The 144,179-nt window shown below is 44.6% G+C and overlaps 1 protein-coding gene across 6 annotated transcripts; it reads left to right on the top strand.

Moving 5' to 3' along the window:
• The first annotated feature begins 47,142 nt into the window (after positions 1–47,142).
• znf217 (zinc finger protein 217) lies at positions 47,143–122,797 on the top strand. Of its 6 annotated transcripts, none has more exons than XM_038803112.1 (7): positions 47,143–47,162; positions 63,026–63,130; positions 89,973–91,847; positions 102,432–102,557; positions 107,954–109,669; positions 116,514–116,642; positions 122,147–122,797. In XM_038803112.1, exons 3-6 carry the CDS (start codon positions 90,071–90,073, stop codon positions 116,621–116,623), a joined length of 3,729 nt encoding a protein of 1,242 aa, XP_038659040.1. In that variant the 5' UTR covers positions 47,143–47,162; positions 63,026–63,130; positions 89,973–90,070; the 3' UTR covers positions 116,624–116,642; positions 122,147–122,797. The 6 variants fall into 6 exon arrangements, with proteins under 6 accessions (XP_038659040.1, XP_038659036.1, XP_038659041.1 ...); XM_038803108.1 differs by lacking the exon at positions 47,143–47,162 and adding an exon at positions 47,489–47,597; XM_038803109.1 differs by lacking the exon at positions 47,143–47,162 and adding an exon at positions 47,609–47,717.
• The last annotated feature ends 21,382 nt before the right edge of the window (positions 122,798–144,179 follow it).

Below are 144,179 nucleotides of genomic sequence, written 5' to 3'. Positions count from 1 at the left end.
GATGCTGCTGCTGAGTGACAAACAGTGAAGAAGCATCTTGCTTTCCAGCATCTCGCTGAACGTCAAATTCATCCAAACAAAATTTCAGAAAAACACAGACTCCTGGGGAGTCAGCACCTGTGGTGTTTGAATATAAGGTGACCTTGATGTTTATAATGGTGTGTCAAACAACATTACAAAATGTAGGATAATGTCAATACATTTTGATAGCTTTCTCTCTTCAACTAAAACTGAAACAGCATTTGTTTGTGCTTGACTTTAATGAAAAACACTGAATATTTTCTGTTGATATATCACACTTTATCGAGTGTAAACTGGAATGGGAGTAATCTGTTTGCTGTCTTTTCTCTCAAGGGACCTCAACTGATGTGTGGTGCACCTGCTAAATTATCTGTATGTGCATGTTTGCCACAGTGCATTTTCTCAATTAATCTACTTTGCGATGATTATAATTTTTCTACCCTTTAGATGATGAATTTCAGGCACACTGTCAAAACAAGAGTATAATGTCATCCAGGTTGGAACGAGGGAATACGTTGTTATGGGCCAGGGTTTAGAGAGCCCCAAAGTGTATCATGGAGTTCATCTGACCCACAACTTTTATTAGATTGTGGTATGGGGAGCACACAGCCCACTCTACACATGTGGTACAGCAGAAACTGAAAAGTATTTTTATTTTTATTTTTTTTAAAATTTAGAGTACCCAATTATTTTTTCCAATTAAGGGGCAATTTAACCTGGCCAATCTACCTAGCCTGCACATCTTTGGGTTGTGGGGGTGAAACCCACGCAGACACGGGGAGAATGTGCAAACTCCACACGGACAGTGACCCAGGGCTGGGATTCGAACCCGGGTCCTCAGCGCCGTAGGCAGCAATGCTAAATACTGTGCCACCGTGATGCCTTGAAAAGTATTTTAAAAAATAAATAAATTTAGAGTACCCAATTAATTTTTTCCAATTAAGGGGGCAATTTAGTGTGGCCAATCCACCTAACCTGCACGTTTTTGGGGGCGAAATCCACGCAAACACGGGGATAATGTGCAAACTCCACATGGACAGTGACCCAGAGCCGGGATCGAACCTGGGACCTCGGCGCCGCGAGACTGCTGTGCTATCCACTGAGCCACCGTGCTGCCCTGAAAAGTATTTTTTAAAGCAAAACAATGTTTACTCTATGAACTCAAGTTCACCTTTTTAAAACATACAGTGAACATCGTAACAACCATTAATTCCAATACAACCCCCAAAGAATACAACACTAAGTAATCCTTTAAGCTTTCCTTTTAACATCCAGAAATCTTCAAAACACCTTTTACCAGAAGCACATCAAGTTAAAGTCACTAATACTATTAGTTTTAAATCACCAGGATCGATTTACAGTCTTTAGAGTACAGAGAGTTTCATACACCTTCTGGCTGTGACTGCAGCTCTGAAAACAAAACTAAAACACACCTTGCAGCAAACGGCCTAAAACGAAAGTAAAAAGCTGATCGACAGCCCAGCTCCACCCACTCTCTGACATCACTGCAGTAGTAAATACCCATTTCTTAAAGGTACTCTCACTACAGATATTTATATACACACCCATTTATAAACACCCATTTCTTAAAGGTATTCTCACATGACAAAGTTCATAAGTATAATTTTTAGGTTTGATTCCTCTTTTGTGCCATTCGATTAAGGAAGGTGTACAGGCTGGCAAAGATAAGTTGGCTTATGTCATGGCAGCTCGGTGGCGCAGAGGTTAGCATTGCTGCCTCACGGCACCAAGGTCCCAGGTTTGATCCTGGCTCTGGGTCACTGCCCATGTGGAGTTTGCAGATTCTCCCCGTGTCTGCGTGGGTTTCGCCCCACAACCCAAGATGTGCAGGTAAGTGGATTGGCCACGCTAAATTGCCCCTTAATATGAAAAAAATGAATTGGATACTCTAAATAAAATTTTAAAAATTGGTTTATCTCAGTCAAGACAGCAGTGCGAGTCCATACCTCAGGAATGGCAAGGAATTGATTCAGGGTTCTTATTCTTATCACTAAGGAGGGAGTGATGGGCAAGCTAATGGGGCTAAAGGTAGACAAGTCTCCTGGCCCTGATGGAATGCATCCCAGAGTGCTAAAAGAGATGGCTAGGGAAATTGCAGATGCACTAGTGATAATTTACCGAAATTCACTAGACTCTGGGGTGGTCCCGGTGGATTGGAAATTAGCAAACGTGACGCCACTGTTTAAAAAAGGAGGTAGGCAGAAAGCAGGAAATTATAGGCCAGTGAGCTTAACTTCGGTAATAGGGAAGATGCTGGAATCTATCATCAAGGAAGAAATTGCGAGGCATCTGGATAGAAATTGTCCCATTGGGCAGACGCAGCATGGGTTCGTAAAAGGCAGGTCATGCCTAACTAATTTAGTGGAATTTTTTGAGGACATTACCAGTGCAGTAGATAACGGGGAGCCGATGGATGTGGTATATCTGGATTTCCAGAAAGCCTTTGACAAGGTGCCACACAAAAGGTTGCTGCATAAGATAAAGATGCATGGCATTAAGGGTAAAGTAGTAGCATGGATAGAGGATTGGTTAATTAATAGAAAGCAAAGAGTTGGGATAAATGGGTGTTTCTCTGGTTGGCAATCAGTAGCTAGTGGTGTCCCACAGGGATCCGTGTTGGGCCCACAATTGTTCACAATTTACATAGATGATTTGGAGTTGGGGACCAAGGGCAATGTGTCCAAGTTTGCAGATGACACTAAGATGAGTGGTAAAGTGAAAAGTGCAGAGGATACTGGAAGTCTGCAGAGGGATTTGGATAGGTTAAGTGAATGGGCTCGGGTCTGGCAGATGGAATACAATGTTAACAAATGTGAGGTTATCCATTTTGGTAGGAATAACAGCAAACGGGATTATTATTTAAATGATAAAATATTAAAGCATGCCGCTGTTCAGAGAGACTTGGGTGTGCTAGTGCATGAGTCACAGAAGGTTGGTTTACAAGTGCAACAGGTGATTAAGAAGGCAAATGGAATTTTGTCCTTCATTGCTAGAGGGATGGAGTTTAAGACTAGGGAGGTTATGTTGCAATTGTATAAGGTGTTAGTGCGGCCACACCTGGAGTATTGTGTTCAGTTTTGGTCTCCTTACTTGAGAAAGGACGTACTACGCTGGAGGGTGTGCAGAGGAGATTCACTAGGTTAATCCCAGAGCTGAAGGGGTTGGATTATGAGGAGAGGCTGAGGAGACTGGGACTGTACTCGTTGGAATTTAGAAGGATGAGGGGGGATCTTATAGAAACATTTAAAATTATGAAGGGAATAGATAGGATAGATGCGGGCAGGTTGTTTCCACTGGCGGGTGACAGCAGAACTAGGGGACATAGCCTCAAAATAAAGGGAAGTAGATTTAGGACTGAGTTTAGGAGGAACTTCTTCACCCAAAGGGTTGTGAATCTATGGAATTCCTTGCCCAATGAAGCAGTTGAGGCTCCTTCATTACATGTTTTTAAGGTAAAGATAGATAGTTTTTTGAAGAATAAAGGGATTAAGGGTTATGGTGTTCGGGCCGGAAAGTGGAGCTGAGTCCACAAAAGATCAGCCATGATCTAATTGAATGGCGGAGCAGGCTCGAGGGGCCAGATGGCCTACTCCTGCTCCTAGTTCTTATGTTCTTATGTTCTTATTCTATCCAGTGAGCCTTGTGGGGAACTGTATATGTGTCAATGTTAAGTGAAGATAACATTGATACATGGTTGAATAGTCATTCAATAGTCACTTCCTGGACTGGCACTTGAAGAATAGTCACTTGGGCAAGGTAAAAGGAGAGAAACCATAATGCCTTTGGAACAGTCATCCAGCAGAAGTCCAAATCTACGAGTATGTGGCGGCATGGTGGTGTAGTGGTTCGCAGTGCTGCCTTAATGCTCCAAGTGCCCGGGTTCAATCATGGCCCAGGTCACTGCCTGCGTGGAGTTTGCACATTCTCCCCATGTCTACGTAGTCTCACTCCCCACAACCCAAAGATGTGCAGAGTAGGTGGACTGGCTGTGCCAAATTGCCCCTTAATTGGGAAAAAAAAGAATTGGGCACTTCAAATTTTAAAAAATATCCAAGAGTACTAGAAAAAGAGAAATTGATAATAAATAATTAAATTTGTGGTGTTACACTAAAAGAATAATAAAGAAAATAATGAAAGCCAGTAATGTCCTGTTGGTTCAAAGGGAACTTTTCTAGAAGAAGAAACATCCTTTAATTGCCATAGCAATTCGCCTTTAGTTAACCTTGGTATATATCTTTGGTAGCAAGTTGCAGTGATCTTTAAGGGATAGGTTATTTGTGAACAACACTATTTTAGCAACAGAATAATACATTGTATGCTGTATGGTATACTCCAGTCATTAAATGACATGTCCTCAGATTTCCCATGAAGAAAACCACAGGAGATGTGGTGGCAATTATATAAAAATACATTGCTATTTTTTGTGTCTGGTTTTTTATTAATTGCATATCAGAAAGGTCCCTGCTTCAAAACAATTTCTACAAAATACTATTTATGTAGAAAAGCGATATTTCAGAGAAACTGTAGTTAGCTGGTGCCTGGGAAGCTGAATGCTACAGCTAAGAAGTATTGCATGGCAGGCAGCAGCAGAGAATGCTGTTCCTACACTACAACTGTAAAATCCTCAAATCTTTTTTGTTTCCTGTAGGAAATTATAAATAATCAATGGGTTTCAAGTACAGGTATTGCAGTAGCAAATAGAGTTCTCTTTCATTGACTACGAGCTTTCTCTGCATGTTTATATATATTACCTCATATTGTGTGGGCACTACTGTATTGAACCATCGTACAGAGGAAGTCTTGTAATCAAGAATTCCTTTTATTTTTTTTCCATATTCTCCCTTCCTGGATTCACTGGCAAGGGCTCTGACTGTGGGGGTAGTCACAGCTGAGAATAATTTGCTTCTTATCCTGCTTTCTTGAATAGTACATTTCTGTGATACGTACCTGCTTAAAAGCAGTTTATCTTTATCATTTTCAGCTCTAATGAAACATCATCAACCTGAAATTTTAACACTGTGTTTCCCTCTCCACAGATGCTGCCTGGCTGACTGAGTGTTTCCAATACCTGCAGTATTTTGGGTTTTTTTCTTATGACCCCTCGCCCCACAGTATACTCCTGGTCCAACATGAGAGAAACATTGTTTGAGAGACAAAATGGCACAAGTAACCAATGGAAGAATAGAAGTCTAATTGAAAGATAGTGGCCTTGTTTGGATCAATGTGAAATTAGAGAAATGTAGAGGTATATGATAACCCTCACATGAACCATGAGGGAGATCGCTGATTGATCTGCCCGTTGGCTTCGGAGAATACAAGTTTCCATTGTGAGAGGGCAGAGGCCCGCCCAGCTGGGGCTCATTAACGGGATCTATAAATGTAGCTCCCAGGCCTGAGCGGGCAGTTCTTGATATTCCTGGGCTGGGATTTTGTTTTGTGTGTCACGGGAGCAGCTTTATTTTCAGTTTAAAATAAACCAGTTTAGCCTTTCACTTTGCATCACCTGGAATTATCACAAGGTGAATTTTAGGGTCCCCTGTCAGTATGTATGAAGGCAAGGAGGAACATAAAATAAAGCAAGTGGCCAGCCAACCAGCTTCCCTTTAGCTCCCAAACTATCCCCCTTATTCCAGGGGAAAGGTAAGGGGTCAGGTTAGGCCTTTTGAAGCAATTCATGAATTCGTGAGGGCATCATCTCCACGTGTCTGCGTGGGTCTCACCCCCACAACGCAAAAATGTGCAGGGTAGGTGGATTGGCCACGCTAAATTGCCCCTTAATTGGGAAAAAAAATGATTGGGTACTCTAAATTTCAAAAAAAAGAATTTATGCAGAGGCAATACACAAATGAAGGGAAAATGTAGGTGCACTAAAGGAGGATGTGGAAAACTTGTTAGAAAAGCATTTGGTTTCCCTCCATTGCAACAATTAAAAAAAAAAGATTTAAATTACCCAATTATTTTTTTCCAATTAAGGGGCAATTTAGCGAGGCCCATCTTTGGGTTGTGGGTGTGAAACCCACGCAAACACGGGAGAATGTACAAACTCCACACAGACAGTGACACGGGGCCTAGATCGAACCTGGGACCTCGGCGCCGTGAGGCAGCAGTGCTAAACACTGCACCGCCGTGCTGCCCTTCCATTCCAATAATGACTACACATCAAAATAATTGCCCATTGAGTGGATTCAACTTCCTGAATTTGTGAGAGGTGTTATGCTAAAGCAAGTTAATTTTTCCCCCTAGGTTCTGAAAAAAGAGCAAAACTGAAAGTGAATAAGTCACCAGGTTTTGATCGTTGAAGGAAGTCAAAGGGAAGATAACAGAAACAGTGGATTCTCCTTTTAGTATGCAAACCGTGTTGGACAGTAGCCGTTGTAGCACGACTGTTCAAAAAGGTTAAGAAGGGTAAACTGCCATAATAAATCAGTTTTGGCCAACCTCAGTTGTAGCCAAGCTCCTTTGAATCCATAATTGAAGATCAAATCATTTAGAAGATCATGGGACAGCCGGATGATTTGTATGTGCCAGATTAGATTATAAAGGAGCTGGAATGGGTGTAGCATATGTGGCTTTTCAGAAAGGATTCATTCAGATGTCTCACAAAACACATACCAAAATGTGCCACTCAACTAAAATCAGTTAGCTCAGCATGAACAAGTATTGAACCTAGAGTTTTCTTGGTCTAATTTGGCTCATATCCCCTGGGGAAATGTAATTATGATGATATAAATACCCATTATTCTAGAGGTGGATGTGGTGCAATGAGGAATACAACATTGTTAGAATATTTCAATTTTTCCCGCTATATTTCCTACTTACAATAGTGACTATACACCATAAATGACTTAATTGGCCACATAGCACGTTGAGATATCCAGTGTTGTAAAAGACACAATATAAATGCAAGTATTTATTTCTTTAAATGAACAGATCTGTACTTGTGATCATCACAAGCATTAACATGGAATAGTTACACATGGCGCCACCAAGCCTACGGCAGTTGAAATATTGGGATGATTTATCAATGCTGCTTACAGAATTTGACTCCCTTCCCAGCAACAGTACAGATGTGTCAGCACCAGATGGACTACAGTGGTGCAACAAGGTGGATTACCACCACCTTCTCAAGGGCAATTAGGGATGGGTAACCGATGCAGGCCTTGCGAGCAACACCCACATCCCATCAAAGAACAAAAGAAATAGGGCAGCACGGTGGCGCAGTGGGTTAGCCCTGCTGCCTCACGGCGCCGAGATCCCAGGTTCAATCCCGGCTCTGGGTCACTGTTCGTGTGGAGTTTGCACATTCTCCCTGTGTTTACGTGGGCTTCGCCCCCACAGCCCAAAGATGTGCAGGCTAGGTGGATTGAACACGATAAATTGCCCCTTAATTGGAAAAAAAAATTATTAATTGGGTACACTAAATTTATTTTAAAAAAGAACAAAAGAAATAAGAACAGGAGTAGACCATTCAGCCCGGACATAAAATCCGAAATGTGACCATTTTAAATTTGGTACATGGAAAACATTTCTTCTAATATGCATATTGATGTACCATCAATGACCACGAGATGAAATGGTGAACTATTGAGGCTTTATTGTGCGAGATGTTAAGCCTCCTGCAGCTGGAACCAGAATGGGGGCAGTGCAGGAGAGTATACACTTTTATACAGAGCCTACTGGGTGGAGCCAGCAGGCTGGGATTTACTGTATTGACTGTAGTACAATGGCAGTACCATAATACACGTAGTGTATGACCAGTGGTGTTTACCACATTCACCCCCTGTTTAAAAAAGAGTCCAGCGGGGGTGAAGCAACGTTACAGGTCGAGTCTGTCGGGGGCTTTGACCCTCCGCCGCGATCGCCTCAGTCCCAGTTGTGGTGTGGGCGCCAATGTGGGTACCTGCGACTCCGGGAGCGTGTTGTCCTCTCCTTCTTCACCCAGTAGTGGATCCGGTGGGGGGGGGGGGGAACGGGTGCTGCTGTGGTGATAGTCGCTGGTGAGGGGGGTGAATGGCGCAGGACGGGGGTGGCAACCGGAGGGGGAGGGGGCGGTACCAGGTCGGGGGTGGTGGTGATTGTGGATGGGGAACCAGTGGGTGCCAGGTCCCGGAGGGAGACTGTGTCTTGTCACCCGTCAGGGTGTACCACGTAGGCGTGCTGTGGGTTCGCATGCAGGAGGAGGACTTTTTCAACGAGGGAATCTGATTTGTGGCTCCTCGCATGCTTCCGGAAGAGGATGCGCCCAGGAACTGTCAGCCAGTTTGGGAGCGACACCCTGGAGGTGGACTTCCTAGGGAAGACAATTACGCGTTCATGAGGGGCTTCATTGGTAGTAGCGACTGGATGGAGTGGAGCACATCAGGGAGGACCTCCTGCCAGCAGGAGACCAGGAGACTCTTCGACCGAAGGGCCAGCAGGACGGCCTTCCAGACGGTCACGTTCTCCCTCTCCACTTGTCCATTTCCCCGGGGGTTGTAGCTGGCCGTCGTGCTCGAGGCAATGCCTTTGCTGAGCAGGAACTGATGCAGCTCATCATCCATGAAGGAGGATCCCCGATCGCTATGGATGTAGGTGGGGAAACCAAACAAGGTGAAGATACTGTGTAGAGCCTTGATGACCGTGGCAGAAGTCATGTCAGGGCATGGGATGGTGAAAGGGAAACGGGAGTACTCATCAATGATATTGAGAAAGTACACGTTGCCATCAGTGGAAGGGAGGGGCCCTTTGAAGTCTATGCTGAGGCGCTCAAAGGGGCGGGAGGCCTTCACCAGATGCGCTCTGTCCGGCCGGTAGAAGTGCGACTTGCACTCCGCGCAGACTTGGCAGTCCCTGGTCACAGTCCTGACCTCCTCGATGGAGTAGGGCAGGTTGCGGGCCTTGATAAAGTGGAAGAATCGGGTGACCCCCGGGTGACAGAGGTCATTGTGGAGAGCCCGAAGTCGGTCTACTTGTGCGATGGCACATGTACTGCGGGATAGGGCATCTGGGGGCTCATTGAGCTTCCCCGGGCGATATAAGATCTCGTAGTTATAGGTAGAGAGTTGGATCCTCCACTTCAAGATCTTGTCATTCTTAATCTTGCCCCGTTTTGTATTGCTAAACATGAAGGCAACCGACCGTTGGTCAGTGAGGAGAGTGAATCTCCTGCCGGCCAGGTAATGCCGCCAATGTCGCACAGCTTCCACAAAGGCTTGGGCCTCCTTTTCGACAGAGGAGTGCTGAATTTCGGAGGTATGGAGGGTGTGGGAGAAGAAAGTCATGGGTCTGCCCGCCTGGTTGAGGGTGGTGGCCAGAGCCACATCCGATGCGTCGCTCTCCACCTGAAATGGGAGGGACTTGTCGACCGTGTGCATCGTGGCTTTGGCGATGTCCGCCTTGATGTGGTTGAAGGCCCGGCGGGCCTCAACCGTCAGGGGAAAAACTGTGGACTTGATGAGTGGGTGGGCCTTGTCTGCATAATTAGGGACCCACTGGGCATAATATGAGAAGAACCCCAGGCATCGTTTCAGGGCCTTGGAGCAGTGGGAGAGGAGTAGTTCCAGGAGGGGGCGCATGCGGTTGGGGTCGGGCCCTAGGACTCCATTTTCCACATCGTAGACAAGAATGGTTAAGGGGGTAGTGCGGAAAACACATTTCACCTTATTATAGGTAAGGTTAAGGAGTTTAACGGTGTGGAGGAATTTCTGGAGATTTGCGTTGTGGTCCTGCTGGCCGTGGCCGCAGATGGTGACGTTATCCAGGTACGGGAACGTGGCCCACAGCCTGTACTGGTCATCCATTCAGTCCATCTCTCGCTGGAGGACCGAGACCCCATTGGTGATGCCGAATGGAACCCTAAGGAAATGGTAGAGGCAGCCATCTGCTTCGAATGCAGTGTATTGGCGGTCCTCCAGGTGGATGGGGAGCTGGTGGTATGCAGACTTCAAGTCATCTGTGGAGAAGACTCAATACTGCATAACCATGACAGATATGTGTGGAAGGGGGTATGCGTTCAGCTGCGTATACCGGTTGATCGCCTGACTGTAGTCAATGACTATCGGGTGTTTCTCCCCAGTCTTAATTACCACCACTTGAGCTCTCCAGGGGCTGTTACCAGCATCAATGACCCCCTCCCACAGAAGCCATTGGACTTCCGACCTGATAAAGGTCCTGTCCTGTGCACTGTATCGTCTGCTACTCGTGACGACGGGATTACAGTCCGGGGTGAGATTCGCGAAGAGTGAGGGCGGATCAACCTTAAGTGTCATGAGGCCACAGACGGTGAGGAGGGCCAGGGGTCCGCCGAACTTCAGAGTAAGGCTCTGAAGGTGGCACTGAAAAATCGAGACCTAGTAACCGTGCAGTGCAGACATGGGGGAGGACGTAGAGTCTGAAGTTACTGTACTCTACGTCCTGTATGGAGAGGGTCGCAACGCAGTACCCCCGGATCTGTACGGAATGGGATCCGGAGGCCAGGGAGATTTTCTGGGTGACGGGGAGGAATGGGAGGGAGCAGCGTCTTATCGTAGCAGGGTGGATGAAACTCTCCGTGCTCCCGGAGTTGAAGAGGCAGGTCGTCTCGTGCCGTTGATCCATACGGTCATTGTAGCGGTCGCGAGGTTGAGGGGCGAAGACTGATCGAGGGTGATGGAGACGAGCTGCGGAAGTTGGTGGGAGGGATGATCGGCGGTGGCGGAGGTATCGGCGGCCCGCGAACAGCCAGGCCAGCAGAGGTCCTGGGGTGCGGTCCAAGATGGCGCCAAAGATGGCGGCGCCACGGGCCGCATGTAGTGGGTGGCAGCAAAGATGGCGGCGCCCCTGGATTGCACATGGGGGGTGTAGTGATTCTGGGCCTGGAAACGGCAGCGACCGATCGGGCCTGGCAAACGGAGACAAAGTGGCCCTTCTTGCCACACCCGTTGCAGGTCGCGCTCCGTGCTGGGCAGCGTTGTCTGGGGTGCTTGTTCTGGCCACAAAAATAGCATTTGTGGCCTCCGGAGTTAGCTGGATGTCGCGCGGCGCAGCTTGCGGTGTACCTGGGTCGGATGATGGTGGGGCCCATGACGCCTACGAGGGTGCCGCGCCGTCGGAGGTATACGACTCTAGATTGCGGGAGGTCACTTCTAGGGAGTTAGCGAGCTGTACAGTCTCTGTAAGGTCAAGTGTACCCCCTTCCAATAATCGCTGGTGGATGTAATTGGACTTAATGCACGTGACATAGGCGTCTCTGATCAGCAGTTCCGTGTGTTGGACTGCCGACACCGCCTGGCAATTACAGTTTCTACCAAGCATCCGCAAAGCACGCAGGAAATCGTCCTGTGACTCCCCCGGGAGTTGCCGTCTCGTGGCCAGGCGGTGCCTGGCGAATACCTGATTAACAGTCTTGATGTACTGTCCTTTCAGTAGTGCCATCGCTTCCGTGTAAGTGGGAGCGTCCCGAATGAGGAGGAAAACTTGTGGGTTCACCCGTGCGTAGAGTATCTGGAGCTTCTGTGCGTCTGAGAGGGCTTCTGTGGATGCTCCGAGATATCCTTCAAAGCAGGCTAGCCACTGCTCGAAAATGGCTGTGGCATCGGCTGAGTGAGAGTTCAGCTCCAGGCGATCCAGCTTGATTAAGACGTTCATCTTTAAAATTCTAGCACAAGGGCAGCACGGTGGCCTAGTGGTTAGCACAACCGCCTCACGGCGCTGAGGTCCCAGGTTCGATCCCGGCTCTGGGTCACTGTCTGTGTGGAGTTTGCACATTCTCCCCGTGTCTGCGTGGGTTTTGCCCCCACAACCCAAAAAAAAAAAGGTGCAGAGTAGGTGGATTTGCCACGCTAAATTGCCCCTTCTTTGGAAAAAATAATTGGGTAATCTAAATTTAAAAAAAAAATAAAAAAATTCTAGCACAATAAATCGATGCACCATCAATGACCATGAGACGAAATAGTGAACTATTGAGGCATTATTGTGCTGAATGTTTAGCCTCCTGCAGCTGGAAACAGAATGGAGGTAGTGTAGGCTAGTATACACTTTTATACAGAGCCTGCTGGGTGGAGCCAGCAGGCTGGGATTTACTGTATTGACTGTAGTACAATGGCAGTACTGTAATACACGTAGTGTATGACCAGTGGTGTTTACCACACATATACCTTGATTGGTTTATCACTAGTACTGGGTAAAAAAATTATATAATTCGTAAATAAACCTTATTAGTGTAATTTGATTCCAAATCAATATTGGGTTGAAATTTCCTGTAAAATTGCACTAAAGTTCATCAACACATTATTCCAATATAGAAGTTCCATGAGATAATATCTTAAGTGAGTAATACACGGACGGATACACAGATGGACGGATACACAGACGGACGGATACACAGACGGACGGACGGATACACAGACGGGGTACCATTATTTACATTGCACTGTAATTGCATGGAATGTTTGCATCACTCTATCAATACCCTCACTGAAATTGTGTAAAGTTCATTATTTAGCCCCACCATTGTCGTCAATGTCAAATGCACATTTTCAGGATTTATGCCTACTTCCTCACCCAGCCATCCTGGTCTGAAAAATAAAAGCACCCATCACCTGGTAATCTAATAATTTATGGTCCTCTTATGATTCTCATTTCCTGGCAGGACAATAAGGAATCATTAAAGCTGTGGAGCTTCATCCTTCCAGGGAACTATCTGGCTGAAGTCTGACTGTGATGGAATACTCTCCATTTACCTGGATGACTGCAGTTCCAACAACACACAGGTGTCCAACAGGCTCCGCTAGACAAGGCAAGGGGAGGGGGTGGAGGGGATGTGAAGGTTGGGATCCATGGGTGAGTGGTGGACTAGTCCGCCAGCCCTGGGAGTGCGTGAATCTGGCAGTCACAAGGGTATGAGAGGGGCTTGGCCAAGCCTGTGGGAGGTTCACCAGACCTATGGGCGTGAAGGGCAACAACAGAATGGCAACAAATCAAGATTCACCTGCACCAACAATTGTTTTACACTTGTCAAGTAGATAGTGTGCCACTTAATGTGTACATTTTACTGCAGGCTTTGCAGGTTCTAATATAACATGTCTATGAAGGATTTTTTAATGCAGCACAGATCCCACGTACACCTTCTTGACAGAAGAATGCAGAACTGAAGGAAGGATGAGAATGTCCCTGATATGCACAGAAGATGTAGCCCCCACGTCCCTTCCACCCAACTCTTTCAAAATCTTTGGTGAGGAAACTGCCCTTCCACTCTCACCCAGCCTCTCCTGCCCAATGTATTATGGTAGTGAAGACAGTTTGAGGCCTTTGAGTGGCCATTAATTGGGCGAGCAGCCTAGTGGGCACCTTACCTACAGCTTATATTATGGGCACTATATTGGAGGTGGGTGGGAAGGTGACAGGCTACCCACATATCTCCCACTCACTACTGGAAACCTACACATTGGGAGAGCGTAAAATGCAGCCCAAAGTGTTTACTATCCATCAGGAGCAGATAATACTTCCATTTAAAGTCCAAGCCATTACTCAAAGAAGATGCATTAAGTTGTATTGTCAGTCAGCCTTACCAAAGTTTGGAAGCCTATCCCTCCCCAGTAAACAAATAAATATGTTACTTATAGAAAATAATTAAATAGGACATTCTCTGAGGCTGTTAGTTTATGCAGTGACAACAAATTAAGGCTTCCGAGCTCAATTACCCCTCTTTTCTTTCGAGCTACAATACATGAAGTACTGAAATAAACAGTTAACTTACATCTGATAGCTAGGATAAGCGTTATGCCCCACGAAGAATAATGAATGCAGAGGAGTGATTATAGGGTTGGGAGTTGACGTCACAAATTGGGGAGCAAAGTTTGAGCATGAATCAGAACCTTTAGAACAGATTCCAGAGAAAGAAAAGGAATGAGAAAGCTAAATGTTAAATATCTCCTTCGCATTGCTGCCTCACACGCCGAGGTCCCAGGTTCGATCCTGGCTCTGGGGCACTGTCCGTGTGGAGTTTGCACATTCTCCCCGTGTGGGTTTCACCCCCACAGCCCAAAGATGTGCAGGATAGGTGGATTGGCCACGCTAAATTGCCCCTTAATTGGAAAAAATGAATTGGACACTCTGAATTTAAAAAACTAAATAAATAACTGAAGCACTAAGAATCGAGTGGATTCGGCATGTGCGCTGTGTTGCTCTCAGTACTCGGGACTGGGCAGGTGTAATTTAAAAAAAATTAATTCAAGGGATGTGGGTTTGGCTAGCGAAAATTCACAAGGTTCATAGTCTGAGATTACGAACTATAATCCATAAATTTAAATGTAGGCTGTGGACATCACGTGACGACTGCGATGTCCAATGAGGATGAATTGCCTGTTAACACTTACTGTATAGGTCACACATAGGATGTCCAGCATCTGAGAAACTATAACCTAGCAATGAGTCAATGCATTCAGATGAACCATATTCAGGAGGAATGTTGGTATCAAATAAGTGAATCACTTCTGCATTCCCTTCATACCAATTCCTTTTGCATGGTTGGCAATCTGAATATTCTACAAACATAGGGTTTGTTATCCTTTTTCGAAAAGCTCTAAATGGACCGTCCACCTGAGCATGATTAAAAGGATTTGTTCCAGAAGTGTGATGTACACCTGACGTAAAGGAAGGTGATAAGGCTGAACCCTTGTGTTCGAGGGCCGCGTTTGAGAAATTATAGTGAAAGCTTGAATTCTTCACCTTATTTTTTAATTAAAAAAAAGAATTTAGAGTACCCAATTCATTTTTTCCAATTAAGGGGCAATTTAGCGTGGCCATTCCACCTACCCTGCACATCTTTGGGTTGTGGAGGAAAAACCAACGCAAACACGGGAGAATGCAAACTCCACACGGACAGCGACCCAGAATCGAACCTGGGACCTTTGTGCCATGTGGCTGCCGTGCTGCCCGAATTCTTCACCTTACAAGGTGCTAATGGAATAGAAAAGGTGGAAGTTGGATCATGGGTTGGCAAGGGTACGAATGCACAAACTGGTAAAAGACCAGCTCGGAAACACTTCTACACATAAACAGTGATCAATGTTTGGATTAATTCCACCTATTTCAGGTCCATTAGAGGAGCACCAAGTTAGAACCTTGAGTTCCTAAGCGAGGCTGTCTTGGCTGACACTGTTGTGCAGCAGTAAGGGACTGGAGGGTCAATGTTTGTGGATGGGATGCCAATCAAGCAGCTGCTTTGTCCTGGATGGTGTCGAGCTTTTTTTTAAAATTTAGAGCACCCAATCAATTTTTTCCAATTAAGGGTCAATTTAGCGTGGCCAATCCACCTAGCCTGCACATCTTTGGGTTGTGGGGGCGAAACCCACGCAAACGCAGGGAGTGTGCACAAACTCCACACGGACAGTGACCCAGAGCAGGATTGAACCTGGGACCTTGGCGCCGTGAGGCAACAGGGCTAACCCACTGCGCCATCGTGCTGCTCTGGTGTCAAGCTTCCTGAGTGTTGTTGGAGTTGCACTCATCCAGGCAAATGGAGAGTATTCCATCATACTCCTGACTTGTACCTTGTAGACGGTGGACAGGCTTTGGGGAGTCAGGAGATGAGTTACTCACTGCAGAATGCCTAGCCTCTGACCTGGTCTTGCAGCCACAGTATTTATATGGTTAGTCCAGTTCAGTTTCTGCTCAATGGTAATCCCCTAGGACCTTGATAGTGGTGGTTTCAGAAATGGCAATGCCATTGAATGTCAAGGGGAGACGGTTCGGTTCACTCCTGATGGAGATGGTCATTGTCTAGCACTGTAACAAAAGGGAAAATGTTGGAAAATCTCAGTAAGTCTGGCAGCATCTGTCGGGAGAGAAAAGAGCTAACGTTTCGAGTTCGATGACTCTTTGTCAAAGCTAATAGACAGACAGCTCTCTGTCTGTTAGCTTTGACAAAGAGTCATCGGACTCGAAACGTTAGCTCTTTTCTCTCCCTGCAGATGCTGCCAGACTTGCTGAGATTTTCCAGCATTTTCCCTTTCGTTTCAGATTCCAGCATCCGCAGTAATTTGCTTTTATATATTGTCTAGCACTTATTTGGCATGAATGTTACTTGCCAGTCATCAGCTCAAGTTCGAATATTGTCTCGGCCTTGCTGCACAAGAGCATGGACTGCTTCAGTATCTGAGGAATCTCAAATTGGTGCTGAACATTGTACAATTATCAATGTCCCTCATCTGACCTTACGATGGAGAGAAAGCTATTGACAAAGCAACTGAGGATAGTTGGGCCTTGGACACTTCCCTAAGGAACCCCAGCAGTGAAGCCCAGGGACTAAGATGATTGATCTCTGACAATCACAACTATCTTCCTTTGTGCTGGTGATGACTCCAGCCAGTGCGGGGTTTACCCCCTGACTCTGATTGACACTTTGATGCAATACTCAGTCAAATGCTGCCTGACTCAAGGGTGTCACTGTCATCTCAGCTCTTGAGTTCCACTCTTTTGCTGGACCTTTTGCTGTAATGTGGTCAGGAGCAGAGTGACCCATACGAATCCCAAGCTGAGCACTAGTGGACAGCTTATTGCTGAGTAGGTGTCACTTAATAGCAGTGACAATGACACTTTCCATCACTTTGGTGATGATCGAGAGTATGCTGAAGGATGGTAATTGGCCAAGTTGCATCTATCCTGCTTCTTGTATACAGGACATGGCTTTTTTAAAAATAAATTTAGAGTACCCAATTCATTTTTTCCAATTCAGGGGCAATTTAGCGTGGCCAATCCACCTACCCTGCACATCTTTTGTTTGCTGGGGCAAAACCCACGCAAACATGGAGTGAATGTGCAAACTCCACACGGACAGTGACCCAGAGCCGGGATCGAACCTGGGACGTCGGCGCCGTGAGGCAGCAATGCTAACCCCTGTGCCACAATGCTGCCCATGTACAGGACACACCTGGGAAATTTTCCACATCGCCGGGTTGATGCCATGGCATATGTGTACTGGAACAGCTTGGCTAGGGGCACAGTTAGATCCAGAGCACAAGTCTTCAGTATTATAACCAGGATATTCTCAGGACCCATGGCTTTTGCAGTATCCAATGCTTACAGCTGTTTCTTTATATCACACGGAGTGAATTGAATTGACTGAAGATTGGCATTGGTGATGCTGTGGACCGCTGCAGGACGCCAAGCTTCATCATGCACTCAGCATTTCTGGCTCAAGATGGTTGCAAATGTTTCAGCCTTATTTTTTGCACTGGTGTGCTGGGTTCACCCATCATTGAGGATGGGGATATTTGTGGCGACTCCGCCTCCAGTGAGTTGTCTAATTCATGATTGGATGTGGCAGTGCTGCAGAGCTTTGATCTGATCCGTAGGTTTGGCAGTCGTTTAGCTCTCTCTTTAATATGCTGTTTCCATTGTTTAGAATGCAAGTAGTCTTGTGTTGTAGTTTCACCAGGTTGACACCTGATTTTTAGGTGTGCCTGGTGCTGCTACCTTCATGCCCTCCTACACTTATCATCAAACCAGAATTAATTCCTTTGGTGTGATGGTTAAATGTAGAGTGGGGGATATGCTGGGTCATGAGGTTACAGATTGTGGTTAGATACAGTTCTGTTGTTGCTGATGGTCCACAGCACCTCATGGATGCCAAGTTTTGAGTTGCTAGATAGGTTTAAAATTTCTCCCATTTTGCACAGTAATAGTGCCACACAGCATGATGAAGGGTATCCCTCAATGTGGAGATGGGACTTGGTGTCCACAGTACTGTGTGGTTGTCACATTTACCGATACTATCATGGACAGATGCATCTGCGGCAGGTGGATTGGTGATCCCTCACCAGCCACCGCAGACCCAGACTAACAGCTATGTCCTTTAGGACTTGGCTAGCAGAGCCATTACTTTTTTTTTTTTTTTTTTTAAATTTAGTGTACCCAATCATTTTTCCAATTAAGGGGCAATTTAGTGTGGCCAATCCACCTAGCTTGCACGTTTTGGGTTGTGGGGGCGAAACCCACGCAGGCGCGGGGAGAATGTGCAAACTCCACACGGACACTGACCCAGAGCCGGGATCGAACCTGGGGCCTCAGCGCCGTGAGGCGGTTGTGCTAACCACTAGGCCACCGTGCTGCCCAGCAGAGCCATTACTGAGTCAGTCTTGGTGATGGACATTGAAGTTCCCCACCCAAAGTACATTCTGTGCCCTTTTCAGCCTCAGTTCTTCTTCCAAGTGTTGTTCAACATGGAGAAGTACTGATTCCACAGCTAATGGGATGGGTTGGGGGGTGGGGGGGGGGGGGGGGGGGGGGGGGGAGAAGTAGGTGGTAATTAACAGGTGGTTTCCTGGCCCATTTTTGACCTGATGCCTCAGTCGATGTTGAGGATTTCCAGCTGAGGCTGGAATATTTGGAGTGAGGCCAAAAATTGGAAATCTGCCGTTGGGAAAACAGTTTGTAATTTTCTTACATGGTCAGATGGCGGGTCGGATTTCCTGCTCGTCCATGGCAGCAACCCCATGTCTTCTGTTTTGCCACTACCACTTAGGAGACACAATAGTAGCTTTCCCTTCAGGTTGCTGAGCAGCCTTCACACAATGCTGTCTCGCAAGCAATAGGCTTACAAATTCATCAATTCATCAAGCTCAAGACTTTGATGTTTCTCTCTGACACCACACAAGGGCCCGGTAACTACCTTGAGTGAGCCTGATCTAGAACTATGACCAAGGTGTGTGGCTCTGCCCTGGTGGAAGGCGCAGGTGAGCACAGTGTAAATTTTCTTCAGATGACTCCTCAGCATCCTTGTCTCAGGTAGGTTGGGGGCTGGGGCTCTGTTGACCCTACTCCTCTAAATCTGACCTGCCATCAATCCACCATGAAAGTGGACCTGCGGGTGCCTGTAAGAGAGGGAAGAAAGATTTAGTTCTTGAGCAGGCAGAATACGAGATTGCATGTAACTCACTGCAAATGTTAGGAGGCAATGAACTCGTGGAGGTCAAATCCATACTAGGTTGTTGGGAGGATCCAATCCCTACAGGAACGATCCCTAATCCCCCGGAACCAGCTTTCTGGCATCCTCCTCAAACTTGGACAACTCTGTGAAGTGAACTGTCCATCCCCTCCTCCCGTCCAGAATCTCTTCCTTCTAGTGTGGGCAAGCATGGACCACATGAAGACAAAAGGAAGAAAAAGAGGAAAAGTGATGGAGCAGAGGTTGGGAAACATGTATTTGGTGAACATTCTTCAGAAAAGGCTGAGGATGGAGATTGTGCAGTGTGATAGATGAGATGCTGGTGATGTCAAAGTATCTGTGAGACAATCAGTGCTGATATGTGTGCTTGCTAATGCTGAAGGGTGTAACCCTTTGAGTGCATAATGAATGCTATGATGAGAGTCTGAGATTGGAGTGAGTTAAAGGTTTACTTACTCTGGCGAAGTGGATGAAATCATTTGTACTCTACCTGCACCAATGGCATTGTGGGGGCAGTTGCCAGCTGTGCTGACCTGACTTGCTATTGCCCCCCCAGGCCAGAGAGGTGAAGTTGGTGTTCTTCCTAGAGCCATTCTTTGGGTAAAGCACATCCCAGTTTTGGCGTACTCCCCTTATCAAAGCCTCAGGGAGTCGTGGCTAAACCTCATGATAGCCTTCTTCTGTTGCGGCTGCGCAGACATCACTACAGGTCTCTGGAAAAACAGTGGGGCTGGAGAGAGAGAAATGTGTGTGCTCGGGCAGTTTTTAAATCTGTCTTCAATCCCATTAGGTAATCATAGGGCAGATAAATCAGTTCCTGACTCGCCATGTGATTCAGAGAGCCACTTGCCTATTCGTAATTAAGGAGGTTTCGAGCACAAAATTAGGCACGATTTCCCATCATTCTGACCAGCAATAAAGATGCCTCAGAACCAGCCTGCCATGGCACTTAGTTTCAAAAATAGAAAATTACACCCTTTATCTCTAAAGTATGATTCCGTAAGTACAACTATGTCAGGTGGTAGTTTGACTAGTCTATGAGTCAAGTTCTCCCAATTTTGGAATAAGCCCCTAGATGTTTGCAAGGGGGACTTTGCAGGGTTGACAGGGATGGGTGCGCTATTGTTATTTCTGGTATTGAGGTCAATGGCTGGAAATCTGACTGGTTTTATGCCTTACTGACTTTTCTGTAGCGGCTTGTATGATGAATCCAGGAATTTCCAATATCTTGTATTATAAGTATTTGGTGAAGTAAGGATTAAAATCCTGTGATAGAGTGTGTTTCACTACTGAAATCATGTTTTGAAAGATTATTTGGTTGAAAGACAACAAAGCTTTTGGAAGCCAGTAGTGCAATTAACCTCTGTAAAAAAGCTTGGGCAACGCAATTTTGTTTTGATTAAGGGGATTCCCAGGGGAGTTAATTAATATTCAGCTTGGTGAATTGATGTAATTGTTGGGTGGAGCTAAGGCATCAGGCTTTTTGAGAAAGCATTTTCAGTTCAGTTCTGTTCTGGATGAAGCTGGGACCGCAGGTCAGGTTTTGTTCTCTACAGATTAGTTAAAAAGAGATTAACAGTCTTTCAAGCAGTGCAGACTTGTCTGAGGACAAAGAGAATCTGAAACAAGCCAGTTGAAATAGCTTTTGAAGACATTCAACCAATATTTCTGCATCGGTCTGACCAGAGTTAGATCTTTTCTGGAAAGCAATGTCAAGAGATCTTGTTCTCAAAGAATAACTCTGTAAAGCAAATATCACTCTGCGCCATTGGTATTTAAGGAGGATTGAGAGCTGAAATGATTGTTTTCCTGTTGTTTAAGTGGGAATAAAGATAGCAATTAAGGCTATTGTATTCACTGTATTTAAAGGATAATTGTTGCTATTTTCAGTTGTGATTTTTGTTTTAAATTTAGAGCACTCAATTCATTTTTTTTCCAATTAAGGGGCAATTTAGCATGGCCAATCCACCTAGCCTGCACATTTTAAAAAAATTTTTTTTTATAAATTTAGATTACCCAATTATTTTTTCCAATTAAGGGGCAATTTAGCGTGTCCAATCCACCTACTCTGCACATTTGTTGGGTTGTGGGGGTGAAACCCACTTAAATACGGGAGAAATGTCCAAACTCCACACGGACAGTGACCCAGAGCCGGGATCGAAACTACCTCAGCGCCGTGAGGCAGCAGGGCTAACCCACTGTGCCACCGTGCTGCCCTTTCGGATGTGATGTTAAAGATTTTTGTGCACAGTGGGTCAGCCCTCCAGCCTCACGCCGTCAAGGACCCAGGTTCGATCCCGGCTCTGGGTCACTGACTGTGTGGAGTTTGCACATTCTCCCCATGTTTGCGTGGGTCTCACCCCCACAACCCAAAGATGAGCAGGCTAGGTTGATTGGCCACACTAAATTGCCCCTTAATTGGAAAAAATGATTTTTATACTGCGTTAGCAATAAAGTTTGGTTTAATATACCATATCCCTATTTCTTTGTGCAATCACTCCTGGAGCAAAGTATCCTTTCCTCACAGTCTTACAAAATCTATAATAAAATATTGATGTTTCGGTTCAGTATCCTAACCATTGTTGGGGTCTGGTCTGGGGTGATAATACTTGATCTAACTGAGTGGCTTGAGTCAACTACAGTGTTGTTGCTCTGGAGTCAAATGTAGGCCAGACCAAGTAACAATGGCAAATTTCCATTTCATAGGAAAATCTGTCCCTTCATTTTATATTATGTTGCACCTTGTGTTTACCTACATGACAATAATGAAAGATTTATTTGATCTGAAGGGTAACAGAGTGTGCACAATAACCATGGAAGTACAAAAATAACACGTTGTGCAATATTATTTGATACAGAAATTAAAAGGCAGCAGGCAGTAGTTTGTTCCCCCAATGGGGTCGAGCAGGCTGGGTGCGCAAATTCAGACTGCCAACTAGCTGTCTCCATCCTGGGTATTGCCCTGGAGGTGGGATGGGAACAACAGGGGTACCTATTCACAAGTAGGCAATAGCCACTTAAGGAGGTTAAATGGCCACTTAAAGCTTTCAAGCCCATCCCGCATAACTAGTTACCACTCCACAATTATGGACCAGCTCAGTTCGCTGGACAGCTGGTTCGTGATTTGGAGCAACACCGACAGTGGTTTCAATTCCTGTCCTGGTTGAGGTTATCAATGAAGGCTCCGCCTTCTCAACTTTGTCCCTCGCCTGAGGTGTGGTGACCCTTAAGTTAAGTCACCACAAATCATCTAAAAAAGAGAAGAGCAGCCTCTGGTCCCTGCAGACTATGGTAACTTCCATTGCAAATACAACAGCTAATCTGTGTACAGCAAACAAACATGATAACCAGGCAGATGTTATCCAAAGGACTGACAGGGCAGCACTCCCTCAGTGTGGCGCTGGAATGTCAGCTTTAAGCTTTATACTCAAGCCCTGTGGTGGGTCTTGAGGCTAGAGACAGTAGTTTTTAAAAATTCTTTCATGGATTGTGGGCACTATTGGTAAGGCCAGCATTTGTTCCCCATCCCTAATTGCCCTTGAACTGAGTGGCTTGCCCAAACCATTTCAGAGGCAGCTAAGAGTCAACCATATTGCTGGAGGTCTGGTGTCACAAATAGGCCAGACCAGGTAAGGCCATTAGTGAAACAAATGGGTTTTTATAACGATCGATAAAAGTTTCATGGTCAACATTACTGAGACTAACTTTATGTTCCAAATTTATTAATTAATTTAAATTCCGTCAGTTGCTACAAAGGGATTTGAACCCATGACCCCAGAACATTAGCCTAGGCCTCTGAATGACAAATTCAGTGACATAGCCACTATGCTATGATTTATTAGAATTTGGCATTGCTGGACTATCTAGTTAATTAATGAATTTGATGTTTCTATTTATGTTACCATTTCTGATCATACTAACGTAATTTTCCACGTGTTTTTGTTAAATCAACATTAAGGTAACATTTTTGATCTAAATATTATGGGAACCTTAATGACATAATGGGGATTTGCACTGAGGGAAAATTTCTGCTTTTGTAACTATTGTATCATATGAAAACCAAACTGCTGAAGTGAAAGTAAAGAGATGCTTTTTGCTTTGAAAAGACTCACTCTGATGTTTATGAGCTAATTACAAGTGCACATGTTTTATCAAATGCTCTTTACTATATTTGCATATGTTAACTCTTGCGCTGTTTGGAACCTGCATATTTTGGTGCTGTAATTTAAAATCATGCAATCAGGCCCTTAAGGGGCCAATTGGGCTTCTTCCCAGTTATCAGGAATGTTGGAATTGTTATCAAGCTGCTACTGTTAAACATCAAAAACATAATTGTCTGCCTAGTTCCACAAAAGAAGTATCTTACTTTTTTTTTAAAAATGGGAACTGTGCCCGAGAAAATAGAAGCAAAGCGAGTTCCAAGAATTATGGAGCTCCCTTCTAGATTACCACAATCAAAGACAGAATAAAGCAATTGTGTAGAGCATACAAAAGAAAGCCTAGATGACTAATCTGAGGTTCATGGAAATTTGCGCATTCTCCAGATACTAAATATTTATTATCTGCAACAGATCTATGCATATCGCAATAATAACAGGCCAAGGGCATTATACATGCTATTTAGACTCCCCCGGTGACTTTGTGAGTTTGTGCAATGAATGCATACAGACTACAACGTAACAAGTTCAATCGCCAGTCTGTGCTGAGTTGGTTGATCAGCCTCAGTGGCAATTGGAGTGCTACAATAGATCTCTGTTTTTCCCTTGGTAGAAAAAAACAGAGTTCCCACTTCTGCACATTAACCAGTTTGAAATGTGCATGCGTGGACAGGATTAGTGTTGACTCACACCTCTTGCAGTTTCCAGTCTGTAATTGTCTCAGCTCACACATACGCAATGACCACTCAAGCCAAATAGGAACTGATGCCCTCCTATCTCGTCGTGAATCAATGTATACCAACTAGGGATCAGACATGGAGAAAAGTGACAGAGATAAAAATTGCTACTCTGAAAATTACCTCTATTAGGAAGATGAAAGCAACCTATGATGATATATCCTTTGATACTATATGCCTCTGTACTTGGAGGGGTTTAAGGGCCTGGTCTTCAAAAGAAGTCTTCCATGATATACAGTTGACCAGAGACTTAACATCTGGGAGAGCCTGAACATTTCACATGGCACTGCACGTAGGGTTTCCAAAATGCATCACTACTTCAATTTAATTTACCCATCTTCAGACAGTAAGCATTGTCCTTGAAGCTCTTGGAGCTACTGAGTAAGGTGTTTTTAGTGTGTAATATCTGCGGGAGAAATAGAACTCAGAATTGTTAGGATTCCACCCCTTTCCAGCTCCATAGAAAATGATGGTGATGGCCGACATTCAAAAACCCACTTATAGATTTACAGTATGCGCAGTGGTTAGCACTGTCGCTTCACAGCTCCAGGCTCACTGTCGACTTGGGTCACTGTCTGTGCGGAGTCTGCACTTTCTCCCTGTGTCTGCGTGGGTTTCCTCTGGAAGCTCTGGTTTCCTCCCACAGTCCAAAGACGTGCAGGTTAGGTAGATTGGCCATGCTAAATTGTCCTTAGAGGAGTTGCTGGGTTACGGGTATGGGGTGGAGGTGTGGGCTTAAGTGGGGTGCTCTTTCTAAGGGCCAGTGCAGACTCGATGGGCTGAATGGCCTTCTTCTGCACTGTAAATTCTATGTCTAATTCTATGTCTATATCATAATCCAGTAGTAATGAGAGAACTACATCACATGCTGCATTTCCCTTATTTTAGTCTTCAGCAGTGTTGGATACAAGGGGCACTCATGGGTTTCCTATATGAAAATGAAAATCGCTTATTGTCACAAGTAGGCTTCAAATGAAGTTACTGTGAAAAGCCCCTAGTCGCCACATTCCAGCACCTGCTCAGGGAGGCTGGTACAGGAATTGAACCGTGCTGCTGGCCTACTTCGGTCTGCTTTAAAAGCCAGCTATTTAGCCCAGTGTGCTAAACACCGTAGGGAATGCAGTGTGAAATTCTAGAATTTCCATGTCAGTTTTCTCATACTATCACTCACAAAGCAATTGATTACATAGAACATAGAATGATACAGCGCAGTACAGGCCCTTCGGCCCTCGATGTTGCACCGACATGGAAAAAAACTAAAGGCCATCTAACCTACACTATGCCCTTATCATCCATATGCTTATCCAATAAACTTTTAAATGCCCTCAATGTTGGCGAGTTCACTACTGTTGCAGGTAGGGCATTCCACGGCCTCACCACTCTTTGTGTAAAAAACCCACCTCTGACCTCTGTCCTATATCTATTACCCCTCAATTTAAGGCTATGTCCCCTCGTGCTAGCCACCTCCATCCGCGGGAGAAGGCTCTCGCTGTCCACCCTATCTAACCCTCTGATCATTACATTTCATACTAACACATCTCGGGCTGGATTCTCCGCTGGCGCGATCCTCCATTTTGCCGGCAGCACACTCACGGCCAGGAATTCCCCGATGGCGTGGGATGAAGAATCCTGCTGCCAGCAAGGGCGCACCACACCAGAAATCGGGTGCTCATTCCAGAAATCCCAGCACATTCTCCCTGTATATGCATGGGTTTCACCCCCACAGGTGGATTGGCCAAGCTAAATTGCCCCTTAATTGAAAAAAATTAATTGGGTACTCTAAATTTAAAAAAAAAGAAAACGGGTGCGGCGGGACAGAGATTCCGGCCCCTCATCCTCAGCTGCAGATTTCCAGTCACAGAGAATATTGACACTTGAGAGTGTACGAGAGTAACATTCCTTTAGGTTGTGGCTCAGGGAGATTGGGGATGGTGATTGGTTTCAGTGTCCCTTTGAAGGAAAAACCATGCAGAGTTTGTTAAGTAGCCTAACCTCAGGGTAGCACAGTGGCGCAGTGGTTAGCCCTGCTGCCTCAAGGCGTTGAGGTCCCCAGGCTCGATCCCAGCTCTGGGTCACTGTCCGTATTGAGTTTGCACATTCTCCCGGTGTTTGTGTGGGTTTCACCCCCCAATGATGTGCAGGCTAGGTGGATTGGCCAGGCTAAATTGCCCCATAATTGGAAAAAATGTATTTGGTACTTTAAATTTAAAAAAAAGTAGCCTAACCTCGATATATCTAACAGGGTCAATCTCCTCCACGGTAGACAGACAGTGGGTGTGATTCTCCGCACTCACGCCGGGGAGACTGAGGGGGGTGTGGGGGAGACTGAGGGGGGAGTGTGGGAGACTGAGGGGGGGAGTGGGGGAGACTGAGGGGGGGGAGTGGGGGAGACTGAGGGGGGAAGTGGGGGAGACTGAGGGGGGAGTGTGGGAGACGGGGGGGGGGGAGTGTGGGAGGTGGAGGGGGGAGTGGGGGAGACGGAGGGGGGAGTGGGGAGACGGAGGGGGGGAGTGTGGGAGACTGAGGGGGGAGTGGGGGAGACGGAGGGGGGAGTGGGAGAGAGGGGGGTAGGGAGAGAGTGAGCAAGTGACTCGTCCAACCCCGGTTACAAAATGTCTGCCAGCATGCCATGGCGTGCCGGTCACGAGGACACGGCCGCTGGTTTCCCTGTGGCTTACGGCCACAGGCCACTGATGCACCGGTGAAGAGGACGTAGTTAACTGCCCGTTGGATGCAGAAAGTGACCAGCGGTTAGGCTGCCCGCGTGACAGCAGCGCGAGCAGGCCACCGGGACACACAGGTATCCCATGGCAGGCGGCTGCCGAGGTGTAGACTAACCTCCGTCTAATATGTCCCGTTTCTCTGCCCCCCACTACCCTTTTGTAGGTTAGCACAATGTCTGCGAACAGAACGGCTATGTTCTGCGCAGTGGTTGGGGCCGCTGCACTGCATTTGGAGATGGAGCAGCATCCACAGCCACAACCCGCAGTGGATGCAGGGCCAGCTGCAGGAGCAGAGGGAAGGGCCGAGGAGTTGCCAGTCGTCGAGTAGCATGGGGGGGAGGAGGAGGAGGGGGAGGAGGAGAGAGTGAGGGTGCAGCCACGGCACCAGAGGCGACGACCAAGGCCGAGGGTGTACCGTGTCCGGGTCTCTTTCCTAACAACGACGGACATCACCTGCAGGAGGAGACTCCGGCTGCGTAGGCGGACGGTGATACATATCTGTCACCTCGTGGCGCACCTCGCCCCACGTGGAACGGGGGGAGGACACGCGAACCCGGTTGCCATCAAGGTGACGGTTGCTCTTAACTTCTATGCGACCGGCTCCTTCCAGTCTCCGAGCGGGGACCTCTCCGGGATCTCCCAGTCATCGGTCCACAGGTGCATCCGGGATGTGACCGACGCCCTCTATGCCATCGCGGACCGCTACATCAGCTTTCCCGAGGACCGAGCAACTCAAGACTCACGAGCTCATTGATTTGCCAGCGTGGCCGGGATACCGATGGTGCAGGGGGCAATCGATTGTGTTCACGTCCCCATGCGCCCGCCTGCAGGGGACAGGGAGGTGTTCACAAACAGGAGGGGGACATACTCCATGAATATCCAGGTGGTATGCGACCCCCACATGACGTTCATGAACGTCTGTGCAAGGTTCCCAGGGAGTGTGCATGACTCCTACATACTGGCGCAGTCGTACATCCCTGCGATGTTTGAGGGACGTCCCCCTCAAACTAGGCGACAGGGGTTATCCGCTGAGGTCTTGGCTGATGACGCCTATACGGAGGCCTCAGACCAATGCGGAAACACGATACAACGAGGCCCATGCAGCAACCAGGGGTGTGGTGGAGTGCTGCCTTGGCCTCCTGAAGATGAGATTCAGGTGCCTGGACCGCTCCGGAGGGGCCCTGCAGTACCAGGCCGACAGGGTCGCTCGCATTGTTGTGGTCTGCTGTGCGCTGCACAACATCGCGATGCAGATGGGAGATGACCTGCTGCAGGAGGTGGCGGGAGAAGCCAGTGGCAGTGGCGCCAGCACAGAGGAGGAGGAGGAGGAGGAGGAGAGGGAGGAGGAGGAGGAGGAGGAGGAGGCTGGCGGAGTGGCGGGCGCAGCACGCAGACACGACCCAGGTGCTGGTGATGTCCAGGAGGCGGCACGACGGACCCGGCGAGGATGGCGGGCACGCGACGCCTTGGTGGCAGCACGGTTCACGCATCGCATGCGACGTCCCCGCTGAACACCAAACCACCACCTGCATCGCTAGTCGTGCAGAGGGTCAACACACAACTGCCACCACCACAACCCCCACCCCCTCTCAGTGTACACTGCTCCACTTCGACATCACCCTTATCACTGGGTCCAGACGGTATGGCACAACATTGATGGCTGTGTCAGCGGGTGTGATCAGTGCCATGTGGAATGATGACAGCCCGCTCTGCGATGAGCTGTGAGCTCAGAATCATTAGAGAGAGTCTGACCCATGGCAATAGCTGAACCATCCACCTTGGTGGCCGCTGTGTTCGTCACGGACACTCCATCACGTGCCCGCGTGGGCTAGCTGTGGGAGGGGCTGGGGGGAGGGGCAGGGACTGCACACCCGGCACCGAAGTTTCACCGCTCATCAACCCCAGCGACACTCGGTCACCATCACGATTCCTGTGGCTGTGGAACAATCACACGGTATTACAAGTAAGGTGGAACAGTGCGTTTAATGTTAACAATAATTTACAGGTGCCCTAGCCCCTACAACTAAACTGTGCCCTTCACCCGTGCCAACTTACTCAGTGTCTCTCTTTGTTGCCTTATGGGCCCTACCACTATGTCTAAATGATTCCCCAGATGATACAGCAGGAGTGGAGGAGGACTGCTGCGAATCGCCCCCTTCGACTTGTTTCTCCTTCGGCAAGCGTTTCCTGGGGCGACCCGGCCTTGATGGGCCAGGCTGCTCTGCGGGCTTCTCGGGTGACGTTGTGCCACCCTGCTCTGCCTGCTGCCCACCCGATGCACCAGGGATGGGACGGGAGGAGGCCGAGAATTCCGGGATGTCCCGTGATGGAGTTAATGGAACGGGCTCCAAAACCTCCTCCTCCCTCGGGGAGCCTGGTGGCCCCCGGGCCTCACTTTGGGACAGAGGTGCGAGCTGGGAGGTTCCCCGTCGCGCCACTGACACCTGGTGCTGCCAGTCCTGGAGGCCTGCAACGGTATCCACCAGGATCCGAAGGTTTGCAGAGACGGAGTCCAGGGAGTTAGACATTCCCGCCAGGGACTGTGCGATCTCAACCTGTGAGTGCACAACGCCATCCAGCACATGTGTCAGGCGGTTGATGCTCTCCGCGACTGACTGCTGGGACTGTGCCATCGACTGCTGGGACTGTGCCATGGCGTGCTGCGACTGGCCAATGACCTGCTGAGACTCGGCCATGGCCCGCAGCGCGCCGGCAATGTCGTGTTGGCTCTGGCGCATTGCTGACTGTGAGAGGGCAACCCTGTCCAGGGCCGAGGATGACGCGTGCACATTAAGCCCAACGCCTTGCATAACCTGACCCATTGCCTCCACCGCGGATGCCACCCGTGCGGTGTCGGCCTGGGTTGCTGCCATGAACGGCACCACTCCCTGCTCGTGGACGCAGTTCGACTCCTCTAACAGCGTCTGCAGAGTCTGGAAGACAGCCCTCATCCCGTCATTGTGTCCCTGGGTTTCTTGATGCTTCGGCTGTGCGGGTGGGTTGAGAAACCCCAGGAACTCGGAAAACGTCTGGGAGCCAGCTGGATGCTGGGCCTGGCCTGCCCTCCGCCAGTCCGGGCCCTCGGCTGCTCCGACCTCCACCTGCTGTACCTGCTCAGCTGTGATGTGCGACCCAGACTGTGACCCAGGAGCCTCATCACTAAATAGGCCAACCGGGGTGAGTGTCTCTGGGATGGTGGATGGTGTGGGAGATAGCTGTACCGCAAGCTCGAGGTCGTCTTGGGTTGACGCCTCCTCTATGTCATCGGCCCGCTGAGAGGCCACAGGATATTCGCGGGCCATTTCTCTCTCTTGCTCTCTCGCCGCCCTCTGGGCGTCCTGCTCCACGGATTCGGTTGGGGAGGATGGGACTCCCCGCTGATCGGGCACCCTCTGTCGTGCGGCCCTGGGTGAGGTGGGGGCAGATGCCTGTGTCCGCCTGTAGGCAGACGGCCCTGGTCATTCGGGAAGAGAATGAAACAGGTTATTTAGAGACGCTCGGCCGGGCGCTGGACGGTCCCAGTGGGCAGGGTGTGAAGGGACAGAGGATGGGGGAGGTGTAAATGGGCAGGGTGTGTGAAGGGACAGAGGATGGGGGAGGTGTTCCAGTGGGCAGGGTGTGTGAAGGGACAGAGGATGGGGGAGGTGTTCCAGTGGGCAGGGTGTGTGAAGGGACAGAGGATGGCGGAGTTGTCCAAGTGGGCAGGGTGTGTGAAGGGACAGAGGATGGGGGAGGTGTTCCAGTGGGCAGGGTGTGTGAAGGGACAGAGGATGGGGGAGGTGTCCAAGTGGGCAGGGTGTGTGAAGGGACAGAGGATGGGGGAGGGGGGGTGTTTGTCATGCAGGGTTGTCTCACTTGTTGCAGCTCCGCCAACCTCACATTGCGCGATCTCCCGGGTGGCAGATCCCCCAACAAGGTGCCCTCTGCTCAAACGTGGTGAGGGGGTGCAGGATGGGCGAACCCCCTCCAGTCTTGTTCCGCTCATGGGTGTTGTGAGCGGTCTTGTCCTGTTGGGGGAGGGGACATAGGTAGATCATTACAATATGGCAGGTATCAGCAGACCGTTCAGATACTGGCACAGTTTGGGGGTCAAGTTGTAATAAGACCATTGCATCTCTCCACGGGAGCCAGAGCGCTGGGTCTGTGACTACTTTGTAAACCACCCTCAACTCACTCTGCCCCAATCCCCCTCCACCCCCCGTGCCGGGGGGGAGGGAGGTGGGTGATTAAGTAAAGGGGGGAGGGATGGTTGTGACCCGGGGGCACCCTCTTGGCACTTACCCTGGCAGCCCTGGTGAGGTTGTGCATCTTTTTCCAACATTGCTCTGCAGAGCGAGGGGTCTGCCCCACAGCACTGACGGCAGCAGCTACCTCATGCCAGGCCTGGCGCACTGCGCTGGCAAGGTGGCGATGCCCTCTACGCGGCCAGATGATGCCTCTCCTCTGCTCGATTGATTTGAGCAGCATCTCCACGTCAGCCTCCATGAATCGCGGGGCTGCTCTCCTGAGCTCCGACATCCTGGCCTACAGTTTCTGTGCTCGCCCGTGCCTTTTTACGGCATCGGGCGGCGTCACGTGGGCGTGTTCGTGTTGTCGTCGTGTTCCAGCGACATCGCGCACGTGATTGACGCGGCCCCGTTCCTAGCCCATTTCCCGGACGTGAATACGTCGGGAACTGGGCCGTGTCGGGCCGTCGCAAAAGTCGGCCGTTTTCACGGCCAACTTCGCGATTTTCCGCGGGTTTGGAGAATCGCGCCCAGTATTTCTGGGCTCCCCCCGTGCTCCCCTCACAACTGCCAAACCCCACCCTGAGTGATCCCCACATGAATTCCAGGGCGACAAATTTGATGAACTGTACGGAAAGGCATCATTACAAAATAAGTCGTTGATTCACCCCTGATTTTCTCAGAATTCTGTCAGCAGGCCCTTTACAAATGATCAGCCGGGTAGCCATCTGAGCATAGAATCCGTAGAATCCCAACAATAGAGAAGGATGCCATTTGGCCCATCGAGTCTCCACCGACACTCCTGTGGTGAATGTAACTTATTAATTCACACTGTATTTACCAATACCATTGTAAGCGCAGTAGCGTTATCCGATCACTAGGGGGAGTAGCTCTGGGAATGCTCAGGAGTTTGTACAGGGCTCCACCCTTGGCTCCACCCCCTGGACTACTGTATAAATACCCTTGTCCAGAGCCAGCCTGCAGTTCATCGAGGGTTCAACTGGTAACAGGCTGGCTCTGTAGTAAGTAGATTAAAACCACTGTTCAGATCTTAAAGTACGTGTCTAGTGAATTGATGGTTCCATCAACTCCAAAAGAGCACTTTACATAAACCCACTTCTCCGCCCTATCACCGGAACCCAGCACATTGATCATGGCTAAATTCACCTAACCTGCACATCTTTGGACTGTGGGAGGAAAACAGAGCACCCAGAGGAAGCCCACACAGACATGGGGAGAACGTGCAAATCCACACAGTCACCCAAGGCAAGAACCAATTCCAGGTCCCTGGAGCTGTGAGGCAGCAGTGCTAACCACTCTGCCACCGTGCTGCAGGGATCCCTTTGCAACCAAACCAGAATTTTAAAAATACATCTACCAACAGTAGCCAAAGGTAAATCCCTAAAATGTAGTTATATGTGTATGATGGATATTACTGTCAAGCACACAAGTACTATTAGTTTATATAATTAATCCTGAATGTGTATATTATAGAACGGATGTGCAAAGTTCAAGACATTCCTGTTATTTAGGCAGAATACACCTTATTTTTCTTGGGTAGTTCATCAGGACTGAGGATGACTTGCTTCCACTCTGGTTCGATAGGTTCTGAGATGGCTGATAATTCCTACTTGTGATCTGCAGATTCTGCCACATGCAGAGAAAGTGGTGCTTAAAGTGATGGGTCTTTGAGATTGTTTGTATTCTCTCTTTGATGCCACGACTTCAACTCTGTATGTTCCCGATGAACTATCTTTTAAAAAAATAAATTTAGAGTACCCAATTAACTTTTTCCAATTAAGGGGCAATTTAGCATGGCCAACCCACCTAGCCTGCACATCTTTGGGTTGTGAGGGCGAAACCCACGCAAACACGGGGAGAATGTGCAAACACCACACAGACAGTGTCCCAGAGCTGGGATTCGAACTCGGGTCCTCAGAGCCATAGGCAGCAATGCTAACCACCGTGCTGCCCTGCCCTATCATCTTTCTAGTTCAACAATTATATGTTCTGTGTACATCAGTACAATGGTTATACCACACAACACAATAAATCACAGGCCAGGAACTCCCATTAGTTGTTTGGAACATTTGACCTCTTTAGGAATGCTTTGAGGACATGGCTAAAGCATTTCTGTTGTTCTCCTAGGAGTCTCCTGCGGTGACCTGTTCCGAGTAGAACAATTGCTTTTGGAGTCTGTCCTCAGATATACAGATGACATGTCTCACCCAGTGAAGCTGGTTTTGAGTGATTTGCAAAAGGAAGTTGGGAATATTGCTTTGGGAGAGGACTGCCTTCCATGCCAATGGATTTGGAGGACCTTGTAAAGGTATTTTGATGTGCCTGCAGTAGGTTGTTCAATGCTCTATGGGAGCATGGAGATCACCACTGCCCAGTAAACCATAACCATAGCCTCATATTTGAGATCTTGGTGTTCAAAAACTCTTTCCTCATTTGGCCTGTGCTGGCACATTTGATGCAATGGTGAACTGCCTTCCTCGAGAGTTCCTAAGTTACTGATAATGTTCATCTTACTGAATGGGGGGGAAATTGTTTTGGTGTGGGAGCCAGATTGAAGATGACCTTAGTTCTTTGATCAGTGAAAGACCCAGGGCGGGATTCTCCGACCCCTCACCGGGTCGGAGAATCGCCGGTGGGGGGGGCGGCATGAATCCCACCCTCGCCATCCGCCGAATTCTCCGGCACGGGAGATTCGGCGGGGGCAGGAATCGCGCCGCGCTGGTCGGCGGCTGATCGCAGCAGCCCCCCGGCGATTCTTCGGCCCGCGATGGGCCAAAGTCCTGCTGGTTCTTTGCGAGTCCCGCCAGCATCGATCAGACTAGGTCCCTTACCGGCGGGACCTGGCGGCGTGGGCAGGCTCCGGGGTCCTGGAGGGGGGTGCAGGGCGATCTGGCCCCAGGGAGTGCCCCCATGGTGGCCTGGCCCGCAATCGGGGCCCACCGATCCGCGGGCGGGCCTGTGCCGTGGGGGCACTCTTTTCCTACGCGTCGGCCGTGTCAGCCTCCGCGATGGCTAACGCGTAGGTGAACCCCCACCTGCGCATGCGCAGGGATGACGTCAGCAGCTGCTGACACTCCCGCTCATGCGTGGACTCGCGCCGGCCGGCGGAGGCCCTTCGGCCCCGGCTGGCACGGCACCAAAGGTCTTCCACACCAGCCAGCGGGATTATTTTTCACACATACAAAGTATATGTGAAAATGGTGGCGGGATTCTCCCGTACCCGGCGGTGCGGAAGGTCCCGGCGGGACGGACTGGCGTGAACCACACCGCCACTGGCCTAGCCCCTGTAGGTGCAGAGGATTCCGCACCTTTGGGGCGGGCCGACGCCGGAGTGGTTCACGTCAGTCCGTCCCGCCGGGACCTTCTGCACCGCCGGGTACGGGAGAATCCCGCCACCATTTTCACATATACTTTGAAGGAGCAGGCAGTGATGATTTGGGGCTCAGTTTCGGAGTGAGTGCACTCATAAACATCATCTGCCCACTGAAGTTCATTGACTGAAATTGGAGTGATTTTGGTTTTGTACTGAAGGCGGTGTAAGGGACGTCACAGTGGCGCACTGGTTAGCCCTGCTTGCCTCACAGAGCTGAGGACCCGGTTTGATCCCGGCCACTGTCCATGTGGACATTCTCCCTGTGTCTGCATGGGTCTCACCCCCACACCCCAAAGATGTGTAGAGTAGGTAGATTGGCCGCACTTAATGGCTCCCTAATTGGAAAAGAATTGGGTACTCTATTATTTATTTTTTAAAAAGGTGGTGTAGGCTGAACAATTTCCTGTCTGTTCTGTAAATTATCTCCATGCCTGTGGTTAGATTTCTGGAGGTGTGGCGCTGTATTGCAGCGAGGAAGATGGAGAAGAGGGTTGGTGCAATGATGCAACCTTATTTGACCTTCATCTTCACTGAGCTAGTGATTAAATGAGTGTAAATAGTTTGATGGCTCCAGCAGAAAATATATCATAGATTCTTCAGATGGCACTTCTGCATTAACTTCATAATTGCAACAAGAGACCAAAGGGTCTTATTCTGGTATAAAAATAAATGAAAAGAGTCAATGCAACTTGTAGCTAGTGTGAATTTAAATACTTCCCTTGCTGTAATCTAGACAACAGAAACAATATACATTTATATTGCACTTCTGACATAATAAAATTTACCAAGGCACTTCACAGGAGCGTTATAAAATAAAATATAACACCAAGTCACATTAGGAGATAAAGTGTGGTATTTTCCAGCGCTTCATGCCAGTGAGTTCTGCTGCCTTGCTGAAGCTGACCCCTTCCGCAGGTTCCTCAGCGGCAGGGGGCAAGCAATACAAATTGCCATTGACCTCTGCAGAACTGGAAACTTCCATCAATGGTGAGCCTCCTTTGCTGAGGGAAAACCCACCACAGTGGGGGTGGGACTGGAAAATTCTCGTCAATGAGTCAGATGACCAAAGACTTGGACAAAGTGGTCGGTTTTAAGGGTGTCTTAAAGGAGGAAAGTGAGGTAGGGAGATGGTAGCATATAGGGAGGGCATCCAGATCTTGTGGCCGAGGCTCAAGGGGAGAGCACATATCTAAATATTATTAGTGTCACAAGTCGGCTTACATTAACACTGCAATTAAGTTACTGTAAAAATCCCCTAGTTGCCACACTACTAGGCCTGTTCGGGTACACTGAGAGAGAATACAGAATGTCCAATTCACCTAACAAGCACGTCTCTCAGGGCTTGTGGGAGGAAACCGTCGCACCTGGAGGAAACCCACGCAGACATGGGGAGAACGTGCAGACTCCACACAGACAGTGACCCAAGTCGGGAATTGAACCTAGGTCCCTGGCACTGTGAAGCAACAGTGCTAACCAATGTGTTACCATGCTGCCCTACTCAGATGGTTGTGGTGCTGGAAGTGATTACAGAGATATCTGAGGTCATGGAGGGATTTGTAGACTAGTGATAGAATCTTAAAATCACGATATTGCTTGAAGGGGAGCCAATGTAGGACAGTGAACACAGGTGTGGTCGGTGAAAGGGACTTGGTACAAGATACAAGACAGAGGAAATTTTGGTGGCTTCAAGTATACCGAGGGTAGAATGTGGGAGCTTGTCAGGAGTACATTGAAATAGTCACGTTTAGAGGTAACAAAGCATTTATGGGTGAAGGCGGGCCATGGTACAGAGGTGGAAATAGGCCCCTTCGTGTCATTCTGATAAAAGGTCCGGACCTGAAGTATTAAGTCATCCATTCTCTCCACAGGTGTTGATTGCTGTTCTGAGCATTTTCTGGAATGTCTAAGTTGCATATTTACTATGTGTGCAGCTATCGGGAAACTTATTTAGTAGGCCAAAGGTAAGCAGCTGATCTGTTTCAATTTGATTGTGCAACTGTTGCTTCTCTGTTCTTATGCAGTGCTTGCCAAACCTAAAATGTTCAGGATTATGACAGGATGTGATCCTTGCAATATAGGTACCCCTGACATGCTTTTTCCATGCGCTTAGGAAAACATCTGATTTGGCAGAATGCATTCCAAATCTTCGTTATGTGAGACTTGCACAGATGCATAAAAGACATGCTCTGATGATAGCAGCTAAAATTCAGCATGAGTGTAAGGGTTAATCATTAAGACAGCATTGAAGAGACAGAGAAAATGTGTACTGCTTTTAAAATGTATAATGCACTAGGTAATGAGCTGCATTGTGTGTGCGACTGCCGAGGTTGTGCCATTAATACAGTTCATATCTGGGCTCATTCTGAACTGTACACAGTAGGTAAGACTTTTAAAGGCTTCACTGGTGTCTAAACACAGTGTGCCTAATAAGATCACTGGTGGGATAATTTAAGATTGTACGGTAACTTTTAAAAAAAATTTAGAGTAGCCAATTATTTTTTCCAATTAAGGGGCAATTTAGCATGGCCAATCCACCTATCCTGCACATCTTTGGGTTATGGGGGTGAAACCCATGCAGACACGGGGAGAACGTGTAAACTCCTCACGGACAGTGACCCAGGGCCGGGATTCGAACCCGGGTCCTCAGCGCCGTAGGCAGCAATGCTAACCACTGTGCCACCGTGCTGCCCCGATTGTACGGTAACTTGCTGTATCGTGACTGCAGCCCCACGATCAAGCGGAAGTACTTTTGTTCTCTACTCTGGTGAATAATGTAAACTTGCCTTTGCCACAATGACTTTCCAAAACATATCTGTAACATTGATGGAAAATAAAATATAAAATAACTGTTGAAGCAGGATTGGAGATTTGTCAAAATATACATTGCATCAGCCCTTGTAACTCCTGGCACAATGAGTAACATAATAATACTTCCTGTGTTGTCTTAACATACATGGTTATAGGAAGCACTATGACCATCACTGTTTGGATTATAGTTTTTTTCTAAATAACTCATCTTTATTTCTTTTAAATTTAGAGTAGCCAATTATTTTTCTTTTGCCAATTAAGGGGCAATTTAATGTGGCCAATCCACCAAATCAGCACATCTTTGGGTTGTGGAGGTGAAACCCACGCAGACATGGGGAGAATGTGCAAACTCCACACCATCAGTGACCCAGGGCCGGGATTCGAACCCAAGTCCTCAGTGCCGCAGTCCCAGTGCTAACCACTGCGCTACATGCCGCCCACAATAACTCATCTTTATACTAATTTCTACAAATAGTATAATGGCTATGGCAATAGATATTCTTTTTTTTAAATATAAATTTTTGGGCACCCAATTCATTTTTTGCAATTAAGGGACAATTTAGACGTCTTCAATCCACCTACCTTGCACATCTTTGTGTTGTGAGGGTGAAACCCACGCAAACACTGGGAGAATGTGCAAACTCCACATGGACAGTGACGCAGAGTCGGGATCAAACCTGGGACCTCTGCGCCGTGAGACTGCAGTGCTAACCACTGCACCAGCCAACAGGTATTAATGCACCACATACCGGCAATGATATAACGTCACATAGGTATTTAAACAAAGTTAATTATCATATTGGAAATGGTGTTTAAAATTACTTAATGTAGGCTAATAAAACAATACTTTTATAATTTATTTTCCTCTTGCCAAACTCTCATCCTTCCCATCATCTCCTGAAGGAATGAGCCCATACAGAGATGACATTTCATTGGATAAAAATCCTTTTGGATCTCACCCCAATTCTTTCTTCATCAGTAAGTGTTGATGGGCTATTTTACCATGGGAAGCATTACTGTCTGGTCCATTTCTGGATTCCAGTGTTTCTGGTACAATGCATGAATCCCTAAGACCAAATGTAGCACCTCTATTTTTTATTTTATTTTAAAAATAAATTTAGAGTACCCAATTCATTTTTCCCAATTAAGGGGCAATTTAGCGTGGCCAATCCACCTAGCCTGCACATCTTTGGGTTGTGGGGACGAAACCCACACAAACATGGGGAGAATGTGCAAACTCCACACAGACAGTGATCCAGAGCCAGGATTGAACCTGGGACCTCGGCGCCGTCAGTCCACAGTGCTAACCCACTGCGCCACCGTGCTGCCTGCTGTAGCACCTCTATTAAAATGTTGGAATTAGTCAACTAAACACTAGATTTTGAACAGCGAATTGTCAAAGTCTTCCTGGCCAAGCTTTTCAGTGGTGTAAAATGTTACCTTCCTGTAGTCCTTTGGAATTTCCACGCCGGTTTGATGGGTTCTGAGATGGCTGATAAGCCCAATGCGTGATCTGCAGATTCTGTTACAGGGAAGATCATACTTATTGGGTTAGTCAGATCAGGTGTTTGGAGGTTTTGGCACTCTTTCTGATGTCTCAATTAGTCTCTGCATGTTCCTGACAAATTCTCTTCATGTGTTGGTACCTTCCTGAATAAACCTCCTCCATTGTGGTTGGTCACAAGCCAAGTACTTGCAAGATTCAACTGAGGTGGATGGCATGGTGGCACAGTGGTTAGCATTGCTGCCTACGGTGCTGAGGACCCGGGTTCGTAATCCTGGCCCTGTGTCACTGACTGTGAGGAGTTTGCACATTCTCCCCATGTCTGCGTGGGTTTCACCCCCACAACCCCATGATGTGCAGGTTAGGTGGATTGGCCACGTTAAATTGCCCCTTAATGGGCAGCACAGTGGTTAGCATTGCTGCCTACGGCGTTGAGGACCCGGGTTCGAATCCCGGCCCTGGGTCACTGTCCGTGTGGAGTTTGCACATTCTCCCCGTGTCTGCGTGGGTTTCGCCCCCACAACCCAAAGATGTGCAGGTTAGGCGAATTGGCCACGCTAAATTGCCCCTTAATTGGAAAAAATAATTGGGTACTCTAAATTTATTTTTTAAAAATTGCCCCCTAATTGGAAAAAATGAATAGGATATTCTAAATTAAAAAAATTTTTTTTTTTTTTTAGAAATTCAACAGAGGCATCAGGGCTGCTTTGAAGACATCCTGAAAGTGTTTCTTTGGTCCTCCTGGGAGTCCCTGCCAAAACCAAGTTCTCAGTCAAGCATTGCTTTGGAATTCTGGTGTCAAGCATACGAATGACACGTCCCACCCAGTGGAGCTGGTTCTGAGTGAATAGTGCCTTGATGCTGGGCATATTGCCTTGGGGGAGGACGCTGCTGTTGGCCCACTTTTCTTGGAATTAGATTGGGAGGATCTTGCAAAGGCACTGCTAGGTACTTATCCCATGCTTTGATGTTCCTGGTGTAGGTTGTCCATGTCTCAGAAGCATGATTGTACGAATGATTGTATTTCCCAATGCCTGTGTTTCACATGGCCAGCTTCAACCATTCAGCAAACCTGTTGGAATTGACTAAGATTGGTCTTGGTGATGAGTTGTTATCGCTTGCTTGAACCATTTGCAAAGCTTTTCCTAGCATTTTCTTAGAAATAACTATCCCGGTGCACGTACTTTTGGTTAATGGAAAAAAAGAAAGACTTGCATTTGTATTCTGCTTTTCACAACCACCAGACACCTTAAACTGTTTCACAGCCAGGGAAGCACTTTTGAAGGGTAGTCACTCTTGTAATGTAGGGAGCGCAGCTGCCAATTTGTGCACATCAAACTGCCACAAATAACAATGTCATAATGACCAGATAATCTGTTTTACTTACATTGGTTGAGAAATAAATATTGGCCAGGACACCAGGGATATCTCCCCTGCACTTCTTCTATTTTTATAAATTTAGAGTACCCAATTATTTTTTTTCCAATAAATGGACAATTTAGTGTAGCCAATCCACCTAACCTGCATATTTTGAGGTTTTTAGGGTGAGTCCCACGCAGACGCGGGGAGAATGTGCAAACTCCACACGGACAGTGACCTGGGGCCGGGATCGACCCAGGTCCTCAGCGCCGCAAGACCTCAATTACATAGGGTGATCTATATATCTTAATTGTTTTATATTTTTTCATGTGCGACTAGGGAGAGTTAAATTTAGAAGAGAATTGGTTGAATCTCACAATGTACCAAGTTAGCTAATTTCAATGAAGTTAATGGTATAGAATAATAATTTGATTTTGGTGTTTGGGCAGAGATGCAAAAATAAAATTACCCATGGCTTCTTCTTTTGATTGCCGTCCAATGATTCTGTGCTGTAATGTGCAGATTTGTGGAATTTGGACAAGGACATAATTAGGTGACTATGATACCACTGTTGAATTGCTTGCTAATGGTCAAAATCTGGTCTCCCATGGAAGTTAACAGGAGGCTGTGGACAGTGTGGAATGCACTCTGATACAATTCCCCGACATTTAGAGAGAATGACTAAGGGAAAACAAATTGTGGAGGGTGAGTGACAGGGGAAGATAAAGTGAAATCTCTGAGACAGTGATTCAGACCCAGAAAATGGACCATGAGCATCTTTGAGTTAGCTGTGGCAGCAGGTGTGGGTATGCGGGGGGCAGTACAGTGGGTTTGTGCCCCCTTGCACCTGAATGGTGAAGCCCAAGGCTCTCCAGCTATTGCTGGCAACATGCCTAAAGACAAAGGACTCCAAGTTTGCTGAATAGTCTCCATCCAGTAATCTAGTGCCAGCATTTTAAAATGAAAACAAATACACTCAGCAGGTCAGGCAGCATCTGTCAAGACAAAAAAACCTCACATTCCAGAATTCTGGTGAAAGGTTATCAATCCAAAACATTAACTTTGTTTCTCTCTTCATAGATGATGGCTGACCTGCTTAGAATTAAAATTCCAGAATTTTCTGTTTTTAGTTCTAGTTTCCAGTATCAAAGTATTTTGCTTTTGTAACAAATTTTGTTGATTACCTTTCACCAGGACTGGAAGATGCTTTTGGTTTTAAGCAAATCAAGAAGCTGAGTAAAAGGGAGACAGTCAGGGAAAGGGAAAAACAACAGATTTGAGTTAGTGTGGAAGGTGGTTGTGGCTAATTGACAAAAGAGATAACGGCCCAAGACTAAAGGGAATGATAATGGAACAAATTGAGAAAGAAAGGATGGGTCCAGAGGAGGACTAAATGATTCAAGATGAATAGCAGAAAGCATGTGGCAGAGGAATATGGCAATTAAATGAAAGATAGGGCAGCACGGTGGCGCAGTGGTAGCACTGCAGTCTCACGCGCCGAGGTCCCAGGTTCGATCCCAGCTCTGGGTCACTGTCCTTGTGGAGTTTGCACATTCTCCCCGTATTTGCATGGCTTTCACCCCCACAACCCAATGATGTGCAAGGAAGGTGGATTGAACACGCAAAATTGTCCCTTAATTGGAAAAAAAATTAAATGAAAGGTAGGCAGACCACCATTTTGATTGCTGGTATCTGGGTGACCAGTAGTTGTTAATCCATTTGCAACTTAACTCTCTGTTTCCCTATCAACACATGGTACTAACAAAGGTCATTGACCTTCTGTTTCTCTCTCCCCCAATGCTGCATGATCTGATGAAAATTTCCAGCATTTTCTGTTTTTGTTCCAGCATTTGCAATATTCTGCTTTTGTACTTCAAATCATAGAATGGCAACAGCACAGATGAAGGCCATTCACACATTGTATCCATACCGCGTTTCTACAAGAGCAACTCAGTTACCTGTGCCATTCTACCTGACCTGAAATGAAGGATCCAAGCACAGCTGGTGTGCCATTTTATTCTCTACCCTTGAAAACACAGTATTTACCCATGAAAGAGCTGTGGACATATAAAAGATTAGGTTCTAATTATGCCTGTACAAATCTGGCCTGGAATGTGGAAGGGCAGCACAAGCAGCTTGGCATGGAGATTTATCCTGTAACTTCTTCACCTTAATATAAACTTACCTTTGAAAGGGTTGGCGATACATAAAAAAGGAAAATAAAATTGATTACATTTTCAGGCTTTCCTGTACTCTTAACTCCTCGAACCTGCTTAATTTATGTTTTGCTTTCATTCAGTAACAATTTCTGGATTATTAGTTTCAAAAGTGACCATGACAAGGTGTAATGTGGCTTTTATCAGCAAGTAAAACATACTCGTAAATGCTTGTCACAAAGGAATTAGTTGGATTTCTTTTAAGGACTGAAACAAAATACAGATTACAGAACTATGATTTGTTGACTATGTGTGTGTGTACATGTTTGTGTGTATTTCCATGGCTTTCTGAACGTATACATATTTAAGGGAGAACAAAATTCTCTTTTTACTTTTTTCCCCTTTGTAATGGAAAACCAATCACACAACTTCATAAAGTCTGTTGGCATACATTAAATAAATTGTTGGTACTGATCTTCAGAACCAGTTTACTAGGGCCTGCTTTAAGTCACAGTTAAATTGGCTGACAGATACTGGCCTTGCAAATCCATAAACATACACATGTGTGTACTATAGACACAGCATCTGTAGTGCATCAACGTGTTTACATCTACTACAGATGCTGCAGAAAAAAATAATTTCACACCAACTAGATGCAGTAAAGTCTTGCCAGGAAAAGTCAATGTGGAAGCCTATTAGAGGTACATCCCATATATATATATAGACAGTAGAGTTATAATAGGATATATTTAGACCAACAGACTGTAAAGACATCAATACAAGTTTCATTAAAATGATTTGGGCACATCATAATAATTGTATGACATTATAAATTGTAACCCTGAGTTAGTGTAAAGATTCCCTCTTTGTGCTATGTATAGCGCAACCATAAATTAATTTACAGAAAAACTTGTTTCAAGTTCACTACATGAAGTGCAGAGAGGAAATAATATATTTCCAAGGAAAATTCCCTCTCTGCACTTCTTGTCATCTGAGACAGTCATATGTTATGATCCTGATGTTCCATAATTTTGCTCCTCCCCCACTTCTTGCTAAGTAACAAGCAAAGTGCAAAATAACATAAGCGATTGAATTAGAAAAGGGCATTTACCCAATCAAGCAAACTCTTTCTGAATTTGATGCCCTCCCCAACCTACATAATATACAAAGGAAGGGTATAAGCATTGATTCAAGAAGAGAAACCTCACAGATTTCTATCCATGAAGAGGATACCAACCCTACTTTATAGGATGATTGAGTAGATGCGCTCTATACATCTGACTTGTGGTCATAATGACAGTTTCTTGCAATGCTAAGGAAGGGATAGTAGCAGTAATGGAGGATGCAAGCTCAAACAGCAACATTCAAGTTAGTATATTCAATTGAGAACAGAATTAAAAGATTATTATGAATATTAAAATCTGGATGAGAGTGTGACAGATGTAACACACTCTTAGGGTTTAGATGACACCAAACAGCGCTTTAGCTACATGCATGGTACAAAGCAGACATGCATATATTATACAGCACATGCTCAGATAATTAATATTCTCTCCATATAAATATACATTCATTCGCATACAAATTAGGAAATTCTGTGGAAGAAAACATCTTGTAATACTGTTCTCCCCGTGTCTGTGTGCGTTTCCTCTGGATGCTCCGGTTTCCTCCCACAAGTCCCGAAAGCCATACCATTAGGTAATTTGGACATTTTAAATGAAAATGAATGAAAATCATTTATTGTCACGAGTAGGCTTCAGATGAAGTTACTGTGAAAAGCCCCTAATCGCCACATTCTGGCGCCTGTTCAGGAAGGCTGTTACGGGAATCAAACCGGCTGCTGGCCTGCTTGGTCTACTTTCAAAGCCAGCGATTTAACCTTGTGCTAAACAGCTCTGGCAAATGAAAATTGCTTATTGTCACAAGTAGGCTTCAATGAAGTTACTGTGAAAAGCCCCCAGTCGCCATATTCCGGCGCCTGTTCAGGGAGGCTGTTACGGGAATCGAACCGTGCTGCTGGCCTGCCTTGGTCTGCTTTCAAAGCCGGCGATTTAGCCCAGTGTGCTAAAAACAGCCATTTTGAAGTGCCCCTCCATGTACCCGTACAGGCGCCGGAATATGGTGACTAGGGGCTTTTAACAGTAACTTCAATGCAGTGTTAATATAAGCCTACTTGTGACAATAAAGATTATTATAAATTCCATCTGACAATAAACCGCTAAATCTATAGCCTGAAGCTCAAACTGCTTAATGGAACTTCAATCAGAAAAGAAAATTTATAGTACAGCATGGTGGCACAGTGGTTAGCACTGCTCCCTCACAGTGCCATGGATTTGGGTTCAATCCCAGCACCAGGTCACTGTCTATGTGGAGTTTGCATATTCTCCCAGTGTCTGCATGGGTCTCACCCCCACAACCCAAAAAGATGTGCAGGGTAGGTGGATTAGCCACACCAAATTGCCCCTTAATTAGATAAAAAATAATTGGGTATTCTAAATTTATAAAAGACAAGAAAACTTATTTTCAAAATTATCCATAGATATGTCTTTTCTGTAAAATATATAGCTGAAAACTAATTCAAGGCTGAAAATTATCCTTAAATATGTCAAGCGTGAGTGTCATCAGGCAAATCAGCTGCAGGATCAACAAAACCAAGTTTAATAGCCCACATTCATGCTTCCAATAGAAGTTATAACATTGGAATCAATGACTTGAACTCCCATAATTTTCCCTTCCCTGATGCAGGGGCGCTGAAACTAATTTTAACCCTTCTCAAGCTGGGATGTTCTAATTCAACATAAACAATAAAGGAGTCTGTGTAGGTTCAGTTACTCACCAAATTAAACTCACTGACTTGTGGGGAAGGACAGTTATTTATTATTCTATATATCCGAAGCATTGAATACTTTTATTTAACACAGCATTAAGGAGTTAACACGTGCAGTGAACAGAAAATTAGATAAACACACATGAGGGAGAAGGTTTAGAAGGTTAGGTTGATGCTTTAATGAAGAAAGGTGGGAAAAGTCAAACGTAAATACATACATGGACCTGTTGGGCTGAATGGCCTGTTTTTGAGCTGCACTTTCTATGTAATTGGGACCAAGGAGTCAACCAGAATAATTGTGTTTTTAAAAATAAATTTAGAGTACCCAATTCATTTTTTCCAATTAAGGAGCAATTTAGTGTGGCCAATCCACCTAGCCTGAACATCTTTCGATTATGGGTCGGAAACCCACGTAAACACGGGGAAAATGTGCAAACTCCACATGGACAGTGACCCAGAGCCGGGATCGAACCTGGGACATTGGTGCCATGAGGCAGCAGTGCTAACCACTGCAACTCCGTGCTGCCCTGCCCTTCATAATCTTGTACACCTTGATCAGGTCGCCCCTCAGTCTTCTCTACGCAGAGACTATCCAACCTTTCTTCATAACTAAAATGTTCCACCCAGGCAACATCCTGGTGAAATGCCTCTGCACCCTCTCCAGTGCAATCACAGCCTTCCTATAATGTGGCGAATAGAACTGCACAAAGTACTCCAGCTGTGGCGTCACCAATGTTCTATATAACTCCAATATGGTTTGGGGTTGTGAAAAATTGGGAAGATCCTGGGCGGGAGTGTTCACGATCTTAGCTAGGATAGTGGAGGAGGGAATGGACCCGGACCCTTTGCTGGCGATATTTGGGGTTTCAGAGAAGCTGGAGCTCATGGAGAGGAGGAAGGCTGATGTCTTGGCCTTCGCCTCTCTGATTGCATGTCGATGAATTTTGCTGGAGTGGCAGTCGGCATCGCCACCGGGGGGGTAGCAGCATGGTTGGGTGACCTGTATGACTTCCTGCGGTTAGAGAGATAAAGTATGAGGTAAGGGGCTCAGCAGGGGAGTTTGAGAAAAGGTGTTGGATGTTTGTGACCGTGTTCAAGGACCTGTTCGTCGCAGGGGGGTGGGGGATGGGTGATGGGGAGGGGGGGTGAAAAAGGAAAAATATCTGTACAAACTGATTGTTGGGAAGAATGTTTCCCGGGGTGTTTATTTGCTGTAACCTACTTTGATACAAGTTTGAATAAAATGCGTTTAAAAAATAAAAAAAAATAACTCCAATATGACTACATTGCTTTTGTAATCTATGCCATGATTGATAAAGGTAAGTGTACCTTATAGTTATTATGTGGAGATGCCGGTGTTGGACTGGGGTGAGCACAGTAAGAAGTCTTACAACACCAGGTTAAAGTCCAACATGTTTGTTTCAAACACTAGCTTTTGGAGCACTGCTCCTTCCTCAGGTGACAATACAATATAGTTATTGTAACACGTCTCAACAATGCTCTGACCAGCAATCTCTGGTAGGATGGGCAACATTTATTTTTATGTATGGCGAGAGCAGACATACACTTCAAGGAGGAATTATAGAATTCTGTAAAACAATGAAGTAGATGAGTTGAATGGTATCCCATCACCTTTATGTATAAACAAAATACAAAATAGTCTGAAGATGATTTGATCAGTTTGCAGCTTAATCATTTGCATATGTGTTAGTGGAATAATGTTCACATTACTCTATGAATTATTATAACATAAGTGCATGTTGAACATGAGCTGTTATGCTGTACACCTTTCCAATTGCTTTGGCAATAATTTCCATATATCTGCTAGGTATCACCGGTGCTGTCGTGGTTCATAGGTTTTTCATAGGAAGGCCTAGGCAGCTGCACAAGAGTCTTTGATGTAAGCAATTAGGAACAACAAGTATTGCCTATATCTGAAAATAAATGTAGAAAGAGGAAAATTTGGGGATTGAGGAAATGGGTAAGAAAAATTCCAAATCTGCAGAGAGAAGAAGCAATGGAAAGTGAATTCAATTTTAAATCTTTAGTACCTAATGTGGGTACCAAAAGAACACAGGCTAAAAATAAAATCGGTGTTAATGCCCCCACTGCTGATTGGTAAATAGCTGAGCAACCCTGCCTGCCCCTGTGACAAAAAAAGCAAATTACTTGCTGGGTGTTGGAAACTGAAACGGAAACAGAACCAAGCTGGAATGCCTCAGCAGGTCTGACAGCATCTGTGGAGAGAGAAGGGAGCTAACGTTTCGAGGCTGGATGACTCTTCGCCAGAGCTGCCCCTTTGCCTACCACCTGCTTTGGAAGGGGGTGAGTGGAGTGGCGGGGGGGGGGGGCAAAGTTTGGAAACAAGTCCTGGTGAATAGGAAAGAGGAGAACAAAAAAAATGGTTGTGATCTCTCTCGGGTTTGCGGCATTTGCATTCTGGCATGGGGTTGTGTAGGGACAAAGAGGAGGGACCAGTGTGACAGTAGATAGAAAGAGAGGCAGAGAAAGAGAAGGGGGGAAGAGAGAGCTCTCGCGCACGCGCATATGGCATATCGGCGGCGCGCCGGGCGGGAGGGAGCGCGCCCTTGCTCTTCCCCCATTCTTGAGGCGCGGGCACGAGCAGCGAAGGGCACGTGACGCCAAATAAAGGAAAGGGGAGGAGGCAGGCAGGAGTGCAGCGCGAGTGCTGGAGCAGTATCGGGGGATATAAAGTGGCGAGTAGACGGAAGGCTGCACCTAGAGCACAGGCAGCGCCAGGTAGGAGGGTAGCGCAGCGGAGCAAAGTCAATCAATAAATAATCAGAGAGGAATAGAAATAGAGGGAGGGTGAGGAGTGCAAACACTAAAGGAAAGGAAAGGAGAGGAGAGAAGAGGCAGGTCAGTCACTGGAAAGGGAATTGGGCGTGCGTTTGATCTTGGTGTGTGTTGTTGCACTTAACAGAATACGTGGGTTTATTTGAAACTTGTTTCGGCGTCTATTAAAGTGCGGCTTTTCTGTTGCTGCTGTTGTCGTGGTGGCGGAGCCGCTGTTATTGGAAAGCTTTCCCGGTATAAGGAAACGACCCCCTTTCCCCCCCGCAGTTACACTGAATGCAAACACATCAATATAACAAGGGCAAAAAAAAGTCAACGGGAATTTCGGCAACGATGCAAAAAAAATATGATCTTAGGTTTCCATCCCTCCCTCTTTTTGTATTCTACAATAAATATGTGCGTATATCGTGTGTGTGTGTAAAACACATCGAACTTTTACGAATAGAGAGCATGAAACACTGGGTCTGATCCAGCAGCTTGGATTTTGGCGGGGGTGTGTGATTTAAAAAAAAAGTTTTCAAAATACATCTATATATATATATCTGAAAGAAGATAATAAAGGAGCAGAGTTTAAAAGGGGGGGGGGGGGTGTAATAAAGAGGGTCTGGGGAAGGGTTGTTAGTCATGATGAAAGTTCATTGGTCGCTGTCAGTTCCTTTTTGTTTCGTTTGGGTTGCGTTTTGTGTCCCTCAGTGCGCGATGTTTTTCTGAGCGATGCAGATTGTATATGTGGCGATCGATACATCAACCAGGAATGAATAAACTTTTAATAATGGATTTTTTTTTTGGGGGGGGGGGAGAAAATTTAACGGGCATTCCATTTATTAATTACTTCCATATCGTATGGTGATCATTCCTGTAAGTTATTTTTCTTCACTTCCCCCCCCCCCCCCGCCTTCCCCCATTTTGTGGAGGGTAGGGGGGCAATCAAGATATTTACTGCATTAAAATAAATCAGAATAACGTCGAACTTCTTTATGCTGTGAAGCAGTTCTATTGAGAAGATTGTCGCTCTTAACACACTTTTATTCTAATCAGCAACTCCCGGATCACATGGTCTAGGATTGTGTTGACTGTTGGTCGCCTACTTATCTTGTGAAGATCTTTTTTTTTAAAGGAACTTTTAAGGGGCTGACGTTTTTTAAGTATCTGTTGAATAGTATCTAAGTATTCGGTTGAGAATCGAAGGTTATTCAGACTTTTATCTGCTAGAAGCAGGCAGTGACTTGCTGACTAATACCATGACGGTATGGTTGGGGGTTGTGTTAGGAGAAAAGGTATCAAACACAATGACATGACAATAGCTTGAATGCCTTCACGCCATGTTTAGACATGTGTGCTGAAAGTCCCTTTTGAAGTGTACTGTAATTTTTTTTTCAACGTAATGACTGAAAACGTAGAGCTTCTATAGTATTTTCCCCAAAGCAGGGCTCATGAATGTAACTTATTGCAAGACACTTGTTTGTTGCAAAATACTTGCATGTTGCAAAAAAAAAAAGCAGTCTCTCCATATTTCTTTTGTTGATGCATTCTGGTTCTGGAATCCTTTTGTGAGAATAGGAACTGCTTTGAATCTTGTAACTACTGAAAATAACTTTTCATAGAGTTTTATATTCAGTTTGTGATCGAACTTCCTTTTTATATGATGTGTTGAATTACAGTTTGTACTAATTTCTATTCTAGTAATAAATTGGACAAGTGCCTGAATTTTCATAAATAGGAATCATCAATTTTAATAAAAAAACACACCCAGGCACTACTAACAGGTCGTCTTAGAATACCTATTGCCCTAAACCAAGGGACTATTGTGGATTGGACTAATAATTAGTTACTAATTGACTGATTGAAACCAGGGCTGCTGGACAAATGTGCGCAGGCAAGGAATAAAGTACTTGATCAAGCTTACCTGAATTGAGACAGAACATTTCCAGAGAAGTTAGTTTTTTTTGTCTTCATCTCTGCAACCTTGATTGGAACTTCTAGTCTATTTTTTTTAAAAACAAAGGTCAGTGGCAGCTAGCTGGCTCTCCTTCAGGAACTGAATGTTTTTAAAAATGTCTCAAGGTTGACTTTTGTGTACTTTTTGAAATGGGCTTATTTGATGTGTTTAATTTGAAATGTTTGTTTTAGAAATAGTGGGTCTAGATTTCAATACTATACTTGATTGCTGACTATACATATGCAGTACAGATGAAAGACCTATCAAATATTCAGAAAGGTAGACCAATCTCCCAGGCAAAACCGGGATGAGCTCATGGGCCAGATCAAATTATTTGGTGTTTAAAGTTGGGGAAAATAATTCTGACTTTCCAGTGGTTTCATGGACGAACAAAGGTTGTTTGGTGCTGTTAAAAGGACCTTTGGCTGCTTAATGCTTATATAAAGTTTTGCAATATATGAACTTCAGCTTCTGACCTACACCCTTTGTTACATACCATTTTATTCAAGAGAACCATGTCAATTTAAAATTTCATTTGACAAATAATCAAAGAAACTTCACTGAAAAATAACAAATTATTGGATGTGAGCAGCTGTAAGGATTTTAAGTAATCATAATCGTATAGTGATAAAATAATACCAGGAAGTGAAAAACAGTCTTTATCTTGTGGGTTCAGTCATGTGTAACTAAAAACTGGTAAACCCTTTTGTCCGTAAAATGGTATAGCTTTTCAATTTCCTTTTTATTTTAATGACTAACCGTTCTGAATATCCCCTTTTTTTTTTGACGTGTGGAGGAAGTTCTTGGACACTTATTTTCTAATAGCCTAATTTTAAACCAGCCCTATATGCAGGCAACACGATTTTGAGAGCTAGTGTGTTTACTGAACTGTATCAATACTCAACAATAATTCAGGGTAAAGAAACAGTCAATGCCCATCGCAATTTCTTGTCCTGCTACCCCCCTCCCCCCACCACACTAAGTTGTAGACTTTTTTTTTCCAGTATGATTCATTGATCAAGGGAAGTGCTGCATTTGTTTATCATGATGTTGAAACTGATATCCTCCACAGGCAGAATAATGATCACAGCAGCACTATTGTTGCAGAAGCTCTGTAAAAGGTTAACCTGAACCCTGTCTGCCGGACAGCTGAAGTGTTGGGTGTTTTTGGCATTTTAGAATAAAATTCGGTTGGGCACTTTTTTTGTTTTACCATGTTTTGCATCACTCAAAGCTGTGCATGATGTGGTGATGTCCTTATTATTTAATTGTGATATAGAGCAACTGGAGCTGTGAAGAAATGTATAGTAAATATCCAAGTTTTTTTCATATTGGCTTGATTTCCTGCTGAGAAGTAATATTTTATTATTCAAAAGTCAAGGCTTTGCAAATGTTCTGAGTCATAAAGCAGGGTGCATTTTAGTACGGTAAACAAAGTATGCTTCTATAGTGTGGTTTTATGCACATTTTAGTTGGTTTTGTTACTGTAGCCAGTACAGTTTTTTTTTTGTAATGTCTTGTAGCAAATGCCTTGATACAAAAATTATCTTTGTTGTAGGTGAGACTCGCAAAAGAGCGAGGAATGTATCGAATCAATTTCATTGCCTGGTAAAAGTACAGTCCTTTGTATGGAGCTGATGTACTCAAAATATTGCATGCATTCTGGTTGAAGGTTTGGTTTGAAAATGGATACTTTGTCAGACATCTTGCTTTTACCTTCTTAAGTATGTGTGTATGCTTTATACTGAATTTCTGAAATATCCAATTTAGTGGACTATTATTTAGTGGGTTTGCTTTGTACAAGTTGAAGTGGTTACTAGGCTAGATGCTGTTTCCCGCCCTTCCTTTCAGAACTATTTTTTATATACTGGTAGCCTCCTGTATTGTGCCGTTAAACTAAAAGCCACATCTGTCCTTCACATTAGGCATGTCAGACTGCCTGTTGGGCTTGTGGATTGTGACCTTGATGGCTTTGTACACTTATTGAAAATTTAGATAAGTCTTTACTGGTAATAGAATGTATTGATGTTTGCATTACACATGCATTCTATACTGTATCGGATGGTTTGAGTTTAAACAGTTCCTGAAATTAGAGACATAAAATGGTTGTGTTTTAACAGTCCTAGATAATCTTTGTTTTGTAGCAGTGTCTCTTTCTTTGTAGGAAGTTGGTGGCTGGTTGTGATGTGTTATTGCTTTGTGCTAGTTCACCTTGTACTGTGTGTTCCAGTCGACAACACTTTATAAAAAAAAAGTGTCCATTTAGTGTTTTAGCTGCCAGCAGATTGAAACAGCAGCTGATAAATGTAGTGAGAACAATATGTCTGCAGTGTCAAACTCAAAAGGTTTGGTCGATCACACACTTATGCTGGGTAACTGCTGTGCTTTTAGCAGTGTAATTTTGTGAATAACACAATAGGAAATTTATATCACAGACAAGCAGCAGCCCCACCCACCTATTCTGTTTGAGTGAAATGACGGTTGTGCAAACTCCATACAGGTTGAACAAGAAAAGAGCCTATTAAACTAATAGTCTAAAATAACTTGAAATCTCTGTTACATGAAATGAAAAATGTTAAGCCTTGCTATGACGTTGTCCATCTAAGAACTCACTGGGTGGTGGAATCTTCTGGAGTTGAAATGGGAGTGTACCAAAACCTTTCCGGGTTACAAAGTGCAGATAAGTGTTAATTAATGGGTGAGGTTAATTAGTAATTTAGCTGCCATTTTGGGAAGAGGAGAACTGTACATGTCTTCCACTACTTAAAAATGTTAAATAAAATAGTAGATGCTGCTTCCAATAACTTATTTGGTAAAGCCACTGTATAATTGAACCATACAAACCAGGATGGCCCAACCCCAATTCTAGTTGCAATTTTAATTCCTTTTATTTTTCTCTTGGACAGTTTGTGACTGTGCTGAATTAGCTGATCTCAGCCAAGGTGACAGTAAGGCCCTCCAAAGTAAGAGAAAATAAACTCTTGTTTATATTTCTGATGCTATCCAGTGCCCCTTGCTGGAAAGTTTGCATTTGTGGATGTTGGGTGAGGATACGAATTGGACTCAACTGTAATACTTGAACAACTTGTTCCTGAATACCCTGTTCCTGAACACACCCCAACTGGAGTCCATGCCTTCAAGAGGAGAGGGGGATGAAAAATTGGCAAAAAAAGTGGACCAACTGAAGTTTCATTCATGCTTCCTCCTATTCTAAACAACAATGTTCCTAGAAATGGGTTAAAATATTTCCAGTAAAACCTGTTCAAACAAAAACTTGAAATCTAAAACCTTCGTGCTGCAGTTGTTTGTGTGTGGATTTTTAAGTGCAGGTAGTGTGAAGAATAGTGTGTCTGAAAATAAACAGCAAAATGTTGTCCAGCACTGTCACATCTTACTTAGGCACCCAATTCCCTGCCAGTTTTGAAATATATGGGTATCTGTGAAATAGTTTTGGTCTATAACTTCGAACATATAGTGCAGAAGAAGGCCATTCGGCCCATCGAGCCTGCACTGACCCACTTAAACCCTCACTTCCACCCTATTCCCATAACCTAATAAACCATCCTACCTTTTTGGACACAGGGCAATTTAGCATGGCCAATCCACCTAACCTGCACGTCTTTGGACTGTGGGAGGAAACCGGAACACCCGGAGGAAACCCACGCAGACACGGGGAGAACGTTCAGACTCCGCACCACAGTGACCCAGCGGGGAATCAAATCTGGGACTTGGGTGCTACAAAGCCATAGTGCTAGCCACTTGTGCTACTGTGCTATCCTATATTCATTGTTGTAATACGGGTGGGTCGCAAATGTTGGCCTTGCTAGCGATGCCCACATCCCATGAAAGAAGAAATAAACCCACCTAATTAACACCATTGCATTCTGCTCTGCAGTCAGTCTACTGAATTCAGCTACTCTACAATGATACGTTATTGAGCAAGTGGACTCCTACAAGCTTATAGTGCGATTCTTATGACCACTTTGTTTTTTAAAAAAAAGCTAGCTCGATTCTGGGCCACTGTCCGTGTGGAGTTTGCACATTCTCCCTGTGTTTGCGTGGGTTTCGTCCCCACAACCCAAAGATGTGCAGGGTAGGTGGATTGGCAACGCTAAATTGCCCCTTAATTGGAAAAAATGAATTGGGTACTCTAAATTTATTTTTTTTAAAAAGCTAGCCACAGTAAAATTTACCACTTAAAAAAAAAAATAGGTACAGTGAAATTTTGAAGAAGCCTCCCACAAGCTGGCACCTGGGACTTTAATATAATATATGGTCTGCTGAGTAAACTTGTGTTCTGGTAAATCAATAGCTATCTGGAAATGGAATTTATCATACAATATGCAAAAGGAAACGAAGATGCTCTTGGTGCATAATTCTGCATCAAACCTTTTTTTTGTGTATCTTCTGAGTACCCTACTGTTTCTTTTTGTATACATACGAGCAGTAAACCTGCAGATGTGACCAGAGTTGCAGTAAATGTCAGGTGATTTTGTCAAAACAAATAAGCAGTTAAATGCCACCAAATCAGCAAATGCTGTGGTGTTTTTGTACCTTTTTTAGTCTTGCACCATCTCATCCGTTTGCATCACAAGTGAATTAAGACTGGCATTGTAGGTTTAGGTTACTTAAACTTCCCTTGCTGCCTTGATAGCAACTTCCTCCCTTTCATCTTCAGTTTCAGATATTGTCTACTATAACATTTTATTTCCTTAAGTGTATCAGCTTGCTACCTCTGATAGCTTCCTCTTTGCAGCCTCAGTAATATTCAGGAACTACATACAAAAGTCATAATCTCTTTTTCCATCAGTTGCAAACCTTGATGGGGGTGATATATTGATATAAACTATGATGGCTAATGTAATTTTTACTGAGATAAAAGGTTTACTGAAAAAAAATGAAATAAGTAATTGGCATTATTGGTCAACAGTACTGAAACTATTTTCCTGAAACATGCTTTTTAAAAAAATAAAATCTCTGACGAAGAGTTATATGACTCCTATTAACTCTGTTTCTCTCTCCACTAATGCTGCCAGATCTGAGTTTTTCCAGCATTACAGTTTTTATTTGAATTTGGGCAGTCTTAATTTAGTGTTCCTGTTTATTTTTCAAATATGAATTTAGAGTACCCAAAGGGGCATTTGTGTGGCCAGTCCACCTATACGGCACATCTTTCTTTGGATTGTGGGGGTGAGACCCACGCACACATGGGGAGAATGTGCAAACTCAACATGGACAGTGGGCCGGGATTGAACCCAGTCCTTGGCGCCGTGAAGTGCCACTGCACCACCATGCCTGCTAATGTTTTTAGATTTGCAATGAATCAAGTTCTATCTTGATGTCATTGACTTGTTTTTCTGCTATTTTCTCACTCTGGGATGTTCACTTGCTTATTATGCAGATGTGTGTAGATTATTTTGTTTATGGCGGATGTTACAGCCGAACCTGATTTTTATATCCCACCCTCTCTCGACATGTAGTTCCAAAAGGACTTGCTAATCCGTAGTCTGGAATTGTAATGCTGGTTATTTCTTCTCCCTAGCCCAGGGGCACAATGGCTGATTGCAACATTCCTACCACACCAGCTGAGAATCCAGCTAAGATGACACCGTATTGAATGTTGAATCATCTTCTGTTTGACTGAGCTATCAAATATAATCAATTATCTTTTTTTAAAATATAAATCTAGAGTACCCAATTATTTTTTTCCAATTAAGGGGCAATTTAGTGCAGCCAATCCACCTAACCTGCACATCCTTGGGTTGTGAGGGTGAAACCCATGCAGACATGGGGAGAATGTGCAAACTCCACACACAGTAGGCCGGGTTTGAACATGGGCCCTCGGTGCTGTAGGCAGCAGTGCTAACCACTGCACTACCATGCCATCCCAATATAATAATTCCGAATAAAAACATGTTGATGGGCGAATTGTATTCAACACATTGTACCTAATAGGTCAGGCTACCTGTGGCCACCTGTTGTTCATGTTCATTTATCTGGTTTCTATGTGGACATTGCTGGCAAAACCAGCATTTGTTGTCCATCCCTAATAAATTTATACTGACTGTATATTTGTTACACAAATGAATATTAAGCTGTTGTACATACTGCATTCTGGACCTGCTGCAGCAATGATGAAGTGTGCACTGTTGGATTCAAACTATAAATCAGAATCTCCAAAGTAAAGATTTGACTGTCATAGTGTAACCAATGGAAAGGTTTAAAAAAAAAAAGGTTTAGGGCATCCAAAGATGTGCAGGGTTGGTGAATTGGCCATGCTACATTGCCCCTTAATTGGAAAAAATGAATTGGGTACTCTAAGTTTCAAAAAAGAAAATGAATAAAGTTTAGAAATCAACACTTAAAGCAAAGTTACCATGGCCCCAGATGACCATAAGGCTGCTTTCGCCTTTTGAAGGGGAGAGCTGACTGATGGTGATGAGGGGCAAGGTTGAGAAGGTGGGCCTTCATGAACAATCTGATCCAGTACAGGGTTTGAACCCACACTGTTGGCCTCGCTTTGCATCATGAACCAGCTGTCCAGCCAACTAAGCTAAACCGGCCCCCGAAAAATACTGTAACATTTTTAAATACAGAGGCCAAAACAATGCTGGTGTTGCTTCAAGATTAAGCTGCAAGCTTGGTGATTCTTTAAAATTGCATTTCTTTTTCTGTAATTTAGAGTACCCAATTCCATTTTCTTTCCAATTAAGGGTCAATTTAGCATGTTCAATCCACCTAGCCTGCACATCTTTAGGTTGTGGGGGCAAGACCCACGCAAATACAGGGACAATGGGCAAATTCCACACTGACAGTGACCCAGAGCCGGGATCGAACCTGGGACCTCTGCACTGTGAGACTGCAGTGCAACCACTGCGCCACCGTGCTGCCCCTAAAATTGCAAGTTCTTTCAAAAAGTTGACTGGAAGGATATACATCAACTAAGCCAGGTGATTAATGTTACACGGCTGTAATAACTAGTGTTGTCTGAACTGCCTTGGGCACTCTCAATCTCAAAGGTTGCATTAATGACTTGTGTATACTGGTACTGGCCTGGAAATGCCAACCTTCATTTGTTTATGGGCAAGTGATTCTTTTTTATTTTGCTTCTGGTCAGACTTTTAGAGAATTGCCCTTGCATTCGTAGTGTGCTGGTTGTAGGACAACAAACAGCTGGACCTGGTGTAATGCAAGTAAACTATGGTAACTGGAACTAATGTCATGCAAGGAAACTATGTTCAAACTACTTGTGGTCAGAGTGTAATTTATTTTTCCCATTGCCCCGTTGGAACTATTTTGTCTGTCTAACACAGGAGAGTCACTGCTCAGGCTGGATGTGAGCGTTTAGTTGTCCTTGTTAATTGTTAACTATAATGGCGCAAGGGCAGCACGTTGGCACAGTGGTTAGCATTGCTGCCTACGGCGCTGAGGACCCGGGTTCGAATCCCGGCCCTGGGCCACTGTCCGTGTGGAGTTTGCACGTTCTCCCTGTGTCTGCGTGGGTTTCACCCCCACAACCCAAAGATGTGCAGGGTAGGTGGATTGGCCATGCTAAATTGCCCCTTAATTGGAAAAAATAATTTGGTACTCTAAAATTTAAAAAAAAACTATAATGGAGCATGATCCAGTATAACCTGTTAAGCTCTTTTAAAAATAAATTTTTAGAGTACCCAATTGTTTTCAAATTAAGGGGCAATTTTGTGTAGCCAATCCACCTACACTGCACTTCTTTGGATTGTGCGGGCGAAACCCACGTAAACACGGGGAGAATGTGCAAACCCCACAGTGACCGGGATCAAACCTGGGACCTCAGCGCCGTGAGACAGCAGTGCTATCCACTGCGCCACCATGCTGCCATACTTCACTGTTTCATGTGATAATCTTGGGCATCCCACTGCTACTGAGAGTTGGGATTAAACAGATTCCAGTTAATCTGGGGGTTCATTACAAGGCCCGACGAGTGAAACAGAGCTGCTTCACTATTGATGAAATTATGGTTGTAAAACTAATTGTTGGTGATTTTACAAGAAAATGGCTGTTCTTCAGCTTTTTATTATATTGGTGGGATTAAATTATTTCTTGAGGTGTATATTGTTTGTAGCGCTTTCACAACTCCCAGAACTATAACCATTGTGGTTTTTACCTGTTTTTGCGTGGTGCCTTTGGTACAAATTTTCATTTTTTTCTCCAATAATTAGGCCAAAGTGGAAATTTAGCCTTGAAAGAATTTGAATTGAGCAACTTTGAGAGTTATATTTGTGGTGGAATTTTTTTAATTTCAAAACCGTTTAAAGCTGTTTTTGGTTGACTTGTATGAATGTCATGCTGTGGTTTAAATGTGCACATTTCTAAATTACGAAATGTAGTGAAGGTCAGAGTGATGTTGGTGTAGAAACTGAAAAGGAGAATGTGCATTTAAAAGTTTGCCAATCCAATTAGGGAGTGTCTGTGGCCCACAGGTGAATGTGCCCTATGGTGTGACACTAAATACACAAAAGTGATCACTTGAGTTTGATCCCGTACCTTATTGGGCGGAGGGGTGGAAAGAGAGCGAGGAGGAGGAGAGAATTGGGCAGTTTCTCGCTCTTAGCTAGTATGCATGTGAGTACTTGGTTCTGATCCTGTCAACATGCCTGATGGTTTGCTGACACCAGCTGTGAATATTTGCTGCATTCACATGAAGTTGTGCTAATAGTTTCCCCTGGGGCTCTGGGTGGGAGTAATATTTGACATGTGAAAGTAAGGTCTACCTCTACAAAGTTGTGTGAAACTTTTAAAAAAGTTGGCTCCTCTGGTACATGCCAGGCATGATTGGAGTTGAGCGCCAGTTGGATTTTTTGATCATCTTGGAGAATATTGAAAAAGTAACCAGTATAATGAGAGAAATAAATTGTATATTCCCTCAATATCTTCACTCTCTCCTGGAGGCGTTGATCAAAATTGCAGTTCCACAGGTGCTAGTCATAACTCTCCATGATACCCTGTTTAAACGACTGTAGGAGGGATAGATTACAACTGAGCGCCTAATCCATGCAATCATGAGATACCCAGCTAAAATCCTTTTCTGCCGCCTTTCTTCTTCCTCCACCCCCCCACCCGTTCCCCAAATCTAAACCCCACACCGAGGAAAAAAAATACCTCTACTGTAATATTTTAACGTTTTTCATTTTTACAAATAATGCAACAATGGCACAAATGCATCTGTGAATACAGAGTAGAACACCAATACTGTTGGTTCAAGCTTAATCATTAACCCTAGTACTTCCGTTTACACCGATCAACTATGGGAATGGGGGAGAAGAGGTTAAAGCCACAAAAGCATAGTAGTGTTTTTAAATATAAATTGGAGTACCCAATTACTTTTCACCCACGATGGGGCAATTTTGAGTGGCTAATTCACCTACCCTGCACATCTTTGGGTTGTGGGGGTGAGACCCATGCAGACACGGGGCAAACGTGCAAACTCCACACAGACAGTAACCCGGGTCCTCAGTGCCATAGGCAGCAGTGCTAAACACTGCCCCACTGTCGCCCCAAAAGCATAGTAAAACGGTGCACACCTTCGCGTGTAGCAATTGCTCATACAGCCAAAGAAAATATTGGATAAGATTTTCGCGCCTCATTTGGGTGTGTGCCAAAACATGGCCCCCCCCCCCCCCCCCCCCCCCCCCCCCCCCCAAAAAGGGCAGTTATACCAGAAGCACCGGTAACACATGTCTTTCTCTCGGATGTGAGATCTGCCTGTACCTTTGCAGAGGTCAGTTAATAATTCTTTAACCCCAAAGCACAAATTCATGAAGACCTTCATTCTAAGGGGGTATTTTACTTTTAACCACAAGAAGCAACAACTCCTCAAAATCTAATGCAGAACAGTGATAATTATTTCACATACAGAAGACCAGTGAATATCGATACAATTGAAGCAGATTATCAATTATAGTTGGCATCTCCTTTCATATGGAAAATGAAACGATACAGAGTGGGGGATCTCAGGATAATTGGATAAAACTGTGAGTACATGGCATTATGGTGCACGTCCTCCACAGGGCAACAGAGAAAGCTACACGATCCCTTGTGGCGTAAAAATACAACCAATTGGAACCTAACTCGGCTCCCCAAGACTTCGAAGTAATGAAAGGATACCCCAAGAAAAGGGAACAACAGGGTGCTGCCCCCATGGCTTGGCAGTGGACGCACTCTCTTTTATACAGAACCCAAGGATATTTAGGCTAGCAGCACAACAGACCCACTCTCCAGTCAAATCAGAGGTACCATTCACGCCCTGCCATCACTGGAAAACGTAAAACTACTTTCCATCGTCCAGAAGAAGAATCGTTAAGTGTCTTGGGAAGGGATACAATTCTTCTCCCGCAAGATGAGTTTGTCTCCTGCAAGATGAGGGAAACCCTCTAGAACTGAATATAACAAATCATAACCTGTATCAGCACATCTGCTACCCAGATAAAGCAAGGAAACCGCAGAGAAGAACATGAGGATTAGCCAATAAATATCAAACATAGCCTACCAACGTACACTTTCGCAAAAAGGATACCAGGAACAGATAACATAACCTCATAAGAAACATGATACTGTCACTCTCCCAGGGGAGCCCAAGCCTCAAGAAGTGGGGGCTGTCTGGAAGACCACTTAAGGATGCCCTTCAGTCTAATATCCAACTAAAGACATACTCTTAACAATGCTAAATTAAAGCACACTGACTCTCACTCAGGCCCCATAGGCAACAGGATACTACCTCCACCAGGAAAACCAAATCTCAAGGAGAGTAGTCCAGAAGCCCCCAAAAGGGCGGCACCTTTGGGAAGGGTGACCAATGTACCCTCCACCTGACCCAGAAAAACACAGTACTACCCTTCTCAAGCAAACTAAGTTAGGATGAATGGCACACTAGAATAGGGGCCAAAAGGGTCCTTGTATCACTTTTGAAAAAAATTCAGAGTACCCAATTCCCCCCCCCCCCCCCCCCCCCCCCCCCCCCCCCTCAATTTAGTGTGGCCAATCTACCTAGCACATCTTTGGGTTATGGGAGTGAAACCCGCGCAGACATGGGGAGAATGTGTAAACTCCACACGGACAGTGACCCAGAGCTGGGATTCAAACCCGGGTCCTGAGCGCCACGGTCTCAGTGCTAACCACTGTGCCACATGCCACCCTCGCCTTGCCTCACTCTTGTATGGAGGTGCCACTTAGGTCCTGCTGTTAACAAGATTCCACCCAAAACGTTAACAACAGGATGATATGCCAGCTGTATATTCCATGAGACAAGTAATCAAGTAACTACTGTCATTACCTGCACAATCCAGTAAATATAGAAAGACTAGCTATCCAAGGATTGACTGACCATGGCCCAACATGCATCAGTACATAATTTCCCCTGTACTACACCACCAGAAACAGGTGGGAAAACAACACCAGAAGCACCAAAAATGAGGGGAGGGGAAAGAAGAAGAAGAGTCTTTTCCAGGATACATTTCTCTGTACCTTCATAGAAGGCTCGCAAGGATTTCTTAATCCCAAAATAACACAAGTACAAAGGAAAAACATGATGCCAATAGTTCTAAAGGGTGGTTATTCCTCACCCACAATGAGGAAACCACCTACCCACCACCCTGCTGTGATGCTGCCACAAAAAATAGTTTACCCAAAAAATTTACCCCCTCAGTGTAAAGCAAAGATTACAGCGCATAAAATTGGGTAAATACTGCACAACTCATCATGCATGTCACCAACTCAACAGGCAACAAACGACATTGTGCTCTTGTATCATTCACCCATGTCAAGATGAAAGGCAGTAACACCAAATCAGGGATATGATCACCAAAGGAAACCAAGTTCAGGATTACCTACCAACTGCAGGATAATATAATCATCCACAGAGCTTGAACGGCCAAAGCCATGAGAGCATCATCTAGCAATATTGAGGATCCATCCAGAGTTTCGCCGAAGCCTTTGCACCTCCGTAAAGAAACATAGGCCCTAGCAGATGGCAAGAACTGACTGGTCCGGCTTTTGTCTTCTCGACTAATATAGAGAACGAGACAAGTAAGACCAGTGGTCAGACTTCTCAATCGATCCCGGGCTTCGAATACTAGATACAATGTGCTCCGTTTTGAGGCAAAACGGTCAGCCTTCAAATCTAGATCGGAAAGCATGCTGGCCAGTTCTCACCTTCGTTCATCTGGAAATTCCTACCCAGTTCCTCTCGGGTGACCAGGCACAGGGATATTCCTTCTCCTCCAGATCGGAATCAACCAGAATGTTCGATTATACCATGCAGCAGGATTTCCAAGGACTGGAAAGTGAGCCCCACCGAGGGAACAGCCCTGACCTCTCTTCCTCCAAACTTCTCTTTAGATGTTTCTCTGTTCATCAGTGTGAGCACAGTTTTTTATTTTTTTATTTTAAATTTTGAGTACTCAATTATTGTTCCAAAGGGGCAATTTAGTGTGGCCAATCTACCTATCCTGTACATCTTTGGGTTGTGGGGGTGAAACCCACGCAGACACTGGGAGAATGCGCAAACTCCACATGGACAGTGACCCAGGGCCGGGATTCAAACTTGGGTCCTCAGCGCCGTAGGCAGCAATGCTAACCACTGTGCCACCGTGCTGCCCCTATGTGAGCAGAGACCATTGTGCGCAATTTCACTCAATGGCAGTTATCATCGCGACAGCAACGGCATTGCCAGTGTAGGCCACTAAACCGCCACTGCGAACTGGGCCCCACTCTGACCGCCTCTATTAAACAATGCTTTTCTTGACTTAACTCTGCTCCCCATTGCCAAATTGTAACCAGGATCGTCCAGTAACACTGCACAGTTTATACACATCAGAATATGGGTTGTGCATCAGGATTTTAAAAAAAAAAGGATTAAAAGAGAAGTAGCGCCAGACACAAACACAGCTGCTCTTGTGCTTGCATCACGTGACCCCTCCCTCTTTAATAAAAAAAATTAATCAGCTATCTCTATTGAGAATTGAATTTGGTTCATGTAGCTCAGTAATGTGTGATATGTGCATTTTATTTATGGTCATCAGGACCATAATATAGAAGGTGTGTATTTAGAGCATATTAATATTAATATTGTATTTTAATTAAGTGTATGCTTGAGGATTTATAAAGTGCTCTCCTTGCTGGTGAGTTACAGATAACCAAGTGGATAAGTGATTTTTGTTTAAAATTTATTCGTTGTTTACTGATTTCCTGTTTGTACATTTTTGACCTTGAATAAAATGGAATAGCATTATGTTGCAATGTGTAATCAGTGCAATGATTCATGCGTATATCATGAATGCAAACATTGTGCTAAAACTAGGTGATAGCACACTTGTAGATGTACTTTCTCATTGCAGTGTATTGCATCCGGGTGTGGCACATAACATGTCTAACCAGTCCTGTGTTTTTAATTTATAAGGTAATTGATGCCTGTTTAGGAAACATCATGGGCTCACAGCGCAGCTGAAGTTATCCTCATGCCTGAATGCTGACAGAAATTGAATAAAGTCCAGAATTTAACTCGGTGAGTCTGATTTTATACAAGGTTGAAAAAGTAATTCTCGTTTTCTCTCCTGCGGTTGATTTAAAAAAAAAATATTCCATCAAGTCGAGCCTAGTCTGTATATCTGCATTCATGCCACCCTTGGTTTTATTTGCAAGGAAGTGCGCTTGAGGTACAGGAAGGAAGACCTTTTACTTCCTCCTTTCTCCTATTATCCACATCCCAAATAATTTGCAGGCGTACAGACGTGCAACGGTTACACCTGACTCTCTCTCTCTCTCTCTCTCTCTCTCTCGCTTTGACTTTGGTTAAGGTGTTGATATTGCAAGACGAGACACCACTGTTGGCAAGCTATGGAAGATAAAACTATCATTCTTTGGTAATTGATTTAGGAATTGATTGATTTCTGTCAGCAGTTGTCCTTGCTGAGGTTCTCCAACATGGTACTGCATATGTTTCTGGCTTCTTTCCATAGCATGCCAACTTCTGGATGTTGCTGGAGCCGGTGATGCATGAGTGAGGGGGGTTCTGGGGGTTGCATCAGGGTTACCCAACTTTCTGGCTTCTTTCCATTGCGTGCCAGTTTCTGGATGTTGATGAAGCCAGTGATGCATGAGTGAGGGGGGTTCTGGGGTTTCCCCAGGGTTACCCACACAATGTGATACAAAGTTTGAGCCTTTGACAGCTGAAGAGTCAGCAGGAAAAATAGATATGATGTTTAGAGATTTCTAATATGTTAAGATTTCTGATATACTGTTACATGGTGTACCAGCAGGTGTGACTTTTTGGTGTACTTCAAAACTGGAATATCAGAAGTTTGAAGCCTGAAGTATGCAGCGTAAATTTATGAAGATATAGCTATTCTTATAACTTTTTGCTTTTGATTCCTTTTGGTTGGTCAGTGGGAGTTCTTATTGGCTTTTCCCTTTAAGACAGAACAATATGCAATTGTGTCCATGTATAGAAACTAATTGTTATCTTGAACCTTTGTACCTGAAAATTTGGGTGGCGTATCTGAGATAAGTGTTGCTGACTGGTCCCTAGTACACATTTCAAATTTAAAAAATAAATTTGGAGTACCAATTATTACACTCCCAATTTAGTGTGGCCAATCCACCTACCTTGCACATCTTTCTGGGGTTGTGGGGGTGGGACCCATGCAGACACCAGGAGAATGTGCAAACTCCACACTGACTGACCCGGGGCTGGTATCAAACCCTAAGCTGGTACTTTTTGATTGAGTTACTTGATTTATAGTAGGAGTTCTCCAATAAAAATTAGGCTAGCATTTATTTTGCTGTTTTAGTGAGTGGGTGGCATAGTCCATTTGTAGGTTTCTTCAGAAGGCAATTCTAACTGTCTTGCTAGGCCACTTTGGCACAAAGTTGCATTTCAGCCATGTTGGTGTGGGACGGGAGTCACATAGACTTATTTCTCTCTCCCTCTGGCCTAGTGGTTAGCACAACCGCCTCACGGCGCTGAGGTCCCAGGTTCGATCCCGGCTCTGGGTCACTGTCCGTGTGGAGTTTGCACGTTCTCCCCGTGTCTGCGTGGGTTTCGCCCCCACAACCCAAAAATGTGCAGAGTAGGTGGATTGGCCATGCTAAATTGCTCCTTAATTGGAAAAAATAATTGGGTAATCTAAATTTAAAAAAAAAAAAAATTTCTCTCTCCCTCTCTCTCTTCCCCCTGCCATGTAGACCAATGGCTTCGGGGCCACTTTATTGATCTGGTTTATTTCTCATTTTTAATTAAATTTCTCACTTCATTGTGAAATTTAAACTCGAGGCTTCACTTGAGAAACCTGTTTCCGCAACAATGCAGCAGTTGAAAACAAATTTAAGCACTTCTGTAGCCCACCTTTTCAGAAGTTGGATAGTAATTAAATATGTGCACACGCTGTTTTTTGAGTTTATGGCTTTTGTGCTTCATATTGATTTACACTCTATCCTGCCTTTACTTGCCAATGCCTTTATACAGTATATTTGTGTTGAAATTAATAAAAGTTTGTTCCCTGATGGTTCCTGTTGAGTGCATTGTCTGTTGTGTACGAAGTTTGTTAATCTTAGTTGGGCTCCATTGTAAAACTCAGTTTGGTGGCTGCATGAGAGAGAGAGAGACTGGGAAATGCTTCCACACATGATTTGTTAGCTAGTGATTGCTTTTGCATTTGTCTGTGGTGAATGTAGGATTGAATTAGGCTGTTATGTTTTAGAAGCTAAGTAACCTATTAATAATCACTGTCAGGGTGGAAACTCCTACTTTTCTTACCAGAACACACAGGTTAGTAGTAGTCCCTTATTGCCATCTCATTTAGTCATTTGGAAAAACTAGCTCCGCTATCAGGTGAGTAAACAATTTTTATAGCAAGTGGTGGTGGTAAAGGCAGTCAAATTTTAAAAACTACAGCTTCCTTTTTTTCTTAAACCTAAATTTTAATGTTTTTTATTTCGTGTAGTAAATTCTTGATAATTTGAAGACACTCGTTGATCCAATGATTTAGTTGGAAAAAGAATTTGATATTTATTCAAATTATTTATAAAAAAAGATAGACTTAGTGGAAAACTGTTCTTTAATCTTGTGCCTTGAATCCTTCAGAATGTAGTCATATTGAGTCTGGTTATTATGCTGTGCATTGGCACTTTTTAGATATCTCTAGACGGCTATCATTTTCTTTTAAACTAGCGAACAAAGGAGTTTAAAGGCTGCTGCATTGAGTTTGTAGAATAAGATTACATGGTACAACTTTATACGCTTTTGAATCTATGGTTCAAATTTAATTGAGTTTTCAGTGAGAAAGTTTAATATCACAGCTTGGTTATAACAACTCTATTTCACTGGTAGATGTACTAGTTAAATGCCCTGTTTTCTGCAGCTTACTTAGTAATGTTTCAGGCTTCATGACCTAATTTTCGGATTGCTATTTAACCCCCCACGGTTTGCATGTTTCTACCCCACAAAACTGGCCTGGATTTGAGAGGGTTTCCTTTGAAACAGCGGAGCTATTTTTGAGCTCCTGACCTACCTACCGCCACTTGGTCTTCCATTTTTTTAATGGGAGGAGCCCTATTTGCGCTGCCTGAGTTTTCAAACACGAGCCATGTGTACAGTGAACCATTACTGCATATGTAGGCGCATCCTTCTTGGTGCTCCTCTAACATGTAAAGTACATGCAGCATGCTGACTTTGTATTGTGTGCTGCCCCTTTTTTAAACTGATTGTAGATGAAGGAGCGGCATTGTTTGTTTGCAGTTCAGTCCAGAGTTCATTTGGCAAGAAGTGTTCAGTCTTGTTATGCAGGTAGGTGCAATGGAGCTCGGTCAGCCAGCCAGAGGCTTTTGAGTGGAATAAGGTCTGTTACCGTTATTAGTTTCTTAATTGTCCAAAAATATTTGTATTCTTGTAATAGGTAAGCAGTAGCATGTCTTTGTAGTCATATTGTACACTTCTCTCTCTCTCGGCCCATGTTTAAAGTCCTGTGGCATGTTAGATGACCATTTAACAAAAAAACTAGTTGGCATGTTTACAACCCAAGTTAATTGGATATATGATTATCCTCACTGCACCAATTTAGCAGTGACAGCTGTAAGTACACTGGAAAATCTTTTGCTTAATACTTGTTATTTATGTGAGCTAACTTGTTCAATGTTATAATTCTAGTCGCACTGATATGTATTTTTTTTAAACTATAATTTTTCAAAAAGATAGTTAAGAGCTAACTATTTAAGATACTTCATTGTACATTGTACTAAGTTCCCTTTTAATTTTACTAGTATCCGCAGAAGTAGCCACCGTTTCCAGCTGCCACAACAATTCCATTTGTGGTACATAAAGGGCACGATTTAACCAGCATGTTGCACTGCAGTTAAATAGTGGGAGAGGGGCATCATGGTGGCGCAGTGGTTAGCACTGCTGCCTCATGGCGCCGAGGTCCCAGGTTCGATCCCGGCTCTGGGTCACTGTCTGTGTGGAGTTTGCACATTCTCCCCATGTTTGTGTGGGTTTTGCCCCCACAACCCAAAAGATGTGCAGGCTAGGTGGATTGGCCACGCTAAATTGCCCCCTAATTGTGCCTCGGATCCAGCTGACCCCTGACTGCTGACTGTCTTGGGTGTTCCTGCCTCCAGCTGATGTGCATCAGCATCTGTGTGCTGCTCATCCGATTGTGCCCCAGAACGCTGTCCACTAATGTCTCCCACCAAGGTGTGTGTGTCTATGCTGATGGAAGGTGACGGTGATAGCTGTGACTCCTCAATGGTAGTGTTCTGAGCTCTCCTCCCAGGTGGTCTCTTTGGTGGTGGGGGGGGGGGGGCATCCTGGGTTGTGTCGGGCATCCTGGGTTGTGTCTCTTTCTCTCCTCCTCCACACCATCAGTTGGATATCCTGCGAGAGAAGGGATATGTGGTCAATGAGACGGACGGATCCTTTGTTTGACACTATCAACTCCCTTGAGGCAGGCCATCTGGGTGAAGGGATAGTGGATCCTCGCCTCCTGTGTAGAAGGGTGACCTGTGGTCAGTGACTGTCCCTCCTCTGTCAACCCCGTCATCTCCAGGGCCCATTGCTCATTTGAGGTGAGGGCTCTGATATCTGGAACTCTGCCGACCATTTGAACCCTTTCACGCCTATTATGGGTTCATTTCTCCTGCGGGGACAAGAGGTGAGCCGTACAGCTGGTGTATCAGGGGAGTCACTGGCAGGTGGCATGTGTGGGCACCATAACTGGACATGGAGGGATTGTGCTGGCGGGTGTCATGGTGTGCAGGGCACAGTTGCAGTGATTGGGGAGGGTGTGAGCTATCAGCCACTGACCTGTTTTGGGGGGGCGGGGAGGGAGGGAGGAGAGGAGAGGAGGGCGGTTGGGGGTGGAAGTCGATGGTCTTCCTGCACTGCGCTGACGGCAGGGCTTCCTGCACTGCGCTGACGGCAGGTCTGCTAGCCACGTAACCCGAACTGACGGCCGCTGTCCTTGTCTCCCAGGCGGCATTGGCAGTCCTGCTATTGGTCCTCCGACCCCCTCGGGGTAACAGGATATCCCATCTTGCATCCATGGTGTCCAGATGCCTGGCCGGATTCTGTATCCCCGAAGTGTGGAGCAGGTCTGCGTGGTGCTGTGCTTGTGTGCTCCTTGGGACTCGGTTGTGAGTGAACGTTTAAAAGTGCCTCCCCCTTATTAACGGGAAGCTGCTGGGTGTGAGTCGGGCTAATTAGGTGGCGAAAAGGTGTGAAGCTTGTGGGTGCTCATTTTCGGCACTTAAGGTGCTGCTAAATATGGGCCACGATCTACCCTTGCACCCGTTAGGAAACCATCAGGAAATTGTGCCTGAAATGAACTTTTTCCGTTAAATCACTTCCAAGTAGGGCAGCACGATGGCGCAGTGGGTTAGCACTGCGGTCTCACGGCGCCAAGGTTCCAGGTTCGATCCCGGCTCTAGGTCACTGTCCGTGTGGAGTTTGCACATTCTCTCCGTATTTCCATGGGTTTCGCCCCCACAGCCCAAAAGATGTGCAGGGTAGGTGGATTGGCCACGCTAAATTGCCCCTTAATTGGAAAAAAAGAATGAATTGGGTATTCTAAACATTTTTTAAAAAAGCACTTCCAAGGGCAGCGCGGTGGCCTAGTGGTTAGCACAACCGCCTCACGGCGCTGAGGTCCCAGGTTCGATCCCGGCTCTGGGTCACTGTCCGTGTGGAGTTTGCACATTCTCCCCGTGTCTGCGTGGGTTTCGCCCCCACAACCCAAAAATGTGCAGAGTAGGTGGATTGGCCACGCTAAATTGCCCCTTAATTGGAAAAAAATAATTGGGTAATCTAAATTTAAAAAAAAAAAAGCACTTCCAAGTGTGTGATGATCAAAGCTTCGGGGAGAGGAAAGACAAGGAAATTTGTTTTTGTGGGGGTGGTGTTGAACTGTCTTCAATAAGGGTGGTGTTTTTTAAAAGTTGTGTTTTAATTCCGATTTCCTGGAGACGGTGTCAATAAACTTGCCTCTGGTGGTTATACTGTTGGATTTTGGTCTTTTTATTATGAAATATGTTTGCAGGCTTAGGTTATTTTTACCAATCTGAGATTGGCAACAAAATTAAAGGGCTGGATTTAGCTGTGTAACCTGGGAGCTGGCTCACAGATGGTAGTTTACCAGAGTTTGAATTGATGATTAATATAAAATCAGTTTGCCAAATTGAACTGGATTGTTTTTTCCCCCAATTGAATTGGTTTTATAGCTGTGATCTGTAAACCCATAGGATTGCACGTCTGGCAACATTTCATAGCTGTATGCAGACATGCAAGACTAATGTAAACAGATGGGTCATTGGTCCCCAAGAATCATTGTGGTGTTGCTTCTACCTTTGTTACCATTATTTGGGAAGCACTAACAATAGTTCAATTTACATAGCAACACTTCTAGAAATAACTTTATTTCAGTTTGTATTTATTCCAAACTTGTCATTTCAATTGTAATCTATTTAACAAAGTGCTATCAGTCAGTTTCATCCTCTATACCTCATTCGGCATGGTAGCACAGATGTTAGCACTGTTACTTCACAGTGCCAGGGTCCCAGATCGATTCCCGGCTTGAGTCACCATCTGTGCGGAGTCTGCACTTTCCCCCTGCGTCTGCGTAGGTTTCCTCTGGGTGCTCCAGTTTCCTCCCATAAGTCCTGAAAGACGTGTTTGTTAGGTAATTTGGCCATTCTGAATTCTCCCTCCGTGTGATGAACAGGGCCGGAATCTGGCGACTTGGAGCTTTTCACACACAGTAACTTGTTTGCAGTGTTAAAGCCTACTTGTGACGATAAAGATTATTATTATTTTTAGTGGCAAAGATGCAGACGCAACATATCCATTTTCCTTTTATTGACTATTGCACTTCACTACTGTACATTGTTCCTTCCATATTCTGCATTGTGCACAGAGCCATTTTGCTGTCCTGTTGAACAAAAGTTGGTCCAGGACTATGCATAGCTTCCCCACGACATTACTCTCCACCTGAAAACTCTGGCCTGGTACTCATCCATGTAATATGTAGTAGTTGTAAACAAGACTAAATTATGTGTCATCCTTTTTCTTTGTTTGTTCACTCCAGTTGACAGTCATCTAGGACCATTAGGACACTTCAGTACTGGGAAACACCGGGTGTAGTTCAACTCTCTTGCATATCTAACATTTGAAATCGCTAAGCTTTGCCTGTGTTTTGCCAGTTGTTTCCACCTGCTGTAAATAACCGTATCTGGTGTGATGTCTACGCACAACCCAACGGCTGATACTTGTGTAGTACAATGAACTGTTGCTTATCATGCAGCTATCCACAGTATTGGGAGAGAATTTGCAATTACTCAGCTAAAATGTCTATACTGCGTTCATTATAGTGATCCATTATGACATGACAGGTGCAAATATCTCCTGTTGCAGAACAGTAGAATTTGTATTTTCTACCGCATACGAAAATTGATAAAGTAGATCCACGTCATGATGGATAAGTATGTGTGGCTCCCTATTGAAGAATCTACATCGAAAATGTTAGCTTTGACTGTTTTCTCCACCGACATGCATTGCGTCTAACGCAAACTATTGTTAAATGTCTGAGGTTTTCAAATCGGAGGGGAAGTGACAGAAACTGTGAAATGAGTTTGTACTGTACAATGGCAATTGTATCCAAAAGTCTGTTTTTCAGGTCATTCTGTCAAACAATTTGGATCAGTGGACTGCTGAGATGATGCACCTTTCCTTTAAAGTAGATTTTTCAATTTCAAAAATTAAATTTTTAACTAATGATTTTAATATATCTTAGTGCATTCACTGAAATATTTAAGATCTTGTTAATACAAACAAATTACATGTAAGTTTCTAATTTCTATCCATCTCTTCCTTTAACCGCACCCCTTCACAGTTCATTTTGGTCCTTTAAATCGAGGAATCGGTGGCACAGTGGTTAGCACTGCTGCCTCAGCTCCAGGGTCCCAGGTTCAACTCTGGCCTCGGGTTACTGTCTGTGTGGAGTTTGCACTTTCTCCCTTTGTCTGTGTGGGTTTCCTCCGGGTGCTCCGGTTTCCTCCCACAATCCAAAGATGTGCAGGTTAGATGGATTAGCCATACTAAATTGCCCATTTGATGCCCAAAAGGTTAGGTGGGATTACTGGTTTACGGGGATAGGGTGGAGGTTGTCTTAGGATGCTCTTTCCAAGGGCTGGTGCAGACTCGATGGGCCAAATGGCCGCCTCCACTGTAAAAAGACTATGAATGAGATTCCTAACTTCCCTCCATTAGGTTATGTTAGTGAGCTGTAGATGTTCAGAGTTCAGTTTAACTGCGACTTTAGATTACTGGCAAAGCTTGAACTATTTGCACTGCAGCTGCTAGTTGTAAATAGGAAAAGGTGAGTTTTGTATTGGGCTGCTGAGCCCATCTTTGGTGCATGGGTGTCACACATCTGATCGCATTCTCTGTAAACGTCCTTGGTTCCTAAAGGCTGCCAGGGAAACTTAAACGTCCTGGGTTCAGAAAGGCTGCCAGGGAAATGTCTGAGGTTAAGATGAGGACCCTGTTGGTGTCTGTTATTATGGATCCAGCAATTTTTGGGTTATTGTTGATAAATGCTGAGTGTTGGGAACAAACAAATCCAGCATTTCACTAAGTACTGAGCCAGCCAAAGGCTGAATTAAAAAAAAATCTAACATGAATTGAGTATTTGTGCCTCAGACCATTGAATCTTTAAGGGAAAATTGTTCTTGCATTTTCTTTCCCATTTTAAAACAAAAAAGGAAGACTGCAAGATGATGGAAATAAATGCTGGACTGTTCAAGCAAAACACTATTGGTCTGTGCTATAAACACGTATGGTTCTCTGGTTGTTGATACTGGATAAAATCTATTTACGGAACACTTTATTTCTGGATCCTATACAAAATTCTCCCATTAGATCAATAATTTATAAGGTGGGGAGATTGATTGGCTTTTTTGAGCTCATTTGAGTGTTTTGTTTTTGGAGTGTCGTGTAGCGTGTCCTTTTGTGAAGTGACTACTCATTCAAATAGAATGCCAACTCCAGCCAGAAACTCTGGATTGATTAAAAAAAAATTAAAGTACCCAATTAATTTTTATTCCCCCCAATTTAAGGGGCAATTTAGCATGGCCAATCCACACAGACATGGGAAGAATGTGCAAAGTCCACATGGGCAGACGTGTCAACATTTTTAAGCAGCTGTTTTTGTGAAACTTTGGTCAAAGTGCCCAACTTGTAATGCAAGGATATTGTTTTGCAGTGAATAAAATGCCCAGAACCGTTTGAGCAAAAATCATCACTTTTCTTACACCAATGCCATGTACTTTCGGAGTAACCATGCCTGCGGATGTACCCTATACCACAGACTGCAGCTCACCACCAACACCTTAGACGACAATTAGGGGTGGGCAATAAATACTGGCCTTGCCAGTAATCTCTCTTTCTCGTAATCCTCCCCCCCCCCCCCCCCCCCCCCCTATTATTGTAGGATCCTCATTGATACAGTTCATCCCATTACAATATCCTATTGTAAGATTGGACCCCCCCCCCCACCCCCCACCCACACACACACACACACACACACACACACACACCAATCCTTCATCTTTACCCCATTGGTTTGTGATTTAGAATAATCTTTGGAGGAAACTACCCTGCTGTAGGAAGAGTGGATGTTCCATGAAAATAGTTGCTAACATTGCCCGTGGGATTTTTTCTGGTGTGCTTGAAATGGGCCCAATGATAATACTACATTGGCAATGTGACAGTGGTATAGAGATCAGTATCTAATGCATTTGTAATTGTGCATTGTATGATGTCAGCAGAAAATGGTGTGAAGATACACTTGTGGAATATTTTATAATTTTATTGCTGCAATACTTGAAAGGTGCCACTTGAGGGAGTGCCAATGATATCAAATAGAAGCAACAATTCCATTGTTCTGATGGATGCTTCCAGTGGGAACGATGGTTTTCCAACGGAATTAAAGGAACCAGTTTAGTGTTTCAATCTTTAGTTGTTTCCTAGATTGATTGATTTTAAAGGTCAATATTACCTGAATTCATGGAACATGTTCATAGTGTACTCCTATCCAGTCTGATGAATAACTGTTTTATTTTAGTGCAAAAGCTAGTTTTGATTGCAAACTATTTAATGGGCTTTCATATAAATGTTAAACCGTAGCACTGGAAATAAAATGACCCTTGTATTACTATAAAGTTGGCATCTAATTGTTTAGCAAATGATTGTCTAAATTGTATTCTCCTTGTGGCTTCATCGGGTGAATTGACCCACATGCATATTTTTTTTTTTTTGGTCTTAAATCCACTTTTCTGTTTAATGCAGTAGTAGATTCTACCAGATTTCTTGTGCTATTTAACTTTATTTTAAAGTAAGAGTACCCAATTCTTTTTTTTCCCCCAAGGGGCAATTTAGCATGGCCAATTCACCTGCCCTGCACATGCTTGGGTTGTGGGGGTGAGACCCACGCAGACACTAGGAGAATGTGCAAACTCCATGCGGACAGTGAGCCGACATCGAACTCTGGTCCTCAGTGCTGTGAGGCAGCAGTGCTAAACACTGCACCACCTAACCGCACTGTTATTTAACTTAATGAAAGTGTTTTTGAGAAACCCTATTCCAGACCAATGAAGCTGTAATTAGTTGTGTGTTTTTGTGTATGTTGAATAATTCACTTTTGGTCCATTATTCTCTGCATATCGTCTGTATACGGTGTTTCCATCAGGCACCATTCCAGCTGTTTTCATCTTGCAGTTCCTATACTCGTGATGTAAGAGAATGAACTTTAATGGATGCCACAATGCACAAACCATATCCTGGGAAGCCAGCTTTGGAGACTGGCTCCCTGCTTAATAAATGTTGATGGACTGTCTACTTTTGCAGTATAATGACATTGATCTACCTATAATTGAACACCTATAAATGAACAAAAGTATCAGCATACTAATTTGGAACACTGCGTAGGAAGTTATTAAATCTTTGACCGTAGTGTTTATAGATTGGAGCAAAAGTACACTTTTGAGATGTGTGAAGTAACAGAAGATTTGTTGTAGCTGATTGATTGAGTTCCAAAACCAAGCAGGAAGTAAATTTACAGCAGGAATGTAAACCTCATGAAGCAAATGGAACAATCCAGTAGGATACAAAGAAGGAAGCCTGATAGTATTGGGTTAGTGTCATAAGTGATTTGGGATTTAACATTTAAAAAAAATGATTCTGGGTTTAACACTGTTCCTTTACAAAACTTTGTTTGCAACCTGCCTGATAGCAGAGGCTCGGTTTGGAGCAAATTTTAATGAGACCGTGTGAACACTATAAACTCTGGTAATTAAATCTCTGCCCATTCAATAAACCTGCCTTGGTGCTTCTGTGATGGCTTAGTGAATTTATTCGGTTACTAGCTGAACTGTACAGTCAAAGTATCTGGTTCCCACATCCTGATCTAGGGAAGGAAAATTGTCTAACGTTCCCATTTATCTATTTGTGGAGTGACAGTGTTGGATAAGGATAGAATCCTGTTTCACTAATGCTTCCTATGCCATGGTGGTTAACATGTATGAATACTGTCTACTTGGATTGAGGCATACAAGATCCATGGTATAGAATGTCCAAAATTGGAGCATAAGCTAATTTTTGAGTAAAATAATGTACCCTGGATGATGTGCAAATAGACTTCCATTAGATATCTTTTAATATGAATGAAAAAGAAGCCATTTTAATGAGGTATGGGCGAATAATTTAGATCCCTTTCCATTTTGTATTGACTTCAGAGCAGGAAGGTTGGACCAAAAATGTGCAATTCTATCTGAGACAATACAATTTCTGTAAATTATTGTAAATTAGCTTAACTACAGTTATGTTATTGGACATTATAAATAAATGCTTGCTATTGCAGCAATGGAAAGAGGAACTGAATCCAAGTTTGGCTTTTGTATTGAAAAGCTGAACACCAGGCAAATGTGAAGAAGTGAACCGTTTGAATTTAATATCTTACTGTGGGCGTTTGTCATGATAAACTCAGCTTTCGGTCGTCTTTGCAATTAGTTGAGCCTCCCACAGTTGTGCTGCCAACTTGTATTTTACTCCGTTTGAACCGTTCACGTTGCAGTGTTTCAGTGGCCACGTTCCTAGCCTTGTCATTATTGCCACTGGTGCTATTTGTTTTTCTGTTTTCAGAATGTTAATCTGTTCAATTATGGGGTGCTATTTAAACTGATTTTATTAGATAAAGCAATTAGCACTTCATTGTCTAGCCAGTATTAATTGGAGTCCATCATTGAAAATTGATGGGATTTTTTTTGTGACAAATTAACATCCTTTACAGAAGGAATTTGATGGTGGAATTTGATAGCTGCGTTCACATAAAGGGTTACTGGCAAAGTGGTTTAATTTTGTTTGTTTTTCCACTGCACGTAATTTTTTTTTACCGTACCATATTCCATATATATGTCTGGCGACATGGCACAGTGGCTAGCACTGCTGTCTTGCAGTGCCAGGAACCTGGGTTCAATTCCAGTCTGAGTGTTTGTGTGTAGTTTCTTCCTGATGCTCCGGTTTCCTCCCACGGTCCAAAGATCTGCAGGTTAGGTGGGTTATAGGGATGGGGTGGGGCAGTGGGCCTAGGTCAGGGGTTCTTTTCAGAGGGTCAGCACAGACCCAAGGGGCCGAATGGCCTCTTTCTGCGCCAAGGGAATTCTGTGGTTCTATATACCATATGCTGGTTAATGGGGGTAGTGCAATTCTTCTCTGGGGTCCCTCAGAATTAAAAAAAAAGTAACATTTAAAGTGCCCAATTCATTATTTTCCAATAAGGGGCACTTTAGCATGGCCAATCCAGCTACCCTGCATAATCTTTGGGTTGTGAGGGGTGAGACCCACGCAGACACTGGGAGAATAGGCAAACTCCACACGGACAGTGACCTGGTGCCGGGATTGAATCAGATTCCTCGGTGCCGTGAGTGAGCAGTGCTAACCATGTGCCAGCAGTCTTCTGAATTGAGGAAGACTTGCTATACTTTTGAAGATGTCCCTAAAATGTTTCCACTGTCCTCCTAGGAACCTCGTAGATCAGCTAAGTTACAGTGCCTCTGCCTCTGCGTTGGGTATGTTGGCCTGGGGTTACTGCAATTACTATACTGTTCAGTCACTGTTATGTGAGCATATAATGGTGAATAAGGGCATGTCCAACTTAGTGACACCTAGTTTTCTGCTTTAATAATGAACTTGGAATATTCATAATCTCCCACTTCCGTTCCATGCAATTTGCTGAAATATTCTACTTTTGGTTTCTGTACACCTCTTTCAGATTTGTGGCGTTAGCAGCTGATTGGGCTGTGATTTCCCTCCTTTCTAAATCATAAATCCCTTGTGTAACTCAACAAAAACATTTAAAAAAAATAAAAAGCACTGGAGCCATCACCAGACAGGTGTATTCTTGGTGGTTTAACGCTTTCCTGTTTTGCTTTTCTGTTTTGATCCTGTGAATTATTGTTGACCTGGATTTAAATTCCAAAAACTGTATTTGGGGTAGGAGGGAATCGGTGGAATCTCCTTGTATTCCCCCAATACTAAACTAAATTCCCGTGTACTGTCTTGTATGGAATAATGAAGTATTGTATGGAATAATGAAGCTCTGTGTTCAGTCTATGTAGGGTTTACTGTATTTCCAACCCCCCCACCAATAAAACCTGACCTAGCGATGATTATGTGGCACTCTGCATAGAACAGGAATGAGGAAATAAAAAAACCTGATTATATGCTGTATTTAATATGGTGCATTTAATTCAATGTACTGTAATGTGGCCCCGTGGAAATGACAAACTAACGAAAGGCATGGCTGTGGTGCTTCTCTTTTGGCCACATTGCAAATTCACCATAAAATACAAGCAAAATGTATTTCATGCACATCTATGTGAGACTTTTGTTGTCTCTTTCACCAAAATTTGGAATTCTAGCAGGGGCTCAAATAACCAACAGGGGTGTCTGTTGTTTTTCTGTATCAAATAAAAGGTATGATTAGCCACATGTGAACAATTACTATAGGCAGAGATATTTTTTCGAGCTGGATTCGTATCAAGCAGGTTTATTGTGCCAAGCACAATAAGTGTTAAGCATGCATTTATATTTCTGTTAATGATACAACAGTGGTTAACACAATGCAATATTTCTATCCATAATCATTCTGCACATAAGGTGGTTGCAGTTAGTGTGGTAAATAATGCATCCCAAATTGTAAATTTATGATTTCAATGTTATATTTCCATTACAAATGTAATGGCTTGGCTTGTATTGGAGGTTTTATTTTAAGCAAGCAAAGTCATCTACTGACAGTATGATATACAGACTGTTTCCATTCTTTCTCCCCTCTCGCGTTGGGCCAGAATCTGGGAACTCCCTCCCTCCCTGTACCTACACCACATAGACAGCAGTGATTCAAGAAGGTAGCTCGCTTCAGGGCAATTGGTGATGGATAATAAAATGCGGGCCGAGCCTGTGACACACATCCCATGAATGAATCAAGTTTATTTTTTTTGGAACTTTTTTTTTTTACTTTTTAAAAATATAACTTTTAAGATGTATAGATGAGATGGTCAAGTGGCAGATGGCATTTAACCCTGAAAAGTGAGGTGATTACTGACCGGGAAGTATTCGATGAATGGCATGACACCTATGAAGTATCAAGAAACAAAGAGACCATGGCATATTTGTCCAAGATCTCTGAAGGCGGGAGGGCAGGTTAATAGGGTGGTGAAAAAGACATATGGGACACTTGCTTTTATCAATCAAGGAAGAGAGACCATGTTGGAGTTGCATAACTTTGCTAAGGCCATAATTGGGAGTATTGTGTGCAGTTCAGGTCACCACATTATCAGAAGGATGTGATTGCAATGGAGATGGTGCAGAGGAGATTCACCAGGATGTTGCCTGGGATAGAAGATTGAAGAGAGGGTGGATAGACTTGGGTTGTTTTCACTGGAGCAGAGAGATAGGGAGCAGCTGTTCCCCTTAGTTTACCATTGTGAGGGACATGAGGTTTTGGGGGATGAGAGGAAAATTTTTTTTCTTTTTTACCCAGAAGGGTTACCCAGGGAGTGGTGATGGTATGGAATGCACTGTCTGGGAGGGTGGTAGAGGCAGGTTGCCTGCCAACCTTAGTACCTGGATGAACACTTGGCACGTCATAACATTCAAGGCTATGGGCCAAGTGCTGGCAATGGACTTGGGTAGACAGGTCAGGTGTTTTCCATGTGTCGGTGCAGACCCGATGGGCTCGAGGGCCTCTTCCTGCACTATTTTCTGTGATGTCTATCACAGATGTTTATTTAGAAATTCCTAAACACAACTAAACTTGCATGTCCAGCAGCAGGAATTGGTGCTTCAAGATGGTTTTTCGGCTGCTTTTGAATTGATTTTTGGAGATTGTACCAACAACATAGCTCCTCGACAATTGCAACTCTGGCCAAAGCTGGACTGATAAATTGTAGCCGTCAGGAAAATCTGCTTACGGCGGCACCGTGGTGTAGTGTCGAGGACCCGGGTTCGATCCCGGCCCTGGGTAGCTGTCCATGTGGAGCTTGCACATTCTCCCCCACGACCCAAAAGAGATGCAGTATAGGTGGATTGGCCACACTAAATTACCCCTTAATTGGAAAAATGAAATTGGTACTTAAAAAAAACATGTAAAGGAAAATTAGCTTACTGAGCCTTCCTGGGCGGATCTCGCAGGTCTACTGGGGTGGGGGTGGGGATTTTTGAGCATTTGATTTTGTGATGTTGCATGTTAAATGCATGACAGTATTGAGGAAGCCAATACACCTATCATTATTAAGATACTACCAATGCAAGTAATAGTGATCCATCAAATGCATAAACCCATTGCATTAATTTCTTTGGGTGACACGGTAGCACAGTGGATAGCACTGTCTCTGCACAGCTCCAGGGTCCCAGGTTCGATTCCTGGCTTGGATCACTCTATGCGGAGTCTGCACGTTCTCCCCATGTCTTTGTGGGTTTCCTCCGGGTGCTCCGGTTTCCTTCCACAGTCCAAAAATGTGCCGGTTAACTGCATTGGCCATGCTAAATTGCCCTTGGTGTTCAAAAAGGTTAGGTGGAGTTACTGGATTACGGGGTGGAGGTGTGGGTTTGGTGCTCTTTCCATGGGCCGAATAGGCTAACTGGGCCCAATGGCCTCCTTCTGCACTGTAAGTTCTGCGCTGTAAATTCTATGATTCAAAGAAAGACATCCAGAAGCTTTTTAAAAAAAAAGATAACCAGTTTCTCCAAAATGCTTTTACAGGCAATGAAATAAGTTTGAAGTATAACCACAAACTCATGCCGTCATTGTCAAGCATCCCAAAGGACGACATTAATGCTTCTGATTATGGCGTAGCTGCCAAATTAATGCAATTGCAGTACCAAAACATGCTAGAAATCTGAAATAAAAACAATGCTGACTTAGTGGGTCAGACAACATCTGTGGTGAGCAAAAAAGTTCATATCTTGGTCTGATGGAAGGTCATCAACCTGAAACTCTTTGTTTCTCTGCAAATGCTGCCTGACCTGTATATTTCTTTTTAAAAGCGTTTTATGTTTTTTCTATCAAAACACAAATTCCTATCACTGGACAGATTTAAAAAAATATAGAACCAACTGCAATGTCATTGAAAGACTGGAAGTGGGTTTAAGTTGTGTTAGAATAGCTATTTCTTCAAACCACGTGTGGCACATGTGATTGCGTGTTTTTCAGTCTTGGGGAAAGCGTGCTCATTTTCTGTATGGTGTAGGACGTTATCGTACAGTAGGATAGCTTAATACACAACCCATACCCCCCCATTTGATATATTTTAAAATAACTTTAGAGTACCCAATTCATTTTATTCAATTAAGGGGCAATTTAGCGTGGCCAATCCACCTAGCTTGCACATTTTTAGGTTGTGGGGAAACCCACGCAAACACGGGGAGAATGTGCAAACTCCACGCGGACAGTGACCCAGAGTCGGGATTGAACCGGGGACCTCGGCGCCGTGAGGCAGCAGGGCTAACCCACTGCGCCACCGTGCTACCCCCCCCCCATTTGATATTCTGGTAGAATTGGGTGGGTGTGTTTTTTATTTGCCAGATACTAAATGCACAACTCTATAGAAGGAACAGTCAGTGGCTTATTTTGAAACTTGTACAGCACCAGTATGTTGTAGCAAAATAATAATGGGCTGTGTAAGTAGCCTTGGCACAACTACAAGTACCACCTACTGCACAAAACACTTTGTGTGCATCTAGGTTCCAACAGTACCAGCATAAATGAATCTACGATGTGTCATTAAAGAAATACTACAGGCAGCGCTCTTTTCCCACCGCCTCCTCCACCCTCAACTCCACAGTAATCATGTATTTCCACTGCAGAACAGTACCCTGATTTGAAAATGAAAGTGCTTGCTTTACTTAAGTTTCCATCAGAGACCTGTAGTGTGCGTGTGCGATACTTAGAGCTTCAGTGTGCAGCCCAAAAATACCACCAGCTGGGACTCCTCGGGGCCATGCAGATTGTGGTCTTTGCAGTATGTAGGCAACAAAGATCACACACCCCATGTCTCTTAAAATATTAATTGTACACGTGGGCAGTATTGCAGTAACTTATTTCTGGTGGATTATTTGCCCAAATTAAATTGACTCTACAGGAGGAAAAAATATGTAACTCATGCATGAGAATTCAAATCAGGAACTCTTCCTGTTTCTGAATTTTTCTTTAACTGCTACTGTACATCAACAGAAAAATAATAGTAAAGATGAATTCAAATTTAGAAAGATTTGGTAGGAAAAGTGAGTTTTTAAACAGTCCAACTACCATTTAATAGTATAACTAACATTTACAACACTAGTTCTAAAAATGGTTTCTGCCACATTGACGTCCTTTGGTTCAGGAAGGACTGAGGGAATTGCTGAATTTCTAATGTTTGCAAGCAATCTCTAATTTTAAAATCACTTATTTTTTAATGTTTAAAATATCACCGTTTCCCCATTTGGTTTTATCCTCCCTCTAACATTACAGGAGAGGCCTGTCCTTAATAATCAGAAGTGGTTACAGTAACTTCACTGCAGTGTTAAATGTAAACCTACTTGTGACAGTAATAAAGATTATTATTATGGTCGGGTTACAAAATCTGACCAACTCTATGGATGGGTTTCCTCTGGGTGATCCGGTCTCCTCCCACGGTCCAAAGATGCGCAGGTTAGGTGGATTGGCCATGCTAAGTTGCCCCTTAATGTCCAACGTTGGGTTGGGTTGCGGGATTACGGTGATAAGGTTGGAGTGGGGACCTAGGTGCTCTATCGGAGGGTTGGTGCAGACTCACTGGGCCAAATGGCCTCCTGCACTCTAGGGATTTTATTCTGTAATTACACATCCTGAATGATGGTTTTTTAAAAAACTTGTATTTATATGCGGCTTATGCAAATCCAAGACCGTCCAAAATGCTTTACAGTCAATGAAGTACTTGGTGTAGTCACTGTTGTAGCAGTGCCAATCTCCCCATGATATTCAACAGCATTATCATTACCGAATCCCCTACTGCATACAGTTTTGCCGGTTCTTGGACCACTTCAAACAAAACCACTTTCCAATCACCTCTCCTCACAGTTGAGTGACTTTGAAGTGGCCAGCTAGAAACTGACAACACTTAATTGGATTTGAAGTGGTCCAGGAGCTGTCAATCAAAGCTTGATATAAACATCGCAGTTGCTCAACTGTGAAGAAGCATGAATGGAACAATTCTGACAACTGTGAAGGAAGATGAATGGAACGATGCTGACAGCTAAGTATACGGACGCTGTTAATCACAGCCTAGTAAAATCAATATCAAAGAGAAATGCATTTAATGACTTGCAGGTCAAAGAACTAAGGGGGGGGGGGGGTGTGGCCAGATGTGGGACCTCTCTATTGGGCTGCCTGCTTAAAATGGCAGCCCAATAGTGGGATTCTCTAGGGAATCCCCCACAATCCTCCCCAGTGGATGTGCATATTATGATTATTACAATTCAGCTGTGGCGGGCGAACATAGTCTCCTCCACAGTCCTTACATTTCAATTTCATATCACAAGGACGGTTATATTTTCTACACTTCAAAATGTGTACATTGCTACATTGTTCTTTTGCTATCAAATGCATTCCCACTCATTGCTCCGAGATGACCCTGGTTATTTCTTGGTTCTAGTTGACTATAGCATACAGGCAGTGGCAGAATTTTTTTAACTTGGAAAAGCAACTTTAATCCAGTTGGAGTACAATGATCAGGGTGGGAGCTGAAATTGTGGTGGGGAATGGATACTGAAAAACCATTTGATCCCAAAATAAGGAACTTTGGTATAGATTTTCTTACAGTGCAACCAAGTGGCAACATTTTTGAGACATGCAGGTGGTTCTCATGGCACCGAGGACCTGGGTTCGATCCCAGCCCCGGGTCATTGTCTGTGTGGAGTTTGCACGTTCTCCCCATGTATGCATGGGTCTCAACCCAAAGATGTGCAGGTTAGGTGGATTGGCCGTGCTAATTTTGCCCCTTAATTGGGGGGGGGGGAGAAAGAGAAATTGTTTTTCCTGGTCTTGGAGACCCCTCTTGAGGTGGATTTAACTTGATTTTTGCTGTGTGTGTAACTTGAGGGTGGTGACAGGGGGAGATTGTAGAATCAAGGAAACATAAATATGCGTCAGATGGAAGTGGGCAATGGTGACATTCCCTCTAATTTATGGAGTGCACAACCATAGTACGTACTATTTCTAAAGGGCTGACTTGTGCATGGCCTTAGTGGTTCACTTTCAGGTAGTTGCGTGCCTGTGTATCTTGAGGGGAATGTTGAGGAGGTATGCAAGGTGAGCAGGACTGGGTGCTCAACATTCCAGGGTATACAATTGCCTGTTCTTTTAGAACAAAGGGGAAAGGAAGTGGGGTAGTGATAATCAACGGAGTTTTCAGCAGTGCTGAGTCGTGATAAAAAGACAATGGATCGTGCTGTAGGATCGGTTTGGGTTGAAATCCTGAATAGCAGGAGAAAGAAAACCAGGGTGTGAGTAGTCTATAAACCCCCAAGATGTGACTGAGGTCTGAGCATAAATGGGGTAAATATCAAGGACATGTTTGAAGGAAAGTGCAACTATCATGGGAGATCGTAGAATTTGTGTAGTGCATCCAGAAGAGTACGTTGTGGAACCTACGCAAGAACGGGTTATTTTAGATTTGTTGTTGTGACGAAGTAGGATTAATAAGGGATCGTGTGCTTAAGGATTCCTAGGCTGGGGGTGGTGACCACAATATGGTAGAATTCCAGATACAGTTTGAGGGTGAATGCCAGAATTCAAGATACGGGTGAATGCCATAGGTTCATAACCATTGTTTTTAACTTTAGGGAATTTATAATGATACGAGGGAGGATTGTCTTAAGGTGAACTGGGTAAATAAGGAGTGGCAGATATTCAAACAGCTGGCCCATAGTGCTCAGCGGCAGTTCCACGGATAGTTTGTGGTTAGCACTGCTGCCTCACGGCGCAGAGGACTCTGGTTCGATCCTGGCCCCGGTCACTGTCCGTGTGGAGTTTATACATTCTCCCCGTGTTTGCGTGGGTCTCACCCCCATGACCCAAAGATGTGGCACGCTAAATTGTCCCTTTAATTGGAAAAATTAAAAAAAGAGGGATTCCATTAGAGTCGCAAAATCCATGGGAACAAAGGATGTCAAGAATTATGTTAAATTGAGAATCAGGATATGCAAAGTGACAAGTGAAGTTTTTAGGATCCAACAGCAAAAGACTAGGCTCGTCCGGGAGAAAATGCATTTTGACAGAAAACTGTATAAATAAAAACAAACAGAAGAGTTTCTATGGATATATAAATAAGAAGTTTGTGGGATATATAAATAAGAAGTGGCCGGCCAAGTTAAATGTGAGACTTCCTATTGAATGAGGCTGGTGAATTAATAACAGCAAACAACAAAATGGCGAATTGATAACATAATAGAACTTCAATCCCAATCACAGGAGATAGGACCCGATGATCTGCAAGTGGCTGCAGAGATAGTGGACCCATTGGTTGAAATTTTTCATAACTTTCTAGTAGGGCACCAGAACATTTAGGGAAAAAAGCCAAATTCTGGGAGGGACCAGAAGATTGGGAAACAAATGTGACTCCCTTGTTCAGAAGGTGGGGCAGCATGGTGGTGCAGGGGATTAGCCCTGCTGCCTCAGTGTCGAGGTCCCAGGTTCGATCCCGGCTCTGGGTCACTGTCCGTGTGGAGTTTGCATATTCTCCCCGTGTTTGGGTGGGTTTTGCCCCCACAACCCAAAGATGTGCAGGTTATGTAGATTGGCCACGCTAAATTGCCCCTTAATTGGAAAAAATGAATTGGGTCTAAATTTATTTTAAAAAAGGCAGCAGGCGGGGAACTATAGGCGAGTTATTATTGACAAGATGTTGGGGAAAATAATCAGGAAATAACTAAGCAGAAAACCTGAATATAATCAAACCTAGCCAACATGGGTTTTATGAAAGCTAAATCATGTTGGACAAATTTGCTTGAATTCTTTGAGGATGTAGCAGGGAGAGTAGATAGAGGGGAACCTGTAGATGTAGTGTACTTGGATTTCCAAAAGACACTGCACAAGGGGCTGGTGTATAAAGTAATAGCCCATGGAATTGGAGGAACTGTTAGCATGGATTGAGAACTGGCTGTCACGTAGAAAATAGAGTTGAATGAGTGGAAATATGTAATTAGTGGAGTACTGCATGGAGCAGTTCTTGGCCTCCAATTGTTCACTATTTACATTCATGAACTGGGGGCAAGAACAACAGAATATAAGGTTTCCAAATTTGCTGCTGATGTAAAAATAGGTGGAACAGCATGTTTGTGATGAGGATATTGCAATTCTGCAATGGGGTATAGATTGCGAGACTGGGAGAAGGTCAAAACCTGGCAATGTGGGGAAGTGAGGTCATGCACTCCAGTAGGAGGGGTCATAAGACATATTTAATGGAAACTGCAGGTTTGTACACGTATCATAAAAAGCTAGCAGTGAGGTCCAACACTTAGTTAAAGTGGCAAATTACATTTTGGCCTTCATTCAAAGCGGGTAGAGTTGTAAAATAGGGAGGTTTTGTCGCAATTGTTCATGGTGTTGGTGCGGCATCACTTGGAATACGGCATACAGTTTTGGTCCACTTGCCTAAAAAGGATATAGTAACACTGGAGGCTGTCCAAAGGAGATTCACCAGGCTTATTCCTGGGGTGAGAGGGTTGTCTTATGAAGAGAGACTAAATAGTCTGGGTCTGTATTCCTTGGGAGTTTAGAATAGTGAGGGGTAAGATCCAGATTGGGCTTGACAGGGTAGATGGGGAGATGTTTTCACTGGTGGGAGAGTCTGGAACAAGGCGGCATCGCTCCAAGATAAAAAGCCAGTCATTTAAAACTGGAGGTGTGTAGAAATTTCATCTCCGAAGGTGGTGACTCTCTGGAATTCTCTGCCCCAGAGTGGTGGAGGCTGGATCATTAGAAGTATTTTTTTTTAAATTGGAGTACCCAATTCATTTCCCCCCAATTTTTAAGGGGCAATTTAGCATGGCCAATCCATCTAGTCTGCACAACTTTCCATTGTGGGGGCGAAACCCACGCAAACACTGGGAGAATGTGCAAACTCCACCACATGGACAGTGACCCGAGCCAGGATTGAACCTGGGACCTCGGCTGTGAGGCGACAGGGCTAACCCACTGCCCCACCGTGCTGCCCTCATTAGAAGCATTTAAAGTGGAGGTGGATAAATATTTGATAGATCGAGGAATAGAGGGCTATGGGAAAATGGCACAAAAGGAATAGAGGCTGGCATAGATCAACCATAAGCATATTAAATGGCAGGGCAGGATTGAAGGGCCTGATGACCTACTCCTTCTTCGGTGTCTTGTTTTCTTAGTGTGTGTATATAGAAGTCGAATCTGGGAATAGCCAGGGGTACTGAGGAGCTAGAGGATAGCCTCCATTTTGTGAATGGACACATTAATTGTCAAGAACTGAAACCTTTGGGGAATGTGGAGGATGTTCTGGAGGTGAAAAAAGTATAATTTCTCCTGCCCTCGAGTTAGTAGGATTGTTTCGTTGCAGGATTGTTTAGTTGCAGAGGACGAAGTTGTATTCTATGTATTTTAGGGTGGTTCAGCCAAGTTGTCAATAGAATTATTTTTGTAATTTTCTTTAGCTTCTGTGTAGAATATTTTTTTCATACTTTGCATTGGTGACAAAACCTGCTCACAGCAAATCTTTCTTTAGTAGTGCTACAATTATTTCCCTAGATGTGGTTGTTAATCTGGACATACCTCCTATGTCCTCCAATAAATTGATCCTTTGTTAGAAAAGAAGCTTTAACTCCCAATTTTACTGTTTGACTCATGAAAAATGGGAGAATCCAAAAGGTGGGATGGTAGGGCAATGGCAATAAATTTTGATATTATATTTTGCCCTCTGATTTACATTTTGCCCTAATGTCACTTGATAATTCTAGGATTGTCCAGTAGACCTGTTGTCAGACTGGCAGCAGCGTTTGCCTGTTCTAATAGTAGCCTGCAGTGAAACACTGGGCTAGATTTTGCATACGGTACTTTTATACTCTTAACTTGATGTGGTTAGAAAAGCCATTTTGGGACAAGAAAGTCTCTATAAAATCAGGGACCTCTGAATAGGACATCCCGTTAACAAGTCAAATTCAAGCATTGTTAATGAGCAATGCAGAATTTAAACCAGGAAATGAGAAGTTGAGTATATCGATTTCAACATCACATCAGAGAAATTATGAAAGTGCAAGAAGAGGATGTGAAGAGAGATAAAGACAATTTAAAAAAAAAAATAATAAAAAAAAAAATATATATATATATATATATATATGTCATGATTAAAGGCTGAAAGAGTGAGACTCCATGGCCCAAATATCCCAGTATTCCGATCATCTGAGATTGGATGCAAGATGGAGATGTGCAGCATTTGGGGGCCTGACAGATGAGGGGTGCACTGAAATTGGCCCGGAATTTCAAACTTCCGATGGGCTGTCCGGGACCCCCTGCCAAGTCCCACAACACTGAGACTTTGCCCGGATACTTCCCTTGGAATATTTGGTCTAACTCTCTGATTAGCCAGTGTAACTGGAGCCCACCCAAGACGGCTGGCCTTTTTTTTTTAAAGACTTGTCTGAATATGGCAGCTACAGTTGTGGAAAAAAGCCTCCTGTGTTTGTGTGTCTTGTGTTCAAGGTGGTGTCAGTGCTCATCCTTCAGCTGGGAGCAGAGGACCTGGCTGAAAAATCACAAAAGGAGCAGGGCCACAGAAATCTTCACACAGCAACAGTGCTGACTTGGAGATCTGGGTCTACATTTGTCAGTGAATTTTCAGCGGCAGAGGTGTCATATGGAAGCAAAGCAAATTGAATCACTGCATTGTTAAAAGTAATTACTTGTCCCAGCTTGTAGAACAAATTAATAATGAGATGGGACATGCTCCTGCTGTCACTGGCGGGGAGGGTACAGACCGTGAAAATGACAGTCGTCCCCAGATTTCTATTTGTCTTTCAGTGTCTCCCCATATTTATCCCAGGGGCCTTTTTTAAACAGGTGAATAAGGTGATTTGGGGCTTTGTGTGGGCGGGTAAAACCGCGCGAGTGAAGAAAGTGTTGGAACGTAGTTTGCCATTCCCGCCGGCCTGGTACTCCACAAGCCCGGTGGTAGTGGCGGTTCTATAGGAGAGCGGAGGGAGCATCGGTCTGGGCCCGAATTAACAACAACCATCAGTTTGTGCCGGGAAGGCTGGATGGAGGGTTTTGGAGATGGCAGTGAGTAGGAATTGAGAGGATGGGAGATCTATTTAGACTGGAGCTTCCCTAGCTTAAACGATTTGGAGGAGAAATTTGAACTGCCAGCAGGGAATGGGTTTAGATATCTGCAGGTACGGGATTTTCTGAGAAAGCAGGTTCCCACCTTCCCGCACCTGCCACCACCGGGGACACAGGACACGGTAGTTTCCAGAACATGGGTGGGAGGGGGAGGTATCAGATATCTACGAAGAACTTGTGGAGTCGGAGGAAACTCCGATACGGGAGCTAAAGGGCAATGAGCTGGGGGAAATAGAGGCGGGTCTGTGGGTGGATGCCTTAAGCAGGGGGAACACTTCATCATGTGCCAGGCTTAGCTGATACAATTTAAGGTCGCCCACTGGGCACACATGACGGTGGCCCGGATGAGCAAGTTCTTTGGGGTAGAAGACAGGTGTGTGAGTGCGCGGGGGATCCAGCAAACCATGTCCATATGTTTTGGGCATGCCCGAAGCTTAGAGGGTTTCGGCAGGGCTTTGCTAAGGCTGTATCCACGATACTTAAAACACGGGTGGTGCCGAGTCCAGAGGTGGCGATTTGTGGAGTGTCGGAAGATCCGGGAGTCCAGGGGGTGAGAGAAGCTGGCGTTTGGCCTTTGCCTCCCTGGTAGCCCGGAGACGGATACTGTTAATGTGGAGGGACTCAAAGCACTTGAAATTAGTGACCTGGGTTAGTGACATCGCTAGGTTTCTCAGTCTCAAGAAAATAAAGTTCGCCCTAAGAGGGTCAATGGTAGGGTTCGTCCGGAGATGGCAGCCGTTCGTCGACTTTCACGGAGAAAATTTAAAATGTCAGCGGGGCAGAAATTGGGCAAGGGGGTTGGGCTATTGTTTCATTGATTGGGGGTGTGAATAATGTGATAGGGATGGAAATGTTTTATGTACCATGTTTGTGTTGCTGTTGTCGTTATTACTATGGTAATAACTACAAATACCCTAATAAAATGTTTTTATTAAAAAAAAGTAATTACTTGCACTCGAAGCCAAGCTTGTACACTCCATCCTCAACAGAAGTGTTATGAACACACAATTTGATAATGGGTCACACGAGGCCACGTTAGGCCAGATGGTCAAAGCTTGGTTGAAGAGGTTTTAAGGAGTACCTAAAAGGAGGGAAAAAGATTTTGGGGATGGAAATCCAGACCGTGGCAGCTGAGGGAACAGTCCCCAATGGTGGGGCAATTATAATAAGGGATGCTCAACAAACCAGAATTTAAATGAATGCAGATAATCAAAGTAGTTGGAGGAGCTTGCAAGGCCGTGGAGGGATTTGAAAACCAGCATAAGAATATTAAATTTGAGGCATTGCTTAACTACAAGCTGATTTAGATTCGTGAGGGTAAAGGTGATGGGTACATGGGACTTGATACAAGTTTGGACATGAGCTGCAGACTTTAGGGTGACCTCCCAAGTTTGCAGAGGGTAGAATGTGAGAAGCCGGCCAGGAGTGCTTGGAGTAGTCAGTTTAGAGGTAGCAAAGGTACAGCATTTTGTGGGTTTCAGCAGCAGATGAGTAGAATGAGGCTAAGTCTTTTTTTTAACGGTGCGGGTGCGAGTAAAATTGCTGAAAGATGAGTCCAAAGAAAAATGGAGGCAGACAGAGGTTTCCCATTAGCCGAAACAGATGTGAATGTTTACTACGTTTCAAGTTTGACAGTTTTCAATAAAGACTGCCAAAGAGTTGCTGTCTTTGGATATTTGATTTCTTGGATATTTGATTTCTTATTATCCTTAATGTCAATGACATTTACATTGGATTGCAAAACATTTATACACATTTGTGCCGATTATCTTTATCATTAATTTAGAACTGTTTCTTTTCCCTCTTCCATTCAGTTATTCTTGGCACCAAAGCATAATGTTTAAACAAGTTTTTTTTGTTGAATATTAATGAATTAAATGGTGACATTTTTAATCTTATGTTGAATGCTCTTGTGTATTCTGCTTTCAGCAATTGAAACCCTGCATCTGTTAGTACAAGGACACAAGAAAAGCAAGCTTTTGAGATTGAAATTGAAATTCTAAAGCTTTGTTGTCTCAAATAATGTGATGAGAATTCAATATCAAGACAAGCAAGGAAGAACATCTGAAGACGAGCTTATGCCTTGGTTTACTGACCAGCCTACTCATGAATTTGTGATGAAATCTACTGAGAGCACCGTAATGAAAACATCTGAGGAAGTCAGAGATGATGTGAATTTAACACTTGATGCACAAAATTCTGTTGAACACCATTGTTCAATTTGTGACCAATGTTTTCCTTTTGGTAGTCTTTTAACACAGCACATGCACATGCATGCAAACGAAAAACACCCATTTTGTGACCATAGGACTTCCCAGAAAGCAAATTTGAAAATTAATCTTCAAAAGCACAAAGTAGACCATTTGCAGCATGGGAGGAAAACTGGAAGAAATAAGGCTAATCTGTCGTCTGCAAGCTTTGAAATCCCAAATGCTTTATCGAAAAGTGCCTGTCCAAGTGACACTGAAATGAATGAGGCTGAAGATAATCCATTAAATGGTGTTGCATTGTTCCTTGATGAATTGGAAGGAAATGTTGCAGTCCAAGCTGAGGAATATCCACCTCTGCCCTGTATGTTTTGTAATAAGAGTTTTCGGCACTCTGAAGAACTCCGTCACCATGTAGTTATACAGCACAGGCCCACGCTATGTGAGCCTGCGGTTCTCCGCGTGGAGGAGGGATTGAGTCCTATTATTGAGGCACACATTACTGTAAGCTCTCCAGACCAGGAGGCAAATTATGTAAATGAAGACGATGGTGAACTCAGCTGTAAAGTGTGTGGATTGACCTGTGAGAGTGCTTTGAGCCTGGAGACACATATGAGGAAACACAAGGATTCGTTTACCTATGGTTGTAATGTATGTGGCCGACGATTTAAGGAACCTTGGTTTCTGAAAAACCACATGCGAACACATTCGAGTAAAGCTAGGGGAAAATCTCAGCAGGATTCGGAAGGACCTGCAACCATCAACAATGTTGCTATGCAGGAACCATTTTCAGGAAATGTAGTCTGCCCTTATAAAATGTGCATGATTTGTGGATTTCTTTTCCTAAATAAAGATAGCTTGAAGGAACATAGTAAAGTTCACAACAAAGATTTGCCCGATGACGATCGGATGGATGATTATTGCTTGAACCCAGAACTTACGGCATCGCAGGAAACATTCCTGCAAATGTTAAATTTAAACCCCCTCTTGTCACAAAGTTGTAAATCTATGAAGGTGGGAAAATGGATACCCGAACTTGATCCTTTCAATACATACCAAGCTTGGCAGCTGGCCACTAAGGGCAAGGTGGCAGTTGGCCGAGAGAATGTGAAAGATCCAGGGCAAATAGCAAACTCTGAGAATGAGGAGGAGCCCTCTGATAAAGAAGATTCTAGTGAGCATTGGACCACCGAGAAAAGCAATAATGGTCCTACCTTGGAGAACCTTGAAAAATCTAAAATCAAAAGCAGCAATATGGGCCAGAATGGGCCTGCTATGGTTGATGTGGACATTGACCCCAAGTTAACCCAGAATAAACTTAAACCGACTGACTGCACAACAAAACTTAAACCGACTGACTGCACAATGTGTGGCAAGATTTTCCGAACCTACCATCAGTTAGTGCTCCACTCTAGAGTACACCGGAAAGGCAGGAAAAGTGTAGAGAATCCTCCAGTTTCAGTTGATGGTGAGGCTGGCACTCAATCTATAGACTCCGTTACAGTAATTGAAGACCGCAGCCCAGGAACTGACAAACCGGAGGAGGGTTCTGAAGAAGGTTCAGAAGATGGAGCACTAGGAGAAGGACTTTCTTCAGGTAGGAGAATTATGAAACTATTTGGATGCTTGGATCTAGTGCTGTCTGAAAGTGCTTGTTTGTTTCTAAATTTTCAGAAATTCCCCCAGTCCTGAATAAGAACCTGTGCAAAATCATCTGCCACTGTTTCTCAATAAGATGGTGCCCATATTTTGGGTGTGACCCTGTGGTCTGATGTAGCAACATTTCACAAAATGGAGTAGTCTTCCCAAGTTCTGTAAGATTTAAAATGAGCAAAGGGAGCAAAAATTGCTTACTAAAATGTGCAATTGGGTTCTCCCCAGTTAATTAATGCATGGAGAGACAATAGGCAATAACTAGTGTCAAGCAAAAGTTGTGTTTCGTGAAGCAAGTTTATTGAGCTACAATACGCGAGCATCTTTTTGGGTTATTTATTGCTATTCATTTCATTCCAAATTTACACCACAGGTTATTTAGTGGAATAATTTTGTCATATATAGACCGTTATGTTTCATTTCATTGGAACATTTTTATTGAGTTCCGAGAAAGCGTTCTTCTAATATTCATAAATGATTAAAAGCAGCTTGGTTTAAAAATCTCATCATGCATCCCATTACAGGTTTTTTTTCCCCATGTCCGAGGAAGGGTCCAAGCCATTCCATTCCAATCTATTTTATGCGACATCAAATATGTTACGAATTTTAAACAATTTATTTAAATATGTTTGGTCCATCGAACTTGTCAGGCTGAAATAATTGCTTCCATAGATGATGAGGAATGGAAAAGAACACTTGCATGATATTTTGCACAGCAGTTGCGAACCAATTTCGCCCTATGCTAGGAAATGGCTCTATGCAACTGCACATGCTTTTTCTTTAAGGCATGTATTCCTCCTACTGCTAACTTTTTAGTGCCATTTTTAATACGTTTCAAGTGGATTCAAAAAAGTTGAAAGCATCTGATGCTGTGATATATGAAATTCTACTTGAAGTAAACTGAAGGTGTTTTCTGCTGCAGACATGCTACAGATTTACCTAGATATGAGCAATTGAAAGCCCTGTGCACAAACTTGATGTAGATTAAAGCACAGCAATGCCTAATGTATAGAATAAATGAACTTCCAAAACATTCTGGGCATAAAATTGTGGTAGTTTGTATCTGTTGCTTTGCTACAAGCTTCATGTGACCTTTTTTGGGGTGAATTGCCTCCCAAAGCAACTACACATGCTTGGTGCGGGCATCAGTGCACACAGTGGATAACTGCTGGAAATCATCATAATTTGATGCTAACTGTGCCATTTTGGGGTTCAACTTTCCACCTAACCTGCGCAGTTTAGCAGGAGGAAGGACTCTCTCTTCCCCACCAATGCTATTTTAAAGAGATTCGGGTACTGAAGGGCAATTGCTTATTGATTTCTTCTGGCTGCTGCTTTGATTCTCAGTGTTTGCTGTTTTCTATTGCTATTTCGAGTTACAGATCTCTATAGAAAGTGGTGATGTAGGTGTTGAAGGAGTTTTTAAACTGACTTCTACACAAACCAGTTGTTCCCACACTTGGGATGTGCTTGTCGGCATGAAGAAAATCAGTAGTGGCAATGCAGGCATGAGGAAAATCCATTGTAGCAGCGCAGAGCAAGACTAGTTGCTTGAAGAGGGAGAGGCAGGGCTCTTAGCAGGAGCAAATATCTTCCCAGAATGTTCAGGGAACCGCTTTCTGATTGGAATAGACGTCAATAAAGACGTCTCCCCTGAAAGTGACCGCGTGCTGCTGCCACGCGTGCAATCTCAAATCAGAGTAAAGGTTGCATTGCCAGTGGCTCCCAAAGTCTCTCTGGCAATGAGCTTTAATACATCTGACTCCCCCCAGCTCAATATTTCCTGTAATTTGCCATCTACTTGCATATAAGGAATGTCATTAATACCTATTCTATTTTGCTAGAGCACAGCAGATGGAGAAAGCACATGGTTTAGCTAGAATTTCAGGATTTGTGTGATGCAGGCTGCCATAGATTGCACATACAGTGCTTTATCAACATCCTGATCTAACAAAGCCACCTATCAGCTGACTGTAGGTCTAATTCAGTGTGCAGCATGCATACAAGAAATGAAATGTCGGAATTTTTCTGATTGGATAAGTCAAATTCACGATCTCCTCCATCCTTATTCTCCTTCCGGCTTCCTTCTCCATCCCCTCGCTCTTTCCTGCTGTGGCTGCCCAGTGGTAGTATTGCAGGTTTGGGAGGGCCAGCCCTCCCATACTTTTTCTCTGTAGAACCTTTTTGGAGATCCTTGGATTGTGCAGGCGCACACAGTCAGGTCTTTGTCTGACTTTCTTAGGTGTCGGCGAGATTGAGGCTTGTGCTAGCATTGGTGGCAGCATGCCCCTTGCTTGTGAGCCTGCGACATTCACACAAGTCGAGTGTTGATGCAAATATTTTGTACACTTTGCCAGGGATCCATCTGGTGCCTTCCCTGCCTGCATGGAATTGATGCTCTCCCTGACTCTCTTAATCCTAGTGGCATTTCCTGCCCCTGGTTTCTTTCCTCTCCCATGACTGGCATGTCCAGTCCATCAAGGAACTGCTTCATCATCCAGTCCCCATTAGAGGGTTCTGAGGTGCACAGTATCTGGTAGAAGGCCGCGAATGCCTCATTGACCTTGGGCTCGGTTACCAGTCTGCCATTGTTATCCCTGATCTGAGCTATTTCCCTTGTGGCTACCTGCTTTCTCAGTTGGTGAGGCTTTGTCTCCTTGCTTGTAGAAAATGCCCCGTGTCTGGCGGAGCTGGTGCACTGCCATCCCAGTGGAGAGGGGGTCATGGTCCATTTGTTGCTTTTTCTTCTGCCAGACGTTCTCCGGTCGGGGCCTCGAAGTATCGCTGGTCCGCCTCCAGTTGACCAGTTGTTGCCTAGCCGCCCCCTCCTGTCTGTCTCTGCATGCTTTATAATTGATTAGCAAGGCCTTCAGTGCCTCCCAGTAGAAGGTGGGTGAGACCACCTCCTTTCTGGTTGTTGATGTACCCGTCTATGGCCTGTGATATTTTCGAGCAAAAATCGGCAAGAAGAGCAGTGTCCAACCTCCATGGAGGTTGTTGGGCACGGCCCATCACCAACTTCGCGTAGTAGTGTGGAGCGTGGTCGGAGATTACGATTGCGGAATATTCCGCTCTTGCTATCCCTGGACCAATTTTTCCACTACAAATAAGTCGATTCAAGAGGACACCCGAGGAGAACTCCTTCTCCCCTGCCTGTGTGAACCTGTGAGAGATCACTGCCCCTACCTGCTTCATAAATGTGTTTGGTTCTTTTGCCATATTTGTCGTTTTCCATGGTTTTGGGTTTGATCTGTCCCTGATTAGTCGGTAGATATTTATATTGGGGATTTCCGCCATGGTCAACTCCATATCGTCCCAGTTGGGAGCGTAAATGTTAACCAGGACCACAGGTACATCTTCCAGGACACCACTGAATCTGATGTACCACTCCCCTGGGTCTGTAACCGGCCTCGTCGTGGTAAATACTGTCCTCTTATTTTGTTTTTTGAGTACCCAATTCATTTTTTCCAATTAAGGGGCAATTTAGCTTGGCCAATCCACCTACCTTGCACATCTTTGGATTGTGGGGGCGAAACCCACACAAACACTGGGAGAATGTGCAAACTCCACATGGCCAGTGACCCAGAGCCGGAATCTAACCTAGGACCTTGGAGTTGTGAAGCAGCAATGCACTGCACCACCGTGCTGCCCTAGTCCTCTTATTCGGCAGTATGGCTGCCCCCCTCGCTCTAACTGGTGAGAATTATGGTGGTCTGCTAGATGTTGGACAAACTGACCATTTGAATTGATGGCCCTTATCACCAGCTATTTGGGGAGCATGAGTGAAAGGAGACAACCTAGACCAGGGGTGGGCAAACTTTTCCGTGCAAGGGCCACATTCAGAAATTCACAATTCACAAAGGGCCGCATAGTATATTAAGTAAAATAATTACTTCACCCGGTTATGATTCTGGGCGCCTCATATAGAACATAGAACAGCACAGAACAGGCCCTTCGGCCCTCGACGTTGTGCCGAGCAATGATCACCCTACTCAAGTCAACGTATCCACCCTATACCAGTAAGTAACCCAACAGCCACCCCGCATTAACCTTAAAAAAAAATTAAAAAAAAAAAAAAAAAAAATTTTTAATAAAAATTTTTATTTTTTTATTTTTTTTAATGACTTGGTGGGCCGCAGAAATACCTTTGGCGGGCCGCATGCGGCCCGCGGGCCGTAGTTTGCCCACCCCTGACCTAGACAGTGACTTTATGGCTGAGACGTTCATGAATAGCTCATTCCAGAGTGATAGCTGTAACCACAATCCCAATTTTCATTTTACCAGTCGTCCCACACCTTAATTTGCCTCTGCTATTGGCCATCATGGCATTGGCTTGTCTACAGTGGCAAAAATAAGCAATCACAAAATAAACATTCCAAAACAATTTTATGAATTGAGCCATGCCATATAATCAATAATCAACCTTGTGTACTGTCTTCTGTGTACCATTATGCCTTTCATAGAGTTATTATGCAGAACTAGCCCGCCGGTTGCCACATAGCTGGTGGGAAGCTGGTGATTTTTGATGGAGACTGCAGATGGCCTCAACAGGGTGACTCACTGCTCTGAACACAGAGAAAAGACAGCTTCAGAGTGCACCATCTTTGTATGGGTGGCAGCAACATGAGCTGGCTGCCTGATGGACAACAGCAGGGGTGGGCTGCTGCAGTATCGGGGATGAGAAGACAAATGACCATAGGCTGCTTTCCCCTTTTGAGTGGGAGGGCTGACTGGTGGTGGGTTTAAAAAAAAAAATACTTTTATTGGTATTTTCAATTTATACACAGTAACACTTTACATTTAACAATTACAGTACATGTTCTTGCGTACATAATGTATCGTCTGTCTTGTGGATCTTCCTCTTCTCTCTCTCTCTTCCCTGACCCCCCTTTTTCGTTCAGGATGTATGGTCTCTAGGCTCCTACTTCCCTCCCCTTTTGCTTTCTGCTGCCTGCCTTTGGGGGGGAGGGGGGGGGGGGGGGGAAAGAGAGAGATTTTCCACCCCTTCCCTCTCTGCTTCCCGCATTAGTCTTCACTGAGTTCCCTCCCTTCTTCCTCCCCCCAGAGTAGTGTATTCCTGTCTGTCTTTTCCCATCGCGCTCTCTTTTTTTTCCTCTAATCGCTGTTGGCTTTGAACAGGTCTTGGAAGAAAGCCTTATTCTGACCCTCGGATGGTGTGTTTGATCTTCTCCAAATGGGGAAATTCTGCCAGCTAGTCTGCAGCTATGGGTGGTGCTGTTGATCGCCAGCTGAGCAGGATTCTCCAGCGTGCGGTTAGGGAAGTAAAAGCTAGGGTGTCGGCCGTCTTTCCCATGAGTAGCTCTGACTGTTTGGGTACCCCAAAGATTGGCACTCTTGGCCACGGCTCCACCGTCGCCCACAAAACCTTGGGCATTACATCTGAGAAGGCTGTCCAGAGCGCTGCAAGTTTGGGGCAGGCCCAAAACATGTGTGGTTGGCACTGTTCCCATTTGTCTTCCACCTCTGGGAATAACCTATTCATTTGGGTTCTAGTTGGGTGTGATCTGTGCACCACTTTTAACTGCATGAGTCTGAGCTTTGCTCAGGAGGAGGTGAGAGTTGAGACTGGGGGTTGGGGGTCATTATTACATTCATCAGCCGCCTGATGTTCGCAGTAAGTTGCCTACCCTTGACAAAGCCTATCTAGTCTTCTGCGACCACCACTGGTTCGCAGTTCGCCAGCCTTTTGGCCAAGACCGTTTGCAAGTATTTTCGCGTCTTCGTTTAGCAGTGAAATGGGTCTGCAAGAGCTGAACTGGTGGTGGTTTAACCTGAGGATTATCACACCTCTGACTAGAGAGTGAGGTTGAGGAGGCAGACCTTCATGCTATTGAATAACCGATTCAGAGTTGTACAAGAAGTCTTTTTTAACGGGTTGTTTTCATCTCCAGTAAGTGAGAGTAATTTCATTTCATAATGGAAGTTGTGATGTAATTGAGATACTTATAGTTGAATGGCAACTGTATGAACTGCTGAGCTTATGTGAAAATTGTTTTCTCAGAGTTTTGAAGCTGGAAGCTACTTATGGTCATGTGGTTGCATTAATTGAATGTAATGTGATCACCTCTCCATGTGCTATACAGTACCATTTTTTTTTAAAAGAAAAACCTACCCAACGATAAACAATACAACTACTTTCAATCCAGACAAGAATCTCCTTGTTTTATGTGGGTATGGATTGGATAATTAGCTCTTCATTTTAACGTACAGAGGCCAGAAATGTCTTGTTTGACATGAATCTAGTGGTGCAGTGAAGGGTTGAAATTAATTTCAATCACGAGTTTGATTTCGAAATTGCCTTGAGCCTTCTTGCAGTGACAGATGAAACCGACCAACTCATTACTCAAACCTTCCCAGGTCCTTGACTCAGAGCAGTTTTACTGGCTGTTGGCTACTGAGAATTATGCTTCTGTCTTGTAGAATGTTCTAAAGATGGAGGAGTGTAAACAATCATTCCCAGGAATAACAATTATTGATGCACAGACTGGGATTGGTGCACATAAGTAACTTGCAGACCATTGCTGCTGCAAAGTATTTGATCAAATGGATTTTCAGGCTTCTGATGCATCTATCATCACACTTTCAATATTTTTAAACAATATACTGTTTTGACTCATTCTTTTCACATTTTCTGACTTTCAATACAACAAGCTAGCTATCCCCCTTTGCTTCCCAGGAATAACAATTAATGATGCACATATTGGGATTGGTGCATATAATGTAGCTTTCGTATGAGGGGCTGGTTTAGCTCACTGGGCTAAATTGCTGGCTTTTAAAGCAGACCAAGCAGGCCAGCAGCACGGTTCGATTCCCATACCAGCCTCCCCGGACAGGCGCCGGAATGTGGTGAGGAGGGGCTTTTCACAGTAACTTAATTGAAGCATGCTCGTGACAATAAGCGATTTTCATTTCATTTTCATTTTATGAAGGCAGTCACATTTTCCAAGTAACTTGCCAACCATTGCTGCTGTAAAGTATTTGATCAAATGGATTTTCAGGATTCCAATGCATCTATCATCACACTTTCAATATTAGTACCTATTTTTAAGCAATGGACAACAAGCTAGTTATTAAGTACATGTTCACTATCAGATTGATATTGCAGTAGGATTGCACCATCTAGTGCTCTGCTATCTTATTACAGTAAAAGCATCTTCTATTTTACTAAATTACTGATATCCTAGAAATGCATGTGACATTGCAGATGACCTTCAACTGAATAAAAGTCTGGCTGTGACTCGGGCAACTGTTATTCGGCTACTCTTATGTTTTTTTTTCAAAAGGTCACATTGGCATGTGTAGGTTTGTGAATAATTACATTGAATACCCAGGCAGATACACATACAGCAGATTATAGGAAAATTAGCATTTAGCATTAATCATGCCATTCCATCTCCTTCCTTACCCTTCTCCCTGCTGCCCCCCCCCCCCTTACATAAGGTGTACGCAAAAGAGTCAAGCCCACCTCCATTCTCTGTCCCCGCTGCGTGCCCACGCTCTTAACATCTGGGTGCAGCCCACTAATTTGTAAGGCTATCGATCCTAAGTGTCCAGTAGTCAACTGTCAATTTTGTTGGGTTCTCTTGACATTTATATTTCAATCTTATCATGGCCATTGAATTTCTGCCTGAAGGTCCCATAACCATCTGTTTATATCAAAAGGTTATGTACATATGCAATATTACAATTAAGATGTTCCATTATTTTTTGCTTCTTTTAATCTGCAATTTCATAGCTGACATAGTTCTGGTGATACTTGAGGACATTTTTGATAATTTTTATTTTTATCTGGAAAATTTCAAATAGCTGACATAGTTCTGGTCATAGTTGAGGACATTTTTGATATTTTTTAAGCTTGGTAATTTATGGGGAAAATGCTCTTTATTATGGGTTCTGTTGAAGCTTAAGGCATTTGAGTGATCACTCTTCATTTTATTACACATAAATGGCATATGATGTGTTCAGCGTCATTTATATGCTAGATGTCGGAATTGACCACAAGTCCATCCAGTGGCCACAATGTGTAACTGCATCAAGGGAATTAATAGGGAAACATTTGAATGGGTTTGTTTTCATTTTCAAAACTTGGGTGTCTCCTGATGACGCTGGTTTGATTGCCCATCCTCTAGTTGCACTTAATATGACAGTGGGCCCTAGCAATTTAGTGGTAAATGTCAATTCTAGGGTTCAAGTCTTGTATCCGTGCATTTTCTTTTTGTATGCATATTTCTGGGGCTGGATTCGCCAAAATTGGGGCTATGTCCCCACACCAGCGTGAAAACGCTTGCGTTTTGCTCTCGACTTTCCTTGAGAAAGTCATGAGTGATTCTCGTACCTGCAGGGGAGCTGCTCGCACGTCTGGTTGGGAATCCGCACATGGCAGCAGCCGCCCCATTCGGCATGGCGGACTCAGACCGCTGAGTGATCTCAAAGGTAGGCACCTCCGAGATGGCGTGCGCCCACGGATCCGAGGTGCCTGATTGTTGCCCTTGAGCCCCACCCCAACCGAGGCAGCCGTGGGCTGAGCCCGCAGCTGCCACCTGATGTTCCCGACAGGCAAAACGTGGTTAGAACCATGCCATTGAGATCTCAACCAGTTTTGCCCGGAGAATCGCTGGGAGGAGGCCTCTTATCAATGGCCCACCCACCATGCCGCGTAGTCCGCGTGCTCTAATGCGGGAATAGCGCTGACGTGTAAAAATTGATTCTCCGCCCCTGCGCGAAACGTGATTTTGGCACGGGGCTGCGGAGAATCCAGCCCCTGATCTTTCCATTAGTAATCGTTGGACAGCATTCAGCAACAATATTTCTGGTGTTTTTAAAAAAAAAAGATGGAGGCGACACGATGGCACAGTGGTTAGCAATGCTGCCTCAGTGCTAAGGACTCTGGTTTGATTCCGGCCCTGGGTCACTGTCCGTGTGGAGTTTGCGGTCACTGTCCGTGTGGAGTTTGCACAATGTCCCAGTGTCTGCGTGGGTCTCACCCCCACAACCCAAAGATGTGCACGGTAGGTAGCTTGGCCATGCTAAATTGCCCCTTAATTAGGGGGGGAAAAAAATTCAATACTCTAAATTAAAAAAAAAAACCCAATCTACCTTGTGTTGGCTATCTTGGCACATACACGTGGGATTAAATCTGGGATCACCCTGTGCAGCTCAGTCTTCTCCTGTTTTCAATTTTTTAAAAATCGTCTGATTCCCTTAGACTGGTATAGAAGGGGAGCTTTGCTCTTATTGATTTGAAATTTCCCAGTGCATGCAACGTATGCAATGCATGAATTGAATTTTTCATTGAACTTTGATTTTTGCATTTTTAAATCCGAGCAAATTTTGAACCACAGTGGAGACATTTCTCAGTTGGTAAGTGAATGTAACAGGTCTGAAGGGCAGGCAAATTGTAATTAAACACTGTGGGTTAGCAATGTTTCAACAATCATATTTTTTTTTTGTTTTATAAAATAAATTTGGAGTAGCAACTTTTTAATTCCAGTTAAGGGGCATCCACTACCGTACACCATTTTCGGGTTGTGGGAGTGAGACCCACGCAGACACTGGGAGAATGCAAACCCCACACGAACAGTGACCCGGGGCCAGGATCATATTCAAAATTCATATAGATTTTTTAAAAATTCCTCCTGAGGGGCAAATTAGCATGGCCAATCCACCTACCCTACACATCTTTGGGTTGTAGGGCTGAGATCCAAGCAGGCACTTGGAGAATGTGCAAACTCCACACGAATAGTAACAGTGAGGCAGCAATGCTAACCATTGTGCCGTCCTCTAATATATGGATCTTGATGGTCACATTCAGTTTTTGTTTGGTCGGAGAAAAGAAAGTGGTAAGAAACATAAGTTTGTTCTTGAATGGTCAACTGGCTTAGTGATAAATCTTTAAATCAACCTCTTGCATGGGCAACATGGTGGCGCAGTGGTTGGCATTACCTCACAGTGCCAAGGTCCCAGGTTCGATCACGGCCCTGGATCACTGTCCGTATGGAGTTTGCACATTCTCCCTGTGTTTGCGTGGGCCTCGCCCCCACAACCCAAAGGATGTGCAGGGTAGATGGATTGGCCACGCTAAATTGCCCCTTAATTGGAAAAAATGAATTGGGTACTCTAATTTTTTTTAAAATCAACCTCTTGCCTCTGAATTTGGTCTTCAACTATTGTTAGTTGGATACTTGTTGGTGTTTATGGAGATAGATATATTTTGTGGCTTTTCAAACTTTTGTCTCATTGCAGTTACTAATTTTCAGGGATCTAGATGCATCTGCTATTAAAACTATAATTTTTCTTGCAACCCATTTTCAAAAGATTTCTGACAGCTGTTAATTAGAAATGCGAACTTGAGTGTTTTTATATTGTATATGCACTTATACCTGTACTCTATGTATAATTGGTAAATAGTTCACTCCCTTGGATTAGGGTAAAATTGCCAGGAAGAAAATTGTGTAGGTTGAATGGGAGGGAATATAGTCTAAAATGGTTCTTGTTTTTCTCTCCATAGATCGGAGTGAGGATGGCTCAGAACGAGGAAGAAGTAGAGAGACTGCCTCATCCGGCGAATGCAGTTACTGTGGAAAGTCATTTCGCTCAAACTATTACCTCAATATTCATCTCAGGATACACACCGGTATGACTGCCTTTTGCTTGTAAAAATCTGATTATTTTGTAAATGGCTTAAACAGGCTAAATATTGTTGTTGACTTCAAAAGGGAACCACAATATCACTATCTCTTACAAAGCCGTGAACTAAAACTAGGCTGAAGCTTTGTATGGATTGGGACCAGCAAAGAATATCTGAAGTGCTTAAAAACATAGTCTTGAGTGTAAGTGAATTGTTGGATGGATTAGGCTTCATGACCCAGCCTGTTTATCATTCCTCTGCTTGTCCACACTGGCACTGTAAAGAACGTCTCCTACTTTAAGGAACAATGTTCTTTTTCCCCTTATCCCATGATGCATCGAAGGGAAATTTGGGAAAAATGCTGGATGACAATGAGTTGAGCTATGGGATGCATGAATATAGCTTATCTACATGCTGAGCAATTGCTGAAGGTCTAATTAATGAATTTAGATTTTGATTATTTTACAATTCTAATCATTATTTATTTTCAGTTTGCCCGTGGCAGTGCTGAAACTCTTGGTCTTCTCAATAAAATGGAGATAAATCACGACCTAAATAACAATTCATCCTATTTTTCTGGAACTCCGCTGCACACGTGCTATCGGGTGGCACGGTAGCAACAGTGGTTGGCACTGTTGCTTCACAGCACCAGGGACCCGGGTTCGATTCCCAGCTTGGGTCACTGTCTGTGTGCAGTCTGCACGTTCTCGCCATGTCTGCATGGGTTTCCTCCCACAAGTCCCGAAAAACATGCATGTTAGGTGAATTGGGCATTCTGAATTTTCCCTCGGTGTACCCGAACAGGTGCTGGCGATTAGGGGATTTTTAAATGAAATGAGAAATGAAAATCGCTTATTGTCACGAGTAGGCTTCGATGAAGTTACTGTGAAAACCCCTAGTCGCCACATTCCGGCGCCTGTCCGGGGAGGCTGGTACGGGAATTGAACCGTGCTGCTGGCCTGCTTGGTCTGCTTTAAAAGCCAGTGATTTAGCTCAGTGAGCTAAACCAACCCCTACACAGTAACTTCTCACAGTAACTTTTCACAGTAACTTCATTGAAGTGTTAATATAAGCCTACTTGTGACACTAATAAAAATAATTCTTAGGTATCGGACCTTGCTCAAAACTTGTGGATCTTGTATGACTTGTCCTCTAGTCTTTTTCACACTTCAGTTCTGTTGTTGTATAGTTGTTGTATATCTTTTTATTGTGTAGTATCTAAGCTTTAGTTGTTTTGGTCTTCCCTGCTGCCTTCAATCCCTAAGGCCTGAATATTTCTGGGCACTTTTGAGCCCTTTTGTATATTTGTTTTTAGCTGTAGTGACCATCACTACATGGCATATACCATAATTGTACAATTTTAATGGAACTCTTTTTTGACCCTTCAGATCATCCAGTTTACTTTTTGCTGACCAGTGTAGTGTATTTTATATTACTCTCTATGGGCCTCTGCCAGTAGAATCAGACCCATCCATCTTGTGTACATTTACTATTTCTTGATCTCATTCATTACCGTACATTAAAATCCCATCAGCCTATCTGCTTAAATCTTTCCGAAAATAATCAAGGGCTCATTAATTTTTGGCAGTCACAGACTCGCTGCCCATTATACTCCTCCTGCTTTCCCCGCCATGATTCTTATTGGATAACCAGCCTTCACATCACATTTTGAAATATTTAATTTTCTATTTGCATTAGAAGGATTTGGAAAGCTCTTTTTTTCTTAAGTGTTTGATTTTCAATCACTGAATTTCCAATTTATTTATTTTTAAAATAACTACTGGATAGAAGGTGTTAATTTAACAAACCAAGCATTATAGAGGCTAACACAATGAATGGCAACGGTAAATAAATCATTAGCGATCTGGTCTGTGTGGCCTACAGACATTTATACTTTGACTATGTAAGTCAGGGTGATGGGGCTGATTCTATTCATGTGTCTGCTGAGAGTATGCACTTGAGTGTGCATGAAATGTAACCAATGGCAGCTCCTCACAAACCGCACGTTTCGGTTGGAGCAGCAGTTGGATGCACATGGGAGCATGCAGGTGGCGGAAAGCGTCATGGATAGGAGTTATAGAGACGTGATCACACCCAAAGTGCAGGCAGATAGATGGGTGACACTAGAAAGGGCAGGCAGTCAGTGCAGGGATACCCTGTGACTGTCCTCCTCTCTAACAGGTATATCATTTTGGATACGGTTGGGGAGGATAGCCTTGGGAAAACAAAAGCAACCAGAAAAGTGGCACCACAACTGGCTCTGTTGCTCAGCAGGGGAGGGCAAAGTGCAGGAGAGAGATAATTATAGGGGACTGTATAGTAAGGGGCACAAATAGACGCTTCTGTGAAAGTGACTCCAGGATGGTGTGTTGCTTCCCTGGTGCCAGGGTCAAGGATGTCTCTGAACGAACACAGGACATCCTGAAGCGGGAGGGTGAACAGCCAGAGGTCGTAGCACACATGGGTATTAATGACATAAGCAGGAAGAGTGATGAGGTTCTGCAGAAGGAGTTCAGGGAGATGGGCCTGCAGAAGGAGTTCAGGGGGTTGGGCAATAAGCTAAAAAGCAGGAACTCTAGGGTTATAATCTCAGGATTACTCCATGTGCCACGTGCCAGTGAGGCTAGATATAGGAGGATAGCGCAGCTAAACTGGTGGCATAGGAGGGAGAGTTTCAGATTTCTGGACCAGTGGGATCTCTTCCGGAGTAGGTGGAACCTGTGCAAGAAGGAAGGGTTGCATCTAAACTCGAGGGGCACTAATATCCTGGTTGGGAGGTTTGCTAGAATCACTCGGGAGGATTCAGACTAGTATGACGGGGGTTGGGAACCAGAGCATTAGCTTAGGTGTCAAAACGGAAGAGGAAATAGGGAAAGGTGACAAGTGTGAGAAGGGAGGTGGTCAGTGCAGGACTGAGGGTGTTGTACCTAAATGCACGCAGTATACCAAACAAGGTAAATGAGCTTGTTGCGCACATTGAAATTGGCTGGTGGGCAGCACGGTGGCGCAGTGGTTAGTACTGCTGCCACATGGTGCAAAGGTCCCAGGTTCAATCCCGACTCTGGGTCACTGTCTGTGTGGAGTCACATTTCCCCCGTGTTTGCGTGGGTTTCGCCCCCACAAGCCAAAGGTGCAGGTTAGGTGGATTGGCCACGCTAAATTGCCCCTTAATTGGAAGAAAAAAAATTTTTATAAGAAAGAAATTGGCTAGTACGATGTTGTGGGCATCACAGATGTGGCTGCAAGGGGATCAGGGCTTGGATCTAAATATACAAGGATGTGTCCTATAAGGACAGGCAGATGGGCAAAGGGGGCGGGGTTGCATTGTTAGTAAGGAATGAAGTTAACTCGATAGCGAGAAGCGATTTAGGAACAGAAGGCATATAATCTCTGGGTAGAGTTGAGGAATCGCAAAGGTAAAAAATCCTGATGGGAGTTATGTACAGGCCCCCTAGCAGTAGTCAGGGTGTAGGGCAGAAAATAAATCGGGAGATAGAGAAAGCATGTAAAAAAAGGCAATATCACAATAATCATGGGGGACTTCAATATGCAGGTGGACTGGGAAAATCAGGTTGGTGGTGGATCCCAAGAAAAGGAATTTGTGGAATGTCTGAGATGGTTTTTTTGGAACAGCTTGTGACAGAGCCTACTAAGGAACAGGCAATTCTGGATTTGGTGATTTGTAATGAGGCAGACTTGATTAGGGAACTTGAGGTGAAGGAACTCTTGGGGCGCAGTGACCACAATATGATGGAATTTACCCTGAATGGGAAAAATAAAAGAATTGGGTACTTAACATTTAAAAAAAAAAGGGTAGCCAGGTCAAAAAACAGGGGCATTTTAAGTGGGCTGAGAACAGATCTGTCCCAGGTAAATTGGGATCAAAGATTGGCTGGTAGAACTTCAAGCTAACAGTGAACTGGTTTGGTTTGACTACAATCTAGGTCCATTCCCATAATAGAAAGCTAGCGCAATTAAAGCCACCGCACCTGGGATATTGACCAAGAGAGTAAGATTGTTTTCTTTTACAAATGGTACCCAATTAATTGTTTTCCAAATAAGGGGCAATTTGGCGTGGTCAATCAACCTAGCCTGCACATTTTTGAATTGTGGGGGCGAAACCCATGCAAACACTGGGAGAATGTGCAAACTCCACACGGACAGTGACCCAGAGACGGGACCGAACCCGTGTCCTTTGGTTCCGTGAGGCAGCAGTGTTGAACAACCAAGTGTGAGATAGGGCAACAAAAAGGCAGCATCTCACAGATGTCAGGTCGCTAATAGTGAGAAACAGGCAAAGTATATATGTTCAGCAGAGGCCATATGCCAAAGGAAATATGAGCAGCAAAGATTTGAAGCCAATACAATAAAAGTGTCCGCATCAATGTGAAACGGTGAACCGTTGCTTTTCTGACTCGAAGGTATATGTTGGGGTGCTCCAGAGGTTAGTATGAGGACCACTGCTTGTGTGTATATATACATAGACTTGTGTGTACTGGACACAATTTTAAAATAGGCAGATGGTAGAATGCTTGGAAGTATTGAGAGCTGCGAAGGAGATAGCGATGAATTTCACTAACAAATAAACGGGCTAGTGGTATGGGCTGAATTGAACTGGAATGTTGGTTTGCATAACAGCCGCCTAGCCTTCTGTAATGTAGTGCTGCTGTACCACAGGGAATCTAAGGGTGACATATAATGCAGAGGCATTAGGACGACACGGAGAGGCAATTAAAAAAAACACAATTTGAAAGATGTGCAGGAGCAAAGACATAGGATTTTATGTAATTGTTGAAGGCAGCAAGACTTGGGTTGAGGAAATGATTTAAAAAAGCCATTTATTGAGGCATCAATTACAAAAGCAAGGAAGTTATCTGAACCTTTTTATATAACACTGGTTTGGGCCAAACTGGAGTACCACTGCATGTGAAGCCTTTGAGAGGGTACGGAAAAGATTTATAATAATGATTGTGGGGATGAGAGACTTCAGTTAAGTTATAGATTGGAGAAGCTGGGACTATTCATCTGTGGAGAAGAGAAAGTTGGGACAAGTCTGTTCTTCCCCCTCTTGCCGTTCTTCCCCCTCTTGTCCTCCACCACTATCATCCCATTCTCCTAACCACAACAAACCTGGAGTGGTGAAAATGCCTAGAGTTCTGCTTCACAACATGAGAGATGTTTTACTTACTCTTTTCCTTCCCTTCTCAAAGGTAGGAAAAAGTATCCAAAAACAAAATGGTGTTTCACTTAATTATGGATATGATGTACAATTATTGAGGGGGTACAGCTTGTGACCATGAATTGTTTTAATGAGTGATCATGAATCGGAATGCAAATAATTAATACATCCTAACTATTGGAATGGTATATTTAAGATGTTTGTGTCTTTGTTTTTGCTTCAGGTGAAAAGCCTCATAGATGTCCTCTCTGTGACTATGCTGCAGCTCAAAAAACCTCACTTAAATATCACCTGGAGCGCCATCATAAGGGCGAGCAAAAAAAGGCTGAAGAAAAGAGTGATCCTCCGAAGAGTTCATTGACGTCTCCAAAATTAGAAGTGGTACCAAAAGGAAATGATGAACCTGTTCTGGAATCTGTGGACTCTAAAAGGTTTTCTCCAGATTCTTTGGGCAGTGCCAAAGATTTAGATGTAGACTTTCCTCGGAGGAAAAACAAATCAATCTATTCTTCTCGTCCAATTTTTCCAAATGCTACCTTTTCAAATGTGAGTAGAGAGACCCAAGACTTGAACAGGGATGCTGGTTTGCATAACAGTCGTCAGATCTTCTGTAATGTAGTGCTGCCATACGATGAGGGATCAAAGGGTGAAAAAGTGGCAGATGAGTTGCACAGGACTGACTCTGACCCAAAGGTGGTTATCGGCTTGGACAATTCCAAGATTTTGGAGGAATGTTCAATGGAAGAATTGTCAGGAGGTGGCATGCAACAGAATAGTGCGAAAAACATAAGATGGGAACCTACTTCAATAAATGACCAATGTTATGTTGGTGGTAGAGCTAATATAGAGGACTTCAGTGATCAATCTGAATCTAGTTTATTGGAAAAGCCGTTGAATCTCTGCACTATGATATATCAAAGCCTGTGTAGTGACGATAGTCCTTGGGGAAAAGCATCTACCTCAGTTTCCAAGAGTGCCTTACTGAGCAACATGTGCCCATTTTGTACTTACAGAACTTTGTACCCAGAGGTCTTAGTGATGCACCAAAGGTTGGTACATAAATATAATGCTGACCCAAGTCCGGCAAATGGAACTCGAAGTGCTGTTTGTGGTGGGTCAGTTAAAAGCAGACGCACTGGATGCCCCCCTGCACTATTAGGTCAAGATGTCTCTTCAGTTGCCACCAAAGAAATGAACAGAAAATGTTCTCGTCGGACCAAGTCACCACTACCAGCAGCTTCCCCAGATACTTCCAACCTGCTGCTTGGGAAGGCAAAATCATCATCCTCATCTTCATCACACCATTCTCCGTGCAATAATCTTCTTCCTGAGGCAGGGTCCAGACCTTCAGGTGACTTCAAAGCATTTAAGATGACCCAGAATCCTAACGTACATCCAGAGAATTTTGGATCCATACATACTGAACTTAGACAGACACCAGATGTAGGGGTAAAAATCGAAAGAAGTGCATCATCGGAAGCCAGCAGTAGTAAGAGAAATATGTCTGAAAGGCCTGGTATCAAGTTGGACTATGAATCCGACGGACCTCGGGGACCTTTACTTAGATTTGACAGTTTTTGGTCTCCAAATGTAAGCAAAATGTGTCTTACTAATGTGTCCGAAAATCAGGGAGGCTTGGACTCGTATGAGCCTACAGCTAAAAAAATGAAAATAAACAGTCCTTTAAGAAATGATCAGCTTGCATTTGGAGTTAGGAGGGGGATCCAAGGAAGAAATGTGAAATTATCTCAGGAGATGTCCCCTGTTCAGGCAAGAAACTCTGGGGTATCATCGAAGTCTGGAACGACCTTGGATTCAAATGGAGTTGACTCACATTGGAATGTATTGAAAATTTTGAAGTCCTACAACCCACAAGATCTTGCCTCGCTGTATAATACTTGTGGACCCAGCAATAGAGACCCTAATATTGGTCAAGAAGGTAGGTGTGTTTTAAAATTTCCTTTTTATGGTTGTTCAGCATTTTAAAATGGTTTTCTTACATAATGGGTGGAATTCTCTGCTCCCGGGAAAAATCGGGAGGGCCGTCGTGAACTCTGCCAAGTTTCACGAACTGAGGCCGCTCCTCGCCCCCTATTCTCCCCTCCCGGCGGGTCTAGGAGCGGCGCTCTGTAACTCTCTGCCGCCGGGCGGTGCGCCGAGAGTGATGCGACGGCGGCGCCTATGTGACGTCAGCCGCGCATGCGCAGGTTGCCGGCTCCAACCCGCGCATGCGCGGCTGACGTCATGACGGCTGACAGCTCGAACCCGCGCATGCGCGGTGGCCGTCTTTCCCCTCAGCCGCCCCGCAAGACGTGACGGCTTGATCTTGCGGGGCGGTGGAGGGGAAATAGTGCGTCCGATTGAGACGCCGGCCCGACGATCGGTGGGCACCGATCGCGGGCCTGTCCCCTCCCAAGCACAGTCGTGGTGCTCATTCCTCACCAGGCCCCCTACAAGCCCCAAAACTGGCATCTCATGGCGATTTCACGACAGCAGCGACCAGGTGTGGTTGCCGCAATCGTGAAACGGTCGCAAACGGCAGGCCGCTCGGCCCATCTGGGTCGGAGAATCGCCGGTCGCCGTGAAAAACGGGGAGCGGCGATTCTTCCAAACGGGGGGTGGGAGAATCGCGGGGGGCGCCAGGGGGTCGTGAAATTAGTCGGGGGGGGGGGGTGCTCCCGCGATTCTCCCACCCGGCGTGGGGAGAGGAGAATCGCGCCCAGTATCTTGTAGCTTTGGGATTTACATTTACAGTAACTTCATTGCAGTGTTGATGTAAGCCTGCTTGTGACAGTAAAGATTATTGTTTACATTTTTAAAATAGTGATCCATCGGGGAAAAATGGGCTCAAGGGATGATGATTATGGCTTTTGTCCGTCTTGAGAGATGATAGATTGTACCCAGGATGTATGTCACTTCTGAATTAAACAGCATCTTTCTTGCGGCTAATTTTGAGTCCTTTCTGTATTGCCCCAAGGTCGACTAATATTTTTACCTACTGATAGGTTCTCTTTGCCATCTGGTCATTTATTTAGTCCTCTTCTTTTTTTCCATACCCTTCTTTACTGCTTGTCTCTAGGCACTCTGGCCAGCAGCGAGGACTTCCCATGTATCAACTCCGATCCTGATCAATTCGTTCTTGTTTGCAGGCATCCTTGTATCAGATATGCGGCCAACCTGTTGGGCTCATGCTGATAGCAAATGAGCATGTCTTTGAGGATGTGAACCAAATGAGTGACAGTCACATCCCTAGAGACCAGCTCTGGCTCAGTGGAAGTAGGGATGAAATGAGCGCCAATGTTTTACTAGGTCCAGATCATTTAAGCCCCTCCCAAAAGGTCAACTATTAAAAAATTTATTTTTAAAATTTAGATGTTGTCAATCTGATCAATAACTTAATGCTGCCCACCCTCTTCACCATCCTCCTGCTTTTATTTGAATATGCAGAAAACTACTTGTGCACAGATACGGATTTGAACACATTGAAATCATAGAATGATGGAATCCCCACAGTGCAGAAGGAGGCCATTCGGCCACCAAGTCTGCACCAACCCTTTGCAAGAGCACCCCACCTAGGCCCAGTCTACCATCTACCCAGCCCTATTCCCTCTTCTCTTCTCCCCCCCCCCCCCCCTCAAAAGAATATAAAATTACTAAGTGCTGTTACACTGCTGGCAAACTAACTTGACTTTAAATAATAAATGCTTCAATCACCTGCTACACACCAGCCACTTCAATTTGGGTTTCTTTTGATTGAGTCTTTCTAAAATATCACTAAGGTATGTTTGAACAAACAAGAACATGTATACAGAGAAGGAATGTTTACATGGGCTGAACTTCTGACAACACCATCTGCTTTGGACGAGCAACCTCATTATGCTTTCCTCTGATCTTGTCTGCAAACTGCTGATCTTTAATTGTGTTTGAAGTCAATTATTGATGTGCAAATGTAAAAGATTAAATGAAGACTCTAGATTAAATTTATGCCGGTGTGTTATTGTTACAGGATTGAAAACTGGTAGCATATAAACTGCAGGAATAATTGTCCTGCTAAATCTTTAGCTCCCTTTTCATATGTTTTGAATGAGAGTGTGTCACTGATCCAACCTTCACTTTACACTTGATAATGTAGGCAGGCAGGGAACGCTAAATGTCTTCTGAGCCCAAAGTATTTTTGAGCACTTGAATTATAGAACAGGTCTTGTTGGTCTGTGACAGCATTCTCTGGGGCAGACTACTGTGTTGGATGGAAGATCAGGAGTGACATGGGAAATGCATTATGCTCAGCAAACTTGATTAGACCATGATGTTTCCAATCACTGCTTGTTCATCTCACTGAATTTTTTTTTTTGCCCGGAGGAGACGGGAAAGTTCTGGTGCCACTCATTTCTTCTTTTTTTTTGCATCAGTTGTCCCTATCAAGGTGATGCCATTCCATCTTGCCTGACTTGCTGCTTGATGAAGCTGGTTGATGTCTGAAAAATAATACCAGCTGCTTAAAGGATCATGCCTGACAAGAGTGTGATGCTACTGGAGAGACATATCAAGCTTGTGGCTTTTAATTTAATGCAATTTATTCATACTTGCAGTCTTGCACTTTTTATGGGCTGCCAGCACTGATGACATTGAAGGCTGACAAGTAGTCATGCCGAGACTCATAGTAGCCAGAGAGGGCCCTCACATATCAGAAATGCTAATGACATCTTCCTATCCTGAATTTTTAACGTGATCATTTCTCCTGCTGTTTTCTGGTCATTATGTTACTTGGGACACATGCAGGGCATGGGGATGGTGTCAGACAATGAAAAACTGATTATTGTTGCTCAGCAACTGTTCATACTTCCAGAAGTGGGATATTTTCAGGATAAAAATCACACGGTACCATTGGTAGATGTAGCTTCGCTGATGAGGTATATGTTTATCAATAATCTGCTTTGGAGGGCATGGTTGGAAATTTGTATGATTTTAGTAATTTAAGGTGCCGTTTCTAGCATTGGTGAGTTCTGTAGCTCCAGCAGCATCTTTTTCACCCGTGGAATTTTACCTTCCCAAACAAATGCCGAGACCTCTGCGTTCACCTTTTTGAAGAAAACTTGGTAATAAAAATTGCAACACTGGAAAAGAAACAAAAACCTCAGGAGGACCGTCATTTTAACGGTCTGTCCTGCCCCGCCAATGACAACGGGAGCGCATCCCAACACCAAAAATTCCCCCTCATCTGTTCTACCATCCGCTCCAAATTCAGTTTATGCAGCTCCCACTCCCGTGCCACCTGGATACCCAAATATCGAAAGCTCCCTCCTACCACCTTGAACGGCATCTCACCCAGTCTCCTCCTGTCCCCTCGCCTGGATCGGCAATACCTCACTCTTGCCCATATTCAAATTGTATCCCCTGAAAACCGGCCAAATTCCTCTAATATCCCCATGATCCCTCCAATTACATACAGCGGGTCTGATATGTACAGCAGGTCGTCCGCGCAGAGAGAGACCCTATGTCAGAGGTGGGCAAACTTTTCCGTGCAAGGGCCACATTCAGAAATTCACAATTTTAAAGGGCCGCATAGTATATTAAGTAAAATAATTAATATTTAAAATAGCCAAAATAAAAGGTTTTTAAAGAAAAAAAAAGCAATTAATTTTTATTAATATTTTAAAGTAGAAACTTCACATGAAACATGTTGTGCCGAGCAATGATCACCCTACTCAAGTCAACGTATCCACCCTATACCAGTAACCCAACAGCCCCCCCCCCCCCATTAACCTTAAAATTTAAAAAAAAAATTAAAAAAACAAAAATTTTTTTTTTTTATTAAACAAAATTTTTTTTAATGACTTGATCTTGGGGGGCCGCATGCGGCCCGCGGGCCGTAGTTTGCCCACCCCTGCCCTATGTCTACATTTAACAGGGAGATCGGCCTTTATGACCCACAGTTTTCCGGGTCCTTATCCTGTTTTAAAATGAGGGAGATCGCGCCTGTGACAACATTGGGGGTAGGACCCCCAGGTTCTTGCTTCGTTGAAGGCCCTTACCAACAGCAGTCCCAACATGCCCGAGAACTTCAAGCAGAAGTCCCCTTCCAGTCCCAAAGCCTTACCTGATTACATCGCCTCCAACTTCAAACTCCTCCATTACTTCTACAAGCCCGATTTGGGGGGCCCCCCCTAGCCCTCCACCCACTCTTCGTTCACATACGGGAACTCCAACCCTCCCAGAAGCCTCCTCATCCCCTCCTCCCCGACTGGAGGTTCCAACTTACACAATTTACTGTAAAACTGCCTAAACGCCCATTCACCCCTGCCAGATCCAGGACCGTATTCCCTCCTGTGTCCTTCACTTTCCCAACTTCTCTCACTGCCTCCTGCTTCCTCAGCTGGTGCGCTAACATCTTGCTCACTTTCTCCCTGTATTTGTATACCGCACCTCTCCACCTTCGCAGCTGCCCTACTGCCTCACCAGTGGTTACCAGCACAAATTCCATTTGCAGTCTCTGGCATTCCTTTAGCAGCCCTTCTTTCGGGGTCTCGTATCTCCTATCCACCTGCAGGATTTCTACCACTAACCTTTCTATCTCCACCCGTTCCGCCTTTTCCCTGTGCACCCAAATCAAAATGAGCTCCTTCCGCTTCTTCCCCCCCCCCCCCCCCCTGACCACTGCTTTCAGTGCGTCCCAGACCGTACCTGTTGAAACCTGCCTCCCCCCCCCCCCCCCTCTGACCACTGCTTTCAGTGCGTCCCAGACGGTACCTGTTGAAACCTGCCCTGTGTCATTAATCTCAACATACCCCTGGATCGCCTTCCTCACCTGCTCGCACACCTTTCCCTGCGCTAACAGTCCCACATGCAACCTCCATTGTGGGCACTGCCCCCACCCGCATGGTCCGACACGACTATAGGTGAATACTCGACATCCCGGCCAATGTGTTATTTACCACAAAAAAATCTATTTGTGAGTACACTTTGTGCACATAGGAATAAAAGGAAAATATTCTTTCGCTGTCGGCTTCTCATATCTCAAGGCCCCCCCCCCCCCCCAATGTACTCCACGAACCCCCGGAAATCCTTAGCTGTAGCCAACTCCCTCCCTGACCTGTAACAATAGAGTCCGCCTCTATATTTCCCACCCCGAACACCATATATTTCCCACCTCGAACGCCAGTTCTTTCACAGGGTTTCCTGCGATGTAGGGACTCTATGATATAAAGAACAGAGCTCTCCTCCCTCTCCCCGCCCCCGCCCCCATATTTTTCTTTCTTTCATCGAGGTTTAATTAAAATGTAAATAGAGCTATATTGTTTTAATGAAGACAAATGCAGCAAGAAGAGAAAAACTAAGTCAGGAAGAGTTCACAGCTGGTTAACTAATTGCACTTGGGAAGACTGAATTGGTGAGTTAAATTTGCTGAAAGTGAATATGGATGATGCTTGTTTGAGGACAGAATTTAGTCCTTAGTGGTCAGTAGTATTTGGTTATTGGGAGTGCTGACATGATTAATAGCCCCTTTTACTTCTTCTTGACGCAAAACTCCTGATCACTCTGCGGCTCAGCCTGGGCAAACGATCCTGGGACTAGACTTCATTCAGGAATTGCTTCCTTCTACTTTTTTTTTCATTCTTTGTTTATATGAGGGTTTTTCCCCGTAAAACCTGGTAGGATACCATTTCCAATTAGCTATATTGGGTCAATCTGAACTCAGTTGTGTCCATTGATCCTTCTGGAGTGGTCTAACTTGTAGTTTGATGTTCTGCTTGTCTCATGAATTTTTCAGCAAAAATGGAAAGTAGTATTTTTATTCCGTTTGCCCGTCCTAACAAATATCTCGTACTGCTGAGTTGGTTTAGGATTAAACCTGGAGTATCTTGTCAGTATAGGCGAGTACCAAATGTAACAGCCAAGATTTATTTGTTCTTATTGTTTCAAACAGAAATTATTTTGCCAGAAAGCTAATTGAATGGACGTAATTCTAATTAATTATACTATGATGTCTGGAAAAACTAAGAATTTTTGTATTAAGCTTGTAAACGGAACTAAAAAAAGATGACATTAGCTTTCATGCACCAGGATTGATGGTAATGGATGAAGTTGTACAGAATGAAAGAGTGAGCTTGAGTCTATTTAGTATCCTGTCATGACATCAGGATCCCCAAAATATGCCAATTAAATACATTTTGAACTGTATTCACTGTGGCAGCAAGTTTGTGTCCAGCAAAGTACTGCAAACATTAATGAGAGAAATCACAGTTGGTTGAACAAATATTGGCTAAGACATTAGGACAACTTCCCTTTAACTTACTGGAACCTTTTGTATCCACCAGAATTCAGCACCTCATTGGTCATATAACGCCACCTTCTGTGTTGCACTGAAATGTCAGCCTAGATTTCATACAACAGTTTTGGATGAAGCTGACCTGAGTGTGATTGCTGTCACTGAGCCCCGTTTAGTCCTCATCTAGTGTGCTAATTGAAAAATTTACCTTGTTATGTACCAAAAATGCTTGCATTTGTATAGTATCATGAGTCTCTCTTATATACAAGAGGCCCATGCACAAAACAAAGCACTTTTGGAATGCAGTGACTGTTGTTTTTTGCTATTTGCGGCACACTTGGTTATCTCTCGGGTAGTTTTGGGAAGGAGGCGGAAAGAAAAGTGTTCAAAAAGCATGTTAGATTTTGGTTAATTGCATCAATATTTTAATAATTGGGTTATTTTGTACATGAAAGCATGTACATAATGACTAATTAAGAAGAATTCTCCCAGTTTTAACCTATTTCATTTTATATAGGGAAGAGGCCTTTCCAGTATCTGCAGCATTCGAACAGCATGTCGCAAAAAAGGAGCATTAATCATTCTCACAGTGGATCTTTAGACAAGAAAGAGTATATGACCCAATGAAACCTGTCAATGGAATAAGGTAAATATGTAACTGAAAGGAACTTGTTCGTCTCTTGCGTCCAGTAAATTGGATTGACGTCTTGCTGCGCTGTCTATTTTAATAAAGATAACATATAACCAGACACTAGCATCTATTATTTATATAATTAAGAAAGCTGCATGTTGATTTGACATTTTTGATGTTCAAAGAATGGCAAGTACACAGTTTGAGGTGAAGCTGTGTTCGAAAACATTTAAGGAAGTATTTTGACAGCATTTGTAAAGTTTGTTTCGTAAACTGTTTGACAAATCCCTTTCTGGGAAAGAGCTATGAGGCATCGGGACAGAATCTGAAAGTAGGCCAACATGTACTGTCAAGTTTAAGGTTTAGGTGGGATGGGTGCATAAAGCAGTGAACAATGTAGCAGTAGCTGAGAACAGGCTTTTTGGTGGTGGTGTGAGACTGGGGAATAAATAATGTGAAATAAGGAAATGGCAGAGGATTTGAACAACTATTCTATATCTAGTTTCACAGTGGAAGACGCCAAAGCATCCCAATAATAATAACAGTAGAAAACCAAGGGACAAATCCCTACACTGGAGAACAAAGTACTAGTAATAAGACACTGGTCTGCATTCTAGGGTCTGAAAAGATATGGCTGCAGTGATGGTGAATGCATTGGTTGTAATCTCACAAAATTCCCTCGGTTCTGGAAAGGTCCCGACAGATGTAAAAAATTCAAGTGTGACATCTTTATTGAAGAAAGGAAGGCACAGAAAGTAGTGATCTCCCAAAATTCCCTAGGTTCTGGAAAGGTCCCGGCGGAGAGAAAAAACGCAAGTCATCAGGAAGGCACAGCAAGTAGGACACAATAGGCCTCTATCTCGGTCATTGGGGAAAGTGCTGGAATCCATTTATTGAGGAGATAACAGCGCGACATTGAGAAAATCAATAAAATTACGCATGAGTCAACATTTTTATGAAATAAATTATATTTGACAAATTTAGAGTTCTTTGAGGATGTGACAAATGGGGTGAATAAGGGGGAATCAGGAGAAATTGCGTATTTGAATTAAAAAACAAGCATTCAACAAAGAGCCACATAAAAGGTTACTACATAATACAAGAGCTCAGGGCATTGCAGGTAATACATTAGCATTGATGGGATTGACTGACAGGAAATAGTCGGATTAAATGGGTTATTTTATGTTGACAGACTGTAGCTAGAGGGTACCTCAGTGCTCAGGCCTGGCCCATAACTTCCTGGTTCCCAACATTGCATTTGTCGGGTTCTCCAAACATGCGCTGGGGAGTCCCTCTTGGAAGTTCCAAGGCAAGGTGTTAACCATCAAATGGTCCAGAAGGGCTTACTTCCCCATGACAATTAATTGTACTAGACTGGGAATCAGCTGACCAAGTGATTTTTAAATCCCTTACTTCAGATGGTTCTGCTAGCTTTGGACTTCGGTTCCTTAGATAGTTAAGGCTCGGCCACTGAATTTGTGGAAGGCAGAGTTAGACTGATATTTGATCTACAATTTAAAGTTGGGGGTGGGGAGGGGGAAGGGTGGTCAGGACAGTGAAGTTAAGCAAATGATAACTAAAGATAGAAAAATACAAGAGTAAGTAACCAAAAATGTAAAAAACAGTTAGTAAAAGCTTTTTATAAATATTTAAAGAAGAGTTAACAAGTAAGTGTTGGTCCTATAGAAAGTGAGCGTGGGGAATAAAAGGAGATGGCAGATGAATTGAAAAGAGATTTTGTATCGGTCCTTGCATTGAGGATACAAGTAACATCCCAGAAGCAGCTCTAAATCAGGAAATGGAAGAGAGTGGGGAACTCGATGAAACTTCTGATCACCCAGAGACGTAGTTCTTTTTTTAAAATCTTTTTATTGGCATTTTCAAAATTACATAAATAGCTGTTCGTTTTCATTTATTGTAAAGTCACAAAAGGTTCCTTGGGTTTCTCTATTAACAGTCTGTTGCTGACTGGCTGGCTCAGCCTCCAATCCTCCCTATCTCTCCTCGATTTCCCCCCCCCTTCACTGCTGTTCCCCAATTTTTTTTTCTTGCTGGGTTTTGCTACCTTGCCTGCCCCTGCCACTCCCCAGTCCTCCCTCGCTTTCCTCTTCCTATATTGTCCTGGCTATTTCTCCCTGGCTACTGGCTATTTGTTTATTTATGTGTTGGCCACAAATAGGTCTTTGAACAGTCGGGTGAATGGCTCCCATGTTTTGTGGAAGCCCTCTTCCGATCCATGGATGGTGAATTTGATTTCTTCCATTTGGAGAAATTCTGATGGGTCGGACAGCCAGTCTGCAGTTTTAGGTGGTGCTGCTGATGGCCCACCAAGCAGGATTCTACGGTGGGCGTCAGGGAGGCAAAGTCAAGGGCATCTGCCCTCCACCCCATGAAGAGATCTGGCTGGTCTGATACCCTGAGAACCGCTACTTTCGGGCATGGCTCCACCCTCATCCCCACCACGTTGGACATTGCCTCGAAGAAGGCTGTCCAGAACCCAGCGAGTCTGGGGCAAGACCAGAACATGTGGCTGTGGTTGGCTGGGCCTCCTTGGCACCGTTCACATCTATCCTCCACCTCCGGGAAGAACCTACTCATTCGGGTTCTGGTCGAGTGGGCTCTATGTACCACTTTTAGCTGCGTTAGGTTGAGCCTTGCGCGTGTGGAGGTAGAGGGTTTATTTTTTTTTAAGAATACCCAATTCATTTTTTCCAATTATGGGGCAATTTAGTGTTGCCAATCCACCTATCCTGCACATCTTTTGGGTTTGTGGGGGCGAAACCGGCACAAACACAGGGCGAATGTGCAAACTCCACAGGACAGTTACCCAGAGCCAGGATTGGACGTGAGACCTCGGCGTCGTGAGGCAGCAGGGCTAACCCCCTGCACCACCGTGCTGCCCTCTATGGATGTAGAGTTGACCCTGTGCAGTGCTTTGGTCCAGAGTCCCCACCCTATTTCGAACCCCAAGTCTTCCTCCCATTTCCTCCTTGTGTCCAGTTCGGTGTTGGCCCTCTAGCAGCCGTTCGCACATGTCACTACAGTTCCCTCTGCCAAGGATGTCTGGATTAATTGGTTTTAATTTTGCCAGACTCCCTAGAAGCTCCCATTAGGTTGAAAGACGGCAAATGTAACAGTTATTTAAAAAACGTGGGGGGTGGTGCGGGGGAGAGACAGAAAGCAGGAAACTACAGGCCAGTTAGCTCAACATCGATCAAAGGGAAAATGTTAAGAAGCTATTATTAAAGAAGTCACAATGGGGCACTTGGATCAGAGTAATTAGGCAGATTCAGCATCCTCAGAACGCCAATAGGTTGGTTAAACATGATTTCCCTTTCACAAATGCACTGCACTGAGATTTCTAGAAGGTATTTGATAAAGTGCCATATCAAAGTTTTATTGCTGAAAATAAAAGCTTATGGTGTCGGGATAACATTGGCATGGATAGAAGATTTGCTGGCTAACAGGAAGCAGAGTCATGAATGGTTATTTTCAGGCTGGCAAAATGTCATGAGTGGTGTGCCAGAGGGATCAGTGCTGGCACCCAAAAGATATAGCTATATTAAATGAGTGGGCAAAGATCTGGCAAATGGGAGTATAAAATGTGAAATTGTCCATTTTTGCAAGAAGACTAAAAGAGAAGCACATGTATAAATGGTGAGCGATTACAGAGCTTTGAGATGCTGAGGGATTTGTGTGTCTTAGTGCATGAATTGCAAAAGGCTAGTATGCAGGTACAACAAGTAATTAGGAAAGCTGATAGAATATCATCTTTTAATGTGAGAAGAATCAAATACAAAAGTCGGGAGGGTATGCTTCAATTGTACAGGGCACTTGTGCAACCACATTTGGAGTACTATATTAATAATAATAATCGCTTATTGTCACGTTTAGGCTTCAATGGTCTCCTTGTTTAAGGAAGATATCAAATCGTAGCTGGAATGGGTGGGGTGCCTCATGAGGAAGGGTTGGATTGGCTAGGCTTGTATCCGCTGGAAGAAGAGTAAGAGGCAACTTGATTGAAACATACAAGATCCTGGGGGTATTGACAAGTTGGATGTGAATATGTTTTCAATTTACTTTGAACTATCTTTTTTTTCTTTTAAATTTAGATACCCAATTATTTTTTCCAATTAGGGGCAAATTAGCGTGGCCAATCCACCTACCTTGCACATTTTTGGGTTGTGGGGGTGAGACCCACGCAGACACTTGGCGAGTGTGCAAACTCCACATGAGACAGTGACCTGGGGCCAGGATCGAACCTGGGTCCTCGGTGCCGTAAGGCAGCAGTGCTAACCACCGCCACCGTGCTGCCCTTACTTTGACTATCTAAATTCAAATGTCCAAGTCAGATTGCCTTTCTTATTTTCAAAACTTACTCTGCGCAGTTTGCACTCTTCCAGGACATCAGAATACCACATGGCTCGCAGAAAAAAATATTTAGGACGCCATATCCTTATCAGCCACATGGGTTTAATACCAACATTGGTATTCTCTGATCTTGAGGTCAATAAGAGCTTGGAACAGATCAGCTATTTGACTTTTGTGTTCTTTTTGCATTGTACAAGCCTGAAATTGAAAAGAAAAAGGAGTTGCACTTGATGCTTTTCATGAGCATCTTACATCTCCAAGCACTTCACAACCAATGGAATACTTTTGAATAGTAGTCACTGTGTAATGTATGGTAATGAGGGGGAAAAATGAAGTTATAAAGTTCTCTAAATGCTGACCTTCAAATATTGTCTGACTTAGAGAAAATATAATGTTTTTTAATTTGGTTAGCTGTTTAACTTCTAGCAGGTACACTGCCTACTGGGCTGAGCATGAAGAGCATTAGGTTCTGCTCTCCCCCCCCCCCCCCCCCCCACACAAATCAATCAGCATAAATGACAATTATGCACGGCATCCTTCTGATGCAGGTCTCTTAATCTGTGGAGTTGTTAAATTTAGATACCCACGGTAGCATGGTGGATAGCACAACTGCTTCACAGCTCCAGGGTCCCAGGTTCGATTCCGGCTTGGGTCACTGTCTGTGCGGAGTCTGCACATCCTCCCCGTGTGTGCGTGGGTTTCCTCTGGGTGCTCCGGTTTCCTCCCACAGTCCAAGGATGTGCAGGTTAGGTGGATTGGCCTTAGTGTCCAAAATTGCCCTTAGTGTTGGGTGGGGTTACTGGGTTATGGGGATAGGGTGTTGACCTTTGGTAGGGTGCTCTTTCCAAGAGCCAGTGCAGACTTGATGGGCCAAATGGCCTCCTTCTGCACTGTTAATTCGATAAACTTATAAATAAAGCAAACAGTTCTAGGTGGTGAACATTTTAAAATTCCAAACCTCAAAAAAGATTTAAACAGATATTACTGCTGAGTAGGAAGGCATTTCTCTGCGGCCAACCTTCAGAATAAAACGGTCATAAAATGCCAATTGCAAACTTGAATTTCCCTATTGTTTTCTAGCTGCCTGTTTGTTAGAGTTCTGATTGTCCAACTGTTTTCTAACAAGTTTTGTATATTCTTGACCCCAGATCTGTTGAAAGCTGTGAATGGAATACTCTTTCTGCATCAAGAGTTGATTTTTTTAGGGTGCCAACTACCCACTGGTGAAATCTGACAGCACCTGAAGTACAAGATCCACCTCAAATAAGCTGTGATTTGTACATGTATAGAACACTACTATTCCATTCATTTTGGGTTACATTTTTGTTCTGTTCAAACCTACAGTTGTAAGCAGAAACTATATAATATATATAAATATATATATTTACAAAATAACTTGTATTCCATTTTGATTATGAACTTGAAATTGTACTGTTTCTAATTGTCAACTGTTCCTTTTTTTGCAATAACTACATTGCTTGGCACTAATAAATGAGTTGGGGGCCATCATTTCTGCAATGTCAGGCTTTAGATTTTTTTTTGTTAAATTTTTCAAACCGAAAATGAATTTTGGTACCTGATATTGACATTTCTGGGAAATTGTATAACTGTTATTGAGCTTTTTCTTTACATTGAAAAATGAGCAATAAATTGTATGACCTGTGGTAATGCTTCTAGCATCAGTCTTCCAATAGTCTCTTTATATTCCATTTGGATTTTGGCAGCACAGCTGTGGCAAGCAATACTTCTACCCTTAATTGCTGTAAGTTGTAATATTACTAAATCTTTTATTTGGAACACTATTCGTCTGCAACAGAGCCTTGATTCTTTATAATTTATATTCATAAGTATACATGAGATGCATTAAATATGATTGTCCATTGCGCAGTGCTCTTGAAATTACACAGCAGTGTTGCATTATCACAATAAGTACTACCTGGTAGACAGTTAATGCATTGCGTAGGAATAACTTGGGAATCTCTTCAAAATCACACGTGGCAGATTGCAACAAACACATGCATATCACATCGGGCCGGGGCGGCACGGTGGCGCACTGTTTAGTACTGCTGCCTCACAGCGCCGAGGACTCTGGTTCGAACCTGGGTCGCTGTCCGTGTGGAGTTTGCACAATCCACGTGTTTGCGTGGGTCTCACTGCCACACCCAAAGATGTGTAGGATAGGTGAATTGGCCACGCTAAATTGCCCCTTTAGTTGGGGCGGGGGGGGGGGGGGGGGGGGGAGAGAATTGGGTACTCTAAATTAAAAAATAAAATCACATCAATATTTCAGAATAATACTTCAGAAGTACATTTATATTTTTAAAAAATTGACAACACAGCAAAGTGGCAATTTGATGCAGTTTGAATTCACATAATTTGAAGGGGCCTATGCATATACAATTTCTCTTTCCTTTGCTCAATTTCAGAGCAAGTGTTTCCATAAGTTGAGTATATATATATATAAGATCAAAGTTCAGGAAGGGGGTGGCGATGCACTGTTGAGGATCTCTTGTATGCTTTGACTTTTCATTAGGTTAATTATGCAAGTTTTTTTGATTCTCCGTGGCCGATATTTTTGGGCCTCTCCCTTCCCCAGGTGAAACATTGCTTCAATTTCTGATTACCGTGTGATTATTCAACGTGCCATAGCGGTGTCTAGTTTTAATAACCCTTCAAGCTGTAGAATTTACAGATTCTGAAAAAATATGTTCTGGTCTGGAGATGTGTAACTGAGCATAACTTTAATTAAGAATAAGCAAAATCATTGGCATAAAAGTTTAACTATTTGAACTAAAATGTTAATTCGATGAAGAACTTTTTTTGGTAAACTACTGACTACACTGCAAGTTAGCTGACATTTTAATTTATTTTTAAAAAGAACAAAACCGTAATCTAATGATTCAGCTAAGGAAGAATTTCCAAAGTTTGATGTTTTCTAAAATAAAGCTACAGATTTGACGTACTAGAGTAGAGGGGTGGTGGTACTGATTTTATCATTTAAACATTCCTACTGTTATAATGAGTTTAGTTTTCTTAACTGAGAAAGTAATGTTGCACAACAATTGATGAGAGCTATACTGTCTGTACACCTTAAATTGTTGGTTAGTCATTTTGCACTAGGTCTTAGTAGCAAAGTTATTGCTGAAACCTTACTAATGGGCAACTGCGAAGGGGACGATGTATAAGTGCATTTGTTTGTCATATTTAATACTTGCCAAAATCGGTGCATATTTTTGCCTGCAGCATATCTATCAATTGTATTGTCCTCATGTGCTACATCTGTTTTTTGATGGGTGTATGTATATTAACAGTTCTAATTTTAATATACTAGAATAAGTAATGCTTACCACAGCTATGTTTAAATCTACTGCATTGGGTGAAATTCCGTGAATTGAACTTTTTTGATGCATTGTTCTGCTACATTTAAAATGTTTAGTTGAAAAGAAGTGTTGCCGTTTATGTAGCTGAAAGATAAAATCAGTAATTCTATTGAAGACATTTATGTAGCTGAAAGATTAAATCAGTAATTCCATTGAAGACTATCTGTTTACTGAACTTGCCATCTTTGTGTGCAGTATCCTAAGGAGACAATCCTAATTTTGAAGATACATTACATTGTACTTTAGTTCGGTGAAGATGGTGTTTTGATTGACTCATCATTTGAGACATTATTTATGTCTCCGAATTGAGCTTCTCAACTCACTTTATGATTTGCAATTTTGGCTGGGAATAAGGGTATTGGGAAGTTTCAAATAGGCTGTAAATGAACATTTGCTACAACTGATTCAAAATGATCAAATTAACAATATTGAAATGCACTAAGTTTTTCTTTTAAGGAAGGACAGAATGAACAGAGCTGTGATTATTGTAACATTCAAATGGAATTCAACAAATGGAGTGAGACTATGGAAGAATTTAGTGTTTTTTTTCTTTCTAAGCATTATCTAACTTAAATTTCAAGGGACAACGGAGACCAAGGATAGGAATGACAATTTGTATATACTGTACTATACAACGTACTAGTTCTGTACCCTGGGGAAGAAATTGTGCACATAGAAGTAAAATTCCAGGTAGTTTTGTTTTGAACTGGGTAAGGGACCTGTTTTCAATTCCATTGTGAAATTAGGCTGGGTATATTGCCCCCAGTTGTTTGGATTTTCCAAATGTAAATACAGCAAACTTTAATATTGCATTTCAGTACAGTGGGGCTGCTAAACTATTTGCTGTTCATTTTGTACATTTTGGGTGAATGGGATTATTTTTGTTGGATTCCAAGTGTTTTTTTATGAAGTAAATTAAGCTTTTGGTTAGCTTTAGTTTTTTTAAGAATTGGATAACATTCTGACTTGTGTTTCCTTTAAATGGATTAGTTGAAAGCAATCTGTATTCATATCTTGGTGCACAACATGCACAGAACATTGGTATATGCTTTATCAGCTCTTCAAATGCTGCTGACATGATAATGGAACCATTGGAAGACTGTGAAATTTTGCTTAGATTTACTGTACCTAATAGTTGTGCTTCAACTGTGAAAGCGCCTAAAGTTTATAAAAAGCAATTTTTAAATTTCCCATTTAAGCATCCTGGTGATATACAAATGAGAAACTAGCTATGCAGCAGGAAGGTGTGTGTGAGTGTGTGTATGTATGTTAGGCTTATAGTCTGCTCTAATACTTTAAGCAGTACTTCTGAATTGTGCAGTGTGCCTTACCAAGAAACCAAACTCTTAATTTTCTGAGAAAAAGACTGCTCAATCTGTTGAGCATTTATGTTTTTGGTTTGGGGTTTGTAATATTGACACTACTGACCTCCTGTGACCGTGGATTCTGATTTTTCTTTTCCCGGAGAAGACTGAGCCATATGTACATGTGCTAGAAAATGTTATAGTTGCACTTTTTATGCACATTTTTGAAATTGTTATGCATCACATACAGGGGTGGGGCTAACAGTTGCTTGTTTGATCTGAATATAAAATTGTTGCTTGAGGGTACATGCTGAATTCATTCATTCCTATTCCATTGAATTTTGGGTATATTCTTTTACAATGCAATTCATAGGGAATTTCAACCTTTTTTGGATCCCTCAGTGTTACAATATTAGAAAATGAAAGTTTGTGTTGTAGTTGGGCACACTGTAGTATGCATATTAAGGTACATCTTATTTAATTTTGTTTCTTGTATTTATTACATATTTGGTTCTTTTTGATTTCCTTTTAAAATCATGTTCAACCATACATTAGTGTTTCAAACTGTCTCTAATTTTAATTTATGATGTACTGTTGTTTGATGTACATTCATCCAGTTTTGGAATATATATATATATGGTGTTTTTCATCCCGTGGTTCTGTTGGAGTTCATTTTTTTCTCTCCTGAAGTTATTGCTCTCCCCCCCCCCCCCAAAAGCTTTGCGTTTGCAAAGCTTGCGTTTTCTTGCCGCTTCACATGATTCTGTAGTTTTAATCAGGTTTGTTGTCACCTTATCGTGCAATTTGGCACATAAATAAATTTGCACTGAAGTAATTATACACAATCGCAAAAACATTTTTGAAGTACACGTGGTCTGTTAATGTATTTATCCCTTTTTCCAATGAAACTTTGAATATATCACAATTGTGTTGCTGTGGCTGCAAACTGCCAATTGTATGCAATTGTATTTTCAACTGTAACTGGATCAAGTTATCAAATCGTGACCTTCTGTTAGGGCGGTGGGTGCTGTGAAGACAGATTGGTAAATCATGAGGGTTCTTGACCACTGGATAGGAAAAAACTGCTTCCACTCGTGAAACGGAGAGAACAAGAGGGCACAGGTTTAAAGTAATTAGTAGAAGAAGCAAAAGTGATGAGGAAAACCTTTTTTGCATGTGTTCTGCCTGAGGCAGGTGGAGGCAAGTTCAGTTGAAGCATTGAAAAGGGAATTAGACTGTTCTCTGAAAAGAGAGAATTGCAGGTTTACGGCATGAAGGCTGGGGAATAGCATTAGGTGACCTCATTTTGGAAAGATGATGTAGACATGGTGGATCAAATGGTGGCCACCTGTACCATAACAATTCTATGAGTGGGTGGTAAGGTTTAAGAGCCCTGTCGGTTCCTACCAGTCATTGACTTCTTCTGAAAAATGCACTGTGGGGCTGATGGTAATGGACTCATGATTGAATAAAACATTTCAAGGCTCATGGGTATCTGACAAAAAACAGGAGAAAATTGAATGAGGGGGTGCGCATAAGAAAATGAACATTACAGGTTTTTTTTATACTGCAAGAAAATTAAGAACAGCATGTTTTGATAATGCTGGGATTTTGTGGCTGCATTCACCGTGAGCACAAACGGTGATGTAGGCACAGTGGTCAGCATTGCTGCCTCACGGCATGGCTGACCCGGGTTTGATCCTGGTCCCGGGTGAATGGAGTTTGCACATTCTCCCCGTGTCTGTGGGTCCGTCCCCACAACCTAAAAGATGTGCAGGGTAGGGGGATTGGGCATGCTAAATTCCCCTCAATTGGAGGGAGAAAAATGAATGAGTACATTAAATTTATATATATATTTTTAGAAATTGTAATGCAGGGGCAAAAACATGAATCAGAAAGCCAGAATCTTGTCTTGCCAGCGCGATCTCATTTTCAGATTTCTCTTGCACGCTCGAAGGTGTAACTAGGTTCCTGTCCAAAAAGTTCAGGAACCTCAAATAAATTATATGCATTATAATGGTAAAGTTGGTGATGACACGCGTTTAACTCTGGGACCAGGCACCAGGAGCCCGCTGGGGGCAACTGTAAGTATAGCCCCCACCCCCCCCCCCCCCCCCACCCCCCCCAGGGGGAGGGGAGAGGGACATGTCCTAGCACTGTCCCCTCGCAGGGAGAAGTGTTAGAGGGCCTTTTGAGAAGCTGCATTGTGGTGCTGATGGGGGGGGGGGGGGGGGAATTGTGAAGAGAAAGTGGGGTTGGGGGAGAAAGAGGAGGAGGTTCTCGAGGATGCACTTTATAATGCACGCTCATGCTGTCAACCGTTTCCTGTCCCATCTGTGATGGTGTGGACCACACCTTCAGTTTCTTGTACAACAATGTGGTGCAAAATAGAGACAGTCCCACCACATGTGTGCTTCACAGTAGGAGAGGTTTGCAGAAGCTTGTCATATCTGAAGTGCACATTTTAAAATGGCATTGGACCTTTTTCCTAGTCATAACCATCTTTAGACTGTCACGTGGTTTTACAATGATACAAATAGGCATAAGTGTGAATAATAATCTCTAGCATTGAAAATAAGCTAAACTTCTATATCTTTCATTCCCTTTTGCATTCTGTGATTTCCCCCACCCCATTATAATATTCTCTAGCATTGAAAATACTTCAATACCTTTCATTCCCTTTTGCATCCTGTGATTTGTTTTTCCCCCCAATTATGTAGCTTAAAAATATCAGTACTTGGAGAATAAATGTGATTTTGGCACTAAAATCACATCAACATTCCTTTGAATGAGAACACAATGTTTTTTACTTCACCCGTCCTCCCATAAACCTTTGCTTGAGTGATTTTTTTTTTCATTTCCCATACTTAACCAGTGAAGTTAGAAACGATGCTAAGAATGTAAATGAGGCCCTACTGGGCAATACAAACTGGGTTGAGACTGCCCAGATTACTTCTGGGATTTCTAGAGCAGCATTCTCTGCTGAAACTGTGTTTGCATCCAAGACCCAAAAGTGCTGTCCGATCAATTCCATAGTGATGGATTTAATTTATATAGGTCTCCATCACCCCGCCTTCGATGACCCTCCGCCGTCCAGATGCTCCGTTTTCCTGGCAGCCCGGGGGTTTCCCGATAGCATAGGGCTGCCCCACATTGAGAAACCCCATGGATCAGCTGGCGAAACGGAGCATCCCGCCAGCCTGCTGAACCTGAGATCTGGCGCGGCGGGACGGAGAATCCAGCCCCATGGATGTTGAGAACTGGTTATTTGAACAACATTTTATTAGCTATGGAACTTCTGTGGTTTTATTTCAAGTCTGTTTATGATGTATGGAACTACGGTCTTTACATTGCTACCAAAACATTGCTACCAAGAATTGTCAAGAGCTGACTTGAAGAAAAACCATTGCGTGGAATGTTACCTTTTTTAAGAAAAAAAATTGCTATAACTTTTAAACTAGAGCTTTAAAATGTTTAATACATTTGCAGTAGGGGGGCCAGAAGATGTCTGACCTGACAGCTTTTTAGATTCTAATTATTTAAAAACACTTCTTGCATGTGACAATCTTGTCCCTTTAAAGTGGACAGTTATTTAAATTTTGTTATTTCTATAGTGCACACTGATTGAAGAATAAATGTTTGTCAGTACACTGGGAGAACTGCTCTTCAAAAAGTACCATTTGGATTATTTGTGTTTATCCAAGAGGCCAACGAAACCTAAGGTGGCTTCCAAAGACACTGTTCCTTCGGTATGCACTGCCTGTCGGCCTAGGTTATGGGGGTAAAAACATAGAAAATAGGAGCAGGCGGAGGCCATTAGAGCCTGCTCCGCCATTCATTATTACCATTGTCTAATCCTGCATTCTCCATCCCTCTTCCCCCCCCCCCCCCCCCCCCAACATTTCTTAAGTACTATATCTTAAAAATACCCAATTTTCTTTCCAATTAAGGGCCAATTTGGCGTGGCCAATCCACCTACCCTGCACATCTTTGGGTTGTGGGGGCAAAACCCACGCAAACACGGGGAGAATGTGCAAGCTCCACACGGACAGTGACCCAGAGCCGGGATTGAACCTGGGACCTCAGCGCCGTGAGACCGCAGGGCTAACCCACTGCGCCACCGTGCTGCTCTCTACCTCCCTTTTTTTAAAAAAAAATAGCGGTGTTACATTAGCTGCAATCTGCAGAGTCTATAGAATCCTGGAAGTTGGGGACTTCTGGTCACTCACAGGGCAACTCCTGCTTGGAAGGCACAAAAAAGAGCTCTTTTACCTGATATTGAGTGGAATTTTGATGAAAAGGGGAGGTAAAAGTTGGAGGAATAGTTTCCCCTGGAAGTGGTATGGTGACCAATCCCAGCAGTAGATGCTGAGAGACCTGGCCAAAGAGTTGGGGGAAACGTGTGGTGCAGCAGCCAATGTAAGGATGGCGGAGGGGGAAGGGCTGGTGCAAGGGGGAAAGCCCCAGATGGAGCAGTTGATTGCGGAAAGAAGCCAACAGGAAGGAAATGCGTGAGGGTGGCTCGAAGACCATCGAAGGAGCTGTGGCACCCCTGAAAAGTTCGATGGAACGGTGGAGAAGTGTTTGGAAATGCAGGGGCTGCAGATTCAGGAAATCGAATGAGTGATCTCGGACTACAGCGGTTGAGTGGTGGCTGTGGAGGCAGAGGTGGGGCTCCTGGGAGACCTGTTGTAAAATGTTGAGGGCAAATGTGGAGGAGAGGAGCAGGAGAATAGCTCAAAGGTAGAACCTGCGAATAGTGGGTCAGCCTGAAGGAGTGGAAGGTGAGAGTGCCACAAGGTACATCTTGAAGATGCTGGGTGGCTGATGGCAGAAGGGGTGCTAGATAAGGCCCCTAAAGTAGACCAAGCACATAGGTCCCTCAGGCAGGAGCTGGGGAGCCGCCATAGGCGGTGATCGTGCGACTCCACAAATTTGTGGAGAAAGAAGATTTTGTGTTGGTCCAAGGAGAAACGTACCTTTGAATGGGATGGGGAACAAGGCCCGTATTTATCAGGACATCAGAGCCGAGTTGGCGAAGTGGCAGCCAGGGTTCAACAAGGCCAAGGCAGTGCTGTATCGGCAGTGGATCAGGTTTGGGGTGCTTTACCCGGTGAAATTATGGGTGATGTTCAAAGGCTGGGAGTATTATTTGAGAACCCAGAAGCGGCAGAAGACTTCATTAAGGAGCATAAACTGGGGGAGAACTGAGAGAACAATGCTGGGGAATCAAGTGCTGGCAATCTGTAACGGTTGGGAACATGTTTGAAGTGGGGGTAGGGATTGAGGGATTTCCATCCCCTTCAGTTTGTAGGGGGCCCTTTTCTGGATTTGCTGTTTACTGTTGGGATTGTAAAGGGTGGTGGGCATGATGAGTTTTGTGGGGACGGATGTTCCCATCCCTTTCCTGTTTTATGGGACTCTGTGTTTGTCATTTGTTTGCTTTTGGGGGAGGCAGCCTGGAGTTCAGGAGGAGTCTGGGTGGGGGAGGGTAAGGTCATCAGGGAGCCGCCTTCCTTGGGTTGAGGAGTGGTGGGATTGGGAGATGCCTTTGAGCAGAGACTGCCACGGTAGCAAGTAATGCTGGTGAATGGAAGTGAGGTGGTGGGGGAGAAGGCCGAGAGGGGTGCCTGGGGAAGGGGGACTATCATGAATGGGCTTGGTATCACGGCGCCGAGGTGCCACAGCTCCTTGGGGACTTCTGGTCACTCACAGGGCAACTCCTGCTTGGAAGGCACAAAAAAGAGCTCTTTTACCTGATATTGAGTGGAATTTTGATGAAAAGGTGAGGTAAAAGTCGGACGAATAGTTTCCCCAGGAAGTGGTATGGTGACCAATCCCAGCAGTAGATGCTGAAAGACCAGTTCGATCCCGGCTCTGGGACACTGTCTGTGTGGTGTTTGCACATTCTCCCCGTGTTTGCGTGGGTTTCGCCCCCACAACCCAAAGATGTGCAAGGTAGGTGGATTGGACATGCTAAATTGCCCCTTAATTGGAAAAAAAATGAATTGGGTACTCTAAATATAAAAAAAAATGAATGGGCTTGGTATAGGGTGGTATGGGGATGGAGTTAAATGGTGAAGGTGATGGATGATAGAGGGGATTGGAGGCACAGGTCTCTGCTAAGGCTGGTAAAGTGCAACATCCGGGGACTGAATGTGCCAGTTAAAAGGTCGCGGATGTTTGTGCACCTCAGGAGCTTGAAAGCGGGGGTGTTCTTTCTTCAGTAGACGTACCTCCATGTGAAGGACCAGATTAGGTTAAGAAAGGGGTGGGTCGTGCAGGTTTTCCACTCCGGGGTTTGTGGCTATTTTAATGAGCAAAATAATGGAATTTGAATGCAGAGGAGGGAGCCGGGTGGGACATTACATAGAACATAGAACATAGAACAGTACAGTACAGCACAGAACAGGCCCTTCGGCCCTCAATGTTGTGCCGAGCCATGATCACCCTACTCAAACCCACGTATCCACCCTATACCCGTAACCCAACAACCCCCCCTTAACCTTACTTTTATTAGGACACTACGGGCAATTTAGCATGGCCAATCCACCTAACCCGCACATCTTTGGACTGTGGGAGGAAACCGGAGCACCCGGAGGAAACCCACGCACACAGGGGGAGGACGTGCAGACTCCACACAGACAGTGACCCAGCCGGGAATCGAACCTGGGACCCTGGAGCTGTGAAGCATTTATGCTAACCACCATGCTACCCTGCTGTGTGTGGAGTTTTGGAAGGGGCAGCAGTGGTGTTGGTAAATGTGTATGTCCCAAATTGGGGTGATGTGGGTTTTATGAGGGGTTTGCTGGCAGCAATCCTGGATTTTGCCACACGCCAGTTTATCATGGGAGGGGATTTTAACTGTGTCCTAGAGCCGAGGATGGATAGGTCGAGCCCCAGGTTGATGGGTAGGGTGCGAATGGCAAGAGAGCTGTGTAGGTTTATGGAGAGGATGGGTATGGTGGATCCGTGGCACTTTGAGAACCCGGGAGGGAAGGGAGTATTCATTCTTTTCATGTAACGTGCATTCGAGGATTTTTGGAGTGAGTTGGAAGATTTTTGTTGGGGTGGAGGGGGCAGAGTATGTGGGGATAGTTATCTCTGACCATGCACCCTGATGGCTGGAGATTTAGTTTAGATCGGGACGAGAGCAGAGGCCGGGGTGGAGGTTTGATTTGGGGTGTTGGCGGATGGAGGTTTTCGTGATAAGGTGTGGCAATTCAGTATGAGTGGAATTGAATCAGAATGGGAAGGTGTCGACTGCCATTATTTTGGGAAGCACTGAAGGCAGTTGATGGGGGATGGGGGGGGGGGGGGGGGATTATTTTGTTTTAGGCTCGTGAGGATAGGGAAAGGAGGGAGGAATATGACCACCTAATGAGTGAGATAGTGGAGGTGGACAGGGAATATTCGAAGGTGCCCATCGCAAAGGGATTGGCAAGGAGGAAAAAGTTACAGGGCAGGTTGACAACGAGGCGGATGGTAGGGCAACCGTGTAAGGCAGGAAGGGTGCAATGAGTATGGGGAGAAGGTGAGCCGCAGGCTGGCGCACCAGCTGCAGAGGCAGTTCCCATCCAGGGAAATGGGGGCTGGGGATGTGGTGTTGGAGCCGGGGAAGATAAACCAGGCGTTTAGGGAGTACTACGAGGAACTTTACAAGATGGACCCGGGGAAAAGGAGGGTGACAATGGGCGGTTTCTAGATGAGCTGGAATTTCCCAGGCGGAGGAAGCAAATAGGCAGGTGTTGGTGGAGCCCCTGGGGCTGAAGTAGGTGATGGACAGTATTAGAACATAGAACATAGAACGATACAGCGCAGTACAGGCCCTTCGGCCCTCGATGTTGCACCAACATGGAAAAAATCTAAAGGCCATCTAACCTACACTATGCCCTTATCATCCATATGCTTATCCAATAAATTTTTAAATGCCCTCAATGTTGGCGTGTTCACTACTGTTGCAGGTAGGGCATTCCACGGCCTCACCATTCTTTGCGTAAAAAACCCACCTCTGGCCTCTGTCCTATATCTATTACCCCTCAATTTAAGGCTATGTCCCCTCGTGCTAGCCACCTCCATCCGCGGGAGAAGGCTCTCGCTGTCCACCCTATCTAACCCTCTGATCATTTTGTATGCCTCTATTAAGTCACCTCTTAACCTTCTTCTCTCTAACGAAAACAACCTCAAGTCCATCAGCCTTTCCTCATAAGATTTTCCCTCCATACCAGGCAACATCCTGGTAAATCTCCTCTGCACCAGTTCCAAAGTTTCCACGTCCTTCCTATAATGAGGCGACCAGAACTGTACGCAATACTCCAAATGCGGCCGTACTAGAGTTTTGTACAACTGCAACATGACCTCATGGCTCCGGAACTCAATCCCTCTACCAATAAAGGCCAACACACCATAGGCCTTCTTCACAACCCTATCAACCTGGGTGGCAACTTTCAGGGATCTATGTACATGGACACCGAGATCCCTCTGCTCATCCACACTACCAAGAATTTTACCATTAGCCAAATATTCCGCATTTCTGTTATTCTTTCCAAAGTGAATCACCTCACACTTCTCCACATTAAACTCCATTTGCCACCTCTCAGCCCAGCTCTGCAGCTTATCTATGTCCCTCTGTAACCTGCAACATCCTTCCGCACTGTCTACAACTCCACCGACTTTAGTGTCGTCTGCAAATTTACTCACCCATCCTTCTGCGCCCTTCTCTAGGTCATTTATGAAAATGACAAACAGCAACGGCCCCAGAACAGATCCTTGTGGTACGCCACTCGTAACTGAACTCCATTCTGAACATTTGCCATCAACTACCACTCTCTGTCTTCTTTCAACTAGCCAATTTCTTATCCACATCTCTAAATCACCCTCAATCCCCAGCCTCCGTATTTTCTGCAATAGCCGACCGTGGGGAACCTTATCAAACGCTTTACTGAAATCCATATACACCACATCAACTGCTCTACCCTCGTCTACCTGTTCAGTCACCTTCTCAAAGAACTCGATAAGGTTTGTGAGGCATGACCTACCCTTCACAAAACCATGCTGACTGTCCCTAATCATATTATTCCTATCTAGATGATTATAAATCGTATCTTTTATAATCCTCTCCAAGACTTTACCCACCACAGACGTTAGGCTCACCGGCCTATAGTTACCGAGGTTATCTCTACTCCCCTTCTTGAACAAAGGGACCACATTTGCTATCCTCCAGTCCTCTGGCACTATTCCTGTAGCCAATGATGACCGAAAAATCAAAGCCAAAGGCTCAGCAATCTCTTCCCTGGCTTCCCAGAGAATCCTAGGATAAATCCCATCCGGCCCCAGGGACTTATCTATTTTCACCTTGTCCAGAATTGCCAACACTTCTTCCCTACGCACCTCAATGCCATCTATTCTAATAGCCTGGGTCTCAGCATTCTCCTCCACAATATTATCTTTTCTTGAGTGAATACTGACGAAAAGTATTCATTTAGTATCTCGCTTATCTCCTCAGCCTCCACACACAACTTCCCACCACTGTCCTTGACTGGCCCTACTCTTACCCTAGTCATTCTTTTATTCCTGACATACCTATAGAAAGCTTTTGGGTTTTCCTTGATCCTACCTGCCAAAGACTTCTCATGTCCCCTCCTTGCTCGTCTCAGCTCTCTCTTTAGATCCTTCCTCGCTTCCTTGTAAATGTCAAGCGCCCCAACTGAAACTTCACGCCTCATCTTCACATAGGCCTCCTTCTTCCTCTTAACAAGAGATTCCACTTCTTTGGTAAACCACGGTTCCCTCGCTCGACCCCTTCCTCCCTGCCTGACTGGTACGTACTTATCAAGAACATGCAATAGCTGTTCCTTGAACAAGCTCCACATATCCAGTGTGCCCAACCCTTGCAGCCTACTTCTCCAACCAACACATCCTAAGTCATGCCTAATGGCATCATAATTGCCCTTCCCCCAGCTATAACTCTTGCCCTGCGGGGTATACTTATCCCTTTCCATCACTAACGTAAAGGTCACCGAATTGTGGTCACTGTTTCCAAAGTGCTCACCTACCTCCAGATCTAACACCTGGCCTGGTTCATTACCCAAAACCAAATCCAATGTGGCCTCGCCTCTTGTTGGCCTGTCAACATATTGTGTCAGGAAACCTTCCTGCACACATTGTACAAAGAATGACCCATCTAATGTACTCGAACTATATCTTTTCCAGTCAATATTTGGAAAGTTAAAGTCTCCCATAACAACTACCCTGTTACTTTCGCTCTTTTCCAGAATCATCTTCGCCATCCTTTCCTCTACATCCCTAGAACTATTAGGTGGCCTATAGAAAACTCCCAACAGGGTGACCTCTCCTTTCCTGTTTCTAACCTCAGCCCATACTACCTCAGAAAAAGAGTCCCCATCTAGCATCCTTTCTGCCACCGTAATACTGTCCTTGACTAGCAGCGCCACACCTCCCCCTCTTTTGCCCCCTTCTCTGAGCTTACTAAAACACCTAAACCCCGGAACCTGCAACAACCATTCCTGTCCCTGCTCTATCCATGTCTCTGAAATGGCCACAACATAGAAGTCCCAGGTACCAACCCATGCTGCCAGTTCCCCTACCTTATTTCGTATACTCCTGGCATTGAAGTAGACACACTTCAAACCACCTACCTGAACACTGGCACCCTCCTGCAAAGTCAAATCTGTGCTCCTGACCTCTATACTCTCAATCTCCCGTACCCCAAAACTACAATCCAGGTTCCCATGCCCCTGCTGAATTAGTTTAAACCCCCCCCAAAGAGCACTAACAAATCTCCCCCCCCAGGATATTGGTGCCCCTCAGGTTCAGATGTAGACCATCCTGTCTATAGAGGTCCCACCTTCCCCAGAAAGAGCCCCAGTTATCCAGAAATCTGAATCCCTCCCGCCTGCACCATCCCTGTAGCCACGTGTTTAATTGCTCTCTCTCCCTGTTCCTCATCTCACTATCACGTGGCACGGGCAACAACCCAGAGATAACAACTCTGTTTGTTCTCACTCTGAGCTTCCATCCTAGCTCTCTAAAGGCCTGCCTGACATCATTGTCCCCTTTCCTACCTATGTCGTTAGTGCCAATGTGGACTACGACTTGGGGCTGCTCCCCCTCCCCCTTAAGGACCCGGAAAACACGATCCGAGACATCACGTACCCTTGCACCTGGGAGGCAACATACCAAACGTGAGTCTCTCTCGCTCCCACAAAATCTCCTATCTGTGCCCCTGACTATTGAGTCCCCAATTACTAATGTTCTACTCCTTTCCCCCCTTCCCTTCTGAGCAACAGGGACAGACTCCGTGCCAGAGGCCCGTACCCCATGGCTTACCCCTGGTAAGTCGTCGTCCCCACAAGTATCCAAAACGGTATACTTGTTACTCAGGGGAACGACCGCAGGGGGTCCCTGCACTGACTGCTTCTTCCCAGTCCCTCTTACAGTTACCCATCTATCTCCAGTCTTTGGTGTAACTACTTCCCTGAAGCTCCTATCTATGACCCCCTCTGCCTCCCGAATGATCCGAAGTTCATCCAGCTCAAGCTCCAGGTCCCTAACACGGTTTTTGAGGAGCTGGAGTTGGGTGCACTTCCCACAGATGAAATCAGCAGGGACACTGACGGCGTCCCTCACCTCAAACATTCTGCAGGAGGAGCATTGTACTGCCTTCCCTGACATCACCTCTAGATTTAAAAAAACACAAGAAAAAGAAAGGAAGAGCTTACCTGATATTACCTCAAACCCTGCTCCCGCTGAAAGGTAAGCAAATTTAAAGGCACTCACTCACCTTCACGACAGGCCCCTGCTCCCGCTTCCCGACCGCCGTGGGGTGGGGGGTTGGTTAGAGGAGGAGGTAGGGTGGGAAACACTCACGAAGTGTCTATTGGGGGTCTGAAGTCAGGGAAGGTCCCAGGGCCGGACGGGTACCCGGTGAAAATTTCTAAAAAGTGTTCGATGAACCTGGCACCACACTTGGGGACATTTAATTTCTTTTTAGAAAATACTTTATTTTTAAATATTTTTTTTCTCCTTTTTCACGTTTTCTCCTGAATTTACACCCACCAACAATAAACAATAATCAGCAACAAATATGTCAATCCCCATAACAATAACAACGATCCCATCCTCCCACCAACCCCCAAACATCAGCCCGCATGTTTATATAAACAAATGACAAAAAAGAATCCGGGATTACCCACTTAATACACACAGTCCTCCCCCCCCCCCCCCCCCCCCCCCCCAACTAATGTTCGATGTTATTCAGTTCTTGAAAGTGCATAATGAATAATGCCCATGACTTGTAGAACCCCTCTGAGATTCCCCTCAGTTCAAACTTAACCTTCTCAAGGGTCAAGTATTCCAACAGGTCCCCTTGCCACAAGGTGGAGAGGCTTCTCTCCATCCCAGCAGGATCCGTCTTTGGGCAAACAACGAGGCGAAGGCTATGATATCTGCCTCCGCACCCGTTTCCAACCCTGGCTGATCTGACACCCTGAATACGGCCTCCCAGGGACCTGGGTGCAGTTTCATGTGCACTACCTTGGAAATTACCCTAAAAACCTCCTTCCAGTACTCCTCTAGCTTTGGACAGGACCAAAACATATGAACGTGATTAGTGGCCCTCCGCAACGCTCACACACATCTTCTACTCCTTTAAAGAATCAGCTCACCCTCGCCCTCGTGAGATGTTCTCTGTATAACCACCTTTAGCTGTATCAGCCCCAACCTCGCACATGAGGTGGAGACATTTACTCTCCGGAGCACCTCACACCCGACCCCCTCCTCTATAACCTCTCCCAACTCTTCCTCCCACTTTGCTTTGATCCCTCCCAGTGGTGCCTTATCTTCTACCAAAATAGCTCCATACACCGCTGACACTACCCCCTTCTCCAGTCCCCTTGTCCTCCAGCAATGTGGAGGCTGGTTCCTCCGGGAAGCTCTGTATCTCCTTCCTGGCAAAATCTCGAACCTGCATGTATCTAAACATTTCCCCCTGCTCCAGCCCAAAGTTCACTTCCAGCTCCCTCAATCCTGCAAACCGACCCCTAAGAAACAAATCTTTTAGCGTCTGAATTCTTAGCGTCTTTTAGTGCTTTCAGTCCCAACCCCCTGCACAAACTCTCCTCCATTCTGACCAACTGGGAATCAACCCCTCTGACCCAGCCCTGCACCTTCTCCACATTCGCCGTCCAGTAGTAGTACATCAGGTTCAGGAGACCCAAACTCCCTGCCTGCCTTCCCCTCTGTAGCCAGCACCTTTCTCACTCTGGCCACCTTCCCTCTGCATATGAACGAGGTAATCCTTCCCTCAATCTCCCTGAAAAAAGCCTTTGGCAGGAAAATCGGTAGGCATTGAAAAATAAACAGAAATCGTGGCAACACATTCATTTGAACCGCCTGTGCCCGACCCGCCAGTGACAGAGGAAGACCATCCCGCCTTGCCAAATCTGCTTTCACTCTCTCCACCAAACTAGTGATATTGTACCTGCAAAGCCTCCCTCACTCCAGGGAAACCTGCACCCCCAGATACCTAATGTGAGTCCCTGCCCTATGGAATGGCAGCCCCCCCCCCAACCCTGCCCCCACCCCCGGCCGAGACACCACAAAATACTCACACTTGTCCAGGTTCAGCTTGTACCCCTAGAAAGACCCAATACTCGCAGTAGCTCCAATATTCCCTTATCGACATACTCCGTTCCGACACATGCAGCAGCAAGTCGTCGGCATGTAAGGACACCCTATGCTCTATTCCCCCCCCCGCACTATTCCTTTCCATGCTCCCGAACGTCTTAATGCGAAGGCCAACGGCTCAATCGCAAGTGCAAACAGCAGGGGGGACATAGGACATCCCTACCTTGTCCCACGGTGGAGAGAGAGAAAACTATCTCGAGGTGATGTTGTTTGTGCGGACACACGCCTTTGGCTCCTTTATATAATAGCTTTACCCAGTTCACAAATCTTAGTCCAATCCCAAACTGCTCCAGAACTGCCATCAAGTACTCCCATTCTACCCGGGCAAACGCCTTCTCGACGTGCAATGCCCCAACCACCTCTGTTTCCTTCCCTTCCGCCGGTGCCATAACAACGTTCAAAACCCTCCTAATGTTCGAAAAAAGCTGCCTCCCTCTCCCGAACCCTGTCTGATCCTCACCTATCACCTTCGGGAGGCACTCCTCCAGCCTACCTGCCAGTACCTTCGCCAATACTTTTGCGTCCACATTCAGAAGTGATATGGGCCTATACGACCCACACTCCGTCGGATCCTTATCTTTTTTTTTAACAACAGTTAAATCGATGCCTGCCCCAAGGTTTGTGGCAACATCCCCTTCGCTATCGCCTCTGCAAACATCCCCACCATCAGGGGTGCCAGCTTATCCTTGAATCTTTTATAATCCACCAGAAACCCATATGGCCCTGCCACCTTCCCCGACTGCATCCTCCCAATCACATCCTTTATTTCCTGCTCAACTACATTGCTTCTTCTAATGTAGCCCTGTCCCCCTCCCCTAGACTCGGGTACTCCAACCCATCTTGGATTGGATTTGTTTATTGTCACGTGTACCGAGGTACAGTTGAAAAGTATTTTTCTGCAAGCAGCTCAACAGATCATTCAGTACATGGGAAGAAAAGGGAATTAAACAAAATTCAAGAAAATACAAGAAAATACATAATAGGGCAACGCAACATACACAATGTAACTACATAAGCACTGGCATCGGATGAAGCATACAGGGTGTAGTGTTAATCAGGTCAGTGAATAATAGGGTCATTTAGGAGTCTGGTGACAGTGGGGAAGAAGCTGTTTTTGAGTCTGTTTGTGCGTGTTCTCAGACTTCTGAATCTCCTGCCCGATGGAAGAAGTTGGAAAAGTGAGAAAACTGGGTGGGAGGGATCCTTGATTATGCTGCCCGCTTTCCCCAGGCAGTGGGAGGTGTAGATGGAGTCCATGGATAGGAGGCAGGTTTGTGTGATGGACTGGGCAGTATTCACATCTCTCTGAAGTTCCTTGCAGTCCTGGGCCGAGCGGTTGTCATACCAGGCTGTGATGCAGCCCGATGGGATGCTTTCTCTAGTGCATCTGTAAAAGTTGGTAAGGGTTAATGTGGACATGCCGAATTTCCTTAGTTTCCTGAGGAAGTATAGGGGCTGTTGTGCTTTCTTGGTGATAGCATCGACGTGAATGGACCAGGACAGATTTTTGGTGATGTGCACCCCTAGGAATTTGAAACTGCTAACCATCTCCACCTCGGCCCCGTTGATGCTGAATGGGGTGTGTATAGTACTTTGCTTCCTGAAGTCGATGACCAGCTCTTTAGTTTTGCTGGCATTGAGGGAGCGATTGTTGTCGTTACACCACTCCACTAGGTTCTCTATATCCCTCCTGTATTCTGACTTGTCGTTATTCGAGATCCGGCCCACTATGGTCGTATCGTCAGCAAACTTGTAGATGGAGTTGGAACCAAGTTTTGCCATGCAGTCGTGTGTGTACAGGGAGTAGAGTAGGGGGCTAAGTACGCTGCCTTGCGGGGCACCAGTATTGAGGACTATTGTGGAGGAGGTGTTGGTGTTCATTCTTATTGATTGTAGTCTGTTGGTCAGAAAATCGAGGATCCAGTTGCAGAGTGGAGAGCCAAGTCCTAGGTTTTGGAGCTTTGATACGAGCTTGGCTGGGATTATGGTGTTGAAGGCAGAGCTGGAGTCAATAAATAAGAGTCTGATGTAGGAGTCCTTGTTTTCGAGATGCTCTAGGGATGAGTGCAGGGCCAGGGAAATGGCATCTGATGTGGACCGGTTGCGACGGTATGCGAATTGAAGTGGGTCAAGGCGTTCCGGGAGTATGGAGGTGATGCGCTTCATGATCAGCCTCTCGAAGCACTTCATTACAACTGACAGGGCCACCGGGCTGTAGTCATTGAGGCAAATTTCTTCTTTGGTACCGGCATGATGGTGGTCTTCTTGAAGCAGGTGGGGACCTTGGACTGGAGTAGGGATAGGTTAAAGATGTCTCTGAATACCTCTGCCAGCTGGTCTGCGCAGGCTCTGAGTGCACGACCAGGGATCCTGTCCGGGCCCGTCACCTTCCGCGGGTTCACTTTCAGGAAGGCCGATCTGACTTCGGAAGCTGTGATGGTGGGCATGGGTGAATTATGGGTTGCTGGGGCACTTGACAGCGGATTGTTGGTTACCTGCTCGAACCGAGCATAGAATGCGTTAAGTTCATCGGGGACGGGTGCGCTGCTGCCAGAGATACTGCTCGCCTTCGCTTTGTAGCCCGTTATGTTGTTTAGTCCTTGCCACAGCCGCCGAGAGTCTGTCTGTGACTCTACCTTAGTTTGATATTCTCTCTTGGCATCTTGGATGGCTTTGCGGAGGTCATACCTGGATTTCTTGTATAGGACAGGGTCGTCTGCCTTGAACGCATCAGATCTGTCCTTCAGTAAGGAGTTAATCCCGCGGTTGAGCCATGGTTTCCAGTTGGGGAACGTATGTACTGCTTTCTTTGGCACGCAGTCATCCACACGTTTGCTGATGAAGTCTGTGACAGTGGTGGCATACTCATTTAAGTTAGTCACTGAGCTCTTAAATATTCCTGCACTCACGGTCTCCCCCAGGTGGCTCTGACCTGTACAACCTCTCATAAAACTCCTCAAAAAACCTTGTTGATCAGCTCTGGGGCCACCACCAACTTCCCTTCCCTATCCCTCACCTGGAGAATTTCCCTTGCCGCTGCTTCCCTCTGGAGCTGACCTGCTAACATACTTATCTCCATGTTCATAAACTGCACCCCTTGCTCGTCTCAGTTGGCGCACTGCCTTCCTGGTGGACAGTCGGTCGAAGCTTGCCTGTAGTTCCTTCCTCTTTTCCAGCTTCGCTGGGTCCCCATCTTCTGCATTACTCCTATCTACCTCCAACATCTCATCTATTACCCTCTGCCGCTCCAACCTCTCCTTTGTCCACCTTGGCCTTAAAATTACCTCACCCCTCACCACCGCCTTTATAGCCTCCCAGACAACTGCCTTCGATACCTCACCCGTACAGTTGAAATCTACATAGTCCTTAATTACCGTTTCAATTTTCTCACAGGACAATTGGTTCCCCAAAAGCCCCACATCTAGTTTCCACCCCGGTCTCTGCGCTACCCGCTTCTCCAGTACCATATCCACCCAATGCGTGATCTGACACTGCAATTGCTGAGTTATCCAACCCCTTAACCCCAGCCAACAAAGCCTTTCTTACCACAAAAAAGTTGATCCGCAGGTATACCTTATGGACTGCTGAGAAAAACGAGTACTCCCGTTCCCTTGGGTGCAGAAACCTCCAAGGGTCCACCCCTCCCATTTCCACCATCAGCCCAGCCAGCGCCTTCACCTCCCCAGCAATGGGACCAGCGAGCGCGGCCGTGACCTGTCCAACCTTGGCTCCTGCACCAAGTTCCAATCCTACCCCACAATCAGTTCGTGTGTGTCCATGTCGGGGATGGCCCCAAACACCTCCTTTGCGAATCCCACATCATCCCAATTGGGACCGTATACACTTAACAGCGCCACTAACCTCCCCTTCAGCGCCCCTGTCACAATCGCATATCTACCCCCCTGATCTGCCACCACCTTCTCCATTTGGAAGCGTATCCTTTTTGCCGATCATTACCGCTACCCCTCGAGCCCTTCCGTCAAGTCCAGAGTGAAACACCTGACTCACCCAGCCCTTTTTCAGTCTCACCTGGTCCTTCACCCTCAAGTGAGCCTCCTGCCACATTGGCTTTCAAACTTTTAAGATGCGCAAACACCCTTGACCTCTTGACCGGTCCTCCTAACCCACTCGGTCCATGTGACTATCCTAACTGGGGGTCTTTCACCCCCCCCCCCCCCCCCACCACCCTTCTTATCCACCATCATCATACCACTGGGCGCTGCCCCATATGCCTGACCCGCCACTCTCCATTGTTAACATGGAACCCCCCTACATTTCCTCTTGAAAAAACATTTCCCAGCATCAATCCCTTCCCCTCCCCTCGCTCGCCTCGTAGGCCCATTGAAACTTGCTAACCAGGCTCCAATGTCCGCAGTCCTCCTCTCACCTCACCTCCGTTCACTAGCTGACTTTAGTTGGCTAGCGCAAGTGGCTCCTCCTGCCAAGATATACTGTCCCCTCCCACCCAGTCCCAAAGCAAGAAAAAACAAAAACAACAATCCAACCCATACAATTCACTAAAATAAGATATAACCATGGCAACACAGAATGTAAATCAACCTAACCATTAACTTGAACTCTATAACAATGTAAAGAGAAGTAAATTACAATACACATCAGTAAACAAAGCTGTAGCATTTATACATTTTCCAGCTCCCCAATCACAGTCCACAGTCTCTCTTCCAGCTCTGCTCCTCACGTCTGTCCCAAGCCTTCTGCCCTCACGAACGCCTCAGCCACCTCCGCTGTCTTGAAATAAAAGTCTTTGGCCTCATGCGTTACCCTCAGCT

This window comes from Scyliorhinus canicula, chromosome 7 (genome assembly GCF_902713615.1).
Source record: "Scyliorhinus canicula chromosome 7, sScyCan1.1, whole genome shotgun sequence".
Classification (NCBI taxonomy): domain Eukaryota; kingdom Metazoa; phylum Chordata; class Chondrichthyes; order Carcharhiniformes; family Scyliorhinidae; genus Scyliorhinus; species Scyliorhinus canicula.
Note: the sequence above shows the minus strand (reverse complement) of the source record. Positions and strands in the feature narration are given on the sequence as shown.

Excerpts from the sequence above, each read along its gene's own strand:
- znf217 (XM_038803112.1), top strand. The coding sequence starts at position 90,071 with ATGAGAATTCAATATCAAGACAAGCAAGGAAGAACATCTGAAGACGAG. Across the intron at positions 102,558-107,953 it reads TCATCTCAGGATACACACCG|GTGAAAAGCCTCATAGATGT; the intron begins GTATGACTGCCT and ends TTTTTGCTTCAG. Across the intron at positions 109,670-116,513 it reads CCCTAATATTGGTCAAGAAG|GGAAGAGGCCTTTCCAGTAT; the intron begins GTAGGTGTGTTT and ends CATTTTATATAG.